Source organism: Ursus arctos, unplaced genomic scaffold, assembly GCF_023065955.2.
Source record: "Ursus arctos isolate Adak ecotype North America unplaced genomic scaffold, UrsArc2.0 scaffold_13, whole genome shotgun sequence".
Classification (NCBI taxonomy): domain Eukaryota; kingdom Metazoa; phylum Chordata; class Mammalia; order Carnivora; family Ursidae; genus Ursus; species Ursus arctos.
In genome coordinates, this window is record NW_026622797.1 from 189,028 (window position 1) to 332,696 (window position 143,669).

General features: G+C 47.2%; 3 protein-coding genes and 1 pseudogene across 16 annotated transcripts; 2 read left to right on the forward strand and 2 right to left on the reverse strand.

Annotated features, from left to right (window-relative positions):
- Positions 1 to 4,445: 4,445 nt before the first annotated feature.
- Positions 4,446 to 109,823, reverse strand: FAM120B (family with sequence similarity 120B). 13 transcript variants are annotated; one of them, XM_026487993.4, is made up of 11 exons: positions 109,717 to 109,823; positions 96,835 to 98,683; positions 90,503 to 90,683; positions 81,237 to 81,338; positions 72,560 to 72,732; positions 68,794 to 68,886; positions 36,056 to 36,262; positions 34,572 to 34,680; positions 32,731 to 32,823; positions 27,843 to 27,894; positions 4,446 to 5,761 (listed from the first exon to the last, which is right to left on the reverse strand). In XM_026487993.4, the coding sequence occupies exons 2-11, from the start codon at positions 98,662 to 98,664 to the stop codon at positions 5,749 to 5,751; spliced, it is 2,853 nt and encodes a 950-aa protein (XP_026343778.2). In that variant the 5' UTR covers positions 98,665 to 98,683; positions 109,717 to 109,823; the 3' UTR covers positions 4,446 to 5,748. The 13 variants fall into 13 exon arrangements, 12 of the variants coding, with proteins under 12 accessions (XP_026343778.2, XP_048081833.1, XP_026343782.2 ...); XM_044379955.3 differs by lacking the exon at positions 4,446 to 5,761 and adding an exon at positions 11,380 to 27,073; XM_048225874.2 differs by lacking the exon at positions 4,446 to 5,761 and adding an exon at positions 11,380 to 27,683.
- On the reverse strand, positions 9,089 to 16,386 carry LOC125283614 (phosphatidylethanolamine-binding protein 1-like; annotated as a pseudogene).
- Positions 108,699 to 111,846, forward strand: LOC123000435 (uncharacterized). The gene is made up of 2 exons (XM_044379956.3): positions 108,699 to 108,965; positions 109,267 to 111,846. The coding sequence occupies exon 2, from the start codon at positions 109,300 to 109,302 to the stop codon at positions 110,380 to 110,382; it is 1,083 nt and encodes a 360-aa protein (XP_044235891.1). The 5' UTR covers positions 108,699 to 108,965; positions 109,267 to 109,299; the 3' UTR covers positions 110,383 to 111,846.
- A 12,421-nt stretch (positions 111,847 to 124,267) lies between these two features.
- DLL1 (delta like canonical Notch ligand 1) lies at positions 124,268 to 133,227 on the forward strand. Of its 2 annotated transcripts, XM_044379960.3 has the most exons (11): positions 124,268 to 125,019; positions 125,251 to 125,547; positions 126,360 to 126,420; positions 126,661 to 126,918; positions 128,852 to 128,912; positions 129,440 to 129,570; positions 129,676 to 129,845; positions 129,958 to 130,174; positions 131,238 to 132,039; positions 132,294 to 132,411; positions 132,540 to 133,227. In XM_044379960.3, exons 1-11 carry the CDS (start codon positions 124,966 to 124,968, stop codon positions 132,543 to 132,545), a joined length of 2,175 nt encoding a protein of 724 aa, XP_044235895.1. In that variant the 5' UTR covers positions 124,268 to 124,965; the 3' UTR covers positions 132,546 to 133,227. The 2 variants fall into 2 exon arrangements, with proteins under 2 accessions (XP_044235895.1, XP_026343722.1); XM_026487937.4 differs by having other exon boundaries at positions 132,294 to 133,227.
- Positions 133,228 to 143,669: the final 10,442 nt, after the last annotated feature.

The window sequence follows — 143,669 nt, forward strand, 5'->3', positions numbered from 1 at the left end:
CCGGCTCCCTCCCAGCCTGCCCACTTCCTGTCGCCACGGTGGCCTCTCCCAAACTCTAGGAGTGCACAGTCCAGCCCAGACCCTGTGGGCATCGGAGGCACGAGGGTCAGGTCCTGTATCCACCCTTCCCAGTGCACTGCCCTCCTCACAGCCCGCCTGCCAGTTCACAGCACGTGTCACGCTTTCTCCGTTCAGTTTCGGCTCCACACATCCCACCCCACCGCTAGGGAGGGCGTGGCCTGTCCCAGACACCCAACTCCGGAGCGCACTCTGGGGGGCTGATCTGGGCAAAGCCACCCTGGACCTAGCCACAGCCGTCCCTGAAGCAAACGCCATACCAAGAACGCTGCCCACAGCGACTGCTGGCAAACACGGGGCTCCCCACTCTCCTCCATGTTGTCCTGAGGCTCCTGGGCACCTCGGTCCACTCCCCCCTTCCTTCTGGTTCCCAAGGCGGTTTCTGGGATCGGGGATCTCCGCCTCCACTATGACCTTGGTGCATAAAGGATGCCAGTGTCCTCTTCCCCCGTTTACAGGCGAGGCCTTAGCGTGCCAGGGTCTCCAGACCTACTTGCTACTTTCAGTTTAAAAATATACAGAATGCCGGGAATACCCTGTACTCGCACTAACCACAGCTAACCTCCGGTTGCCCACGAGGAGCGTTTACAAGGCCTGCACGGCTCAGCCGTACAACCAGTGCTTCCGGGAGACCAGAGCGTGTCACACACAGTGCAGGGGACAAATCCGTCCGAAGTGCAAGACAGACCGAGGGAGGGGAACCCCGGAGCGGGGAGATGCCTGTGCTTGACGTGCTTTCAGACCCCACACTGAGCCTGCTGAGTTGTGAGGTGCAAACAGTGTCTACAAATCTGAGCGGGCCTCCGTCCCTTTCATCCGGAGGCCTGTGAGGAGAGGTCTTCGTCTGCACTTCAGCCAAAACAACGCGTGGCCGCAGATGCAGGCGTGAGGGTCTGGCTGCCTTTACTAACACCAGACATTAAACAGATCTACAGAAGTAATACAAGGCTACTCTTCTGGTCTTTTTGCAGGGGGTTATATGGGCTTTTTGAATAAAAAATGTTAATCCGTACTTGGTATAGTTATTTTCATTTATTTATTAAGATTTTATTTATTTATTTGATAGAGAGCACGAGCACGGGGCGTGGCAGAGGGAGAAGAAGCAGATGGAAGCCCGCTGTGGGGCTCAATCGCAGGACCCAGAGATCATGACCCCAGCTGAAGGCAGACGCTTCACTAACAGCCACGCAGGCAACCCAGGTATACTGTTATTTTTAAATAAGTAAATAAATACATACATACATATTTAAAACTTCTCTCACCTAAAATTTTCAATACAGTAAAAAGGAATGCTCAATAATTTTTAAGTGTGAAGGGACCTAAGACCAGAAAGAGTGTGAACTGCTTGAAAGGGTAATGTGGCTTTTGGATAAAAAGCCACGGTTTCCACGACTCTCTTATTTCTGCCCTTATGCATTTGGCAGAGTCCACGTGGCTGGGGAGGGTTGTGGGACAGTGATCGCTGCCTCTTTGTGAAGGGAAACCATTCACGACCCAAACAGGTCAAGGAAGTCACTACTGTGACATCTACGCACTCAGGGTCAGGAATGCGCATCTGACAGCCCAGTCACCGTAATGTGCCACCAACACTCGCGGGGCCACCGGCTGAACCTCGAGGGCTGAGGTGAACTATCTCAAGTCGGCTTTCAGACTCGGGAAGCTCAAATTGTGAGAAGGAGATGTGCAAAAAGAGAGCGAGGGAAGAAGGTTTCCGAGGACAACACAAGAGTCTGATTCTTTGGGAAACGTTTTTAGAACGAAATAAAACTCTGTGACCCTAACAGGTACCGCTCCTTCCAGATGTCCCTCGGCCGCCCCAACTCTGTTTCCTTGGAACAGCTTCCCCCTTCTTCACGGACTCAGGTGTCCCAAGTGTACAGTGGCTCGTCACCTGCTCCACCGTCTGGGACGCGGGGGTGGAATCAACTCAAGACGCCGCCAAGCTGATTTCCATGGCTCAGACCCTCACACGTGACAGGCTTTCACCTTGATATAAATCAAGGGTCGTGGCTGAAAGCATTCGGTTCAGTAATCAGATCAGTGGCTTAAGTTAACAGAACTACTTGCTTTTCCTGTATTTTAAAGCTACAGGGACCAAGACGAGGGAGCATGTGTCTCAGACCATTTTATAGGCACTTACAGATCAGAGGCTAACCGGAGGCCGTGATGCCGAGAGCTCAGGCAGTTCTGCTCCTGGTGCTCAATTTGTCTCATGCAAAATGGGGTGAAAAGACAAAGAGCACAAACAGCCAGTGAGAAAGCCTACAGTCCCCCAAATCTTCCCAGAGACATTCCTTACCTGGATTACTCTGTTTGGTTTTATTAAAAACTATTAAGATTCGATGGCCCCCAATGGGGACACTCCACATTTGAAGATTAAGGGCACATAGATTTATGTGCCTTAGCGTGAAGCTGCGGCCAAAGTGCCCTTGGAGGTCCCGCGGGGCCGGGTCATGCTTGCCCTCAGCTGTGGTCTCCCGGCTGAGGGGTCGCTGGGGACACGCAGCCCCGCCCAGGCCTGGTCACAGGCACCACGAGGGATCGCCAGGACTCGTCAGGTGTCCCACAGGGTCTCCAACCTCAGCACCCCCCAGGCCTTTGAAAGGGGCTTCTGGGGAAATCACGAACAAGTGAAGGTCAATCTGTTTCAAATGGCTGTTTCTTGTCTTTTTTATTTAGATGGAAGGCCAAATAGAGAAGGTTAGAGTTAACTTTTTAGTTTTTATCTAACATTTAATAAAGCTGCCATAATGAGAAAAATCACATTCCCGCAGTGGTTTTCAGAACCACACAGAGCTTGCAAACAAGGGCTGTCTGCAGGTGAGGGGAGCGTTGTGCCCGCAGGCTACCCAGACCAATAGCCGCACGTGGGGATGGATGCTGGGGGAACAGGAACACAGGCCACAAGGCCTCAGGCACCACCAGAGTGAAGGGGATTTGGATGAGTAGCCTTTCTAATAATTTAGGACCTCCTTGTGCACTTGGTTCAAGATGAGGAAAAGGAGGGGTGCCTGGGTGGCTTAGTCAGTTGAGCGCCCGACTCTTGGTTTCAGCTCAGGTCACGACCTCAGGGTCATGAGGCTGAGACCCGTGAAGGGCTTTGCACTCAGTGGGGAATCTGCTTGTTCCTCTCCCAGTCTCTCCTCTTGCGCCCTCGTGCAGGGGCTTTCGCTCGCTCGCTCACTAAAATAAATAAATAAAATCTTAAAGAAAAAAAAGATGAGGGAAAAGGGAACAACTGCAAGGCTGGCCAGTTGTTGGCTGGTTTCATTACTGTTTGACCACATTTCAGGGGCAAGTTTGAAACGCTAGCCCCCCAGTCCTTGAGCTCTTCCTGAAGGCCCTACAGAAGCCAACAAGGAAAAGGCAAGTGTCAGCTTTCACTACACTAACAGGGAGGCCGATGGTGGGATGCAGATGGTGTCCCAAGGGTGACCCACTTGGCATCAAACAAGAGGAGATAACAAACACCAGGGCCCCTGGCTTCCTGGAGGGGAAAAGGCCAGGCTCCCCTCTCCCCACAAGGAGCTGCAGCTCCCTGAGGACAGGGGTGAGGGCTGGCGATGAGCCCTCTCCGTGTCCACCAGCCTGCAGGCCCAGCTCCTGCTGCGACCAACCATGGACACACGACCACAAATGACACACGTACGCGGTCAGCTGGGATTCAACACGACACAAGAGCTCAGCATACACACAACATAGGCTTTTTTTCCTTCTGCGTATTTTTTTTTCTTTTTTGTGACAGGAAATGCTGGTGCTACTGACTTATTTTTCTTCCTAAGTTGTGCCAGGTGCCCGAAGGAGCCTGAAATTTTAAACACAAAGTTCAAAGGATGGGGAAGAAATGAACAGGTCCAGCCCTTTGGATGCTGAGCTTCATAAAATACAAGAGCTCAGTGCATTATAAATACACACTTTACCCAAGATATCGAGATGCTAACTGGCCATCATTATTTCTTTTCTTTTCAACTACATAATACATGAAGTCATTCTTGTTGCAAAAATTCATGGATAAGGCAGATGTCTCTTTGGAAACCTAGTCCCTCTTAGAAGATGTGTGACGGTCAGTGACGTGCCAGGGGAGTGCACCGGACGCCACCATGGGCTCAGCCATGACAGATGCTCTCTGCAAGTTCAAGCAAGGGGCGTCCTCTCAGGGCTCCTATCATGGGCACCAAGGTGACAGGGATGGGGAGGGCCTCTACCCTCTGCCCTCCACCCAGCATCCGTCCCTCGTGTGGATGCTGGTGGAGCAGCTCCCGAGAAGAGGATTCCGACCGGCCCGTCTCGTACGGACCTCTCTTCCCGAGCACAAGGCTGGCCAGCCTATTGGGAGCTCCTGGGGGTTGTGGAAACAACACTACCTGTTTCATTATCTAGTTTCATTTTATTCATATGACATCTTGGAATGAAAGCTGCATTAAGAAAGAGCTCTGAGCATAAGGACCCTAACGCACATTTGCACATATTTAAATAGCTTTGGAATAACAGTAGCGGACTGACACAGGAATTACTTTTTTTTCAAGGGTGTACACAGACTTACAGCTGGTAACCCCTGAACTCCACAAACCCGACGCGAAACGAAGATGCCAGTGCAGAGCCCACAAGAAACCCGGTGGGACATTGCTGGGCATCTGTGGCTCTTCCAGCCGTAGAACTTTAATGACAGGTACAAATGAAAAACAGGAGCAAAGAAGCAGGTCTTCATTTCTTGTTCTAATAGCAGACGAACTCGTAGCACAGATCAGCATCGTAACACAAAAGGAGAGCAGAGAAGCCTAATCGAACTGTCCGTACAGCGGCCGAGGTTCCTTTGTGCGCACAACCAAGCATGTGAAAGGGGGCCGCGAGTCCCGGTCCTGCGTGAGCCCCCGGGCTCCAAGTGCTGCTTGTTCTCAGATCCCGTACACGTCCTTTACCCCAGGTGGTCCCGCTATATTCCCTAGAACAAACTGGTAACCACAAACCAGTCGTTTCCACTCATCCATGCAGCACTCCCGAGCCAGTGACCAGATGACATTTCCGACACATTTAAACGAGGACCGGAGACTAAGCTGCGTACCGAGAACCACTGTGAACTTTCACATGGGCCTGCGCATTCCCAGGCCTGGGTGGACCATTCAGGAAATCACTTGCTGAACTCGCATTTTTAACGCAAGCATGAGGGACTCGAGGACAGCAGCTTGAAGACACAAGGTCTGTCGCCAGGTGGGCAACCCTACGCCAGGCTCTGCCCCCTCGGGAGCTGCACAGCCCGGGCTGACGCAGGCGTTCGTCGTTTTTGCGTTCTCTCTGCGAAGGTCTATACATTTACAGTCAGCAATTAGGGATGATGCCCGCACGCGGGCTGCAGCCACCACCATGCGTCTGGGCAGGGGCTGGCGGTTTCTCGTACGTCCTCAGCCTTGCCTGGCTGCTGGTTTCCAGAAGCCGTCCCTGCTCTGGTGCCGATGTAAATGGCGCAATGGAGCGGAGTTCATGAACACCACATCCAGCTCACCTCCTTCAACACATCTGTACTGAGCGCCCGCGACTGGGTAAAATACAGCGTTACCTCATTCTGTGTCTTGGTTGTGGACAAGCAAGAGGTACTACTGGCTTTATGCTCAATGTCCACGCTTTACAATGACTCTCCAACCGTGAGGGTCTGTCCTGTTCAGCAGGCGGGCATCAGTTGGACCACCTGCAACACAAGTGACTGCGTGAGCCTCCCCGCCAAGTGCATCCTGCAAGCCAGCCCACGGGCAGGAGGGCCCCAGGCGCCCGCGTCCTGCTGATGGCAGGCCTGGCCAGAGCGGCTGGGGTGCGCATGCCTGAGCACCGCTTATTGGGGTTCTGGGAGGAGACAATGTTTCATGTATGAGCACCCTGCCTGATTCCACAATAAGTCGAGGACACACTCTCACTGGAGAATGGCGGCCATGATTGTTGACTTCCTAGTTAAAACCAAAGGTCACAGTTGCAGCCGTGAAGACCTGTCCCAACACCACTTACCGAGTGCCTTACTATGTGCTGACCCGTGTGGCCCTGGGGGCCGGCACCCTCCATATTCTGGGGATCATTCCCCCCTCGACAGCTCTAGAAGTTGCCTGCTGCCCTCTTCGGAACGCCCCTCCCCAGGACCCAGGGCACTGTCACTGGCCTCTCCAGACCTTTCGAGTGGCTCCTGCATAGATGCCCCTTTCGCACAGGTGGTAGGTGCTGGTGCCCAGGGTCTGTGTCTGGGTCTCTACAATGTGCCGACGGACCCTGGCCCTGCCAGTTCCCGCTCCCACTCCCGTACTCCTCTGACAAGCGCCCAGCGCTGTGGAGGCCACACAGCACGTGCTCATTGCGTGTTTGCACGGGGCAAGATGCTATGTGTGAGCATACGCACCCTTTCGCTGACTCAGGGGGAATGACATCGCCCCTCAGGTGTGCTGTCTAAGGCCATACACGCAGCAGGCCACAGGGTGGAAGCTGAGCCACGGACAGCACGGGCACCTCAATCACAATGTACCCAAAAGTTAAAGCTTGTCTACACTTGCTCTCCTCCCATTTCCTACCCATGTTAATGGCACTGAAATCTGAACTCGATGCACATCAGAGACTTGAGGATCATTCCAGGGCCCTTGTGTACTGCTTCCCTCACCCCAGTTTCAAATGGTCACTCAGGGCTTCCCCAGAGCTTCTTAATCATGCCATTCCCTCAGTGTCTCTAGGAAGAGCAGAAAGACTCTTCCTCAGATCAGGAGTTAAAGAGCAAGGATCCCCAGGGATCCCATGGCTGAAAGTCCCATGCAGGGCACAGGCTTCCAACGGCCTTTTCAGTATCTGACTCTTCAACACAATCTGCCCTCAAGAATTACCAGCCATGTAAGGAAAAAAATCTAAAACAAAAACAAGAACCAAAACAAACACACAGAAAGAGAAACTTGGAAGAAGAGTCTATGAAGGAGAAAGAAAAAACAAAATAAAACTACTGGTGTAGTTAATTTCCTCGAATGCAAAAGAAATGTTGTGATCACGAAACAACAAAGAGTATGCTATAAAAAAGAGACATCCTAAGCTCCCAGAATTTAGAAACAGCAAAATTAAAGACCAGAAAGAACGGAAGACAAAGCTGATGAAATCTCCCACATAACGATACTAGGAAAGAAACCGCAGGACAATTACAGGGCTAATTGTTCTACACTAGCCCTCTGAGACAAATAACAGCAGAGAGCATGGAAGGAAGTACATCACAGAAGCAATCACCTGAAGAAAGTTCCAGATCTGAAAGATAGGAACCAGCTTCGTGTTGCCACCCATCAGGTGGCTATCAGGTGTGGTGGAGATGGAAAGGCTGCTGGTGTGGGCTGGCTTGGGTGGCGCTCCCCATTGCCCTCTGAGTGGGGGCTCTCTGGGAGGCTCTCACTGGAGGCCAGGTGCACAGAGGCTGGGCCATGGGAACAGCCACTCCTGAGGCCATTCCCAGGACCCTCCTTACCGACTTCCTCCGGGATGCAGCCTGTCTGCAGAGGCTGTTCAGCAAGGAGCCATTTATCTGCCGATGGACACTGGGGTTGTTCCCATCTGCTTAGTGCTGTGGATAATGATGTTATGGGCATTGGTGTACAACATCTGAATCCCTGCTTTTAATTCTTTGGGGTATATACCTAGGAATGGAAGAGCTGGGTCACATGTAACCTTTTGAAAAACCACAAAACTGTTTTTCTCAGGGACTGCACCATTTTACATTCCCAAGAACAATGCATGAAAGTGGTGGTGGTTTCTCCACATCCTTGTCCATATTTACAATTTTCTGTTTATCATCAGTAGGAGTTGTGCTATCCTGGTTGGTATGAAGTGGTACCTCGTGGTCTCAACTTGTATTTCCCTGATGACTAATCATGTGTAGCATCTTTTCATGTGCTTCCTGGCCATACGCACACCTTCTTTATAGAAAAACCTATTCAAGCTGCGTTATCTTTTTGTTGTCAAGTTGTGGGGGTTATTAATAACCCTGTCTTGTCACTTTCTTGATATTATCCTTTAATGTATCAAAATTCTTAATTTTGACGCAGTCTAATTTATCTATTTTTTCTTCTTCTGTTACCTATGCTTTTGGTGTCATATCCATGAGGACTTGGCCAAATCCAATGCCATAAAGATTTTCTCAATGCTTTATTTATTATAGCTGCAGCCCTTGAGTCTAGGTCTTCACCCATTTCGAGTTAATTTTGGTATACGGTGTTACGTAAAGGCCCAATTTCATTCTTTTGCACGGGATATCCAGTTTTCCCACACCATTAAATAGGAATAATTCTTACCAAGATGCTGTTATGAATGGGACTGCTTTCTTCATTTCCTTTTCTGACTGCTCATTGCTGGTGTATAAAACACAAATGATTTTTGTCTGCTGACCTTAAATTCTGCAGCTCTGCTGAACTTACTAGCTGTAGTAGCTTTCTGTTGAGTGTTTGGGATTTTCTATATATGGGATCATGACATGTATGGCTAGAGACAGCTTTACATCTTCCTTTTCAATTTGGATGCTTTTTCTTTCTTTTTCTTATCTAATTGCTCTAGCTAGAATGCCAGTACAATGTTGAATAGTAGTGGTGAAACTGGGCATCTTGTTCCTGATCTTAGGGGGGAAGCTTCTCATCTTTCACCATTGAGTATGATATTAGCTATGGGTTTTTCATAAATACCCTTTATCAAGTTGAGGAATTTTACCTCTATTCCTAGTCTTCTAAGAGTTTTTATTAAAAAAGAATGTTAGATTTTGTCAAACGTCTTTACTGAATCAACTGAGATGTTCATGTGACTGCACCCTTTGTTCTAAGATGCTGAACTACCCTTTCATTCCTGGAATAGACCCCCTTGGTTCCTGTGGATAATCCTTTTAATATTCTATCAGATAAACTTCCTAATATTTTGTTGAAGATTTTTGTATCTACATTCACAAAAGACTCTGGTTTATATTTTCTTATCTGGATTTTGTATCAGGGAAATTCTGGCCTCATTGAATGAATTAAGTATCTGGTTTAATTTTTTTTTTTTTTTTTTTTTTAGAATTTGAGGAGAACTGGTGTCAATTCTTGAAATGTTTGGTAGAATTCAGAGAGAAGCAATTTGGTCCAAGAGTTTTCTTTGCTGGGGGTTTCTGATTACTGATTCAAGCTCACTATCTGTTAAGGCTACTGAGATTTTCTATTTTTCTTGAGTTATTTTAGGTAATTTATACATTTCAGGAATTTGCCCATTTCTTCTAGACTGGCATACAATTTTTCATAATATGCTGTTATAATCCTTTTCATCTCTGTCAAGTCAGTTGCAATGTCCTCACTTACATTTCTGATTTTATTTCTATCTTTTTGTCTAGCTAAAGGTTTCTCAACTTTCCTATCTTTTCAAAGAACCAACTCCAGATTTCATTGATTTTCCCTATTGTTTTTCTATCCTTGTCTTGTTCTTGATCTTAGCAGAAAAACTTTTTTGCATTTCTTTTTTTTCCATAATAATATTTTTATTATATTATGTTATTCACCATACAGTACATCCCTGGTTTCTTATGTAAAGTTCGACGATTCATTAGTTGCGTATAACACCCAGTGCACCATGCAATACGTGCCCTCCTTACTACCCATCACTGGTCTATCCCATTCCCCCACCCCCTTCCCTCTGAGGCCCTCAGTTTGTTTCTCATAGTCCATAGTCTCTCATGTTTCATTCCCCCTTCTGATTACCCCCCTTTCTTTATCCCTTTCTTCTCCTACATATCATCCTAGTTCTTATGTTCCACAGATGAGAGAAATCATATGATAGTTGTCTTTCTCTGCTTGACTTATTTCACTTAGCATTATCTCCTCCAGTGTCGTCCATGTTGCAGCAAATGTTGAGAACTCGTTCTTTCTGATAGCTGAGTAATATTCCATTGTATATATGGACCACAACTTCTTAATCCAGTCATCTGTTGAAGGGCATCTCGGCTCCTTCCACGATTTAGTTATTGTGGACAATGCTGCCATGAACATTGGGGTGCATATGGCCCTTCTCTTCACTACGTCTGTATCTTTGGGGTAAATACCCAGTAGTGCAATGGCTGGGTCATAGGGTAGCTCAATTTTTAACTTTTTAAGAGACCTCCACACTGTTTTCCAGAGTGGCTGTACCAACTTGCATTCCCACCAACAATGTAGGAGGGGTCCCCTTTCTCCACATCCTCTCCAGCAATTGTTTCTTGCCTTGTCAATTTTGCCGTTCTAACTGGCGTAAGGTGGTATCTTAACTCTTCTTCACCATTGAGTATGATGTTAGCAGTGGATTTGTCACATATGGCCTTTATCATGTTAATGTTCCCTAAACACTCACTTCGTTGAGTTTTTATCATGAACAGATGTTGAATGCTATCAAATGCTTTTTTCTGCATCTAGTCAGATATGATTTTCATTTTTTATTAATGTGGTACATTGTGTTTACATTTGTAGATACTGAACCATCCTTGCATCCCCCAAATAAATCCCACTTGATTGTGGTGAAATGTATTTGAAAGCTTTCTTTCCTATTCTATTTTTTTGGAATAGTTTGAGAAGAATAGGTATTAACTCTTCTTTAAATGACTGGTAGAATTCATCTCTGAATTCTGTGAATTCACTTGGTCCTGCACTTCTGTTTAATGGGAGTTTTGTTTTTTGATTTTGAGATTTTATGCCAAAGGAAGGGAATTAACACTTAATAGATGCTTATTATATGTCAGGCATTGTGCCCAGCAGTTTTTTAAAAATTCAATTATTAAAAAAGTTTCAATTATTTTTTTAAAGATTTATTTATTTTTTAGTTTTACTTTGTTCTTTCCTATTATTTTATTTATTAATTTTTTAAATTATATTATGTTAGTCACCATACAGTACATCCCTGGTTTTTGATGTAAAGTTCGGTGATTCATTAGTTGCGTATAACACCCAGTGCACCATGCAATACGTGCCCTCCTTACTACCCATCACCAGCCTATCCCATTCCCCCACCCCCCTCCCCTCTGAAGCCCCCAGTTTGTTTCTCAGAGTCCATAGTCTCTCATGCTTCATTCCCTAATGGGAGTTTTTTTGATCACCAATTCAATTTTGTTACTAGTAATTGATCTTTTCTTTCTTACTGATTCAATGTGGAAGATTTATGTTTCTAGGAATGTAATCATTTCTTCTAGGTTGTCCAATTTGTTGGCATATAATTTTTTATAGTATTCTCTTATAATCCTTTGTATTTTCGTGGTCTCAGTCATTACTTCTATTTCATTTCTGGTTTTATTTGGGTCCTCTCTTTTTCTTGATAAATCTGGCCAAAGGTTATCTCTTCAAAGAACCAGCTCTCAGTTTCATTGATCTTCACTGTTTTTGTTTTTTTTTTTTTGGTCTCTTATTTCATTAACTTCCACTCTGATCTTTATTATTTCTCTCCTTCTACTAACTTTGAGCTTTGTTCTTCCTTTTCTAGCTCCTTTAGGTGTTAGGTTAGATTGATTTTCCTTGTTTCTTGAGGTGGGCCTGTATTGCTATTAATTCCCCTTAGAATTGCTTTTGCCACATCTCAAAGACAATAGACCATTATTTTTTCGTTTTTATTTGTCTCCATGCATTTTTTTATTTCCTTTTTGATTTTTTTGTCGACCCATTGGTTGTTTAGTAGCATGTCGTTTAACCTCCACACGTTTGTGTTTTTTCCAGTTTTTTTCTTCGTGTTAATTGGTATCTAGTTTCATACCATTGTGGTTGGAAAGGCTGCTTGACATTATTTTTAATCTTTTTAAATTTATTGAGACTTGTTTTATAGCCTCACATGTGATCTACCCTGGAGAATGTTCCATGTGCATTGAAAAGAATGTGTATTTTGCTGTTTTTGAATGAAATGTTCTGTATTTATCTGTTAAGTGCATCTGGTCTAATGTATCATTCAAAGAAATGTTTCCTTAGTGATGTTCTGCTTGGATGATCAATCCATGATGTAAGTGGGGTGTTAAAGCCCCTACATCACTGAATTACAGTCAACTTCTCTCTTCATGTGTTAGTATTTGCTTTATGTATTTGGGTGCTCCAATGTTGGCTGTATACACAATTATTATATCCTCTTGTTGGATTGATCCCTTTACCATTATGTAACGTCCTTCCTTTGTTTCTTGTTATAGTCTTTGTTTTAAAGTTTTTCCAAGTATTGCTACCCCATCTTTCTTTTTTCACTTCCATTCTCATCGAATATCTTTATCCATCCCTTCACTTTCAGTCTGCATGTGTCTTTAGATCGTAAGTGAGCCTCTTGTAGGCAGCATACAGATGGGTCTCGTTTTCATCCATTTTATTCATTCCATCACTTTGTGTCTTTTAATAGCAGTATTTAGACCATTTACATTTATATAATTATGTGTACACGTGTATGTACTCATTGCCATTTGTTAATTGTTTTCAGGTTGTTTTGTAGGTGTTCTCTGGTCCTTCTTCTCTTGCTCTCTTCCCTTGTGATTGATAACTTTCTTTACTGTTATTCTTGTTTTTATCTTTATTTTTTGTGTATATATTATAAATTTTTGGTTTGCAGTTACCACAAAGTTCACATATAGCATGCTCAGGATACAGCAGTCTATATTACATTGATAGCTACTGAAATTCAAGCACATTCTGAGAGAACTTCATTTTTACTCCTCCTCCATGCTCTATGTGTATGTTGTCATATTTTACATCTCTTTGTGAGTCCCTTTCCTTTCATAATTTTCTCACTTCTAATTATGGCTGTTTCTTTTCCACTTAAAGAAGTCCCTTTAATATGTCTTGTAAGGCCAGGTTAGTGGTGATGGACTCCTTTAACTTTTGTTTGTCTGGGAAATTCTATCTCTTCTTCTATTCTGAATGGCAGCCTGTTGGATACAGTATTTTTGGGTGCAGTTTTTTTTCCTTTCAGCACTTTGAATAGATCATGCCACTCCCTTCTGGCAAAGTTTCTCTGAAAAATCAGCTGACAGTCTTAGGGGTTTCCCTAGTGTGCACCTAGCTGCTTCTCTTGCTGCTTTAAAAAACTCTCTTTATCTTATCTGTAACCGTTGACATTTTACTTACTATGCGTTGTCGTGTGGGTCTCCTTGGGTACATCCTGTTTGGAACTCTGTGATTCCTGAACCTGGATGTCTCTTTCCTTCCCCAGGGAAGTTTTCAATGATTTCTTCAAATAATTTTTCTGCCCCTTTCTCACTCTCTTTTCCTTCTGGGACCCCTATAATGTAAATGTTTATTTGCTTGAAGTTGTCCAAGAGATCGCTTAACCTATCCTCATTTTAAAAAGTCCTTTTTCTTTCTGTTCAACTTGGGTGTTTTCCATCACCTTGTCTTCCAGATTGCTGATCTGTTCTCCTGCATCTTCCAATCTACAGCTGATTCCCACCAGTATGTTTTTCATTTCAGTTATAGTATTCTTCAGCTCTGGTATGTTCTTTTTTATATTTTCTCTTTTTTGAAGTTCTCACTGAGTTCATCCACTCTTCTCTGCAGTCCAGCGAGCATCTCTATGACCATTACTTTGAACTCTTTATCAGGCATATTGCTTATCTCCTTTCATGTTCAACCTACTTGTGTCTGTGGATCTAAAGTGAATCTCTCATAGACAGCACATGTCAGCTTTTTAAAAAATCTGTTCTGCCAATCTCTTTGGACTGGAGAATTTAATAAATTTAAATCTGAAGTAATTACTGATAAGTAAGGACTTCTGCTACTTTGCTATGCTTTCTATGTGCTCTAGAGCTTTCTGTCCTTCGTTTCCTCCATTACTGCCTTCTTTTGTGTTTAACTGAGTTTTGGGGGATTTTATTTGTTTGTTTGTTTTGTAGAGACACATATTAATTCTCTTTTCATTTCCTTCTCTGTGTATATATTCTATAGCTGTTTACTGTGGGGATTACATCTAACACCTTAAAGTTGTTAACAGTTTAGGTTGAGTTTAACCAATAACTTAACTTCAATAGCATACGAAAACTCTGAGGTTCCTCAAAAGGTTAAATATAGAGCTACCCTATGACCCAGCAATTGCACTACTAGGTATTTATCTAAAGGATACAAACATAGGGACTCGAAGGGGCACATGCACCCCAATGTTTACAGCAGCAATGTCCACAACAGCCAAAATATGGAGCCAAGATGTCCATCAACAGATGAACGGATGAAGAAAATGTGGTGTACATATAAAATGGAATATTACTCAGCCATCAAAAAGAATGGAATCTTGCCATTTGCAAGGATGTGGATGAAACTAGAGGGTATTATGCTAAGCAAAATAAGTCAATCAGAGAAAGACAAATACCATATGATTTCACTGACATGTAGAATTTAAGAAACAAAACAGATGAACATAGGGGAAGGTAGGAAAAAATAAAATGAAATCAGGGAGGAAGGCAAACCATAAGAGACTCTAAACTACAGGAACACACTGAGGGTTGCTACAGGGAAGGTAGGTGGGGGGAGGGGGTAACTGGGTGATGGGCATTAAGGAGGGCACTTGATGTAATGAGCACTGGGTATTATATGCAACTGATGAATCACTAAATTCTACCTCTGAAACTAATAATACACTATATGTTAATTAAATTGAATTTAAATAAAAAATTTTAAAAAAACAAAACTGCTCTGATACTGTATGCCCAATTGAATTTTTATGTGTTTGTCTTTCAAATCATATAGAAAATAAAAGGTGTAGTAATACACCAAAACTGCAATACCGGCTTTGTAATTGCCCATGCATTTGTCTTGTTTTGTCTTCACAAGGCTTTGGAGCTCAGTCCAGCGTCCTTTCATTTCATCCTGAAGGTCTCCCTTCAGCACTTCTTGCATGGCCGGTCTTGTGGTGATGACCTCCTTCACCTTTGCCTACATTTATCAGGGAATGTCCTTATTTCCCCCTCATTTTTTTTTCATCCACGTTTTATTTTTATTCAACTATAAGCAAACAGCAAAATAAACACAACATTCCACAACTCCAGACTGACTTTTCTTATACAGATGAAGACCGACCTGTTTAGCAGGCAGACTTAGGGATTTCTGACAACCTCTCACCCAGCCCTGCAGCTCATCTGGATAGCCATGCCTTAACCACAAAGTGACTCCCTATTGCTTTTTCCAGTACTGCTCTTTAAAGGAGCCAGAGCAGGACACTGACCCTGCCCCCCAAGTACCACACTGGGGGGTAGTGGACGTGCCGGCCTCTCTTTATGGTGAGACACAGCCATGAAAACATGGTGCAGAAGTGCCATCATGCACAATTCTGGACTCAGGTTCACAAAGGCAGAGGCAATGAATCTTTTTTTTTTTTTTTTTTTTTAACCATCCTTAAAGATTCTTTGGTGCTCTGCTCTATTACTGTAGACCTGGTCTTTTCACCTGAATTTTTTCCTGTTTAAAGTCTGGGTTGCTATTCTTACATTAACAATTTGATGACCACATCCTAGTACCAAAATATCCCCCCAGATGGAGTTCAAATGAGATCAAAACATAAACTGGGGTGTGACTTTCCAGGATTATAAAAGACAGGCATAAGGAAAAATCACCCTAAGCCATTATCTCATTGCTCAGGCCTTGCCTGTGACTACATATATCAGTGAACTTAAGAGCACTGCTCAAGACCTCTGGGACTGTCTCTGTCTCCTAGCATTCCCCTCCTTCCTAGACAGCTGCCCACAGAGTTTGAGCACACAGTCATCCCACTCAGCCTGACAACACATGCCAGCCATCAAGGACCTGAGCTTGTACTTTTTGTGGAAAGATCCCACTTTGAATTTGCCATGGTGGTCTCCAGATCAGTTGCTGAGAATGGACTCGTCAAACCTCAGTGGCCCATTCTGCTCGTAAACCAACCAGACGTAGTGGTGAATGTCTGTGCCCTTGGGAGGCCCAGAGCCTACGTAATTAGAGAGAATAGTGTCTTTGCTGATGTCACTGCCCTTCGTGCTGACCATCAGGAAACGGTGCCATTCCCTGTATTTGGGGTCCTTCCTGCTGGGAGCATCTGGATCTCTCATGACCAAGGTGTAGTGTTTACCTGGATCAAGGCCATCCCATGCAATAGTGGTGGGCCAGTTCTTAACCTGGGTGGGCATCAGCACTTTGCCAGTTTGCTGACCTCCGCCCCAGTGTATCTAACCTGCCAAAGATGCTGTGACCACTTGTCCATTTCCTGCAGGCTCAAAGGCCTGGACCACTTGCTGAGGTCCACCAGCATCGTGGGGGTGAGCCGGGCAGATAACAGGGAAGTCACAGGAGCAAGGTACAGGCCTGTAGCACCAACTCTGAGTGATCTGTAAACTGTCTCCGTCATTTTTGAGGGACAGTTTGGCCAGATATTGAACTTTGGGTGGACAGTTTTTTCTTTTTTCAGCACTTTGAGTATATCAACTCATTGCCTTCTGGCCTCTGAGATTTTGGATGAGACACTGGTGATAAGCTTATTGAGGATCTCTTGTGTCTGATGAGTCACGTCTCTCTTGCTGCTTTCAAGACTGTCTCTGGCTCTTCATAGTTTGGTTATGATGTGTTTTAGTGTGTGATGAGTTTATTTAATTAGTTTTTTGAGCTTCCTAGATTTGTAGGTTCATGTCTTTCATCAAATTTGGCAAGTTTTCAGCCATTATTCCTTCAAATATTCTTTTTACTTCTTTCTTCTCATTCTGGGACTCCCACAATGCGTATGTTGGTTTGCTTGCTGGTACCACACAAGTCCCTGAAACTCTTCACTTTTCTTCACTCATCACTCTTTTTGTTTCTCAGGCTTTATTTAATAGCTTCAACTGCCCCATTTTCAAGTTCACAGATTCTTTCTCTGCCTGCTCAAACCTGCTTTTGAACCCCTGTGGAGAGTATTTCCTTTCAGTCATTATACTTTTCAGCTCCAGACACCTTCTTGGTTCTTCTTGTAATCTTTATTTCTTTATATCTCTTGATATTCTCAGTTTGTTCCTTGTTTTCCTTTGTCCATGTCTTCTTTTAGCTCTTTGAGGATTTTTAAGTCATGTCTATTAAATATGACATCTGGGCTTCTTCAGGGACAGTTTCTGTCCACTTATTTTGTCCCTCTGAGTGGGTCATGCTTACATATTTCTTTGTATGCCTTGTGATTTTTTGTTGTTGCAAACTGGACATCATAAAAACTGAATCATACTATTCTACCTCTGGAAATAAGATTCTCCCCATCTCCTAGTGTTTGCTGTTTGTTGTTGTGTGTCTGCTGAAGATCAGCCTGAGGGGAAAGTCTAAGGTTTTCTCACATCTGTTCTGAGCCTCCATCTTTCCCTGGCCACGTATGGTGGCTTTTTAAATTCTCTTGCATGTGCAGTTGTTTTTGAATGTCCTGATTCTTAAATGTCTGGCTCCCACAAAAGCAAGAAGTTGGGGAGGGGTGCCCACTCACACGCATTGTCCCATTCAATGCTTTGAAAACTACTTCAGCCAGTGGAGGTTGAAAAAATGGTGGCCAGCCTCTACGCTTGCATCTCAGTTCGAAAACAGCAACCACTACACAAGAGCCTGATATTTGGACAAGGTCCTCATTATTCACTCTAGCTCCAACAAGGTGCCCCAGGAATGTGTGCATGGCTGTCTGTCATGGGGCTGTAGGATGGGCAGCCAAAAATGATGGGAATTAACCACAACTTACCAGCCAAGCTATCCCCTGGAAGCTGCAAGTCTTCAGGCTCTACACTGTTCGAAAATAGCTCCTTTAGACAGTTTCTGGCAGTACAATTGTTGTCTAGGTGGAGAGACAGATTCCTGGCGTTTCTTATGCCCTATCCTCTCTGATGTGACTGCCCTTCTGTTAATTTTTGAATGTAGTACTGTTATTATGCCTTCTGAAAGTGATTTTGATTTCCTCAATAAATATTAAGAATAGTAGATTAATGTCCAAGTGGAAAGAATTTTGCTTTTTATTTTTCTGTTGTTTATTTCTAGTTATTTTCTTGTATACAGAAAATACTACATGTGATTTCTACTTTTCACTAAATTGGTTGAGATTTACTTTGCAGCCTAACATATGGATAGATTTTTGAACTGTCCATTTGTGGAAAATGACATAAACAAAAGGGCATATACTGTTCTGTATATTTCTAACGGAATAAGCTTGTTAAAGGACCTGTTCAAATATATGTCACTATTTGTGGTCTATCTGATCTGTTCATTTCTGACAGATGTGTGTTAATTAATACCCCCTAGCATTGGGTCTATTTCTCCTTGCATTTTGATTACCATTTTATGATACTAGGTGCACAAAGGATATGATAGGCGTTCATGTATTTATCATCTATTCATCCATCCATCCATCCATCCACTCACCCACCTAATCCATCCATCCATCCATCCATCCAACCGTCTGTCCGTCCGTCCATCCATCACCTTCTTCCAGCACATATCCCTACATTTTACACACAAACTTATATTTTCCTAAAAACATCAAGATTTATTACAGTTCATCCCCTCTCTAAAAGCAAGATAAGAAATCTAGTTTGTTTTTACTTTTCTTTTTTTTTTTTTTTTTGGATTTTGTATGAACATTTATTTTCCTCTTGTTTCCATCACAGGTTAGGTAATTTGGTGCAGATGAAGGTCATTTATACATATTCAGCTTTTTTCGTGTTTATAGGTAATCAACTATATATTTAGTTATTTTCATGTTTTCACATATGTTTTATGTACTACTGTATTCACCAACACTATTATACTCTTCCCAGGTTCTGTAAAGTAAGTTGGTATTACTCTCATTTTTATAAAATATGTATATAGATAAGTTATGACCTTTCAAAAAACAAAGCTAGTGAAGGAATAGAAATGAAAAACCAGACTTCTGCCATGGTCTTCTTCCTTCTCCTTCTTCTTGTACCGTATCTTCTTTCTTCTTACTTTTATCTACATTTTGTAGCTAATTAGGGATTAGCTACTTTTCATCTTATTCCCCAGAAACACTCATCATTTTCCTTGTGATGATCTGAGATTTTAGTCAATTGTTTTCGCATATTTGTTTCCTTACAGTTAATATCTATTTAGCAATAATGACATTTTATTAATTTCTTTGTTCAACACTATTTCTTATAGCCCACGTATTCATGTTAGGTGAAATGCTCATTTCACTAGAGCATACCCATTTTCTTTTGTAAAGGATCTGTGAGTCAACATTTTCTGATTCCTGAAAATGTATTCATTTTTCCTCTTATGCTAGAATGCTAATTTGGCTGACTATAGGTTTCTGGACTCAAAATTATTTTTCTATAAAGGAAAGCAAAGAAATGACATGATTTCTAGAGAGGGTTCTGTGAGGTGGGAGAATGTAGCTGATGCTCAACAGTAAGTGGGAATCTGTCCTGCAGCAGTGACACTGAGCAGATGATGGGGAGCTGAGTACAGCTGCGCCTGGCCCAGGCTAAGAACATGGTCAGTTTGTCCATATGAGTAAGTGAAAAAATAGATATTACCTCTATTTTTATGGATTTGTCCACTTCTCATGGTATTTGGTTATGAATCTAGATGGTGCATAGATGCTTGGAGAAGAACACATGTGGCTAAAGGAATGTGACTATGGACAAGGAGGAAGTGCTGGAAGGCTAGGGATAGAGGAGGTGTGCAGCACCTGGACAGCAGCAAACAATGGGGGATGACCGCTGGGCAGGACCAAGAATCCGCTGAGGTCAGGGAGCATGAATTTAAGCTGGGACTAGTAAGCATGACTGTGGGTCTTTCTCTAGCCTCATCCCAAATGCAGAGGATTGGATTTAACCTGGGTTTGTGGTTTTACCACATAAACACAGTAAAATGAGAAAAGCAAAGCAGTTGAGAGTATATACAAGGAAGTCACTTTGATCACTGACCACACAAGATGAACAGTTAAGGGAGGACAAGTAAGAAAGGGTGTGAGGCCCGATGAAGGGCAGTTGGACCAGTGGAGTGGGGGGTTCTGATGTGACCGAAGGATCACCTGGATCTGTGCACAGTGAGCTGTGTGATTGGAGTGTGTTTGAAACTGAAGTTATGGAGTGGTTGAGCTACTGGGAGGGATAACGTCAAGGTGGAATATCCACATTGCTGGGACAGCAGGTCAAGGAGTTATCAGGGAAGGACTATTGAGATCACCAAAAATTATCACAAGACTCGTGGTGGGAAGAGCGCCAGGGAGCCAGGAGCCAAAATCTGGAAGAATCTGAAGGATGATGACAGGGTAGGTGGTAGGGTTGGATGACAGAAGAGATTTAAAGTTTCTAGTTCTCGTACTTTCTAAAAATGGCCATGGCAATACATTTAGTCTCCTATGCTCTTGCAGAGCACCCTCTTCCCCCGTCAAGAGGAAAGTATACTTCATGCTCACTTGAATTTGGACAGGCTTTTTTGGCTGCCTTGATGAACAGAATAGAGCAGCAGAGCTGGTGAGTGACTTGTGAGGCTAGGTTACAAAAGGTGACATGGTCTCTCTGCCTGGGTCTTTAGCTCTTGGGTATCCAGCTACCATGCTGGGAAGAAGCCCAAAATAGTCCCTATGGACTAATGGAGAGGCTCATGTGGAGAGAAACTGAGGCTCCTGGTCAAGAGGTAGCATAAGCCAGAAATGTGAACGAAGAGGCCTTCGTGTGACTTCATGTCTCCCAGCTGGGGCCCAAACACAATGGAGCAGAGACAAGCTGTAAGGCTTGGGATAGTTCATTAGGTAGTTCTACTTACTACTAGAAGAGTCTGGAAGCAGGAATGAGGAACACAAAGGTACAGGAGCAACAGCTACATTAAGGGACTGCCAGGTTTGCCAGAGCAAGGTAAAGGGACAATCAAAGAAGGCAGAGGGGGCTTCACTGTCCATATATATGGAGCTTCAGAAGTCACAGACTATGGTGGCAGCAGTGGAAATATTAAGAAGAGTGTGAATTCCAGATATGATTTGATCTTTTGTGGTTCCATACAGACTGTGTGCCAGGACTTGGTGAAATGGAGACATCAAGGATGACACCTAGGTTTTTATGTGAATAATGATTTCTAAAATGAGGAAGCCAGGAAGAAGGAAATGGTAAAAATATCTGCCATATATATGAACATCGAAGATTTAATACCCGTAATATAAAAAAAGCCAAATCAATATAAAAAAATCACTCAAGAAAAATTTAGCCAAGGAATGAATAAGTAATTCACAAAGAGAAATACAAATGGCTAGTAAGTGTATGAAAAAAATAAGCTTTACTAATACTCAGAAAAATGGAAACTAAACTAAGTGTTGCTCTTTCTTGACTACAGATGGTAAAAATTAAAAAGACCAAAAATCTGCATACAAGAAGTGGAGTGGTCGGCACTCTCATGCACAGTGGGAACTGACCAGTGAGAGGAGCAGGGGAGATGGTGACCCCACGTTACAAGGTAATGTGACAACACCCAGCAACTCCACAGCTCTCATTCTGCACAAGCAGGCAGTTCCAATCCTATACACCATATATGGAGTCAATCAGGACTTCGGGCCAAGAGAATGTTGAATAAAGAAATGTTTTCTGTGTCTTTGGGTCCCTCTCAAATAATTTTTTCCTTGATTATAAAAACATCTTTCTTAACAAGACAGAAATGCAGGAAATGACCAGTTTATGCATCTGTTTTATACACATCTCAATTCCAGGCTCCTCTCTTCCTTCCCTTCCTCCTTCCTTTCTTCCCTCCCTCCCTTCCATCCTTTCTTCTCTTCCTCCCTTCCTCCTTCCCTTCCTTCCAGTGGGGGGGGGGAGGGGGCGGATGAAGAGGGAGAAGCAGACTCCCCACTGAGCAGGGAACCTGATGTGGGGCTCGATCCCAGGATGCTGGGATCATGACCTGAGCTGAAGGCAGATGCTTAACCGACCGAGCCACGCAGGCGCCCTCTTTCTTTGTTGTTGTTGTTGTTGTTTTTACCAGATTTATTGAGGTATGACTGACAAATAAAAACCTGTATATATTTAAGGTGTAAGGCATGGTGCTTTGATAGAACTATACCTTGTGTAATGATCACCACGATCAATCTAACATTTCCATCACTTCACATAAATACCATTTGTGTGTGTGTAGTGAGGACACTTACGACCCACTCCCTCACCAAATTCCAAGTATACATTATTTTTAGCATAGTTATCATGCCGTACATTAGATATCTAGAATTTATTCACCAGACTGAACATTTGTACACTCTGACCAACATCTCCGCATTCTCTTAACCCTGCAGGCCCTTGGCAGCTACCATTCTATTGTTTCTCTAAGTTCGACTTTTTCAGATTCCACATATAAGTGACATCATTAAATATTTGTCTTTCTGTGTCTGGCTTGTTTCACTTAGCACAGAGTCCTCTAAGATCATCCATACTGTCACAAATGGCAGGATTTCCTTCTTTTTAATGGCTGGATATTATTTGTGTATATGTACCACGATTTATCTGTTCATCTGTTGATGACACTTAAATTGTTTCCATATTGGCTACTATGAATAATGCTGCAATGAACACTGGAGTGCACATATTTCTTCAAGATACTGATTTCCTTTTCTTTAGGTATATATATCCAGAGTAGGGCTGCTGGACCATATGGTAGTTCCATTTTTAATTTTTGAGGAACTGCCATACTGTTTTCCACAGTAGCTATACCAATTTACAATCCATCAGTGGTGCATAACAGTTCCTTTTTCTCCATATCCTCACCAATGCTTCTTGTCTCCTGTCTTTTTGATGATGTCATTCTAACAGGTATGAGGTGGTATCTCACTGTGGTTTTGCTTTGCATTTCCCTGATGATTAGTGATATTGACCACCTTTTCATGTACCTGTTGGCCATCTGTAAGTCTTCACTGGAGAAATGTCTATTCAAGTTCCTTTGCTCCTTTTTCAATTGGGGTATTTGGGGATTTTTTTTTTTTTACTATTGAGTTATAATAGTTCCTTTTATATTTTAGATATTAGCCTCTTATCAGATATATGGTTTGAAAGTATTTTCTCCCATTCTATAGGTTGCCTTTTCATTTTGTTCACTGTTTCCTTTACTGTGCAGAAGCTTTTTAGTCTGATGTAGTCCCACTTGTATATTTTTGCTTTTGTTGCCTATGCTTTTGGTGTCATATCCAAAAAAATCATTTACAAGACCAATGTCAAGGAGGTTATTCCCTATATTTTCTTCTTGGAGTTTTATAATTTTAGGTCTTACGTTTAAGTCTTTAATCCATTCTCGTGTAAGTTAAGGGTCCAATTTCATTCTTATGCATGTGGATATTCAGTGTTTCTAACACCGTTTATTGAAGAGACTATTCCTTTCTTCATTGTGTACTCTTGGAGCCCCTGTTGAAGATTAGTTGACTATACATATGAGGTTTTATTTCTGGGCTCTCTATTCTGTTCCATTGATCTGTGAGTCTATTTTTGTGCAAGTACCACATTATTTTGATTACTTTAGCTTTACAATACAGTTTGAAATCAAGAAATGTGACACCGTTAGCGTTGTTGTTCTTTCTCAAGATTGCTTTGGGTTTGGGGGCTATTTTGTGGTTCCATACAGATTTTAGGATTGTTTGTCCCATTTCTGTGAAAAATGCTATTAAAATTTTGATAGGGATTGTATTGAGCCGATGGATTGCTTTGGGTAGTATGAATATTTTAGCCATATCCTTCCAATCAATGAACACAAACTATCTTTCCATTTATTTGTGTCTTCAATTTCTTTCATCAGTGTTTCATAGTTTTCATCATACAGATCTTTCACCTCTTTGGTTAAATTTATTTTTAAGTATTTCATTCTTTTTAATGCTACTACAATTAGAATTATTTTCTCAATTACTTTTTTGGATAGTTTTGTTGTTAGTGTATAGAAATGCAACTGATTTTTTTTTTATATTGAGCTTATATCCTGCAACTTTAGTGAATTCATTTAATAGTCCTAAAAGTTTTTTGATGGAGTCTTTAGGATTTTCTATATATGAGATCATGTCATCAAACAGATCTTACTTCCTCCTTTTCAACTGGATGCCTTGTATTTCTTTTTCTTGCCTAATTGCCCTGGCTAGAATTTCCAGTACTATGCTGCACAGAGATAGTGAGAGTGGGAATCTTGCTCCTGTTCCTGATCTTAGAGAAAGAGCATTCAACATTTCACCATTGTATATGATGCTAGCTATGGGCTGGTCATATGTGGCCTTTGTTAAGTTGAAGTACGCTCCTTTTATACTTACTTTGTTGACAGCTTTTATCATGAAAGGATGATACAGTTTGTAAACATATAAAGAAAATATTAACACAACTGAAGGGAGAAGTAGATAGCAATATAATAATAGCAAGGGAATCTAATACCCCACTTTCAACAATAGGCATATCATCCAAACAGCAAAGCAGTAAGGACACACTAGACTTGAACTGCACTTTAAACCAGATGGACCTGAAAGCCATCTATAATAACAGAAAAATACACAATCTTCTCAAGCATACAAGAATACTCCTCAGGATAGACCATACATTAGGCTATTAAAAAAAGTCTTAAAAATTTAACAAGATTGAGGGGCGCCTGGGTGGTTCAGCTGGTTAAGTACCCAACTCTTGATTTCAGCTCAGGTTATGATCTCAGGGTTGTGAGATCAAGCTCCTCGCTGGGCTCCATGCTGGGTGTGGAGCCTGCTGAAGATTCTCTCCCTCTCTCTCTGTTCCTCAGCCCCCTAACTTAACAAGATTGAAATTATACCAATTATAGTTTCTGATCCCAATGGTGTGAAACTCGAAACCCGTAAGAAGAAGAAAAGTGGAAAATTCACAAATCTGTAGAAATTAACACATTTGTGAACAACCAATAGGTCAAGGAAGAAATCAAAAAGTACCTTGATACAAACAAAAACAGAATGCAATATACAAAAATTAATGGGATGCAAAAATAGGATGCAACCAAAGCAGTTCTAAGAGGGGTGTTTATAGCAATAAATGCCTACATTAGAAGAAAGAAATATCTCAAATAAACAACCTAACTTTATAGACCAAGGAACTAGAAAAAGAATATAAGTAAGCCCAAAGACAGCAGAAGAAAGGAAATAACAAAGACCAAAAAAATAATAAATGAGACAAGACAGATAATAAAAAAAGATAAATGAAACTAATTTGGTTTTTTTAAAAAGATAAACAAAACTGACAAACTTTTAGCTAGACTGCCCAAGAGAAAAAGACAGATGGCTCAAATCAAGTTACAAAGAATGAGAAGAAATGAAAACTGATACTATAGAAGTGACTACTATAGACACTTACATGCTAACAACAGGACAACCTAGAAGAAATGGATAAATTCCTAGAGACATACAACCTACCAAGGCCAAATCATGACAAGACAGATAATCTAACCAGACCAATCAATGAGAAAGCAGACTGAATTGGTATTTAAAAACCTCCCAGCAAATGAAAGTTCAAGACCAGATGACTTTGCTGGTGAATTCTACCAAACATTTAAAGAAGAATTAATGCCAATCCTTCTCAAACTCTTCCAAAAAACGGAAGGAAAAGGAACACTTCCAAACTCATTTTATAAGGCCGGCAATCCCTGATATCAAAACCACACAAGGACATAAGAAAACTATAGGCCAATAGCCCTGATGAACAATGATGCAAAAATCCTCGACAAAATACTAGCAAACCAAATTCAACAGAACATTAAAACATCATACACCATAATCAGTGGTATGTATCCCTTAAAGGCAAGGATGGTTCAACATATGCAGATCAGTCAACATGACACAACACATTAACAGAATGAAGGATAAAAAATCCTATGATCATCTCAGTCAATGCAGAAATAGCATTTCACAAAATTCAACATCTGTTTTCTTCCCAAAGATCCCAATATAATCAAAGAAATGTGAAATATTTAATTATGAGTGATAAATATATTGTTTTATTTTCATTTTTAAATTGATACATGAACATTTCATCAGAAGACTAGGCTGGAGAGGTAAGTAACTACACAACAAGATCACAGAAACTTACCGCATTGGCTTTTCAAACGTAAGAGAGGCTGTACAAACTCAACGATTTACTTAAGCTTGCTAATGACCACAATATCTTACTGACAAACAGGAGTTCAGGTGTTATAAAGGGGGAAAACAATTTTCATGGAGGTCTACTCTTTTAGTCTAAGGGATGAGAAATTTATTTCAAAGTTATAAAAATAAGCAGCCAAGAAATGAAACTTCTAGAAGCAATAGTGGTCTCAAATGAGCAGAAATGAAAAGAAACAGAATGTTAATAGACAGGAAACACAATAAGTGGAATGAAACAAATCTATTTCTAAAGCTGGGGAATCAGGTTGTAGGTCCTACAGAAGACTTGCATGGAAAGTAACTAGATATGCAAATGTCCTTCAGAAGGCCTTGCAGGAAGTAGTGAGGATGTTTCAAACATAAAACCTACAAGTATTAAAACACCTGGAGACAATAACCCTGTTTTGGTAAATACTTGATGGGATTTTAAGGTCAAAGCCAGGAGCTCTGCATACTTGAGCTGTCAGGGTAATTCATCAAGTGCAATATACAAACTGGACTGTGAATATGCTTAGGGCTTATTTTGTTTTTATAGACAGCAATGACTGGGCGTGTGTTCTTGGGAACACGTGTGAGCATTATCTGAGAGTGCTGGGAACATCCAGAGCCACAGCGTGTGCTGCAGAATAGGCCACTAATGCAGGGTGTGTCTTCTAACCTCTAAATCTAGATTTCTTTCCATTATCAATACCCCAAAGGTTGAGCTCAGTACAATTTTGGCCTTGAAATTACAATTATTTACAATTCTTAAATTATCTGCAAATTCTCTCATGAAACTTGGATGTATCTAGAACATGTTTTAAAAACAAGAGCCGTTCAATGCTCAGATACAGAGACAAATGAAGCACTCATTAGTAACATCATAAATTAAGCTTCCTGACACTGAACGCCTGCCTCTGGTCTGACGCCTGGTGTCTGTCGGCTGGGACCCAGGCCTGCCTCTCACGCACTGTTGTCAGGAACTCTGAGCTGCAGCCTGGCAAAAGTGAAATGGAAAAGAGGATTTGGGAGGAACACACCTGGGGGCCACACACCATTATGATTCCCAGGCAGGGCCAGGCCCTCCACGTAGAGCTGGCTCTCCTGCCAGCAGTTGAGAAGAAGGTTGTTAGCTCTTTTTCTGTATATAATAATTAGAAACAATTCTTGGAATATTATCCAGCCATAGGGCATCATGTATCCAATCCTTAAAACCTTTACAATCTAGTGTTAAGTTAAAAAAAAAAAAAAAGCAGGACATAGTAAGATTCCAATTCATTAAAAAAAAAAAATCAACCACACCTTATGGACACAGACAAAGAAATGATGGTGAAGATGTTAACAACTGTTTGGGGCCACAGAATCAGGCACAACCTCCGAAAATAAGTCAAGAGAACACTTTTTTTATATGATACGAGGAAGAAGTCACCAAGAAGGATGTATTTCCTTTTCATGAAAAGCTAGGTCTAGACCCCACAGGCCATTCTCTCCCCAAGGACAACTGCAATGCTGTTCTGAGAGCTTCACTCTCAAGAAGGTGTCCCAGGGCTTTAAGGCCGGACTCCGCGTCTTTCTCTCCACACTTTTTTGATGGGAAGCAAACTTACCTGCAAACAAGTTAACTTATTAGCCCCATGTCAGGATTCAACATCTGAATTCTGTGAAGTTTAGCAACTGATATGGAAGATTTATGTTATAAAGACAGATGCTTCACTTCCATCTTTGATAAAACTGATTTATCCTGAGGATATAAACGGTGCACTTACCCAGAAGAGGATGGGTATCTTCTCCAATGGTCAGGCTCGTATTGTCTATTTCCTGTGCCAAATAGATATGAAAACCAAAACTAAGTTAATTACTTTCTCTAAAATTCAAACAGAAAAAAGCTGCACATTTCTAAGTATGTATAAAAACAACATGCTGAGTTGTATTTGGAGGACAGCACTTTATTCTCTTTTCTTTTGTGGCCACTGTCATTAAAAGTTTGTTGCACAATTATTCCATTAGAGTAGGAAGCAATTAATTAAGAGGTGGCTCTGCTGGTGGAAGGAAGCAGTGTCCCAACTGGTCCTCCAAACGCCAGTTCCAACCACCTGCAGGTATCCAGACAGCCTCTGCTGCCAGTGACACTGGGAAATGGGTCTACATGTGCAGATGGCTCACGGAGGACACTTGGCCAAGGACGGAGAAAGCAATGTGGTTCTTTCTACAGCTAAGTGCAGAGCCCTCCGTCCCCGTCCCATGCAGCTGGCCACTTCTCGCCTTCCGCTACACAGGGAGTGTTGGGGGAGAACCAGAAGAGAGCCAGCCTGCCAGTAAAAAAGGTGGTTATTTTCACATTCAGAAAACACTTCCTACAAAGCTTTCCGTGCTTCTGCTTGACTGATGATGCCCACGCCTCTCCCGTGGCCTTTGTCGCTCAGCCCAGCGGCTGCCACAAGTGGGAGGCTGGCAGGGGCTCTGGCAAAGGGCTGGGTGGTGGGAGAGGGTCACACAGCAAGGCCAGAATGAGGTTTCCAGGCCTCACCTTTATCACAGATGATCAGAGACAGTTTTACAACAGCCCAGGCCTCCTACAGAATTACCACCGACAAGTGAAAATCTGAAGAAATCACAGGCAAATGTGATTTGTTACTGACTGTGGAATTTAACACATCATTTCTCACCAACAGCAAGGAAGAGGTTAAAATGTTCTCACTTTAGCTGCTTTGAAGTTCCCCACTGTAAGGAGGCAGGAACGCAGGGGGGGGGGTTCTCACCTCTGCTGGCCCAGGGTCCTCTCCCCAGTTCATAGGCCAGGAAGCAAATGCTTCACAGGGAGGCTGGTGCCCCCACAAGGGCCCTCAGCTCTAGTGCCTCTGGCTTCCCGGCCTGGCAGCGCGCACAGGGGCGGCGGCCACCACTGCTGCTACTCCTTCCCCCCCACACCCTCTTTTCCTCCTCCTCACCGGACCATCTCACAGCAATTCAATACACTCATTCTGAGGCATTTTTAGTTTTACTTAAACGAAGAATTTTGTCTGTTAACTCTGTCCAGGAAGTGTTGACAACTTTCTACTTAGACTACTTAAATATCTCTAAAAAATACTAAAATAGGAGATCAAATGTAGACATAAGACAGCAGAAAGTGTGTGGGCCCAGGAAAGATCCTATCACAGTGGTAAAACAGAAAAAGTCGATTACCTGACTTTAAACAATGTTCCAGTTCTAATAAGATTTTATGTGTGTGTGTGTGTGAACATGTATCTTACACAGAAATATCTGAAATTGGAAAACATACTGGCACCACCAATAAAATGTTTGTGAACATTTCTCCATGTGAGACAAAACACAAATGAGACATACTGCCTTTGTTTAACTACTGTCTTGTGGAAGACTTTTAATTTCTTACACCCCCACGCCCCAATTTTTTTTTTTTTTAATTTTTTGAGTGCAGTCGACACGATGTTACGAGTTTCACGTGGTCGACACAGTGGTTCAGCAAGTCTGTGCGTTCTGCTGTGCCCACCATGGAGTAACTGCCATCTGTCACCACACCCACCCTTAGGACACCAGTGACTGTGCCCCCGAAGCCTGCGTCGCATCCCCTAATTCTGAATCTGACTCTGACTCAGCGTCACCACTGCGATTCTGCTTTGACCTGAGCTCTTGCGAGGCACGTGTTTCAGCCCCGAGCCCCTCCTGCACCACAGTCCTGCCTGGAGGAGGGATTCCCTGCAAACCAAGCCCCTGGGAAGCAGCTTCAGGCTCTGCCTGCTGCATCTGTTAGGGTCTCCTTGCTTCTACAATAACCAGAAGAGGGAAGACATGCTTCCCGAGGCCTCGGACCTGGTCTGACAAACACCCCTAAGCGTTCCCAATGTTCCCTGAAATTCAGGGTGATCACATGCGTGGGGGGACACCTAGAGGCTCTGACACCTGCTCAGGTCAGGTCACTGGTGGCCGGTGGGTCCTGCCTGTGAGAACCCACAGCAGCAGGCTTCCTCTGGGAAAGAGGAGATTCAGGAAGACACCCTCCAACACTTACTGCTCTGAGAGGCTCGAATTCAAGGACCCAGTAGGGCTACTCCACCCAGCTTGCCTGGAGCCACAGAGGACTCAGAGCTGGCAAACACCAAAGGCTGCCCAGGCTGGATGTTGAAGACACGGCAGGGAGCACAGTTTAAGGAGCATCTAAGGGGAAGTGTGCATGCATACGTGTTGGCTGTGTGCCCCACCGCAGGCACACATCACAGCAACAGGCCACAGCTGAATGTGCCCACCTCCCTGGAGACTCATGGTGTCTCTCCCACCCGTTCCCAGGCTTAACCTGCAACCCACCTCACCCGGACTTTGTACTGTCTCAGCTTTCCTGACTTCCTGAGACCCAGCAGGAAGAAAAGAAGATAAGCCCAGGCCAAAGAGGATTAAGAGGAATGTCACCATTTCCCATCACACCAGGCCATCTGTGGGGGAACAGTGACAGCAGAGAGAGGGGCTGCTAGGGAAGCCTTTGTCAACTGCTCAGAGGAAACACAGGGAGGACCATGCACGTCCCATCGTGCCAGGCTGCCTGAAAGATGTGCAGCGTGCCTTCCCTCGCCCTGCTTTCCCAAGCTAGGTGGGTGCATTCTAACCCTCACCAAGAGGTGCCAGGGCTGTAGGTATCTGACAGCGCAGCTTCAAGGCTGACAGGTACCCAGGGTCCTGCTACTTAAATGTACTTGGGATGGGCTATCCAGACAGACAGGGCTGGGACCCCACTCTGCTCCCAGCCCATCACACACTTATATTTCAAACACAGTATTCATACCTAAATTCAAACCCTGTTAGTATTACAAAACAGGAGCTTTGTATTGAAGGTGTGCAGGCTCTGAGCTCTGTGGGGTGGGCTGGTGACTATGGGGATACCTGCCCAGAATGGACACATGGAGCACCTCGTCTGGAGCGAACTCCAGGGCTCTGACCAACGCTGCAAGGCCCTGGAAGGTCTGCTCCTCTGCTGTCTGCCAACTTCACCTCCTGTAAGCCTCCCTCTCACTGCCCCTTCCAGCCACAAACGGCAGCCTGGGGCCCTGCCTTCTGCGCACGCCCCTCCGTCAGGCGTCTGGCGGCTGCTCCCTCTCACCAGGCCTCTGCTAAAATGCCACCTTTCAGCAGGATTTTGTTGGACCCCTCAGTGAAGACCGCAGGGTGTGGGGGGGGGGGCGGGGAGACGTTCACTGTATGTGCATTTGTCCCGGCCCTCCTGGCTGCTGGAGGAAGGCCTGTCATTTGTAAGAAGATAGGAGCTGAAATTCTGCACTCTTCCCACGCAGCCCTAAGCTGCGGTGGACAGCCTATGCAGCAGGGCCACACGAGCACTCCTGCCCGTGCTTGCAGGCCCCAAGTGGATGGAAGGCGAAGGCACCCCGAGGGCCGCCCTCTCAGACACCCACTCACCGTGTGAACGCAGGGCCACAGCAGTGGCTGTCACAGTCTGATGCTAGCTAGCTGACAAACCCTCTTGTGTCCTCTGGGTTCCCTACTTCCAGTTTAATTCAATAAACTGCAATTCCTTCTACATTAAAAGCAATCTCAAAAATGGTTGAAATAACGGAGAAGGGATTTGCCCTAATCTCGTTTATGCTGTGCTGGCATCAACACTCAGGTGGTCTGGGTACAGTCACCATGTGCCCATCCTGGACAAGATGGACAGAGGGTGGGATGCTGCTACGTTCACTGGGTCAACCGTCTAGGAGCTTCAGGTGACAGTGGGTGGCAGAACTGGCGAGGTGGACTCAACACGTTACAGCAGGTGAAAGGGACACCCAGAGTGACTGTAAATCTTACAGAGCCAGGGAGGGGCATTTCAAAAACAGTCATCGTAAGCTTCATTCCTCACTGAGCTACACAGTGGAACCCGTTTTCTGCCAGAACAAAAGGAACCCAGAGGGAGACAGCCTCAGACTCCCCCTCAGCAACATCCCAAGTGATGAGATGCAGTGGCCACCAACACAGGCAGACTGAGACACGCAGCTCTGCTTAATGACGTAAGACTCGCTGTGCTTCAGGGTAATAATGTGAGTAATCTGCAAAACCTCTACACATTTTAGAGCTTGCAAAAAAACCCTAAATTTTAGGTTTGTTTATATTTGCAAGGATAAAATTGTAAATCTTAGGTAATATAAAAATCTCTACAGCGGGCTTTGAAAACTGCAAGGAATTTTGAATTTAAATACTGACGAGGTTTTCTCTGTATTTAAAATGTAAATTACTATGTATTAAATTCAGCTTTATGCATGAAAACTGGACACCTGTACTATACACCCAAAAAGTAAAGCATTCATTTTATTTCCTTGATCACCCAAAAGGGTCTTACACATACAACCCAAATCACAGAAAATATCAAAATGCTCTTTCTTTGTGAGAGGGGTGCACATGCATGAAACCTTTATAAGAGCCTTTTTCAGAGTAAATTATAAAAACAGGGTCTTGAACAGATGAATGAACTGACAGAAAACAAAGTGGCATGGAGCAGAGATAGACCGGCACTGAGCTTGGACATTCTCTGTCTCCACTTCACACAGCAATAGAATTAGAATGTCAGTGCGTTTATCTGTGGTCAGCCCTTCACCAGAAGCACGATGCCAAGACAATACCATCGTGAGCAGCCCGCGGCCGCCAGCCTCTTACCTGGTCCCTGGTCCCTCCAGTGCTGTCCTTGGCCTGCCCGGCTGTACCCGGAACTTGTCCTGTGGGAGCCAGATCCCTGCCTCCCCCACCTGCCTGTGGGGACACGTGATCAGCACGTTAGGAGGCTACCACATGCCTAACCCAAATGACACATTATGTCTAAGAGGGTAGCAAGGCAGCACCAGGTCTGCAGTTCTCAAACTTCCAGTTTCCTTAAATCATAGGGAAAGCCCACGAAAAATGTGGACTGAGGGGCCACAGCTGGGGTGGGGGGGTAGATGTCTGAATTTAAACACAATCCCCAGGAGACCCCGTGCAGGTGACAGACGAACAGCCTGGCAGACACTGGGCCAGAGCAGGGCCCTCGGCAGTCAGTTCTGACTGACCCTGCCTCCCGGGGGCACAGGCCCAACTCTGCAGGCCACCAGCGCTCGGGCTCTGGGTGAGTAGGAGTCCCGGGACTCTGAGAGCCAGACCAAGGTGTGCCCTCCTCCCAATTCTCCACACACTTAACCACCCTGAAGTTCCCTCTCCAAAATTCCTAAGCTGACACCTTCTACCACTTGTCTCGACTAGAATTTAACATGAGAAAGTCTGCCAGCTGCAGCTTTCAGCCTCCGGCCACCGCTCAGGAACCCATGGCACTGAGCATGCAGGACAGGCTACCAACCATTTTGTGGACAGGCAACAGAGGCAGAACACTGCACATCTATTTTGCAAATAAGCTCTGGCTTTGGGGTCTCAAATCCTGCCTATCCTCAGTTGGCAGGAGAAAGTCAAAGGGCAGACAGAAGGGCAGGACAAGGCGGGAGTCTGTGACTCCTGGGAAATGGGGAGGAAGCCCCTCTCCTACCCCCAGACTCTCCTTGGGGCAGGCCCCACACACAGCACCTGACAGTGACCTCACGACGTAAAGCCTCTCCGGAAGAGACCTGCGCGGCCAATGCCCAGCAGAGCCCCTGAAGACAGTCTGGGGGGTAGGAATCGGGGAGAGTTCTCTAAGCCGCCAAGGAAGGAGACGGAGCTGCTGGAGTGGCTGGCACAGACCCTAACCCAAGGAGGACGTGAAATGATTAATTCCTCAGAAGCTCATCCATAGACAGCCAACTTCACTAACAAAGAATCATCCGGTCAACAAGATAAACTGTTTCTCATCTATCACATTAGTTAGAACACCACACTGGTAAACGCGGCCAAGGGCGCCGTGAAGCTGTAAACAGATGAAGGTTTTTAGAAAACAAGTTGGCAAGATTTACCTAAATTTGACTGCATGTTGACCTATAACTCGTAAACTATGGTGCTCTATTTTAAGGAAATAACGTATATAAAATGAAAAGAAATGGAAGCCACTTCAGAGCTGGAGTGCTAAGCACAGGGGCACCGCTGTCACAGGGGAGTCTGGACAAGCAGAGCGCACGACCGCACAGCAGACTATCACGATGAGATAAAAGCACAGGAAAAACTGCAAAAACGCGTTACCCGTCAACATTTGTTCTCCTGACAGAATAAAGGTTATTTATATGTCCTTTTAACTGTTTCCTTTATAAGCTAAGTGTTATTATGAGAAGAAAGAGAGCTCCGGTCACTCAAACCAGCGCCATGCCGGCAGCGTCTGGCTGCAGGGAGCTCTGGAGAGGAGGTACGAGCCCACAGGGGAGCTCTCCGTCACGGGACGAGCAGGTGCGCCCTCTGGGAGACACCTTTCTCAAGGGGCCAGAACTGGAACTGTTAGGTAGCACCCAGCGTGTTACGTTTGTGTTTTCTCCCAATCTCGCCAGCCGGCTGCCGGCACCCTGCACCGTAAGGCCCGCCCTGGCGGAGATGGGGCCCGCGATGCCCACCTGGCTGGTGTGAGCGCCAGTGCTGCTTGCTGACGATGCGTCTGTTCTCCTTCACGCACGCCTTGCACACGACTGACTTCAGCGTGTGGAACTTGGTCAGCCGGGACCTCTGCAAACAGAGCAGACAGCGTGAGCAGTGTCAGGCCTGTGCATGCACTCAGGAGACACAACAGTGACCACGGTGTCCAAGGACACTGTTTGAGCATTTCCTTCAACACTGAAACTTAACAAGAGGTTCTCAGAAAACTGACATCCTTCCGAGTCCCTAGGGAGGTAACACCAGAGCCACATCCTTTCTGCTCTTCTGTAGGTTAAAGAGTCACTTCCAAAAGGTCTCTGAGTTCTGTGGTGACATCTGGGCCACGACCACACAGTCCATCCAAACAAACCTGGGCTGGTCATCTGGGTCCTCAGTCTCTCGAGCGGTGACACCTCAGGAGAAGCAGCAGCAGGGCGAGGGGCGGACCTGCCCCTCCGGGCCACTTCATTTACTGCTGACACACGGCCCCATCTGCCCGAACCTGAGGTCGCCCTGTGCGTGGCCGTAACATCAGACCCAGGACCACAACTGGGGGTTTGCAGACGGTGGCTGCCGTCTGCTCTGCTCTGACCCTTCATACTTCCATACACGGTGACAAGCCCGATCTGAGCAACACCCCCCCTTGTTACCCTGCTGCTGCCTGCACACGATACTGGCTGCTTCTAAATCCCAAAGGACGCCCTGGGTTTTTGTTTGGGTGAGGCACAGGGATGGCAGCATCTCTCCAAGTGTTTTCTATTTGATGCGAAGCTCAGCATGCTTTATCCTCACGGATGGTGACTGCTCCGTGGACCACAGGCTCTCGTGCATGCCTGCAGCTACTGTAACATTCTTGGCGGGGGCCTTCCTTGGAACCCTCCGAGGAATCAGGGAGCACTCATACACATGAAGCTGGACAATGCAGAGCCAACATCCCCAACTAAACCAGCAGTCTTCAGGGGATATTTTCATAAACACACGGTCATTATTCCTATTGAATCAGTCTGATGTCTGCAAAGGCACCTCTGGGGAAACACTCCTTCTTGATTCAAGAAGCGTAAGGGAGAGCAAGCTATAGGGGGCTCTGCTGGACTGTGAGGGGCGCTCCCGGCCGTCCCCCAGCAGGAGTTTGGGGACTCAAGCCCTATGGCGGTATTTTGGGAGAAGCTATGAGAGATGCTAACGCTGAAGCCTTAGGCCTCCCAACTCGTGTTTCTGCCATTCTGGAATAATGCAACCCTCTTTCAGAAGAGCAGTAATTTCAACCACGTAATCGACGGTCAGCGTTTAAACTGTAAAATTTCAAAGCCTGGGAACATGTGTCTCCCATGTTTGCTCTTCCCAGGAAAGTGACCACTGGGACAGACAGAACTGATATCTGGCCCAGGACTCTGAGCTTAAGGATGCATTTGAGCACCTGACCTCAAACCTCTTGTTTCTGAACGTGAAAACACCATGACCTCACATTTTGTTCCACGAGGGCCTCCACGGAATACCCCTTCTCTGCCTGCAGGTACTTCTGATGAAAGAGCTTTCCGTCAAATATGTTCCAGGGCATGAAGTCACTCATCCTCCAGGGGAAGCCGCACGCGCTGTTGACCAAGACCAGAGTGGTGAGGCCGCGGACCAGGAGGGAGCCAAGCTGCACGGCTCGGGGGTCGATGTAGTCAAGCTGTGGGTCGCAGACAGAGAATGGAAAGGAGTCATGCACGTGGGGAAGCAGACACCCTGTACCTCAGCGCTGCCCGGCAGCCAACAGGTGCTGTGCCCACCAGCCCCCCAGGGAGCCCCGCTGATCACAGGAACGTGAGGGGGAGCTGCATCACGAGTGTGCACGCTCACGCGCATACCCACTGGGCGCACCCCAGACGTTTGCCCAGGCCTGTGTACAACTCAGAACTGCCCCTTGACATGTCAAAGCTGCAGTCCACCAGGAAAAGCAAAGGAGGAGAAGCCAAGAGAGTACTGTTTGAGGTACTCGATAAGCTCACCATATTCTTAAAAGGCACACTCAGTTTTTCTAATTAAGTATTAATTATCTCACAGGCCTGATGAGTGGATAACTTTTTACAAATTAAGTCATACGAATACAAAATATTTCTTTTTGTTGTCAAACCTACCCTGACGTCACATATTCTCACTGTGCTGGGACAGAGAAGCCGCTACAGACAGGCTCTTGCAGCCACGTCTGCTTCTGGGATGCGGGGCCCATGCTGACTGCACACACGTGAATAGATAACCTAGCAAGTGTCCACCGAATCTCTCGGTGTCTGGTTGACCAAGGCTGCTCAAATTAAACGGTGGCTATTTTAAATGTCACTGCATATCCTATATAGTTTACAAAACCAAACTAAGCCACGAAAGAAGTCACAGACGTTTTATCCTCTTGATAAGGGTTCACTTCACTGATTAAAATAGAACTGATCACCATTTTAAGAGTTATTATGAACTGCAATTACCCCAGAGTTAATCTAAGGTTTTGTTTTTGTTTTTGTTTTTGTTTTTAATATTTTATTTGTTTATTCGACAGAGAAAGACAGCCAGCGAGAGAGGGAACACAAGCAGGGGGAGTGGGAGAGGAAGAAGCAGGCTCATAGCGGAAGAGCCTGATGTGGGACTCGATCCCATAATGCCGGGATCACGCCCTGAGCCGAAGGCAGACGATTAACCGCTGTGCCACCCAGGTGCCCCTAAGGTTTTTTTTTTTAAGACTTTATTTGTCAGAGAGGGAGAGAGGGAGAGAGAGAGAGGGAGCACAGGCAGGGAGAGCAGCAGAGGCAGAGGGAGAAGCAGGCTCCCCTCTGAGCAAGGAGCCCGATGCAGAACTCGATCCCAGGACCCCGGGATCATGACCTGAGCTGCAGGAAGATGCTTCACCGACCGAGCTACCCAGGCGCCCCAATCTAAGGTTTAATGAAAGCATGTCTTGTCAGCACAACTTTTTATATCATCCTAAAAAGAGCAAGAACGGAACAGGTCTGTGGGGCTGAGGGGGCACTGAGTAATTACAAGTGGATGTCTTCACTGCCTCTGCTCTGCAGGCACCTCCAGGTGAGGCCTGTGCTGGCTGGCCGCTCCCCACCACGCTAGGTGCCCCCGCCCCCCGCCCCGGCCGTGCCCTGCAGCACTCTCCACCGTCCCACTGTGTGTCGAGCTCCTGCACTTCCCCATCACTGTCTGTCTACAACTGCACTGTCCAAGCCAGGAGCCAGGAGCCATACGTGATATCTGAATTTAAATGAACCAAAATCAAATACTCAGTTTCTCAGATGCTCTAGCCACATTTCAAGGGCTCAGGGTCACGTGTGGCTCAGCCCTCCTGTGTGGACAACGCACCACGGGATTAACTTGACTCTAGAACGTCGCATCTTCTCTACCTCCTTCCTCCTTGCAAACTTCAAGCAGCCCTGAGCTTCCCCACCCCGGCCCCATCACCGTGGGCCCTGGCCCCAGCACTCAGACCACAGTGACTACTCAGCATCAGACTAGCCTGTGGGAAAGGTGCCCTGATACAGATGTTATGTATTTTCTCCGCATACTGGGGGCACTTCTCTAATTTGGTAGATTTTTCTGTAACGGAATCAATTCTTTTTTTTAAAGATTTTATTTATTTATTTGACAGAGACAGCCAGCGAGAGAGGGAACACAAGCAGGGGGAGTGGGAGAGGAAGAAGCAGGCTCCCAGCGGAGGAGCCTGATGTGGGGCTCCATCCCGAGCACCAGGATCACGCCCTGAGCCGAAGGCAGACGCCCAACGACTGCGCCACCCAGGCGCCCCGGGAATCAATTCTTGTTCACATCTTGTGTTCATCCCTTCTATACCCGTTTGTTTTAAAGTAAATTACAAGCGAGGAGTACCACCCCCAAAGCATGGATCCCATGTGTCCCACGTAAGCTTCCACAAGCCGTGCAACCAACACTTACGCCACAGAGCGCATGGTGCTGGCATCACAGAAGCCCCTGCTGGCCTCCCTGCCACCCTCACCGCCCTGGAAAGGAAGCACTAACCAAACTCTCAAGCTGTAACAAACGGTTTCACATGCCTGTGAATGTACAAGAACGATCAGGCAGTGTATGTACTGCTGTCTCTGTCTTCTTCCGGGGACGCTCCTCGTGAAGCTCTTCACACCGTGAGCAGCGGGCTGTCCCCACTGTCCTAGCGCACGCCACCACACATGGACTTCCCACAGGGAATGCTTGGATCCTATGCATGACTAGGGCTTACGGACACCTAAAACGGGGAGTCTTCTTCAAGTTAGGTTCTTTCAGAAATTTTGTGCCTGTCAATGTAGAGGTCTTGTACAGCTTGTTTTTTGCTATTTCATTTTCTTTTGATTTTAGTGTAAACATAAAAAAATTGGGGGTTATTTTTTACTTGCTATTGTTTTACAGAATACATTTAGGTTGTGTATGCTGACTTTGTATCTAGCCCCTGTTAAGTTTGGTTACTAATTCTAAGGGCTGCTGTGTAGATATGATTTTCCATTTATACAATCATGCCATCTGTCAATGGTAGTAAGTTTTACTTCTTCTAAACCCTACACCTTATATTTCTTTCCTCGGACTGCTCTTCTTGCTAAGGCTCCCCGTTTAAAGAAGGTACCCCTGACTCACTCCCACTAGAGAGGAAAGTCTTTCAATATTTCACCATTAATATGATTTCTGCTGATTTTACTCTTTCCTACATTAAGGAAGTTGCCCTCTAGTCTGAGTTTACTGAGAGTTTTTATTATGAACAAGCTCTCAGCGTTTCTCCTTTTCAAACATATTCATTTAATGCTATAAATTTCCTTCTAAGAACAGCTTTTGGCTTCATCTGCTAATTTCAATATGACTATTTTCACTGTCATTCAAATTTGTCATTCAAATTATTTTATAATGTCTATTGTGATTTCTATTTGCAACCATGAGTTAGAAATATACTATTTAAATTCAAGTGATTGGGAGTTTTAATTTTTGTGTTATTGTTGGCTTCCAGATCATGTCTACCGTGGTCAGAAAGCAGACAGACGGCCTCAGTGGTCTCGCGCTGGCTGGGCCACCAGGACTGTCACGCGGTCTGTGTCAGCCACCCCTGTGCGCACTGTCCTGTGACTCTGGGAGTGGCATCTACACGCACACGAGGTCATGTGTTCGCTGTGCTCGCAGACTCTGACCCTTAGTGATTTTCCCTCTGCTCCATGCTCTGCAGAGGGACGGCTTAAAGCAGCACTCAATAAACTTTTTCTTCAAGGGCCAAGACGGTTAAGACACCAGGCTTCGCCAGCCCTGTACAGTCTCTATTGAATGTTGTTCTTTTTAGGAAATAACACTTTAAAACTGTAAAAACCATTCTTAGCTTGCAGGATGGTACAAAAACAGGCTGTGGGCTGGATCTGGCCTACAGGGCCATCGTTTGCTGAGCTCTGTTGCCACTGTAGTGTTTCTCTTTGCCGTCCTGGCAATCCTCATTTCAAATATTTCTGAAGCTGCCCATGCTAACTACCCAGTTAGAGAGTCAAGACACGCTCTTGACCATCATCTCTCTAGTAAAGAGTCCACTTAAAGTCCACTTTTTCTTATCTAGTCACAGCAATTCCTTAGGGTGAGTGCACAGCTCACCTCTGTCCTCCTCTTCAGATGTCCTGGTGTCCCTCCCTTCTGGGTGTGTGTCTGGTAGGCAGCACAGGGTTGGTTTGGGATTTTTATTTTGCAGTGATGCTGCAGAGGCTGTACGGAAGGTCCCATGACGCACCCTCACCCCCAGTGCTAAGACCCTACGTTCCACAGTGCGGCATCAAGACCAGGAGACAAGCCCTTCCACATGCACGGATGTGTGTGATGTCACACACACCATCTGCATCACCACCACCACCACCATCAGATACAGGGCCTCCCTCATGCAGAGCCTGAGTGGTACCCTGCCCCGCCCCACCCTCCATCTCTCCAAACGTGGCATTCTGAGAGTGTGGCCATGTGGGGACTGGCTTCCTCACTCAGCACAACCCTCCGAGATCAGCTCATGCTTTTGTGTGTGTCGGGCCGGCCGTGAGTGACTGCACAGTGCAGACGGCCAGCTGGTTTGAGCGTTTGTCTAGTTAAAGACGTTGTTCTTGTTCCCAGCTCTTGCTGTCACACGTGCAGCTGCTGGGAATGCTCACGTCCAGGTCTGCTGTGAGCAGAAGTCTTCATTTCTGTGGGACAAAGGGCTAGGAGGGGGACTGTTGAGACATGCAGTAAGTGCATGCTTAGTTTTTAGGGAGCTGACGCACCTTCCAAAAGGAGTCCCACTGCTGCTTAGGAGACTGGTGTGCAAGGACCCCATTCTCCTCGCGGGGGCTTGCCAATGTTTTGGCTGTTCTGATACATGCAACGCAGCCCCTCGCTGAAGCTTTAACGAACGCGGAACAACTTTCCACGTGCTTGTTTGCCAGGCAGACATCTTTTTCAGTAAAATGTCTGTTTGTGTCTTTTGCCCACTTTCTAAGTGGACTGTTTGGTTTTTATTACTGAGTTTTGAGACTCCTTATATTTTCTACTTAGAAGACCTCTGTCAGACATGTGTTGGTAAATATATTCTCCCATTCAGTAGCTTGTCGTTTCCTCATTTTTACAGACCAAATATTTTTTTAAAAATTTTTTATTATGTTATATTAGTCACCATACAGTACATCCCCGGTTTCTGATGTAAAGTTTGATGATTCATTGTTTGCGTATAACACCCAGTGCTCCATGCAACACGTGCCCTCCTTACTACCCATCACTGGCCTATCCCGTTCCCCCACCCCCCTCCCCTCTGAAGCCCTCGGTTCGTTTCTCAGAGTCCATAGTCTCTCGTGGTTCATTCCCCCTTCTAAATGTTTTTAATTTTGATGAAGTCCAGCTTATTGATTTTTTTCTTTTATGGATCATGCTTTTGATGTGAAGCCCAAGAACTCTTTACCGAGCCCTAGATTCCAAAGTTTTCTATTTTTACCCAAAAGTTCTAGAGTGGTACCTCTTGCATTTAGCTTGGTGATCTACTTGAGTTACTCTTTTGCATGAATGGTGAGGTTAAGGTCACGACCCCTTTTTTTGTCTGTGGTTGTGCAACTGCTCCAGCACAGCCTGTCCACGAGAGTTCTGCACTTCGCCAAAATTGGGCGGCAATACCTGTGTGGTTCCGCTTCTAGTTCTCTGCTCGGTTCCACTGACCCATGCGTCCAATCCTTGGCCAACCCACAGTCTTGGTTCGTGTAGTTACCCAACAAGCTATATTATCAGCCATATTAACAAGCTATACTCCTCCCATGTTAGTCTTCCTTTTCAGAACTGTTCTGGCCGTATTTTAGTTCTTTTACTCTTCCATATAAACTTTAGAACAACCTTGTCCTATCGATAACAACAAAAAACCCTTGCTGGGATTTTGCTAGGAATTGTCCATCAGTTTGGAGAGCAGGGACCTCTCTCCACTGTGCAAAGACTTATAGCCCGTGAGCATGGTGTGTCTGTCTCTCCATGAACTCAAGCTTAAGCTGACTTCTTTCACCAGCATTTTGTAATTCTTGGGGCACAGATACTATACATGTCTGTTAGGGTTACACCTTGGTAATTCTTTGTGGAACCATGTAAGTGGTGGTATATCTTTTAAATTTTAGTATAGAGAGATGCAACGGTGGTCTTTTTGTTTGTTTTTATGTCCGTCTCCAGCCTGAGCTCTTGCTGAACTCTCACTAGCTTTAGGAGTTTTTTGATGGATTCCTTGGGATTCTCTGTGTAGAGAATCATGTCATCTGCAAATTGGGACTGTCTTTCTGTCCCTCGGTGATCTGCATGCCTTTTAGTTCCTTTCCCTGCCTCAGTGCACAGGTCACACCTGCCTGCTCCGTGCTCTTGAGAGGGGTGGTGTGAGCAGACATCCTGGCCTTCGTCCCCACCTCAGGGGGAGGCACGCGGCCCTTCACTGGTGTGCATGATGTCAGCTGCCAGGGATCTCGTAGATATTCTTTATCAAGCTGAAGAAGGCCCCTTCTCTTCCTATTCTCTGAGTTTTTATCACGAATGCGTACTGAATGTTGTGAAATGTTTTTTTCTGAATACTTGATATGATCATGTGATTTTTCCTCATTAGCCTATGACAGAATTACAGAGACAGGCTTTTGAATTCTGAACTAGCCATGCGTCCCGGCAGTAAACAATCCCACTTGGTCATGGTGTATACTTCTTTTTACACCCTGCTTCGTTTGATCTGCTAACATTTTGTTAAGGGTTTCTGTATCTATGTTTATGAGGGACACTGGCCTGACATGTTCTTTTTCTTGTAATTCATTTATCTGGTTTTGGTATCAGGGTAATACTGGTCTCGTTGGGAAGTAGTCCATCTTCTTACATTTGCTGGAAGATAGTGTGTAGAACTGACATTAATTCTCTGGATGCTGATAAATGATTGAGTGAAACCAACTGGGTTACAGGTGTATTTTGGAGAGTTTTAAAAACTATGAATGCAATTTCCTTAACGGTTATCTGGCTGTCTACAATCTGTTAGATGATGGGTGGACTGCAGTCATTTGTGCCTTGGGGGATCTACTCTACTACATCTAAGCTGCTGGATTTGTGTGTGTACAGAGTTGCCTGGAGCATTCCCTTCACCCTTGTGCTCTTGGCGGGGTCTGTGGCAACACCCTGTCTACTCCTGACTGCGGCCAATTATGTTTTTTCCTTTCTTATCAGGCAAATACTCTGTAGCAAAAGTGGTTCCCAATTCTTGGCTGACCTTCACGGACTTCTGGTTTTCTATAATCTTCACTCAATAATTCTTTATGACCTTTTTAGCTATCTGATACTTCCAGATTTTTTTAATATATTTTTTAGGTTTTCTATTTGTCCTCAACAGGAAAATCCATCTGGACTACCTCAGTCTCCCACTCCTGAGGGCAGCCCCAGCACACTTTGTCTCTTCAGCCAGGGGTCTCAACATTTTCATATCATAAATATTTTTGGCAGTCTGGTGAAACCTATGGATTCTTTCTCAGAATACCATTAAATACATACAATAAAATAACAGGCTTATAAAAGAATTAATTATAATGAAGTATAGTTTTTAAAAATAACACAAATTTATGATATAGGAATTTACTCACTTCTTTGTGTATCTTTAAATAATAAGAGAGAGTAGTGGGTGTAATAACTAATCTGGAGACGAGGATGACAGGAAAGGACACACACGGACTTCTCCACTAGAAGGTGACATCGGATCCTCTGTGATCCCTACTGGTGACACAGCCACAGCTGCTGCTATTATTACTAGGATTTGTGGACTCTCTCATAAAGGAAAGAATGAATTTCAGTTAGAAGTTGGTGAAAATAAAGATGTATTTTTTTTTCCTGTTCCAGTTCATACGCTCTTATTTCAAGAAGCCTTAAAATTATATCCCATGTACAACAGCAATTCTGGGTATGACAAAAATAAACACACGCGGTGGCAGGTGAGCACTTTAAATAGATGGGCCACAACCCTGCGGCCCGTGCTTGCTTTCCTTAGCCTCACGCAGTCTTTGCTGGAGGGTTTGCAAAGTGTGTTCATTGAGGATAATTCCACAAACAGACATCGGCATTTTTGGAACCTCTAGTACAGTTTTAATTATCAGGTACTAAAAATAAACCCTAAACCAAGAAGAACACATTAAACCAGAAATAAGGTCAGGGTCTTAAAGGGCTGGATTTGCTGATAATTTCATTTCTCAAACATAATCACTTCCCTTTGGATCCCAACTTTAGGGGTTAACTGTTCTATCCTCAAGGCTTCTCTGCTGCCCAGAAAGGGCCGTGCCCGCTCTGGTGTGGGGGTCAGGAAATACCACGTGAGCCCCTACAGACGACGCACAAGGCAGGTGGTACTGAAGGAGGGAACTTCCTTCTCCTCCCTCGGGTGTACATACCCATACCGTCACTCTGTGAACAGCCCCTGTCACTCTCTCTCCCCAAGCTCCCCAACTCTCCAGGCCCCACCGAGGGGAGGGGTATCTCACCCTCTCTGGCCTCAGTCCCTGCCCCCCACTCTTCAGAAGCTGTTCCAGGTTCAAGTCTAGCACGCATGTCGTCTTTTCTCCGGGTGGCCCCCTACGCCTGGGCGCTCTGCCCCCTGTGCACCCGTCTTCTGTTCAAGCTCTCTGCTGTCCTTCATGAGGGTGTTCTCAGGAACCCCCTAGCTGACATCCTTTTGCTACGCCTCTTTCTTCTCCCTGTGTTGATAAAACCCAATGGGCTCACGTTTCCAAATCCATCTCCAACGCCAACTCTCCCCAAGCTTCAGACCTGTCCAGACACACATTGCACATGCGCCCTCCCCAAACTGAGCTCGCTCTTTATGTCTCACCTCGGACACCCAAACCAGGAAAATGGGATCCCCACACCCGGGTCATCTACCTCAGCCTGTAAGCATTCCCTGAACCCTGCCAAGCCTGCCTCCTGAACAGGTCTCATCCTCCGTCCCACCTGCGGCAGCCCCCGCACCCCTGTGCTAGGCCCCTTGCCAGACCCACTGTCTCCACCCCATGACCTGTTTGGGCCGGCACATGTGGCCCCTGGAGGTCTGCCTGTCAATTTGCTGCCCAAGCCCCCTCCACACACAGGCAGGGGAGTCCCAGCTGTGACCAGACCCACCTCTTCAGTCTGTAAGCTGCACAACGAACCCAGCTAACTTCTTTGCTCTCTTCTGAGGCACTCCTGTCCTTACCCTATTCTCACCTAGGATCCATCAAATTCCACCCAGGGGCAAATGCCTGGAGGAGGAGGAGGGGACAGGAATGCCCTCCCATCCCAGGAGGGCTGCTGCTCACCACAGTCACACTTCCACTGAACCCACCCTTCTGGGACGACCTCCTCCCTTTCCCTGCGCCCCCAGGACAGGTCTGACAGAGTCAGTGTTCCAATTTCTACTGAATGAGTGAGTCTGCCTCTTAAATACCAGAACATGATACACAGTGTATTTACTTCTCTATCAACCGCTGCTGCCCTACAAATGGACAAGTAGAGGGTCTTTATCGGGAGAATGGGTTGACTCCACTTCCTAACACGATGCCTGTGTACAGGACAGAATCATGGCCTTCCTGTGCGCATGCTGTGTGACACAGGGCAAGCTGCAAGTGCACACACGCTGGAGGCCACGGTATGCCCCAAGCCGAGGCGCACGCTGTTAAGAACAGTGCACGCTCCTGACAGCTGTGCTGTGCCAGCTTCCATTCTGGAAGGAGACCCTGCTGTCTATATGTGTGCACGCGGTAAGCGCTCCACAGTGAGCTCTCCCTTGGCGCAATGCTGAAATAGCAAACTCCAGGCCGGGACACTGGTCACAGCAATGGCCCCACCAAGGACAGGCTCCACACTAACACCTTAACCGCAGCTCAGGAGTGGCCCAGGTACCACAGCTGCTGCAGGAAGAGCCGAAGCTGGGAGTCCCCCATCCCAGCCAAGGGACTGTGAGCCATCACGTACCTTCTGCGGGTCCCAGTGGTCTCACGTGGTGCCAGGGGATCACCGGGACTAACGAGCTGCACACACACTGCAGACGTGTAGGCCCTGCCCTCAAGGAAGTGAAGTGTAATGGAATAAAGACAGATTTGACACCAGAACATGACCTACTCATGTCCTCCAAAAGGCCTTCAAAAGCAAAGCTCTCTAACAGCTTGAAATACTAAGTCATGATGCGCCGTGAGGACAGAGGAAATGGAAGGTAGAACGGTGCTATCTGCAGTTCCTCCCGGAGACGACTCGGGCAGCAGTGCACGTCACTACGCACTGAGGGATGGCAACCAGAACGTTTGCTCTGGAAAAATACCCAACCCCAAATGACATTACAATGTGCTGAACTTAGAGCTGGGCATTTTTTAAGTGGAAACAAAGCCTCAGCTACGAACACCGTCCCCCGTGGCCCTGTCAGTGACAGTCGGGACCTGTCAGGTCCTGGTGGTGCCAGCGAGGAAATGTGTCCCACCTCGGGCAAAGTGAGTGGCTGAAACAGAGCCCCTGGGGGCCCCACCGGTTTACCCCACTTCCTCAATATATTGACTTTCTCCTTTAGGCTCAGGTGAGCTACACTGGTCATGCTGGGCCCCACCTCCCAGCTTCCAAGTAACTTACCCCTTCACTGCCCCACCCCGGAGAAGTGAACATGTAACCATGTCAAAGCAGGTGCAAGAACCAACACAAGACTCTGGCCTCAAGCCCAGTTACGTGGCCCTGGGGTCACAGGACGGGGTGACACCACCAGTGCTTTAGGGCACTTTTTGTTTAAGAAGCTGTATGGGCATTAATCCAGTTTCCTAAACACAGCTTTCTTCTCCCACCCCCAACCCCGCCTCCACCATGCGTGCTCTCTCTCTCCTCTCTGGTGTTTTTTTGGAAGGGAGGCAGGGGCAGAGGGAGACAGAGAATTCCAAGCAGACTCCACACTCAGTGTGGAGCCCAACGCAGGGCTCGAGCTCATGACCCCAAGACCACAACCTGAGACAAAATCAAGAGTCAGACACCCAACTGACTGAGCCACCCAGGCGCCCCTGCCCTTCCTGGCTCTAAATATAAGCAAGGGTAGAAAACCCCGGGAGATTAAAGGACACACGGCACACGGAGGCACAGGCAGAGGTGGTGCTCGAGCCTGAGTCCCTTGGCTAGTTCACGCGGATCTGGCACTGCCACATGCAATCCTAGCGATGGGCTCACGTCAGGAGCAACTGGCACGTCCGCGGTGCTTCCCTGTGCTTCTCCACGTCTGGGAGACAGAAAATAGTATTTCTCAGCCATGTCTGCCTTGTGAGTTTACTTTTCTAATTATAATGTACGGTTTTCAGAGAACAGACCATACCATTCCTCCTCGACAAGTCTATTAAGGAAGAGGCTGAAGATGCACGGAAGACAGAGTGGAGAGACTGGGGCCTGTGGAAGCTCGACGACCAAGATCACTCCCCTGTCACTCAGTGAACACAGAAAAGAACAAGGGGAGAGCAGAGCGTGGTCACAGGCTGTAGGCCTAACATCAAGCTCTGAGGTCATCTTCCAGCAAGAGAAATCCCACGGCAGCTGTTCCTCTTCCTCAAGAAGAGGCGCTGAGGGGACACCCAGGGAGCCCCGGTCAGCATGGCCAGACGGCTGGGCCTGGCTCCAGGCTAGCAGTCATCCACAAGCATGGGTGAGTTCCATGTGGCTAACAGGTGAGGCATTACAAATAAAATTTATAAAGACAAGCAACCCATATTTTAGAAATAGTCAGGTGCTTTGGAGTAAAGACGAGGAGGAGCCGAGCCTTGCAAGATTCCTGCCCAGGTGATGGAGCGTCTGATGGGGACCAGAAACTGGAAAAACCAGGTCCAACGTTCCAAAGCTTCACAGGAAATAATGAAGAGTAAACGGCTCGACTGGTGGTGTTCCTTCGCCAAGGAATGTCCATTAACTGGGGCTTATCAGCAATTATGCAAAATGACATTTAAATGGAACAAAACTACCATTCTTGGCAAGCTGCAGCCCCTGAGCCAACCTAAACTCAGCTTAAGAGAGCGTGGCTCCAGGGCGACTGTCCGATGAGCACGTGGAATCCCACCTGGGTGGAGGACAGCACTATTAGACAGAACAACAAGAACTTGCAGGTCAGGTTTCAGAGGCTCTACGCTGAAGGTCCCGCTCACTGGTAAGGTCCCCTGGTTGTAGTGAGGCACAATCGTACAAAGTAACCCTCAAGGACACTGCGTGGACCTTGACGGGCAGGGCTGGGATCCACTCACGCCCGGCTGTTCCTCGGCCCTCCTGAGTCGGGACAGTTGGCGGGCCCTGCAAAGTGGAGGAACAGCACAGCAGGTCTGCCTGACCCACATGGGAGCCTCCGAGAACCCAGCAGAGGTTCAACGTGCCAGGCTGCTCACTGTGTGTGGTGACACCTGTCACCGAGGCCCCTCACTGCGCATACGGCAGGGACTTTGAAAACACTTGTTGAATCTAACACAACATTGTATGTCAGTTACAGGCCAATAAATAAAAAATAAAAATAGTTGTTGAATTTACATGTAAACAAATAATGAAAAGTCAAGACCGTATGTTTCTCCTAACGCACAGGGGCAGGGATGGGAAGAACCAACACTGTGCCAGTGACAACAGCAGGGCCAACCCTTCCACGGCACCTGCCTTGAGACATCGAGCACATTCAGACCCAGTGCCTCGTTCGTGTCACATCACTGTGTGAGAGGTGCTCTTCGGACGTGGACAGACGCCTGCACAGAGGAACAAGACAGCAGGTGCTCAGTGCCCCAGCGCTCTTGTGCACAGGGTCTGGCTGCCAGCAGCACCCTGGACACATCCCTAAAATGTCCACACTAGACGCGACATGCACAAAAAGATGCTCTCCACCCAACTGAGCTGCGGTGCTATCCCAGAAGTGCGGGGGTCAGCAGGGCTGGGGGCTCGAAGCTCCAGCTGCCCTCCCGACATGCCCCTGAGGTTCAGAACTGACGATCACACACAACAAACAAGAAAAACAACTTCTCTGTGTCTTCTGAGGGCTTACAGAAAGGACCCAAGAGCAGAGAGAAGAGAAAGCACAGCCAAGTGTAAAGTCGTGAAGACCGGAAACAAGTTCAGGTACCTGAGGAAACCACGATGGGAACTGCACAGCACGTGAGCATCCTGTGGCGTGTGGCCTCCTGCTGCCGTGGGCAAGCACACCGCTCACCACTCTCCCTGCCCCATCCCCTCTCCAGTCTGAGCCACAGAGCCCACGGGGCATCCCACACCATCCTACGGCTCCAAAGATGGGCTCAGTTAAACCCCCACTGGTCTCCCCTCCTATATCATCACACATCATGGCAACACGTCCACCCAGTCAACCCACAACCACCACGAGATTATACAATTCTACTCAAAAGTGTAAAATTACAGAAAGAACCAGATTTAAAAGAATGATAAAAGACTAATCTTTGTAAGAAACACAGCGAGATAATATTTGAACTATTAGTCACAACTGCACCATTCTTCCCCTTACTGCCTGGACCTCTAGTCACCTAAGACATCCTACAATCAATACATGGGAGCAACAGAGAGTAAAATCAAGTTCCGGCTTCTGCCTTTCAAAAGTCTGGCCCCCGGGAGAGCTTTAGAGGCTCAGATTTGCCACAGGCATGAAGTGTCAGAGCAAGAGCGAGGAGACAGGACCCATAGGTCAGGAAGAGGAGGGGCACAGACTGCCCCCCGCGCCCACAGCAGTGCATGAGCTCTACAGGGCACCCATGTCCTGTGGGCCGGTACTGTGATCCAGAGTACAGACAGCAGGACAAGGACATCTCAGAGACATCCATCCCCCTCAACCCTGGGTACATTTCTGCCAACCTGAGTATGGGTTTTGAAAAACAAAGGTTAGATGGAAATTATATCCTTAGATTTGTTTCTGCTACAGAAAAATAAATTTTATTTGAACATTCTGATTCATGAAGACAAAATACTTTTTTTTTTAAAGATTTTATTTATTTGACAGAGAGAGAGAACACAAGCAGGGGGAGTGGGAGAGGAAGAACCGGGCTCCCAGCGGAGGAGCCTGATGTAGGGCTCGATCCCAGGACCCTGGGATCACACCCTGAGCCGAAGGCAGACGCTTAACGACTGAGCCACCCAGGCACCCCGAAGACAAAATACTTCTACAAGCACTCTAGCCTAAACATAAATACAGTGACTGATAAAAGTATTAAGCAAATCAAAATCTGAGTACCAACAATGCACAAAGGTTCCATAAAAGTTATAAAAAAATCCGCTAGCTGATCAAAATGGAGTCCTCACTGAGGAGTTAAGATGGTGGAGGAGTAGGGGACCCCTTTTTCAGCCAGTCCCCTGAGTCCAGGTGGATAGGTACCAGACCAGCCTGAACATTCATGGAATCAGCCTAAGACGCAGGAAGATACATCTGGATCTCTACAAATGAACATCTCTAGCGCTGAGTATTGAGGTACGAAGCGGGGAGCCGTGAAACCACGCACGGATATTGGAAGATAAAGGGAAGGGGAAGGGAGCCGCCGCATTTGGGCACCGGGAAGCGGTAGCCACCTGCACGGGGGAGCAGGTGGACTCGCGGGAGAGCAGACTGAGACCGTGAGCCGGGGGAACACGTGCGACCAGACTGAAACGGAGCTCCGGTGCGCTCACTGGAACCAGACTGAGACCGGGAGATCCGGGAGCGGCTGGTGGTGTTAGAAACACGAAGGACAGAGACACGCCGGCCCTGGAAGTGAGGGCTGGGACACCGGGTGTGGGGCACACATCCAAGGATGCTGCAGGGTTGAGCAGCACCAACAGTAACAGTGGCCAGAACATCAGTGGAGAACGGTCCACAATCCCTCTGTTCTGAGATAGAGGCTGAGATTCGGCCGCTGCTGCTCTGACTCTCAGAAGAGGCACAGCAAACCACCAGGAAAAAGCCGCCAGAGAACAAACGCCTGGAAACACAGGCTCACAGGGTGACCATCCCCATCCCCCCTCGCAGGGGACACAGAGACTCTACCCAAACAGGGTTGCCTGAGTATCGGCGCAGCAGGCCCCACCCCCAGAAGGCAGGCTGAAAAATCAAGAACCCCACATCACTAAGATCCCTATAAAACAAGGGTGCACGGCCTGGGTCCCGGTCAATAATTTGGGCTCTGGACAACCCCGCAACCTCTCCTCATCAGAATGACGAGAAGGAAAAATCCCCCCCAGCAAAGAAAAGAAAATGAGTCTGTGGCCTCTGCCACAGAACTAATGGATATGGATATAACCAAATTATCAGAAACGGAATTCAGAGTAACAATGGTCAAGATGATGTGTAGACTTGAAAAAAGTATTAACAAAAATGTTAATGAGAATATAGAATCTCTAAGGGCGGAAATGGAGGCGAACCTGGCAGAAATTAAAAATTCTATGAGCCAAATGCAGTCAAAACTAGAGGGTCTGACAGCCAGGGTGAATGAGGCAGAAGAACATATCAGCGAATTGGAAGATGGGTTAGTAGAAGAAAAAGCTAAAATAGAATCTGGACTCAAAAAAATCCATGCTCAGGAATATAGGTTACGGGAGATTACTGACTCAATGAAACGTTCCAATGTCAGAATCATCAGCATCCCCGAGGGGGTGGAGAAAAACAGAGGTCTAGAAGAGATATTTGAACAAGTTGTAGCTGAAAACTTCCCTAATCTAGCAAGGGAAACAAACATCCGTTTCCAAGAGGCAGAGAGGACCCCTCCCAAGCTCAACCATGACAGACCTACACCACGTCACGTCATAGTGCATTTCGCAAATTTTAGATCCAAGGATACAGTATTGAAAGCAGCCAGGGCAAAGAAATTTCTCACATACCAAGGCAAAGGTATCAGGATTACGTCAGACCTGTCTACACAGACCTGGAATGAGAGAAAGGGTTGGGGAGCCATTTTTAAAGCTCTTTCAGAGAAAAACATGCAGCCAAAGACCCTTTATCCAGCAAGGCTGTCATTCAGAATTGATGGAGAGATAAAAGACCTTCCAGAATCGCCAGTCACTGACCAATTTCGTAACCACAAAACCAGCCCTACAGGAGATATTAAGGGGGGTTCTATAAAGGTAAAAAGGCCCCAAGAGTGATACAGAACAGAAAGTCACAACCGATAGAAACAAAGACTTTACTGGCAACATGGCTTCATTAAAATCATCTCTCTCAATAATCAGTCTCAATGTAAATGGCCTAAATGCTCCCATAAAACACCACAGGGTTGCAGATGGGATAAAAAGACATGACCCACCCATTTGCTGTCTACAAGAAACTCATTTTGAACCCAAAGATACATTCAGACTGACAGTGAAGGGATGGAGTACCATCTTGCACGCCAATGGACCTCAAAAGAAAGCTGGGGTAGCAATTCTCGTATCAGACAGATTGGATTTTAAACTAAAGACTATAGTTAGAGACACAGAAGGGCACTATATTATTCTTAAAGGATTTATCCAATAAGTGGATATGACAATTATAAATATATATGCCCCCAACAGGGGAACAGCAAGATACACAAGCCAACTCTTAACCAGAATAAAGAGACATATAGAAAAAAATACGTTAATAGTAGGGGACCTCAACACTCCACTATCAGAAATAGACAGAACACCCATGCAAAAAATCGACAAAGAAACAAGGGCTTTGAATGCCATACTCGACGAGTTGGACCTCATATATATATATAGAACACTACACCCCAGAACCAAAGAATACTCATTCTATTCTAATGCCCATGGAACATTCTCAAGAATAAACCATGTTCTGGGTCACAAAACAGGTCTCAACCAACACCAAAAGACTGAAATTATTCCCTGCATATTCTCAGACCACAACGCTCTGAAATTGGAACTCAACCACAAGGAAAAATTTGGAAGAAACTCAAACAATTGGAGACTAAGAACCATCCTGCTCAGGAATGACTCGATAAACCAGAAAATCAAAAATCAATTTAAACAATTTATGGAGACCAACAAGAATGAAAATACAATGGTCCGAAACCTATGGGATACTGCAAAGGCAGTCCTAAGGGGAAAATACATAGCCATCCAAGCCTCACTCAAAAGAATAGAAAAATCTAAAATGCAGTTTTTATATTCTCACCTCAAGAAGCTGGAACAGCAACAGAGGGACAGGCCTAATCCACGCACGAGGAAGCAGTTGACCAAGATTAGAACAGAAATCAATGAATTAGAAACCAGGAGCACAGTAGAGCAGATCAACAGAACTAGAAGCTGGTTCTTTGAGAGAATTAAAAAAATTGACAGACCACTGGCAAGACTTATCCAAAAGAATAGAGAAAGGACCCAAATTAATAAAATTATGAATGAAAAAGGAGAGGTCACAACCAACACCAATGAAATTGGAAGGATTATTAGAAACTTTTATCAACAGCTTTATGCCAAAAAATTAAGCAATCTGGAAGAGATGGAGGCCTTCCTGGAAACCTATAAACTACCAAGACTGAAACAGGAAGAAATTGATTTTTTAAACAGGCCAATTAATTATGAAGAAATTGAGTCAGTCATAAACAACCTTCCAAATAACAAAACTCCAGGCCCGGATGGTTTTCCTGGGGAATTCTACCAAACAGTCAAAGAAGAAATAATACCTATTCTCCTAAGCTATTTCAAAAAATAGAAACAGAAGGAAAGCTACCAAACTCATTCTATGAGGCCAATATTACCTTGATCCCCAAACCAGGCAAAGACCCCATCAAAAAGGAGAACTACAGACTGATTTCCCTAATGAATATGGACGCCAAAATCCTCAACAAGATCCTGGCTAATAGAATCCAACAGTACATTAAAAGGATTATCCATCATGACCAAGTGGGATTCATCCCTGGGATGCAAGGGTGGTTCAACATTCGCAAATCGATCAGGGTCTTAGATTTTATCCAGAAAGAAAAATTCAGAAATCATATGATTCTCTCAATAGATGCAGAAAAAGCATTTGACAAAATACTGCATCCTTTCCTGATTAAAACCCTTCAGAGTGTAGGGATAGAGGGTACATTCCTCAATCTCATAAAAAACATCTATGAAAAGCCTACAGCAAATATCATTCTCAACGGGGAAAAGCTGGAAGCCTTTCCCTTAAGATCAGGAACACGACAAGGATGCCCACTCTCGCCACTATTATTCAACATAGTACTAGACGTCCTTGCAACAGCAATCAGACGACAAAAAGGGATAAAAGGTATCCAAATCGGCAAAGAAGAAGTCAAAATGTCTCTCTTCAGACATGACATGATACTCTATATGGAAAACCCAAAAGAATGAACCCCCAAACTACTAGAAGTTATAGAGCAATTCAGTAATGTGGCGGGATACAAAATCAATGCTCAGAAATCAGTTGCATTTCTCTACACGAATAATGAGACTGAAGAAAGACAAACTAGGGAATCCATCCTATTTACAATAGCACCAAAAGCCATACGTTACCTTGGAATTAACTTAACCAGAGACGTAAAGGACCTATATTCTAGAAACTATAAATCACTCTTGAAAGACATTGAGGAAGACACAAAAAGATGGAAAGATATTCCATGCTCATGGATCGGAAGAATTAACATAGTTAAAATGTCCATGCTACCCAGAGCAATCTACACTTTCAGTGCTATCCCGATCAAAATACCGAGGACATTTTTCAAAGAACTGGAACAAATAGTCCTTAAATTTGTATGGAACCAGAAAAGGCCCCGAATCGCCAAGGAACTGTTGAAAAGGAAAGACAAAGCTGGGGGCATCACAATGCCGGATTTCGAGCTGTACTACAAAGCTGTGATCACAAAGACAGCATGGTACTGGCACAAAAACAGACACATAGACCAATGGAACAGAATAGAGAACCCAGAAATGGACCCTCGGCTCTTTGGGCAACTAATATTTGATAAAGCAGGAAAACACAGCCGGTGGGAAAAAGACAGTCTCTTCAACAAATGGTGCTGGGAAAATTGGACAGCTACATGCAGAAGAATGAAACTTGACCACTCTCTCACACCATACACAAAGATAAACTCCAAATGGATGAAAGACCTCGATGGGAGACAGGAATCCATCAAAATCCTAGAGGAGAACATAGGCAGCAACCTCTATGACATTGGCCGAAGCAACCTTTTTCATGACATGTCTCCAACGGCAAGAGAAACAAAAGATAAAATGAACTTGTGGGACTTCCTCAAGATAAAAAGCTTCTGCACAGCCAAGGAAACAGTCAAAAAAACTAAGAGGCAGCCCACGGAATGGGAGAAGATATTTGCAGATGATGCTACAGATAAAAGACTGGTATCCAAGATCTACAAAGAACTTCTCAAACTCAATACGCGAGAAACAAATAAATCATAAAATGGGCAGAAGATATGAACAGACACTTTTCCAATGAAGACATACAAATGGCTAACAGACACATGAAAAAGTGTTCAAAATCATTAGCTATCAGGGAAATTCAAATCAAAACCACACTAAGATACCACCTTACACCAGTTAGAATGGCAAAAATAGACAAGGCAAGAAACAACAATTCCTGGAGAGGATGTGGAGAAAGGGGATCCCTCCTACATTGTTGGTGGGACTGCAAGTTGGTACAGCCACTCTGGAAAACAGTGTGGAGGTCCCTTAAAAAGTTAAAAATTGAGCTACCCTATGACCCAGCCATTGCACTACTGGGTATTTACCCCAAAGATACAGACGTAGTGAAGAGAAGGGCCATATGCACCCCAATGTTCATAGCAGCATTGTCCACAATAGCCAAATTGTGGAAGGAAACGAGATGCCCTTCAACATGACTGGAAGGAGGACTGGATTAAGAAGTTGTGGTCCATATATACAATGGAATATTACTCAGCTATCAGAAAGAACGAGTCCTCAACATTTGCTGCAACATGGACGGCACTGGAGGAGATAATGCTAAGGGAAATAAGTCAAGCAGAGAAAGACAATTATCATATGATTTCTCTCATCTATGGAACATAAGAACTAGGAAGATCGGTAGGAGAAGAAAGGGATAAAGAAAGGCGGGTAATCAGAAGGGGGAATGAAACATGAGAGACTATGGACTCTGAGAAACAAACTGAGGGCCTCAGAGGGGAGGGGGATGGGGGAATGGGATAGACTGGTGATGGGTAGTAAGGAGGGCACGTATTGCATGGTGCACTGGGTGTTATACGCAACTAATGAATCATCGAACTTTACGTCAGAAACCAGGGATGTACTGTATGGTGACTAACATAATATAATAAAAAAAATAAAAAAAAACAAAAACCTCCGCCAGCTGAGTACCTGCTAAGTTGCCAGAAAGTGCAGGTACTAGAGAAGACACAGGGTGAGGGAGGCCGAGTGTCGGGTCCCGAGGAGCACGAACCCCAGGAGAGGGGCAGGCATGCTCACGCAGAGGACAAGGAATGCTCACACAGTGAAGAAGGGGACAGGCCCTGAAGCAGATCTGCTAACACTGGTGAGGCGTCCCCTGGCACACAGGCGACTGCCACGTGTGGGTATCGAGGAGCAAGTGCAGGCCCTTCCAGCAGGGAAAGGAATCCCTCTGTGGATGGTTTATGGAGGAGGCAGTGAGGCCATGGCCCAGTGTGAAACCTCTGAGCATCAGTCCTTCGCCTCTGCCCTGGGTGCAAGAGACCTGCAGGGTGAGGCCAGAGGCCAGAGGCCAGTTCCCAAGTCCCAGGGACGGGTTCACAGGGAGAAGGGCAGCGACCGTGTGATCAGGATGAAGTAGGGAGAGCAGAGGACAAAGGGAGGGGGACTGAGGCCCAACTCTGCACAGTTTTTTGATTCTGAAGCTCCACAGCTGTGAATGGTACCCGAACGCACACACAGGAGCCTCCTCTGGGTGCTGCTGGCCTGAGCGTCTGTGTAGACCCACGGGCAGCCCCCAGGCTCCATACTGAGGCCTCACAATGCCGATGTTGCTGCTGTGGCCTGCCTGCGCTGACGCTACACGGGCAGACGAGCAAGGCTGTGCACCAAGCAGCCTCACTGACGGAGGCGGCAGTGGCCCAGGTCTGGGCTGCCGTACTCTATGCCTCGACTCTGCAGATGACTCAGGCAGCTCTCTTCCTCAAAGGCATCTGGCAGGGCACACGGCTCATTGCGGGGTCAGAGAGCTCCCCTGAGAACTTCCATGAGGAAGCCCAGCTGCTGTCCTTAGTGAGACCAACGTGTCTTCACGGAACGCTGTTCCCAGAACCACTCAGGGGTGGCTGCAGGCACCGAGGACTTCTTCCCTCGGGGCTCACGTAAGCGCGAGGGACAGAAGCGCAAGAAAGGCACCAGGGTTGTGCCCAGGCCAGGCAGTCGCCTACAACTCGCCAGTGTCACAAGAGCCCTCTCCTGTTCCTCCACAAATGTGCCTGCTCGCTGGAGCTCATATCCGCCGAACTGCGCACCGGGGAAACACAGTGTGACGCGTGTAACCATGACCACGGGGTCACAGGCACAGGAAGTGACACTGGCATCAGTTGCCAGATTTGAGAGGGGCAGCTGGGGCCCTGAGAGCATCCTCTCTTTCTCCCAGGCACACAATGACCTTCTGCCTGCCCACACTGGGGAAGAGCATGTCAAAGTCCTACGTGTGCACACAGGTAAGACGGAGGATCAGACCAGGTCTGCCACCTGTTTTCCTTGACACGTTTATCTGATTTAATCCGTCCGGGGAGTCTTCATCTTCTGTGCTCACAGATCAACCTTAAAAGTCTACTAAGTTTCAAAAGATTCTACTTCTATTCATTCATTCATCAACTTTTTGAGTGCCTAATAATAAAAGCATTTTTTCTAAATATCTCTTTTAACACACATTTACACAATGCTGTGCTTCTCTGGCTGTTTTAGTGGTTTGAGCAGTAAAGCATTGTTCCGTGGGCTTCATTTTCATGTGCTATAACAAATGTGATCTCAGTATGTCCTTGAAGCATTTTTATTTTATCACCGGAATTTCAAGTGTTTGATTTGGAAAGTGATGGTTCACCAGCAGGGCAATATTGACTAAAGATCTTTTAAAGGAAGATTTCTACATTTGCTTTAAACACGCGGTGTCTGCTCTTCATGTGGGAGGCCGTCTGGGGAGAAGATACAAAGCATGACAACAACTGGTGTCTCTCGGAGCTCCGGCTTTCTCAACGTGGCCGCAGCACGCACTGGTGCGCCGACTTCGGGCAAACCACCCTCGGACCGAGCCTGTTGCTGGAGCCTGCCTGCACCACCTCCAAGGTCCCATTCGTTCCGGCTCCAGCAGACATTATCTTCAGTATTAAAACGTACCGAGCATTTGACATTCGTACAGCACCCAGCAGGCAACACGGAGGGTCCAACAAGGAACAAGCCACCATCGCTGACACCCCTTGCCAGACCCCAAATCCAGACTTCATCACGGGTGGGCTGGACTCCAGAGCAGTGTGCATCCTCACCAACCCCTTCAAGGGGCCTCAGCCAAGACACCAATCTTTGTCTTCATTTCTCTAACAACATAACAAGACAGGACTTTTGTTTCCCTCAATGGAATGATATAAAATTAACTGTACAATATTTATGAAGCCCTCTTAATTTCTCTAAAAAACAAACAAACAAAACCAAACTGCCCTATTTTTGCAAGGTATTACTACCGTCCTTACTTCTGAGTGTGTTCGAGGCTCAGCACAAAGACTAGTGGAATGGTCTCTGTCCTTAAGAAATGCACTGTCCAGTGACTTTCCTTCTCACAGAAAAGCCTGCAGACCTGCCTGCTCATTTATGCCAGGGGGCCAGCAGGCTTTTCTGCAAAGGGCCAGAGCGACATACTTCTGGGGGCGTTACGGTATCTGTCACAGCTCTCAACTCTGCTGTCATGGTGTGAACTTTACTTTGGGACACTGAAATCTGAATTTCATATCATTTCCACATGTCACGAAATAAGACTCTTCTCTGATTTTTCTCCTAACCAATTAAAAATGTAAACCTTGTTCTGAGCTCACAGGTCATTCAAAAATAGGTGATGAGCCAGATCTGGCCTAAGGGCCGAGGCTGGCTAAGGCTGGGTGTGAGCTTTCGGCAGAGTGAGAGTGCATTTCAGGTTTCGCTGGCAAGATACAGACGTGATCTGGAGAGTCGATGGCACAGACTGACTTTAAATTTCTACTGGTGAGCTTTACAGCTTCTCTATAACCTAAAAAACAATTCCTGCTTAATTCAGAATTGTCAACGCAACAAACTTCACAGGGGCTTAGTCCACGTTTACAGTCCAGCTCTGGATACTCTCCCGATCTAGGTGACAAGAACAGTCAGGGTCGTGCGTTCGCTCACGGGGGTCGCGGGAAGCCAATGACCTGTGTGACCTCTGTGCTCCGACACATATCTGCAGCAACCTGCCCCACGAGAGGCCCGGCAACACTGTTCACTTTATGCACTCAGTTTCATGAGTTACCTGTGGGTGTAAAATGTTTTTTCAAGAGCCTGCAATTCGAGGATACTCCTCACCCTGGTCGTTTACCTTTCGGCAAGCTCGTACTCCAGCTTCGGTCCCAGGCCGAGGTGCTTCTGGGAAGAAGCCGCAAGCACCCTGGCTCTTGGAGCCCCAGCCAGGCACCCGCACTCCTCTCTGGGGAATGGTGAGTGGGCTTCCAAACAGGTGCAGGTGGCCAGGAGCACGCACAAGCAGGTGTGTGCACCTCTGCCCCCCATACCCTGCCCAGTACCACCGGTCACATGGAGCACAGATCACCACCAGGCAGACACCACTCCTAACCTCCCCTTTCCAAGTCCACAAAAACCCTCTATTTTAAGGCAAGTGCTGGCTCTGGTAAGAAGCCGGGTGAGTGGGGGCTCATCAGCCTCTCAGAGAAACTGCAGCCCCTACGTGTGAGAATGCAGCCGGCTCCCACCGGCCACAACGCGCCCATCAGACCACAGGTCTCATCCGGTGAGTGTACCTCACCTTCAGCAGGTAAGAACCTCTTCCCCAACAAAAGTAATTTAGTGCCACTCCCTAACAGTCGTGGAGAGGCTTTATTTTATCTTAACAATCTCCGCTCTTAACATGTCACCAAACGGTGGCACTCCACTGAACCTACGCTTTGTTTATTTACTTATTTTTCCTTAAATGATTTAAGCTACATTCTTCCCAGAGATGGGTCATCACCATTACCAAAGCGAGGAATCTCCTGCTCCTTTGCTAGAAACAGGCCCTCGGACTTATCAGTCCCCATTTTACTTCTGGGCAGTACTGCCGAGTCTGTCACAGTCACTCCAGCAAACGGGGAGCACAGAAGGTGTTCGGGAACTACACAGGGAGACGCTCTGTGGTTCTGATGGGGGCGCGAGCATGCGTGTTTCCCTGCCTTCGTGGCCCACCCACCTCTCCCTCCCAGGTCCGCCAGCAGGTCCCTGACCTAGGCTCCCTCCGAGGAGGCCTGCATTTCATAAATGGACACATTAAGGCCCTCGTCTACAGGGATTCTTTCCTCTGTGGGTTCGTGGTCTGGCACCTGCTATCATTTAAAACATTGCTTGCAAACGTTTTTCAGATGGACGTTATTTGAGAGTAAGGAACAAGATCAAAGGATGAAGTCCAAGATCCAACTTGGACTCTGAAAACCGCCTGAAGAGATGCTAAAATGCCGTATTACTTTCTTCATATTCTGCCGGTTAGACATCAGACAGTGCTCCAGCAAGATGACTTGGCCTCACATGAACATTCAGGAAACGCACAGATAAAGTTACACACTGTAGATCTGCTCCACAAAACCTGGCCTCGCTGCCAGGAGGCACTTCACCAAGCGTTTACTGGGCACTGCTTTAAGCTAGCTACCGGGCATTACAAACAAGAATAAGATACAGTCCCAGCCCTCCAGAGCCTACAGTTTAGTTGTAGAAACAAATCTCTCCTGTACAAGATGAGCCAAGAATGACTGACGAAGACCTCATATAGCAAGAACAGTGTAGAAGGCCAGGAAGAAGACGAGTGCGGACATCTCTTTGGCCTGTCACTCTTGGCGAGTCCTGATGTTCAATCTGAATCCCTGTCTCTTTGTTCAGATGTAAACATCGAGAAGGAAGTCTCCTGTTAGCTTCGGCTTACCATATTTTGGTCTCAGAAAATCCAAATGGCCGCAAAGTGTGAAGAGCTTCACAAAAACAAATATAGGCATTCAACTCCACATGAACAAGGCAGCAAGTAGGAGCTGCGGGAGATAGGAGATGGTATGGTGTTTGCCTTCCCAGCAGGCAAGGCAGAAAACAGGACGGGCCCAGAGCCCTCTCTCCTGCGTCCTCCTTCTCTGCCACTTCTGCTCTGCCTTCTACTTCCGTGCTTTGATGCCGTAAGTTGTAGGGTCCTAGCTTTGCTTTTCAAGCCAGGAGCTAATCACATAAATCCCAAACCATTCCACAATCACCCATGCCCACGTGTGCACAGGAGCTGCGGCTTCCATGACTCTGGCTTGCCCACCAGAGACTATGAGCCATAGCGGTTAAGTTACAAGTCATCAGTTACCTGAAGGGGACGGCCCAGGGCAGACCACACACCACAGCTGCCTCTTCAGCTCTGCTGGGAGCTCCATGAGAGATGTGTCAGAGGCAGAGGGGGCTTTGCGAAGCGGGCTTCTCCACAGGGGCCACACCTGCACAACCACTCTGCTGAATCAAGCAGGCTCCAGTCATATCAGCAGGGTGCTGGGCACTGGAAAGCAATGGGAAAAAGCACCATCTCTTCCTCCAACGAGGCCTTCATCTAGGAGAGGAAGAAGATCACGAAAATCCCACACAGGACACGCAGCTTTCCCACCGAGGTCCCCACCATAACAGCCTGCCCTGGGCTCCACTCCCCAGCTACATCGCTGGCATGCCAGAGTGAGGCACAGTGAGTATATCTGGAAGAAGTCTAGAATGGGAAAGGTATCGTTTCATAACAAAGACAAATAAATGGTGTGCCACAGGCTCAAAAGGGGAGAGAAGGCAGCACAAGACCTTGTGCCCAGTGGGGCTGGCAGCTGAGTATTTCCTAACCTTTGCTTCAGTGACCTCGTGCCACGTAGGCGCAACTCTACTGAGGGCCAAAGGCGAGAGGGCGGAGCAGACCAAGCAAACCTGCAGCGAGCGTCCTCTGAAGAACGAGACGGGCAAGCGATGGGCTGGAAATGTTCACTGCAGAAGCTTTTGGTGTTTTTCAGTGGAGGGACATCTGACTTTATCCACTAGAGGACAGAGCCAGTCATAGACCAAGTTAAAGACAGAGGACGAAGACGAAGACAAAGACAGAGGGAGGGGCCGTCAGCACAGCAAACCCCCAGGGAGGGCAGAGGGCTCAGGCTCCAGGCCCAGGTGGAAAAGACAGGCCTCGCTAGGAAGCCCCAGGGTGAAGGGTGGCGCTGCCCTGGCACCTGTCATGAACAGCACAGCCATTTTAAGTAAAATCTTCCAGATTATTTCTACAATTCCACAACTTAAATGATGAAAGTATGGAAGCTTTAAAAAGCTACATGCTGCACTAGAAGATCATGAAGACTCACAGACTATTAGAGTCTTGGAGGTTGAGGGTGGCTATTCTAACTCATACAACAGAGACCCTGCAAGAAAGGGACAAAGAGTATGGTGTGGAGAAGCCATGACGACGGAACCTCATTGTGAGTGCCATGTTCAGCTGGTGGGAACCACGGTCCCAGTGAAGGCGCCACTCAGGCAGCTGAGTGCCCAGAACAAGCAAGATGGCAGTAAAGTCAGGTCTTGCCTGAGGCCTCTGGGGGATATTTCCACCAGAAGCTGCTGCTGGCATGGACACTGACTGACCTTCACACTCCAGGACTGTGCACACGACTCACCCATCTGAGACTCCTGGTCCACCATGGACCAAACCGTGCTCCCCGCATGTGCACCGTGCCGCTGGTGCTGGTACAAGGTCTGACTCACGGTGCACACCAATACCACTACCGCGCGTGCGCCCCAAGAACTGTGCGTCCGGTAAATCCTGGAAAGTCCTCACCGTGGCAATGAAATGTGATGCTTACAACACGTCAGTTTCTGATGAGGTACAGCTCCAATTTCATAATAGAATTTTCCTTCCATTAACTCATATTTCTTTCCTTTTATCCCCCCATCAAAGATGACCAAGCATTTTCCAATGAGCAGTGATGAGTATCAGAAAAGGTGGCTCTGAAAACGCTCAGACAATGCTCCCCAAGTCCTTGGCACAGAAGAGAGAAATCAGGAATGTTCTAAACATGGGGAGCCTTCCATCTCGAAGGAGGCTGGAGTCAGCCAGGAGGGGGACCTAGCACAGCAGAGAAACTGATGAGCAAAGAGACTAGGACGGTTCCTTTGGCTCTGCCCAGAAAGAGTGCCAAGAGGGATTTAAAGGAACTGCCCTGCTCGGGGCAGGGTGGGGCAGGGGGGAGCCAAAGGCTTCTGCAAGCAGGCGCCGGTCTGCTTGCTGTGCACGCTATTTGGCTCAGCAGTAGCAGGGTGACAACCCCAATACCTCTTATTTTCTAGAGGACTTTACAAAATGCTCTGGGCATGTACCCACATCTGACAAAATACCACTGGGTGAGTGAGGCAGCGGCTGCTCCCTTTACATTCCTATACAAGTACACGCACGCCCACATCAGGCACTGGGGATCCCGGGCGCCCAGGGCTCCCCCTGCCACACGCCACGGACACCTCATGGCACACGACTATTCCTCTACCCTTGCAACCTCGTCTTAAATTCAACAGATGTAAGAACCCAAGAACCCCCCTACCCAGAGCTGCTTAGAGAGGTGCTTCACAGGTTACCTGTTCGCTGTGTGATCCAGTCCACCGTTAAGCGGACTTTCCCTCCTAACTGTACAGACATCCCACCTTCGTCCTGGGTACGCCCCTATCTCCGTGAGTGTTCTCACAGGGGCTGTACAAGCCAAGTATCAAAGGACCCCATGAGCTACGTAAAGTACAATGGGCAGACCGCATCCCCTAGAACACACTCGCGGACAGTCACACACACGAACAGGAAAACAGCAAACACACAACCAGCTTTCAGAGAGGACACAGCTCCAGCCAGGAAGACAGTAATACTCCCTACACATGGCTCAGCTCCTTGCACATGTTCTCAGCACTGAGGGGGCCAGCGTCTCCTGTTACCCATGCGACTGCCCTCTGTGCGTGATGAAAGCAAGCTGTCTTTGTATTTTTCTTAATTACAAGTAATCCTGCTTCTCTTCATTATTCTTTTTTTTTATATAGAACTGTTGCAGATTAAGAGTTCTTGTATTCCTTATCATAGATAGCAAACTTCCGTGTCTATACGTGAACATGCATCTATATAATAATCTTTATACAGATAATCCAATTGCCTGGATTTTTAATAAAAATGTAAATCTGTATACCATTTTAAAGCTGTATTTGAGCTGTTGGGACAAGAAAAATAATGCTGGGTGCAAACCTCACAGGGCATTTAAAAAATTCCCCACGAGCACCAGTGAGCAGGGACACTAGGTTCACCTGCAGCTTATGGTGAAGACAAGGGTCTGGAACCAAAGCCACAGCTAAGTCCCAGGTGAGCTGCTCCTCAGCAGAGGGAGTGGAGTGAGACCCTGGGAGCATCCTGCCTCACGGCATCTCCACAACCAACCCCATCAACCAGGACAGCCAAGAGGTCTCTGAAATCGCATCTGCTTCCAGTCCCCCTGCTGGTAAAAACCCCCAGCCTCCTTGGGACACTCTCCACAGGGGCTCTGGTGGACCCTGGGAGCAGCCCTTTGCATGAGGAGAACATGAGCTGCCCAGTCACAGTCCTCCCAGCGAACCACTGTCAGTAACGGCTGGCACAGACCCCACTTCTGCTGGTGAAGCTCCAGCCCCGGGGAAGGTACCCGCTCTGCTCAGATCTGCCAGACTGGCAAGCGTGGGGCCTAAGGGAGAGGACAGAACAAGGCACGCTCCTGCTGGGGTCCGCTTTTATCTCACGCTTTCCCTCAGGCCCCTTCCTCCCAGAAACGGCACCTTTCTCATAGCAAAGACCACTGGCTGGGTGTCAAGAGACGATCCCACTTTGGCTCTGCCAATGACAAGGTGGGGGTGGGATCATGCACTCAATGTCAACAGACAGAGGACATCCCACACGGTGCCATGCTCCATCCAGGAAACAGGCATGTAAGAAGTCCCCTCGTATTTACCAAAGAGAGGACTTACGTTCTGCTATATGTTCCTAAGAACTTGCTCAAGGTCATGCAGCTAGCAAGTGAGAGAACCCTGAACTATGGCTTGTTCTGCTGCCACACCATCCAACAAGGCAGGAGACAGCACGACCTCCACGTCCCTTCCTCTTTCTATCTCCTGTTTAGTTTTACTAGGACGGAGGAAGAGGAAGGCAGGTGAGGGTCAAGGGACAGACAGGCCCGTGGTAGCAGGACAGCAGTCTGTGGGGGAGGCCATGCAGCTGGGGCTACCACCCAGTATTAAGAATTTTATTAACCTACTAATAACTGAAAACTCACTTTTTAAAATTGTGTTGTTCATACTCAGTTGTTCATACTCAATGCAATCAGCTAACATCATCCTCAATGATGAAAAGCTGAGAGCTTTTCCTCTGAGATCAGGAACAAGAGAAAGATGTCCACTATCATTGCTTTTATTCAACACAGTACTGGAAGTCTTAGCCACAGCAATCAGGCAAGGAAAAGAAAAAAAAGGCATCCAAACTGAAAGGAAGACGTGAAACTGTCACTGTCTTCAAATGACATCATACTCTACACAGAAAATCCTTAAGACTCCACCAAAAAATGGTTAGAACTAATAAATGAATTCAATAAAGTTGCAGGATGAAATCTGTTGTATTTCTTTTTTTTTAAGATTTATTTTTTTTTTTTTTAAGATTTTCTTTATTTGTCAGAGAGACAAAACACAAGCAGGGGGAGTAGCAGGCAGAGGGAGCAGCAGACTCCCCACTGAGTAGGGAGCCTGACGCAGGACTCGATCTCAGGACCCTGGAGTCATAACCTGAGCTGAAGGCAGATGCTTAACTGACTGCATCACCCAGGCGTCCCAATCTGTTGCATTTCTATACACTAATAAGGAACTATCAGAGAAGCTAAGAGAACAATCCCATTTACAATTGCATCAAAAAGAATAAGATAGGTAGGAATAACTTTAACCAGGGAGGTGAAAGACCTGTGCTCTGAAAACTATTAACCCTGATGAAAGAATGTTAAGACAACACAAACAAACGAAAGACAGTCCCCATGCTCATGGGCTGGAAGAACAAATATTGTTAAAATGTCCGTATTATCCAAAACAATCTACAGCTCCAATGTGATCTCTATAAAAATTCCTATGGTACTTTTCATAGAAATAGAACAAACAACCCTAAAATGTGTATGGAACCACAAAGGCTCTGAACAGCCAGAGCAGTCCCGAGAGAGAACACAGCTGGGGGCTCTGTCACACTCCCTGATTTCAAGCCATATTACAAAGCTAGAGTCATCAAAACAGTATGGTATGAGCATAAAAACAGACACACAGGTCAATGGAACAGAGCAGTGAGCTCACAAGTAAACCCATGCACAGACGGCCAATTGATTTCCCACACTTACTTAAAAGGGCCAGCATCAAAAAGGCAAAAGGTAAGTGCTGGCGAGGATGTGGAGAAAGGGGAACCCTCGTGCACTGCAGGTGGGAACGCAGACTGGTGCACCTACTGCGGAAAATAGTGCGGAGGCTCCTCAAAAAACTACAAATGGAGCTGCCCTACAGTCCAGCAACCCAACTTCTGGGGATATATCTGAAGGAAGTAAAATCACTGTCTTGTGAGTACGTGCAGCCCACGTTCAAGGTAGCATTACTCACGACAGACAAGATATGAACACACCCTCAGTGTCCATCAACGGATGAGTTCATTAAAAATATGTGGTGGATATACACAATGCAGTATTATTCAGCCATAAAAAAAGAGAGTGCTCTAAATCTTGCCATCTGTGGTAACGTGGATGGACCTTGAGGGCATTATGCCAAGTGAAATAAGTCAGAGAAAGAAAGACAAATACTGTATGATTTCACTTATATGTGCAACCTTTAAAAAAACAAAACAAAACAAACGCTTCTAAATACAGAGGACGGGTGGTCACCGGAGGCAGGGGGTGCCTGAAATGGGTGAAGGAGTCAGAAGGTACAGACGTCCAGTGATAACATTAATAAGCCACGAGGTGTGACGTACAGCATGGAGACCACGGTTAATAAGACCGTGCTGCGTATGTGAAAGTTGCTAAGAGCATAAATCTTAAAAGTTTCATCACAAGAAAAAAAACTCTGTAACTAGGGGCGCTGACAGATGCTAACTAGACTTGTGTGGTGATCTTTCACAGTCTATACACGTATCGAATCATTATGTTGAGCACCCGAAACTTATATAATGTGTCAATTATACCTCAATAAAAAAAGAATCAGCATTAACCTAGTACTAACCCAAAATTCACTTTTTAAAACTGTGTCTTGCCAAAAGGAGGAAAAAATCCACTTTTAAAAACAACTTTCTTGGGGTGCCTGGGTGGCTCAGTCGTTAAGCGTCTGCCTTCGGCTCAGGGCGTGATCCTGGAGTCCTGGGATCAAGCCCCACATCAGGCTCCTCCGATGGGAGCCTGCTTCTTCCTCTCCCACTCCCCCTGCTGTGTTCCCTCTCTTGCTGGCTATCTCTCTGTCAAATGAATAAATAAAATCTTAAAAAAAAAAAAAAAACTTTCTTGAATATAATGTAATGAAACTGCCCACACACACAAAGCCTACACCGTATTCAATTGGGCTGCTACAAGGATTAGTTCATGGAATAAACGTAGTACGAAGAGTTCTGAGATTAGATCAAAAGTTTATAAATGAAATTTATTAGTTTTTTTTTTCACTAGAAACACAAATGAAAACTAATTCAATCAAACTAGAATCTACAGATAAAACTCATTATCATGATCCAATGGCATTTATAAAGCAAAGTCTTCAGTTTCCATAAACAACAGACCTGACCTCAGGTTTTCCTCTATGAAACAACCATGGCACCCAACAGGGTGTGGCCACAGAGGAGAGGAGCCAGGTCAGCTGCCAATGGCTCGTTCGTGAAATTAAAGGAATAAACGCCCGTGAGTGGCCACATCGGAATAAAAGCAACACGGTTGCGTGATCTCCATTACTCAACACTCCACAAGCAAGGCACTGGGAGAGGACACAGGGCGGGTGGGACGTGGCCTAGCCCCAAAGGGCAGTCACTGACGTCTGGGAGACCAGGTCCACGGACAAAACAGGCAGGACAGAATGTGTATGGGCCAAAATCACGAACACCACAAAAAGGTGTCCTATTTTCCTAAAGTTAGCAAGGCTTATAAGGGATCAAACTGACTATTCTCCTCAGGTTACCACAATACTGAGACAGGATTAAGACCGACACATTTCTCAGCGCTGGAATGAGGCAGCTCCTGTGAGCACGTGACCCAGCTGAGACGGAGGTCTAGAGGGCCACTTTCAAGGAACGCGGGACGCCATCTGTACACAGCTCTGTCTGAACGTCACTAACCCGGCAGGACCCCGGGCTCTGCTGTGTGAGAGATGAAGCCACAGCACATCACAAAAACACCTTAATTAAATACACCTTCTTATCTTTTCTGTGAAACACCAACCAAAACTTTAAAAAGCACAACGGAAGAAAAAGCTGGCAAGAGCACGGACCCTTCGATAGGCAGGGGTCTCCAGAACCATGACAATCAATCAGTCAGGCAGTACCTGTAGGTCTACAAGCTGCACCGTTGACTTTCCTTGGAGGCACAAGGCCTGAGCAATAAAAGCATGCAGATCCTCCAGGCAAAGAGTGTCCACCTGAAAGGGAGAAAGAGAGAGAGAAGCAGCATTAGCTCTGGGAGAAACCCCACACTCTGCACGTGGACTCAACAACTAAACACAGGCGTGTGCAGGAGCTGTGGACGAGCCAGAGATGGAGGTCAGCGGGGCCTCTTTGTCCAGAGCCACAGTCCATGATGCCCAGGGCCACTCTGGACAGGACCCTGGTCACTCTGCAGCAAGGGGGGGGGAGCGCTAGAAAGCCTGGGAGGGGCCATGAGCCACAACCAAGCCCGAGTCCTAGAGCAACACAGGCGGCTGTTTCGGGCACCAATTCCCAGAGCTGGCAATTTAGGGGTTTGTAGTGTGAGCCGGGGTGATCAAGGCGGTTTGGATAAACTTTCACTTTCACCAGCCCTGATGATACTTGCATACTTAGATCCCAGCTGAATGGAAACCAGGACCCCCACATATGAGCCCCTCCAATCCTCTGTGGAATCAAGGGGTCCAACCAAAATGCGAGCAAGAACTAAGAGGGCGGGGATTTGGAGCGACAGATGGGGGAAGTCTGGGTCTCGAGAAAATGATGGGAATGAGGACAAGGCCTGGGAGCACCGTGGACAGTAGGCTGCTCCAGGGGAACACTTCCTCCCCAGGTTACCGGGTGGTGACTCTTCCAGCTCAGCCACCAAATTCTGCCAGCCAGAGAAAGCACAGCAGTTCCCTTGCTCAGTGTTTCCACCACCATCACAAGAATACGAGAACTTCTTTCCATAGAGGACAATGTCCTGTGGCAAATAAAGGCTTAAACAGAAAAAATCAGGATGACAACCACAAATGCATGGGTAAGAATTCTGATTCTTCCTCAGTGATAAAAGTGGTTAATGTTTACTCCTGATAAAAATGACCCCACCATAAACCAGAAAGACAGTTCACTGGGAACTCCTGCTCTCCCTGGCCAGGACCCGCTGACCTCTCCTGGAAAAGCAAGTACTTCTGGCGTTCGTCATCTCGGCCCCACGGGAGGCACCAACCCTGTCACTACCCTGCCCTGTTCCATTCTGAAGTACTTATTGCCTTGGTATAAATTACAGGTGTAACTATTTCAGGGAATAACAAAAGAGTCCACAGATATGTAGTACTGATGATCCAAGAAAAAAGACTCCAGTCTACAGAAGCAAGACTGAGCAGAGAACATGTTTTTTTATTCCATAAACCCCATCTCCCTCCGTTTAGACTGGCTTTGTTGGAATGTAATTCGACTTCTTGCCATCAGTAACTTTTGAAGAAGGCTGATTTTAAAGCACCAACTTATGAGAAAAGAGAACTATCTCATGTACCATTGCTTTCACAGGTAATCCACTCCAGCAGGTAACAGGTCTAAACCACCACAGAGGGTGCCAGAGTCTTAATAACACCAGATTTTTTTAGGATTTCACAGAACAGATACTACTATTTAAAGCATTTGCTCAACTAGAGATTATAAAAACTGTACGCTTCCTATGATGTAAACGTTCCCTTCCAGAGAATGTTCTCAGAGAAGCGGTTAATAAAAAGTGTTGTTGTTGACTGGGAGGTTATGAGAGCATTTCGTTTCTCTACAGGTTCTGTACCCACGTCACACAACAAAACATCTAACTTAAGCTTAACCACAGAAAAGTATAATATTTTTATAAATTTGTCTTTTTAGCCTTATGGAACCCTAAGAGAATAATTAACCCTGTGAATAATATTACAGTTCCTTCTTAATCTCAGAGATGCCACTGATGTGTCAATTCACTGTTTTTCAGTTTCAAAAAGCTCCAATTAAAATATGCTCTTTAAGTAAAACCAACATCGTATGTCTGCCTCATGCTGACTCACAATAGAGAGATGTTCATTTAAAGGTAATCATTAGTGTTATCAGAAAGAAGGTAAAGGTGGAAATTTTCCTCCTGATGCTTCTCTTGCTTCGGGTTTATAGAGATACTGGAAATGCGAAGCTACTGTTCTGTGGTTTGGACACGGATTTTCGTAACTGACAGTCACCAGCACAAGTGATGAACACAAACAGGTTCAACAACCCTCTTACTGGAAAGAGTAATTCAAAATGTGTGTCCGAGGCGTGACTGTTCGTATGCACACAGACAGTATTAAGAAGAAAACACACTTCCTTCTCTGGAGGAGAAACCTCAGCTCATGGCTATCCGCCATTCCCAATCCCCATGATGGCCCTAGCTTGGCCATCTGGACACTAATGAACCATGGACAGAAAATATTAACTGATACATGCTTGCATATTTAGTACATGATATCAAAAGAAAGGCAGTTTTACACTTAAAAATCCATCCTCTATTCAATTATATTGCGAAGTCTGGTACCAATAACAAAATGTTCTATTCAAAAACGGTAAAGCAAAAACTAAAGTTTACGCCGGTGCATGTGAAACCAATAACAAAGCAATAAAATCTCTAAGAGTTATTTAGCCATACTACATTTTTACAAAATGCAAAACGCAGAACTAGCTATAGATTGGCAGAGCCAAGAGAAAAGAACAATTTGGAAAAGGAAAAGAAAAATCAGTATAAAGCTCCCTTGAAATGTAATTCCATGGTAAGAGTGAGTTTCTTGAAGACAATCAATAATTCATAAAGTGAATTCAGGTTTGAGAAACAGTCACCTAGCTCTCTATTCCAGGCAAATGAAAATTGGACATTTATGCTAAAGGAGTCCCCAGACCCACCACATACAGAGACCAGAGCAGAAGGCAAGACAGCTCAAAGGCGTCAAGAGGACAGGAGGTCTAGATGGGCTGAAGAAATACAGACATGATTGCAAAGGACTTTTTTTTTACTGTTGTTGTGACAAATGTGAGACAAAATCATCTAAAAATAATACAGCCAAGAAAAGGAAGTGCGAGGAACAGGGACTGGAAGAGGGAGTGATTTGGGCCTTCTTTCACTGAGGTGTCCAAACATTATCCTGCACAGGGGCAACTATTAAAAAGACAAATACTCTCATGGGTCTTTATCATTTTCACACATAACCTAAGTGTAAAACTAATGAAACAGAACCGCCTAGCTTGTTGAGGGTTACCAATCAGGGCCTAGCACTGCATTCCTCATGTGAGGCCTCCAACCCCTGGTTTAATGGGGCAGGGAAGACACAGACCATGATGATGATGACCCCAGCAGACATTTTATTGGGCACTTCCGTAAACACATCTCATGTTTTCCATAATGCAATGCCCCAATAACCCCAGGAGGTACCCACTGCCTTGTCCTAGACTGGAGAGTGAAGGGAAGTGCTCAGTAAACAACTGCTCGAGCAGTGACGTTGGAAGGCGCCGGCCAGAAGCCACCAGGCCTTCTCACCACAACACTGGACCCTCGATAGGAGCAACTTCCTGGACAGTGACAGCACCAAGGGAGGCACTACATGGTTCAAAGTGCTCGGAAAGCAGACATAAACCTGCATGGTTTCCCATGCCTCTACTACACTTACATGCATTACAAGCCTCTACGTCCAACACAGACAAGCGTCTAATATGTGTGCCACCAGGGATCCCTGTTTCAGCTCAACAGCTGCAAGGGACTCACGCTTATGGGGCAGCTACTGGACAGGAGGACACGGGAACGGGCCCAGGGCCAGACCCCACAGCGCCACAGCTCACAAAAGGCAAGGACAGGAGTGAGGAGCCAGTGCAGCACCTAGAACGAGGAGCTGAGGTTACCTGCACAAAGAGGTAGATCAAGAGGCAGCACAACGCCTTGAAGGGGTTCTCCACTGCCTGCAGCTCTTCTCTTGAGGAGGAAAGGTCGAAACAGCCAAGGAGGGCATCCAAGCGCCGGGCTTGTATTCCAGGCTCTTGGTTCAGCCATAATAATTTCAAATTAGGTGTTCCCCCTAGTTAAAAAAAAAAAAAAAAAAAAGTCTACTTACCATTATTCTTTGCACCAGCAAGTTATCACATGCTTCTTGTAGAAATACAGTAAAAGAATAGAAGACACTAACCTCTTCTGTGACATCCTTGGGCTTGAAGGTGTAAAGGACTAGAAAGTAAACACGAACAAACCTACCTGGCTGAAAGAAAGAAACCCTCAAAGGCCAGCATGTATGTACTTCACTGAGAACATTCTTTTTTAAGGACTCTGTTTTGAGGGAAACTAGGGCTTTTTTCCTACTTGTGCTGCATCCTGCATTGTTAAGAATGTTTTTCAGAGTATGTTTAAAAGGTCCTGTCTCCGAGTGTGGGAAAGAACACAGCCACAGTGGAATGCTGGTGCAAAGACCACGAACTTACCCTGTTAGCTTGCCCTCTTATTCCCCTAGACCGGCAGTTTTCAAACTTCAGTGTAAAAAGAATCCACTGCAGAGACTGTAAAAGATGCATTTTCCTGGGTTCTGCATGCAGAAAGCCTGCTTTACCAAGCATGATGCCCAGGAGTCTTCACTGAACAACCTAGAGACTTGGATGCAGGATCTGTGGGCCCCAGGCTTTGGAAAGCATGTCCCTAAAACTATCAAACAAAAGAAATTCCTAAAACGTAATTTCCAGTGTTTCATTTCTATGTTTTATATTTACATTTAAATTATTAAAGTTAAAAAAAACACACACAACCCTTACTCATTTCCTTAAATCACAATACAGGGCCCCGGGAGCCTGGAGGAAAAGCGGGGGTCCTGCTGGCAGCTGCAGACACAGGCAGGTCACAGGGCTGAGCCAGGTCCCGCTACGGGCAGCTGCTGTGATTTCTGCAGGGTCACGAAGCTACAACACCATGCCGCAAGAGCCAGGACGGCTGAGGTCGGAATGTCTCACACATCTACTACAGAAACAAAACCCAGGAACCAAACGGTATCAGTATTAAAGGACTCAAAGAAGAAGCTCTCCTCTTTTTCCCTTTTTTCCATTTTTTCCCCATTTCTCACAGTATCATTTAATATTCTCGGCCATACAGCTCCCACCACCGAAAGTGAAACAACCCAGCAAAAGTCACTTGCACTTCTGAGATGGCTGAAGTGTTTCCTCCATCAAAGAACTTTTTCATTGTTTACTTTGGAGAGAAAAAAAACCATTTTTCTCTTGAAAGAAAGAAAATAGTGAAAACAACTGGCAAACAACAATCTGTGGCACCAGTTAATAAGATGGAGCTGTCATTCCGAAACCATCATGAAGGTCAGCCACGACTTCTTAGACACACACTGTTCAGAAAAATCATCATCTTGTAGGGTCAGCAAACTATAGCCCAGGGGCCAAATCCAGCTTACTGCCTGTTTTTGTAGGCCCATAAACTAAGAATGGTTTTCACATGTTTAAATGATTGAAAAAAAAATCAAAAGAATTTAAAAATAGTATTTCACAATGTGAGAAAATCATGTGAAATACCAATTTCAACGTCCCTAAATAAAGTGCCACCACGATGGCACCACCACACTCACTGTGCTGTCTGTGGCCCCCACGCAGTCCAAGTGCAGAGCTGGGCTGCTGCAGCAGAGACCACGATGCCCCCAAAGCCTAAAATACAGAAGTCTGCCAAGCCCTGATCTAAGGTAAGTGATGAATGCCCCATTATCACAGTTGTTTCAAACACGCTCAAGTAGTTGAAAAACACTTTTTCTAACTCTAAAAGTCACGCATTGTAAAAAAAAAAACTAAGGAAAAAAAAGGCCTAGGAAAATAAAAACATTTACGATCCCACCACCCACATATAGCCATATTTTAAAATATAGCTTCTAGTCCTTTTTTCACTGCATATACAACATTTATGCACACAGCTGAGAGGCCAAGTCCCCATCAGAATGTGTGGGGATGGACAGTGGAAAGATTGTAGCTTGCATTTCATTTGCTTACACATAAGAGTTTAATACAAAAAGAATGAGATTCATGAGATATACTGAGAGTCCAGTGTGGTGGCAGCAATAAACACGAGATGTCCTGAACAGTGACATGCTGGTGGCCACTACTCCCAGCCTTGGTATCATCTGGGAATTGGTTAGAATTGCAAACTCCTGGAGCGCCTGGGTGGCTCAGTCGGTTGGACATCCAACTCTTGGTTTCAGCTCAGGTGGTGATTTCATGGGATGTGAGATTGAGCCCTGCACTGAGCCCCACACTGGGCTCGCGCTCAGTGGGGAGTCTGCTTGAATATTCTCTCCCTCTGCCCCTCCCCCCTGTTCATGCTCATTTGTGTGCGTGTGCTCTCTCCCTCTAAAATAAAGAAATCTTTAAAAAAAAGAAAAAAGAATTGCAAATTCTCAGGCCGCACCCCAGGCCTAGTAGGGGTACAGCAATCTGTTAACATGCTCTCCAGGTAGTTTGGATACAGGCAGAGTTTGAATACCACTCAATATTCTTCCACAAAACAGCTAAGAAATCATTTACACAGACAAGAGTAACTCGCCAATAATAAAGAAATTGGCTCTTGAGGTCTAATGATAAAATTGATTCCAGAAAACCACCAGTTTGAAAAACCACGTCCTCAAAAATCTCTATTTTAATCAGAGAATTTCAATCCTAAATTCAGTCAGTAATTTATTTTGTCGAGAACAAGGTACTGAACACCTGTCTGCGTATTAATGTAAGAGACGTGACACCTCTGCAGCCCTCCCCAGAGACTGAGGGTCTTTGTCTTCAATGCAAGAGAACACATTCTGGGGCTGTGGCCATTTTACGTCATGCTAGGCTGCAAGGCACCCTCTGATGATCCTACATAATGGCCTTAATTATAAGGCTGGTTCTTTTCCTAACTAGCGCCCACAGAGATTTACTTCTCAGTTGATAGATTTCATCATCTTAAGCCAGAAGTTGTGAATTTCTTTGAAGGATCATTCAGATTAGTTCTCTTCCACTGTTCAACTCACTCTAGAAGAAGTGCTTTTTAAACATGGTGATAACCCAAGAGGGCTGAGACTACCTAACACAAAAGACACCATTAGTAATTTCAGTTTAAAAGAAACCTATTTTGGGGCGCCTGGGTGGCTCAGTCAGTGAAGCGTCTGCCTTCAGCTCAGGTCATGATCCTGGGCTCCTGGGATTGAGCCCATCGAGCTCCCTGCTCAGCGGAGAGCTTGCTTCTCCCTCTCCCTCTCCCTTTGCTGCTCCCCCTGCTTGTGCTCTCCCTCTGCCAGATAAATAAAATCTTTAAAAATTTAAAATAAATTTATTTAAAAAAATTTAAAAATAATAAAATAAAAATAAATAAAAGAAATCTATTTTGATCAGAATTAAAAGGCAGATCAGCTCAGAGCTCCTCTTCTCCACCACACACACCCCCTTGCTCCTGGGGATCAATAAGACTGTGCCAGAAAGGATGGCCCCTATACTTCTCCCAGAGCTCTGGGCAGCTGAGATGTTTCAAAGAGCTACAGACCTAAACAATCGATCTCATCTCTAGGTCACCAACTACCAACACATCTAAAACACATCAGCTTCAAAAACCTAATTACATTAACTTGGTAAAAAATTTTGTGTGAACAGATGGACAGGAAAGCCTAGGATCCTTCCGGGGGACCTGAGGCCACAGAAGGAGGTGCAGACGGGCAGGGAAGGAAGTCACTTCTGTGAATGATAAGAGACCTTCTCAAGAGACACCTGGAGGACCCACTGCTGGCAGAGGGTTGCTGCGTGCCTCGTAACAAAGCAATGTAAGTAATGGTTCTGTTTGTGTTTTTGCAGCAGTAAACAGAAGTGAGTGAATTAAGACACTCCTAAGACTGCGGCAAGTCTGTATGCTTTTTATATGGAAATATATATTTCGATAGCTGGGTTTTAGAGTTTTCTTAGGATTACTTCCCTTGCACACTGCTCGGGTGAGAAAAACCATACACGTGTCTGGCTTGCGTCCACTGTCAGGATATGACTGGTGAGAGGTCTCGAAATTAACATGCATACATCTTATGTCTTAAGTTTACCTGTGAAGGTTTTAGGTTCATCAGTTTGATTTAAATGAATATTTTTTTTTTTTTAAAGATTTTATTTATTTATGTGACAGAGTGACAGAGAGACAGCCAGCGAGAGAGGGAACACAGCAGGGGGAGTGGGAGAGGAAGAAGCAGGCTCACAGCGGAGGAGCCTGATGTGGGACTCGATCCCGGTACGCCGGGACCACGCCCTGAGCCGAAGGCAGACGCCTTAACGACTGCGCTACTCAGGCGCCCCTAAATGAATATTTTAATTAGCATTCTCTGTTTAGTAGAGTATTCTTGGCCAAAAGAAAACAAAATTAAAAACGCTGACAACTCACACTTGCAAACTGAATCTTCAGTCTGGCTGGGTAAACTTCAAGAGCCTATTTATAATAAGCAAAAAAAAAAATCCATTCAGATATAAACAGAGTAGAATGCATTAATATCTCAATATATTACGCTCTAAGTGTACATGGATGAAATGTCTCATCTTGTGCTTGCAAAATGGCACTGTTGTGCCACCCCACCTAAGGCACTCAAGATACAGTGAATGTGGCTCTAAACAGTGAAACCCAACTGTAGGCGTGTGACTCAAATGTGTTTGTAACGCAGTTATTTGAAAAATCTTCAAATTATTTTTACAAATGGAAAGAAAACCAGCATTGAGGTTTTGAAGCCATGTCTCTCGATCCACGATGTCAGGCAGGCAGGTCGAGAAGCGGCAGTCACACCATTGTCTTGTCACCACATGTGCGTCTGTGCACCCGGACTCCAGCTGGGGACTTTGATTTTTACCACCCACAGAAACTGCTAGGACTTGACGAGACTTTCTAGATCCGTACACATCAGGTGTCAAGATGAAGGCTGTCGAGAGTATACCGAAGAGGGGCTGAAATAAGAAAGCTCTACTACGACGGCCCCAGCAAAGGAGGGCCTGAATCAAACATGGCAACTTCTTTTCAGGAAACGTATCACTTCATCTCACTTCAGGCTGTGAGACAGTCTTCTAAGATGACCTGTGAGAGTTCGGTGAGTCAAACATCCTTGTAAAGCTGAGAAATAACTATACTTATTTACTGATTCTTGAACAACCGTTAAAAAAAAATTCTAGGGGCACCTGGGTGGCTCAGCTGGTTAAGCCTCTGCCTTTGGCTCAGGTCATGATCCCAGGGTCCTGGGATCGAGAGCCCCACATCAGGCTCCCTGCTCAGTGGGGAGCCTGCTTCTCCCTCTCCCCCCTGCTTGTACTCTCTCTCTTAAATAAATAAATATTTTTTAAAAAGTTAAAAAATTTAAAAAAAAATTCTAGGTACACCAACTGCTAACTAGCTGTCCTAGGTCTCTGAAACGAGGATACGTTTATGATAACTAAAACCTGACACTGAGGAGAGAAAAACACAGTTCTGCTTCATCTGAAGAAGCAGCTCCAATTCTGGGGAAGAAAACGCCATTCCAAACGCCTGCCTGTGGTTTGTCCAAGACTCACGCCACAACATGCAGAGCACCACTAAGTGAGGAAGAGGGAAGAGAGGCGCTGCAAGTGTGTTGAGAATAAATAAGCACTTATGTGCTGAACTCAAGGGCCCTTCGAGAGCTGTGTCTGGGGAAAGGAAGCTCCATTCCAACGTACACCCTTCTTGCATCGTCAGAAACATCGTGTCTCAGAACACACTGTGAGGTAAGTGAAAGATGTGCTATTATCCACAGAATACAGATTAGATACATGAATGCAGCTTACAGCTTACAGACGTACACGTCTGAATATGTGCATACAACCTGTGTGCACACACACCCACACACACCCACAGGAACACAGAGGGGACACAGGGATGTAAGTGAGCTCCCAGAATAAAACACACCAGTCGTGAAATTTACTTTCCTGCTCCGTGCCTGGTCAATTTTAATTCTTTCTCCTATTTTTTAGGTAATCTCTGTAATTTTTCTGCTTCCCTGTGTTTCCTTCCCATTTCGTAGAAAAATATCTGTGATTTCTGTTTCTACATTTCTACTGTTTAAGAAAACAAGCTAAATCAAATGTGCTGTTAGAAGAAAGCCTTTTTTTGGGGCGCCTGGGTGGTACAGCGGTTAAGCGTCTGCCTTCGGCTCAGGGCGTGATCCCGGCGTTATAGGATCGAGCCCCACATCAAGCTCTTCCGCTGTGAGCCTGCTTCTTCCTCTCCCACTCCCCCTGCTTGTGTTCCCTCTCTCGCTGGCTGTCTCTATCTTTGTCAAATAAATAAATAAAATTTAAAAAAAAAAAAAAAAAAGAAGAAAGCCTTTTTTTTAAAAGAACACTCCGGCCACTCTATGAGGAGACTCATTGAAAATACAACATTTATGAAATCAACCTGCTTGAAACTCTCTCAGGAGAACAAGAAAAATCAGACTTCTGTCCTGAGGTGACGCCCCTTCTACTGATGCCACCACTGGCCTCACCTGGGAACAATGGCTCCCCCTGCTCAACAAGGGCATTTCGCACCCGAGTTGGAGGCACCTGCACACGTCAGGTCTCCTGAGACAGATGTCAGGAGAGCACCACTCAGAAGGTGCTATGGTTTTAAACACATGCTGTCTGAGCAGTGGAGCACGCCCAGGACACAAATGTGGATGGTCTGTCTCCATTTTAGTTTCAAAACCATTCGGCATTTTTCCTCATGGATACAGAAAAGTATTGAAATATTAAAATCTTGTCATTTTCATACCCTTATTAACATGAGCACAAACGAAGAGAGTCATTCATGTAAATTATCTGCAGCAAAAGCTCAGGGTCATACTTTGGTTTTCCAGCAATGGAAGATGGCTCTGCCCTCTCGCAAGCTCTGGAGCCGAGCCCTGACACGCAGCCCACGTGGCTACAGGCGAAACCTTCAGCCCTGACACGCAGCCCACGCAGCTACGTGCAGAACCTTCAGCCCTGACACGCAGCCCACGCGGCTACACACAGAACCTTCAGCCCTGACACGCAGCCCCGCAGAACCTTCAGCCCTGACACGCAGCCCACGCGGCTACACACAGAACCTTCAGCCCTGACACGCAGCCCCGCAGAACCTTCAGCCCTGACACGCAGCCCCGCAGAACCTTCAGCCCTGACACGCAGCCCACGCGGCTACACACAGAACCTTCAGCCCTGACACGCAGCCCCGCAGAACCTTCAGCCCTGACACGCAGCCCACGCGGCTACACACAGAACCTTCAGCCCTGACATGCAGCCCGGGCAGCTACACGCTGAACCTTCAGGGTCCAGCAGTGCCCAGGAGATGCTTGCATAAGCCCCAGAGGTAGTCTCTGTGACCATGATATGGCTTCTAGAGTTTATGAAAACATTTTAGGAAGTGGCCTTTAAAACTCATAATATGATGATGAACAGCCAAATATTCTCTTTAATTCAAACCATGAAGAAAACTATAATTCCTCTTCATATTATTTTTGGAAAGATACAAGAAGATGGAAATCACATATATAATAAGACATTTCTGAAAAATTATTTTGGCTATCCTTTAAAAATCTCTCTTGCTGTATAAACAGATGTTAATACATCTTCATTTGTTTTTCTGATAAATAGCTTTTTAGGTTTCAGTGTATCACTGGTTGAGGGAATAAGGAAATACTCCCTATACTAACTTGCCTCACCTTCTCTCCCAATACAATTTTTTGTATTTTTAAGAAAATTATTCTGCAGTGCTCACACCCTTATTTGGTAAGCTGCAGGCTTGTGTGATGGGAACAACAGTGGCATGAGAGAGTTCAACGCATACAAAACGGGAATATCCAAGTTTCAGAAAAGATACTTGCCCCTAAAACAATGGCAAGGAGCCCTAAGATAAGCCCGCAGCACGCTCCTCTTCTCCAACTTGCCTTCATGTACACCACTACCTCCCACTCGAATTCTGAGTGGGAGTTTTCAGGTACTGAGAACTCGCAGGAAGAAAGGCTTCAGCTAATTTTTAGGTGAACTTTGTCTTTCGTTCCCTTCTATTACAGGTTTTAAGATAACACTCGTGAAGAGCAAACTTATTTTTCCAGCTGAAATAACTTTCCCTTTATCTTCCCTTTCCAGGTCATCAAAACATACTTCCAGTAGTAGGAAGGAGAATGGATTCAAGCAGAATACCAAGAATCCAGCCCTGTTAATTCGGCAGACATTTACTGAGCAACACCGGGTACTGGGCCCTGGGGATCAGGCAGCAATGGGCTCGGGCCCACAGCCACGTTCCTCTTGGTGTGTCTTGTCCTCCCCCGATGCAGACCTTGAACAGGAACCCAGGTGGAGCGAGGCAGGGCACACAGCAGACCGGCCCAGGGTCCTTCTGTGGAACGAAGGCCCATTCCTCTGCTGTTTTAGAACATTATTAGACAGATACACTCCTTATGAGCCCAGGGTTGACATGAAAATTAGTATATGTGCAGTTCTGGATAAATATGTTCCCACAATGGATCCATTATCGGACTTGCAGTGTATGGTGAACAAATGAGTGATGTATTTAAACCAAAACCGTCTGTACCTGGAATGTTCATCTGCAGAGGCCTGACGAGGTCCGGGTGCCTCAGTGGGTTCCCAGAATACACAAACCACTCCTTGACAGTGGGGCAGGTGCTGGCACCATCTGAGTAAAGACAGCAGGATCAATAGATGCACGTGAGTGAGTACCAACACTCGTCACCAGGCCAACAGGGGAACAGACCCGGCTCCCCTGGGGACCAATTTCAAGTTGGTGAATACAATGAGTTCTCACATCCAAGGTCACTAGGAGGGACCTCAGGCATCCAACAGTCGGCCCCCTACCCTCCGATCTCACTTCAACAAAAGCAATAACCTCTGGGGTGGGGGAGATGGCAGGAAAACCTGGGTCAGTAAACAATAATGGGGGGCAGAGATCGCAACTAGATGGTTCCTACAATGTCCTTCTTCCTGAGCCCTCACACTGCTCCACACAACATTTAGGGAAAACTGGGAGTAGGACAGTCCTTTCTAGTCTTTAGTTCACTGTTTTATGTACTTATCAAGACTATTACTACATTAGACATTTCAAAAAGTTAGTGGGAATAATCTAGAACAAAGGCATTTCTGTATGTTGGATTGTTAATTGCTATTAAAAATTCAGTTTGTCTTCTGTTCTATCTTCCTCAGTGAGAAAAGGTGGAAGGTGGCTTTCCTACTCGACAGTCTCACCTAGCTTGGGGTCATCAGGCTGCTGTCTCTCCAGCACCCAAACCCCCTGCCTCCCCTCCCCCAGGGTACCCAAGACCACCCCCTGGCCCTTTGGGACCTGGCTTCCTACCTCACACGGCCCGGCCCTGCTTAGACCATCTTCAGACTCACCCCATCCAAGGCATTCTCCATGTAAATGCAGGCTTTTTGGTTTTTTTTTTTACGATGAAAATGTGACCAGGCTGCTGGTCCTAATTTAAGATCCCACAACAACAGCCCACTGTACCAGCAGAAGACTGCAGACCTGGGAGCACACCGAGCTCCCCAGCTCCCACCCCACTGCACGCTGTCTGCCCCAGCATCCTCACCTAGACCTGTACACAGTGACCTGGAGGGCTCCCGGGTCTCTGACTTCCCAGTCCCCAGGGAACCCGGCTCTGGCTCACATCCTGCTCCTCGGCTGGAGTACCTCGCATCCTCAAACTCACCATGCCTTTTCTCACCTGCTCGGTCCAGACCCCCTTCCCTCCACCCACTCTAGGCACGCTTCTCTCCACGCCCAGACTTCTATGCTGTCCACCACGGTTCTTTGGCCAACACTGCACATGCCTACTTACTCCCCTCACTGCCCACCCAACTGAGCTCCTGGTATCAGAACTGAGACCTCTTCATAGTCCTCAGTCCCTAGCATGAGGCCCAGGCAGACGCCTGTTAACTCTAAGTTTGATGAACACACTCAACTTAACCTAAAATTCACACACGCAAAAAGAAAAAAAAAAAGAAAGAAAGAAAATTCTGAGTATTCTTACAGTTGTTAAAACAACAACAACAACAATGCACTCTATGTAATCTTCCTGGCCTAGGTATTCATTATACTAAAAAACAATCAACTGAGTGAACGGTGTTTTAAGTTGCTGTTTCTGAAAGGAGAGCATTCTCTCACATCCAAGACAGACCTCACTAGGTTCAATATCTCACGGATGAGAGCTGTCCATCAGTCTGCCAGCTGTCTCCTTAGGAAATTACTGAAACATTTACAAAACCACATTTTCTACCATCTTTCAACTGAAACTGTCCTAAACCTCTAAATCCCGAGACTTGGGGTTGACTTCTCCAAGTTTAATTCTGAGTAACGTGAGAAGAAGGCACTGCTGCTGTTTATTAGACAACACCAGGTAGATTTCCTACTAAGACCTAGAGAAGTCAGGTTCTGGACAAATATTCCAAGGGAAATGCCACACACTAGTCAGTTATTCAGCTACAACCCAGGAAGAAAGAGCTGCCCACTGAGACCAGCTCACCAGGATCTATAAACCCCACTTCTGTGCAAGGCACACACCAGGCCCAAGACCAGCATGGACACCAGCTTCCCTCTTCTCCAAAATTTACATCACCACAGAGAGAAAATTCCTTCCTTTCTCCATAATTTAGACCAGTGAGGGTTAAGTCCATATTAACTACAGTTTCTCCTAATTAACAAAAGAACTAAAGCTTTTGCTTTCGAGGTGACTGACTTAATTCCAACGAGTTTCAATGACCACACAACACAGTCACAGAACAAGAGCGTGTCTTCTGCTTAAAATGCGTTCCCTAACAGCTACTAACAGAGGCTTGAATATGAAAACAGAGGCTTGAATATGAAAACCTATAATTTTTATAACATAAGAAATCAACCAGGCAGAGGATGAAGGTAAAACAGATTGGAATTTTTACTCCCTAAAGGAAATTTTATCTGAAATTATAAGCAAGGATGCAGGAAATGGCAGAGATATGAAAACTGAGTATTTTCTGTGAGGTGCAGGGCAGGTAGAGGTGATGAATCACTCCACGGGTCCTGCAGGTCTCCTGTGCTCTGCCCTCCCTGCTGTGAGCTGCTGGGCAACAGGGGCACCCTCAGTGTGCCCTCACGCCTTCCTCTCCCATAGGAGGGTAAAAGCACAGCGCACGGTGGCTAGAAGATGAAAGAAGTGTTACAGTCTGGATAGGACTTTTCCAGACCTAAATATTCAGGCGGCAGCATTTTCACTTCCAACCCAGACTAACCTCCTACAGACACAAACTCCCCAGCCCTTCAAAACCCAGAGCTAGAGGCAAAGTGTGACCTGAGAGCCTATTAAAATAAACACACTGAGGGCTTCAGAGGGGACGGGGGTGGGGGATTGGGATAGGCCGGTGATGGGTATTAAGGAGGGCATGTACTGCATGGAGCTCTGGGTGTTATACACAAATAACGAATCATGGAACACTACATCAAAAACTAAGGATGTACTGTATGGTGACTAACGTAACATAAGGAAAAATTATTTAAAAATAAATAAATAAACAGATATTGCTGAAAAATCCTAGAGTTTAGCCTATTCTCTAGGGTACCACATAATTTCAGAGGTTTTTCTATAAAACTCCTTAAAGAAAATAAAGGCAATAAACTCCTGGACACTGGTCTCAGCAATTTGGATTTATCTCCTGAGGCAACAAAAGCAAAGGCAAAAAAAAAGTGAAAAGAAACTATTGGGACTTCATCGAACTAAAAAGCTTCCGCCATGGAACGCCTGGGTGGCTCAGCTGGTAAAGCGCCTGCCTTCGCTCTGCTCAGGTCGCGAAGCCCAGGATGGAGCCCTACATTAGGCTCCCTGCTCAGCAGGGAGTCGGCTTCTCTCTCTGCCCCTCCTCCGGCTTATGCTCTCTCTCTCTCAAATAAATGAATATATCTTTAAATAAATAAATAGAAAGCTTCTGCCCAGCAAAGGAAACTGTCAATAAAATCAAAAGGTAACCTAGTGAATGGAAGAAGATAGTTGCAAATGACATATCCAATAAGGGTTAGTATCCAAAATAGATAAAGAACTTATACAACTCAACACCAAAAAAACAAACGATCTGATTAAAAAATGGGCAGAGGACCTGAATAGACACTTCTCCAAAGAAGACATCCAGATGGCCAACAGACATACGAAAAGATGGTCAACATCACTCATCACCAGGAAGATGCAAATCAAAACCACAGTGAGATACCACCTCACACCTGTCAGAATGGCTAAAATTAACAACACACAAGACGACAGGTGTTGGGGAGGACACAGAGAAAGGGGAACCCTCATGCACTGTTGGTGGGAATGCAGACTGGGGCAGCCACTCTGGAAGACAGTATGGAAGTTCCTCAAAAATTAAAAATAGAACTACCACGTGATACAGTAATTTCATTTCTGGGCATTTACCCGAAGAAAATGAAAACACGAATTTGAAAAGATATATGCACCCCTATGTTTGCTGCAGCATTATTTACAATAGCCAAGATATGGAAACAGCCCAAGTGGCCATCGACCGATGGATGGATAAGGAGCTGGCACGCGTGCGTGCACACACCCACACACACAGGAGTATCAGTCAGCCATAAAAGAGAATGAAATCTTGCAACAACACAGATGGACCTAGAGGGTCTTATGCTAAATGAAATAAGCCAGACAGACAAATACCACATAATTTCACTTATATGTGGAATCTAAAAAACAAAACAAATGAACAAACGAAAGCATACTCATAAATACAGAGAAGAAAGTGGTGGTTGCCAGAGACAAGGGGGGGGGGTGGGATGATGAACGAAGATAAGGGAAGGGGATTAAGAGGTACAGACTTCCAGTCATAAAATAACTAAGTCATGATAAAAGTACAGTGTAGGGAATGTAGTCAATAATACTGGAGTAAGTCTGTATGGTGACAGATGGTAACCATACTTAACATTATGTGCGTTTTGTAATTTATACAAATGTCGAATCACCATGTTGTAAACCTGAAACGAATATAATATTGTACATCAACTATACTTCAATTAAACATTTAAAAAATTAAAAATAAAACTGCCTAAATAGGAAAAACAAAATTTCGGAGGTTTTACTCTGGCATGCACTTTGAAACTACAGCAGAAATGTTTACAACAATTTGGTTCGTCTTCTTAAATGCCTAAAAATCAAGAAAAAGAGAAGAGGAAAATTGAGTTTGGCAATTCCTAAAAGAAAAGCCTGATTTTCTCACTCAAACTTTCAATTTGCTAGGCTCTACATTCAAAGGAGTAAAGAACTTGAGAAAAGTTCTTTGCTAGTCTAACTCCCTTCAAGTTGTAACATTTTATACAGAAAACAGAAAAACGACATAATCAAACTTGGTCTTCTGCTATTCCCAAAGGACAGACACACGGATCCACTTTGTACAATCTCCTGTATGTAACGAAGACATTTCCCCTGGGAGCAAAGTTGTGAAACTGTACACACTTGCAGCACCTCCCCCACGAAAACTTCACCCAGCTTACACTGACCACTCTCACTCGGCCTGGAGGGGCCGAGAGGGTCTGTGGGGGTGTGCTGGGGGCAGCAGCAGGCAAGGGGAGAGCGAGAAGTCGTCGATTACAACTGCTCAATTGCTGGGATTTTCAAGTTTAATAAACCATCCCTCAGGCTTTTAAAGAAAAATATCTGTCCCACACATGGGGGTTGGCAGAGAGCAGGGGCTGGAGCAGGGTTAGAGTAGGGCGGGAGATAGCCGAGACAGGGGCAGAGCTGCCTGACCAGTCTTCCCACCGACACCTCTATTTCTGGACAAATTTCTGTAGCCACCGTCTTCTTGAGTTGCACAAAGGCACCATGTAGACTACAGCCTAGGGAGGGAAAGCCCTACCAGAACAAGAAAGTCTCTGGGACAAGGAGACAGAATCTGCAGGTCAAGACTGTGGTGACAGTCAAGGGACTGTAGCACAGAACACCAGAGCTGGCCCTGTGCAGAGGGGGTTTCCAAAATCTGCACAGAGGTGCCCTTGAGGTCCTAGTGGAGAACAGAGCTCTAACGTGTCCAGAGCAAAACTCAGGGAGGCTGGACAAGACAAGCTATAATGCTTTTCACATTATTTTAAATGATTAGAAAATTATCAAAAGAAGAATATTCTGTGACACAGGAAGATTATACAAAATTCAAGTTTTGTGACATGGGAAAAGTAGATTAAGCTTTACTGAAACACAGCTATGCTCGTGTGACAGATTGTTGTGTCTACATTGCAACAGCAGAGTAGATCTGTTACACAGACTACAGGGGCCCTCAAAGCCTAAAATATTTATTATCATCTGGCCCTTCGCAGAAAAAGTTTGCCAGCCCCTGGTTTAAAGTACAAATAAGAATCATATGGGATTTAAAACGTATGCATAATCTCAAAAGATTACACAAATGTAACATTCTTGACATGACCAAACATTTATGTAACGTTCTCGCAAAAACCAAGATACAGAGATTGAGGACAAACTAGTGGTGAACAGGGGACAGGGCCGGAGGGCAGGACACAAAGGGGCAGCATGAGAGAGTTCCTTGTGGGGACGGGCCAATTCTGTATGTTGACGTCAAACAGAATGTATACAACTACACACACACACACACACACACAAATAAATGAGCGAATGTAAAAAATGATAAAACTGATTACTGTCTGTACTCTAGTTAATAAAACTGCACTCATGTTAATTTCCTGGCTCTGATACTGTTCTTTATTACACAAGCTGTCTGTCATCTGTGGGTGAGTCTGGGGCAAGGGTACAGGAAAGTCTATGTACTATTTTTGCAACTCCCAGGAGTGTATAATTATTTCAAAATTAGAAGTTTAAAAAATATACAGAAGACATAAAGCAACAATAGCAAAAATAATGAGAAAATGAAAGTTCGCAGTTATGAGGTATTTACATCACACACAATGTCATTATGATACTATTTGAAGGCAAATGTGATAACTTAAAGATAAACATTAATAACTCTCGAGTAACCACTAAAAACAAAAACAAAAACAAAAAAACACGTAAATCTAATAATCCAAAAGAGGAGATAAAACAAAATACTAAAAATTCCATTAGTCCAAAAAGTCAGAAAAGGAGAAAGTAACGGAAAAAAGACATCAAAGGGCAAAATGAAAGACTTAAACCCAATCATAAAAAAAATTACAATGAATGTAAGTGAACTAAATTCTGTAATTAAAAGAAAGATTATCAGGGGTGCCTAGGTTAAGAGTCTGGCTCTTGATCTCAGGGTAGTAAGTTCGAGCCCCACACTGGGGGCTTGAAAAAAATTAAATAAATAAATAAAAGAAAAAATAAAAGAAAGATTGTCAAACTGGATATGCTGCTTAAAAGAAATGTACATTAAGTTTATGAAATAGTTAAAAATAAAAGGACAGAAAAAAGACATACCATGCAAACATTAATCATAAGAAAACTGGAGTGCACATGTTAGTGTCAAACAAAGCCAACTTCAAGATGAGGACTGTCACCAGATTTTTTTTTAGAGGGAAATTCATCATGTTAAAAGGGTCAATTCATTAAGTAACAGAACGTATATGCACCGGACAGTGGAATTTCAAAAATATCTGACGCCAAAACTAACAGAACTGAGGGAATAAATAAAAACACCCACAAGAGCACCTGCAGATCTCAACAGTCTGCTCTCAAGAACTAAGTAAAAAAGGAAATGGGGAGAAGACCTGAACAGCCCTATTAACCCTGCTCTCAGTTTAGAACAGCAACTGTAAACATACATCATTTTCAAGGACACATGGGATCCTAAGCCAAGCCAGGCAAGCAACACAGAATATGCCTCATCACCATAAGTAAACCAGCAACAGCAGCATTTTATGTTCACACCCTAAAAATGTAAACTTCATGGAGAAAGTAAAAAAATCGAAAAAGAAGAAAGTAAAGATCAATTGTGAAGTCAAGTTCAATTTGAGTAATTTTTCCTGTTATTCTAGTTAAGTAATCAAGTTATCAATATGGCTGCAAATAAACTGCATTAACAAAGTATGAAGTTTAAGTTAGTGAAGTTTACAATATTTGGACTTCATTTAATAAACTAAAAACAATTCCAGGCAGGAGCGCCTGGGTGGCTCAGTTGGTTAAGCATCTGCCTTCAGCTCAGGTCATGATCCCGGGGTCCTGGGATCGAGCCCCGTGTTGGGCTCCCTGCTCGTTGGGAAGCCTGCCTCTCCCTCTCCTAACCCTAACTCATGACCTACTCATGCTCTCTCTATCTCTCTCTCAAAATAATAAAATCTTTTTAAAAAATTAAAAACAATAACAAATAAATAAAAACAATTTAGGCAAATGCTCTACAATGTAAAAATTTTTTTCATGATTAAGATATCTTTTTTAATCATTAGAACCAATGTGAAATCACTCGTGTTAAGAAAGAATGTGGAGAGAGAAGCACATAAGAAAAAGAAATAGAAAAAAAATATTTTTTTTAAGATTTTATTTATTTATGTGACAGAGAAACAGCCAGCGAGAGAGGGAACACAGCAGGGGAGTGGGAGAGGAAGAAGCAGGCTCCCAGCGGAAGAGCCCGATGTGAGACTCAATCCTGGAACACCGGAATCACGCCCTGAGCCGAAGGCAGACGCTTAATGACTGCACTACCCAGGCGCCCCAGAAAAAAATTATTTAAATACTATCTGGTCCCAAAGTTTACACCATAAGTTCTTTTGTTTCTGTCTTTTAATTAGTGTAAACATCTGTCTCATGTCTTCCTTTGGGCACAGAAGCCTCTGGATTCTGACAACACGTGGGAAAAGGCAGTGTATGCTGAGAATCTAATAAAAACTGGATTCAGAGAACCTTGCCACTCCACACCCTGCCAAAGCAAAGAATAATGACAGCATTTGACTTGGACGATTCTGTCACCACAGGCAGGTTATGTAAATGCTTACTTTCTGGAATAATAGAGCAATATTAATCCTAATATTGGTACGTCTGGAAATAATGGAGTTTAGGTAAAAGGACTGCAGACACCTTTTCATCAAGATCTTACTGCGTCTGTCTCCCGTCACAATCACAGTGTGCGTGGCCCCATTTCTCATCAAAGCACTCTCAGACCAGTGTCAGACCAGTGTCCCAGGATGCCAGTCACAGGTGAGCAGGACCTTGCCTAAGAAGTAACTACACATGTGAAGCGTCACTAGTCTCTACTCTGAAGTGCTCTTCTCCACTTCCAATGGCACCCCCCCTCTGAAAAGAGAGCAGTAGGGCCTAATTAATTTTCCGACTGGCGATGAAGGCCCCCCAACTTTCCTGCTCTGGCCACTGACAGTCCTTTCTCTACACTCTTGCTGTTACTGCACAAGGAAAACACAGATGGGAAAACCTAAATACAAACACTCTAAAGGAAAATTTTGTTAATACTTTAAGATATGATGTACTAGATTTTACAGAATTATTTTATGAAAATCACATTTGGAAGAAGAATAAGTAGACATTGTCTTCTAATAATAAACATACCCTACACTTCTGCAGGAGGAAAGGGTTTTCACATTTTTCAGAAAACACAAATCCTTTTAAGGAATAAAAATTAAACATTTCATAAAAACAATGCACTCTTCTTTTAATGAATACTGATCAACTGTTTGCTAATTAGAGATGTCCCACGGCGTTTACCCTTAATGTTGTACAGATGTAAGTGGCATTCTCAATTACAGATTTTACAGAGAAACAAAACCCTTTTTAATTGTATCTGTGTCCCGAAAGAATGCATTCGACTTCATTTGGCCTGTTTCTCAGAACCCAGCTCGGAGCAGCAGTGCTGCTGAGAGACCAACCAGCTCACCTCTCCCGTCCCCCAGCAGGAGGGAGTACACGCGCTGCCGCACCGGGCGGTACACGAAAGCCTGGCTGGGCAGAGCCTGGTCGAGGGCGTCCTCCAGCGTGTTACTGCATTCGATCTCCCCGCTGCTCATGATGTTGTACACCAGGTAGCTCTCCGCCCGGACGTGGTGCGCTCTAGCGACCTGCACAAGATGCAAATACAACTGCGTTCTCCTTGAAAACAAAACAGTGACCTTCGGTAGAAAATTCAACACCTTTTTATCCCATGCCAGTGCTTTTAGGCACTGAGAAATAAGAGTAATGGTCCCTCAAACTCATGACATTGAGCTGACATTGTTTCCTTTCCTCGGCGCTTCTAGGCTCCAAACTGTCCGTTTCTCCTCCTCCACCTCCAACCTCCAACTGCCTACCAGACTTCCCATACTGACTTCTGCAGCATCTCAGCATTTTGTCTACCTCATGACAGGCCTCACCACGAAGACTCTAACTGAATCCAGTCCACTTCTCCCCTCTCCAACCCACCCTCCACAGCACCAACAACCTGTCTTCTTAGAAAGAGGTCCAGTCACTGCCCTCCTCAAAGCATCTCAATGGCTACCACAAATCTTCGCCCTTAACATCCAAGGCCCCAAAGTCCTCTTCCTATGGCACCAACCCACCTCACAGAAACCAGTCACAATGGACACCTTCACTTCCTCAGGAATACTCAATCCTTCTCCATCCTCACTTGGGCTCCAGGAAATGTACCCCCTCAGGGCATTCCCACCCTCCCACTTCATAAGCTCCTCTCCCGTTAGGGTTCACCTCAAGTGTCACCCTGTCTTCTGCTCCCAACCAGGACTCACCTCCCCTTGCCTAATGGGACACATCCCACATCTACCCTATAGTAGTTATCTTATCTGATCTCCTCTGGTAAACTAAACTTCCCTGGGATCAGAAACTGTGTCCAGGGGCACCTGGGTGGCTCAGTCATTAAGCATCTGCCTTCAGCTCAGGTCATGATCCCAGCGTTCTGGGATCCAGCCCCGCATCGGGCTCCCTGCTCAGCGGGGAGTCTCCTTCTCCCTCTCCCACTCCCCCTGCTTGTGTTCCCTCTCTCGCTGCCTCTCTGTCAAATAAATAATCAAAATCTTGAAAGAAACAAACTGCGTCACAGTCATTCACCTGTTCAGTAATTCCTTGCTGAGCAAAACACATGTGCTGCACACCCCGTTTCTGCCTTGCAACCAGCAACGCTGGCACGAGGTAGGTGATGAGATACTGGGCTGTATTCCACTTTCTCCTTAAAAAAGGGAGCTAAGGGGTACCTAGGTGGCTCAGTCAGTTAAGCCTCTGCCTTTGGGTCAGGTCATGGTCTCTGGGTCCTGGGATCGAGCCCAACAGCAGGCTTCCGTCTGCTTCTCCCTCTCCCTCTGCCATTCTCCCTGCTTGTGCTCACTCTCTCTCAAACAAATAAGTTCTTTAAAAAAAAAAAAAAAAAAACGAGCTAAGATCAGAGGCCTATAATAACCTACATACAGGTTTTATTTTTTCTGTGAAGAACATTCTTATTAGTGTAGGAAGTGATTTACCGAGACAACTACTCAAAATTCAAATCCAAACAGTCTGCCACAAAAGGCATTTAAAATGTGGTGTTAGGACAATTTGGAATGTCGAAAACTCTGTGAATCAGTGTTCTATTTATACATACTTTTAAGTAGTTCTAGTTATTTTGATTCATTTTTGTAGAATTGAGTCTCTTCCTATTCCTCCCTTTCTTCAGATATAAAGTAGGTTTAATGAAAGTGCCAACCTCACAGAACTATCCTGAGGATTAAATGGGTCAACACAAATGGTGAAGGAGAGCTCGCACGCTGCACACGGACCCACTGCAGCCACTGTCATGAGGCTACACACGTTATAGCATGTCTATCTCCTTGCTGAAATGTCTTGAAATCAGGATGGCAGACAAGCTAGCAACTTTAAGGTCAGTAAGGTTAAAAAGTACTTTTTAAAGGATTGTTATCTGATAACTCTAACGGAAGATCATCGGAAATGAGCTATTTCTATATGTGCCCCTTTGATACTGAATCTATCAGAAACACTATAGATATGTTTTTTATGATCCTTTTGAGGCAAAATAGCTTCTGACTTATTTTCCCATTCCCTCTTCCATTTCTGAGACTTTCAAGAGAGATGGTATTTTAACAAATCTATCTAGAAAGTTGTAATAAATTATATTCACCCTACCAAGAAATCTATAGTTTTGGCAACTGTTCAGAATTTGAGGTATTTTCTGGGTGTATACAGGGTTTTTCAGATACGTTCTCTACAATCAGAATTGTAATTCACTAATTAGAGCAGAATTATCTAATAAGTACCTTTTACCTCTGCCCTTAACTACAGATCTATATAGCACTCCACACTTGGAAAAACCTTAACATATCCACCTAATCTAAAAATTCTAACTTAATAAGTCAGTTTATCCAACATTATGGAAAACATATAATTTACTCTTAAAATTTAACTGATTTTTCCAAAATATTCTGCTATGAAGAAAACACAGATATCTGGCTGTGATACGTGCCCAGGATAACTGCTGTGCACTACAGCCTTCTACCTAAGGGTTTTTCGGGGACTTTGGGGGGTTGAAATACATACATGTGGAATTGCAGTTACCTATTTGATAGGGCTGGAAGATGCCACTGCAAACAAATTTTAAGGAAAAATGTAAGGGGAACTGAAGAAACTTCGCACGATTGTTTTCAAAGATATCCTGAAGTCAATCAATGGGAGAGTTGTAGTGTGGACAACAAGTGATCCGCCCTTCCACAATGGTCCAACTTCCCCTGCAGGCAGGCCTCCCACCACTCTCCTCCCCTGTTCCCTATCCAAGGCTCTTCCCACCCCAAACTTCCTGAAGGAGCAAGCACTCCCCAGCTCCGGCCTTTGCCTCCACGGTACTCCTCAAACCCTGGCCATCTGACCTCCACCAGGCCCGTGTGACAGTGGCTCTCTCAGGCCACGAAACCCTCCCAACTGCCAACCCCAACAGCCACCTAGCCCCAGTTCTACTTTACTCTGCAGCGCCTGACACTCCTGGCCGTTTCTCCTCTCATTCTTGAAACGTACCTCCTTGGGTTTCTGCTGGGGTCACCGCTTCTCATTCCCCTCCCTGTCTGACCACCTCTCTCAGTCCTTGTGTTCAGAAGGCTCCATCCTACACGTAGTCCTCTCCTTGGAGGGTTTCCATTACCACGTACAGTCGGATGACTTTCAGATATCTGTCTCCCGCCCAGTAATGGAACTTGAGGCCTGTTTTCTAAGCATCAGATGGTTTTCCAATGTTATCCTCTGTGTCAAACCCTTCCTCACCTCTCCTTGAGTCATGGCAACACCCATCCCAGAGCGCAAGAGGACCCTTACCTCCATAGCAAGACTTAACGTTTTAATGTTTCTTCCTCCCCTTTGCCATTGTCCCAATTCTAGCTCTTTTGTCTTCCACCTTGGTTTCTGCAACAGTCACATTAGTCCATTCTCTGCAGTATAACCAATGTTTCAAAAAACAAATACCTGATCACAGGACATCCCTGCTTAAAGATATCCAATATCTCCTCAATGTGTATAAAAACTAAGTCTTAAATTCTTCCACATGCTGCCCTTTGTGGTCTCACCCAATCTGTAGGAACTCTCTTTGAAGGAAACTGGGTGAGATGGCCAGCATGTCCAGTAAAAAAGCAAAGGCCAAGGATGGGTCCTGTTGGTGTAGTGAATGCAAGTCAGGGTTTGTGAAGAGCCAAGCCCAGAAAGGGCATGTGCAAGGCCATACACAAATGGGAAATGAGTGTGAGTTGGGAACCAGCAAGGGCCAAGTCAAAACAGAAAAAGCAGGGGCCCAGAGTAGTTTCGTGCATGCTGGTGGGTGATGCTGCCTCGTGCTCAACAGAAGTCCTGGGCCAGGTGAAAAGCAGACCCTGCCTCCCCCCCCAGGAAGTGAGAGGCACCCTGCATGCTCTACTTTTGCTCTGCTGTTCCTCCACTTGTGTGCCTTTCCATGTCCTGTCCTTCAGGCAAACTGTTACAGTGGCTCCAAGGCCTACATCACGTGTCACCTCTGAAGCCAAGTGTAAGTCTAGGAGCAGGGTGGCTTCCTGGCAAATTCCTCCATGCCCATGCTTCTAGGCTACTGACCATGACTGTCTCACCCCTCCACGTGCCATCTCGTAAAGTCAAACTCTGCAGTTGCCTGGGTTCAAATCCAGGCTCTGCCAACTACTAGTTGTGTGGTTGCCGACAGTGTCATTCAGCCTTTTCACACCTGTGTCCTCATGTGGTCACAGAGGCAAGCGCATCTAGAATCAGAGCTATATGACGACTAAGGGAAATAACATGAAGAATACCCTCTGGTCTTAGAGGAGAATCATCTAAACTAGCATTTTTACATCCAACCTCATAATAAAACCAAATAAGTTTAAGCAAAGTTAGACTTAGCTCTTCTCTGTTCATCTTTCTGACTTTGAGTAACAAGTCTGTTCAGGTGACTTCTAGTTCTCTGCTGAGACCTGGCCTCCCCTCCCCCCACCCCCCACCTCTTTCCTACTGTCTCACCACACTTCCACCTGCAGCTCTGATTCTGCCTTTCCTCCAACTTCTAACCCACATTCTTTTCCTTCTACAAAGCACTTAAGGATGCTTCCAGGTAGGATAATTTTAACCCCTTAATACTTTTTCACTGGTAACTTTCTTAACATGTGTTCACATCCTACTTTTTTTTTTTTTTAAGATTTTTTATTATTATTTATTTATTTGACAGAGATAGAGACAGCCAGCGAGAGAGGGAACACAAGCAGGGGGAGTGGGAGAGGAAGAAGCAGGCTCATAGCGGAGGAGCCTGATGTGGGGCTCGATCCCAGAATGCCGGGATCACGCCCTGAGCCGAAGGCAGACGCTTAACCGCTGTGCCACCCAGGCGCCCCCACATCCTACTTTTTACTATAATTTTTTATGTTAGTAAATTAGCTTATCTGCTACATTGTATGTAATAGAGAAAGAGCTGAAAGACTTTTCAAGACAGGAGAAGCCACGTAGTTGTACAAGAAGAAGGGAAGACGTCACTAAAGGAAAGGCCCTAAGGATACAAGAGAAAGGGAATACCGCCTTCAAGACTTAGTGAGCAGCTACTTTGAGACAATGTGACAGGCGAAAGGGGCTCAGCAGTGAGAAAAACAAACAAGACTGTCCTCACAGCACTGTCACAAGCATGAAATTCCAGTGAGGGGTGAGCCACAGCAGGTGCCACACGGTGGATGGCCAGGGGCCATCTCTGAGTGGGTGACCACCCAACTGTGATAGAAAAGACTAGTAAGCATTGACCAGCACAGGGGCAGGGGGGTTCCCAGGAGGCAGAAGAGCACCTGTAGGGCCATGTTAGAGCAGGGACTGACCAGCTGGAGGTGGCAGTGGTGAGGTGGTGGCAGGCCATTGCCTGCTTAAGGCTACTGTTCCTACTCTTCGAAGGGTTATGGAACGAAAATAAAGGGCTTTATTTCTGCATGCAGCACGGTAAGTGGATTGGAAGGGGCAAAAGTCTATACAGAAAAGTTGTTAGAGATTTCTGAGTAATCCAGAAAAGAGGCAGCTTATACCTACGATGGTGAGACTAATTGAATAGGTACCAGTAACAAGACAGGGAGAGAATAGTTATAAAAAACAGGAGAGAGAAGTCCCAGGTTTGTAACTTGTGTAACTGGATGGAGGATGGGGACACTGTGAGGAACAACAGAAGGGCTGTGGGGAAGAGATAACACGTGTAGCCTGCCTAGTACAGAACCTCACACATAATAGGTGGCTAATAAATAGCAACCCTCCATAAAAACCCTCAGGGCTCTATGTCACTTGCAGAATTAAGTGCCAACTCCTGGTGGGGCATATAATAATCTTCACAATCTGGCTACACTCCACGTTTCCCAACCTCTCTCCCCGTATCTCCCCTCAGACCCCGTACTCCAGCCTAGCAACAGATATTTGCCTATTTGTTATAATTTCAGCTCCCATGAAGGTCTGGTTCCACTTCCAGTTCTTCAGGAATGTCTCTCTGTATTTCACCCACAGTGATCACTCTCCTTCAAATTCCTAGAGCTCTCTTCTATGACAGGCATGCACCAGTATCAAACATACCTTATAATGTGAGCTTCCAATGCATATGTCATACTTCCTAACTACACTTCCTAGCTTCCTGTTCTGTGCTCCCCACAGTGCCTTAATTATGACAAGTAGTCAATATTCACTGGCAAATCCACCAGTGGATATATTTTCAATCATGACACCCAGATTTGGGTGGGCACATCTACGTACCTTTAAGATTTCAGGGTCTGAAACCAAGGTTTCTTGTTTGACTTCAGGTTCCATATTCATGAGGTCTTGTTGTTTAATTGCAGGGTCTATACACATGAGTGCTTCTAGCTTAAATTCGGAATCTGCCCCTACAGGTAACTTTTGCTTGATTTCAGTGTGTGTACATTTGGGAACGCCTTGCTTGGATTCAAGGTGAACTTCTTGCTTGGATTCAGGATCTATACAAATGGGAATTCCTTGCTTGGGTTCAGGATCTGTACACATGGGAACTCCTTGCTTGGGTTCAGGGTCTGTACACATAGGAACTCCTTGCTTGGGTTCAGGGTCTGTACACATGGGAACTCCTTGCTTGGGTTCAGGGTCTGTACACATAGGAACTCCTTGCTTGGATTCAGGATCTATACAAATGGGAATTCCTTGCTTGGGTTCAGGATCTGTACACATGGGAACTCCTTGCTTGGGTTCAGGGTCTGTACACATGGGAACTCCTTGCTTGGGTTCAGGACCTGCACACATGGGAACTCCTTGCTTGGGTTCAGGACCTGTACACATGGGAACTTCTTGCTTGGGTTCAGGGTCTGTACACATGGGAACTCCTTGCTTGGGTTCAGGACCTGTACACATGGGAACTCCTTGCTCGGGTTCAGGGCCTGTACACATGGGAACTCCTTGCTCGGGTTCAGGGCCTGTACACATGGGAACTCCTTGCTTGGATTCAGGATCTGTACACATGGGAACTCCTTGCTTGGATTCAGGATCTGTACACATGGGAACTCCTTGCTTGAGTTCAGGATCTGTACACATGGGAACTCCCTGCTTGGATTCAGGGTCTGAACTCATGGATACCACCTGCTTGTCCAAAGTTATTAAACTCTTGGGTTTTTGGAAAAACCACGGAGATTTCTGTCCTGGCAAAAGATATGATGCCACGCCCTTATAAAAAAGAGCTTTGTTTGGTCCCAAAGGTAGCATCTCTTCTAGCTTTTTCTCACCTTGATGCAAGTGAAGAACTTTAGATATATGGTCTGCTACAGCTAAGATTATGTTACCCTTTCTGTCAAAGTTCTCCTTTACAGAGGTATAGGAAGACAAGCATTTGTACCGAAAGCTTTCAAACATGCCCTCTGGGATTATGTCATTGCCAAGTAGGCAGGCCAGAAGAGGAAGGTCTGCCAGGCTGATATCTAGACTCTCACAGAGCTTCTCTCTACAGAGCATGACAGTACTGAGACTCTCCAGGCAGAGATCACTAATTGAAAAGTAAGGACAAGTATCATAAATTAAGTAGTCAGTGTCTTCTCCAAGAATCCCAAGACAGTTATGCTGGAGGCCGTAAGATGCCACCTCATAGTCAGCCTCCTGTAAGGAACACAGGGTTTCCTGACCCAGGGTCTTCAAAGCAAATCGTGTAAAGATGGCCAGCCCCGATGGGATGAAGAACATGTTCCTGCCTGGCTGCTCCTTGTGGGACTTGATATAATGGAAAATCCTGGAGATCTCCCTATTGTTCTTGAGTCTTCGTTTCACCCATTCATCTCTTTTATCCTGCTCCACCATGCCGTCAAAGAAGAATATCAACTTGATGCCAACAGCTGTAAAAGTCTTAACAAAATCCCGCAAAGCAGAAAAGTATTCCCGCCACTGGCCACCGCAGATCCAAGATTCAGGAGTATACCAGTATCTGAGACAACACATGGCATCAACCACAATGGTAGGAGTACATCCAGGATGCTTGTTTCGGTGGTGTTCGGCCAGTTCTTTGAAATTCACTACTGTACATATATGTGGGCAGGTACTGCCCACAAATCCCTGCAAACCTCTCACACCCATAGCAACTCCTGGAAAGGATCTGGAAAGGAAAATAAATTAGTAATTATGGCATTACTACTCGACATACAATACCTTTTAAAGCAAACACAAGACAGTATTTAATATTCACTCTCTAGTTGCAAAACACTCTAGTCACTAACAAGATATGGAACATGACATACAGGTTAGGAGCCTAAAGAGCTTTCACTGAAGACGAAGAGGCACTTTACCCAAGCGCGAGTCACCGCAGCCCACCTTCGCGAGCGTGACAGCGTTGCAACCTGCTAAAATTTGTACGAAGACTATTATTCAAGGGATTTCTCAACCAAATTAAAAACAGGGCAACAGTTTTCAAAGAAGTAATATTTTCCATCTAGGAACTCAGAAAGGAGTTAATTTTGAAAACCTAAAACATATATAAATACATTCAATATCCATGTTTCTCAGAATAATTTTGCTGAATGAAAAAAGACCAAGCAGGTGTACACACCACAGGACCCATTTGTATGCAGTTCTAGTTCACTGAGTGGGGCTGATGGGAAGCACCACAGAGCAGGCAGCAGTGGTCTGGCTTGGGGCAGGCGGGAGGGAGGGGCTTACGCAATGGAAACTTTTGGGATGATGGATATGTTCACTACTTCAATTGTGGTCATGGGCTGACAGGCAAACACATGCTAACCCTTGTCAAACTGTACACCGTAAAAAAGTGCAGTTTACTGTCTATCAAGTATACCTGAATAAAGGTATCAAAAAGAAAAATACATAAAAATTCACGAGGCCAAATTTCTGTAACATTCGAATTGGTGACTGACTGAGTCTGAATGGAAAACTGCCCACTCTGAAACACAGAAACATGGTAGTTCAAAGAGTCAGAACTCAAAATCTGGAAAAAAACTAAGCAGGGTACTTTAAATGTCATTGGTCAGAAAAAATTCCATGATGACATCTCTAACAGCCTATGATTTTCACTTTGGTTTTCTTTAAGGCTCATCAGGGCTTCACATCCATTGATAAAACAAACAAAAGTCCATACTACACAGCTCCAGAACCAACGAAGCCTGTCCAGGCTTGGGACTGAGGGCAGCAGCCATCAGCTGCTGACACACATCCGCGAATGATGATTCTGGCCTCATGGTGCACACACTTCCTACCAGACAGCACCGGGCACTCAAGACACAACATCTCCAGGCTTTAAAACAACTCAGACAGGCAAAAAACTATAAGCTCCATTTCACAAAGAAACCGCAAAAATTTACTATGCTGAGAAAAGGTACACTTACACAGGACTATCTTTTAAGAACTTACTGTCTGTTAATGGACACTGGCCCCTAAAAAAAATTTGAAGTTATCTGTTTAATAGCCACTAATACTGAAAATATATAAACATGGAGTGGACATAAATTTCACACACTTTAGTTGAACTTTAGAGAAATCTTGCTCGTTAAGTTATTAAATACAATGAAAGACACAATCTATAGACCCCAAACCACTGGAGAGCTATCACCAGCAAAGCATTTACCTTGGGAACATTACCAAGGTGAGTTTTTTGAAGCAGAAACTGGACTTCATAACATGATTGTTTCAACTATAAGGTAGTTCTACAGTTTGGGCCTCTGGGTATGGATCCTATGTTTACTAAGGTGACACTGTATTCCTGAAGACAGGTAGTTTTTCTCACGATATTCCAACACAGTAGTTTGGCACAGGTTTGGAAAGAGAATGGAAGAGCACAAAGAAGGGTGAGTCAGAGTGGATAAAAAAAACAATGCTTAGACTGCACAAACTCTAGGCCATTATTCTATGCCTAGCTTTGAAAAAAGCAGGCTTGCACGGTGTACTGATGATGAACGGACCAAAGGCAAATCTTACAGATTTGGACTCTTTCTCTATGGTGAGATGAGACTCCACAGGTTCCATAGTGAGTGCTAAGCATCTGACAGAGCCCACTGCCAGCACCTGGGGATATCCGCCCACCAAGCCCACCAGTGGCCAGTGGGCCCTCCTTGTTAGTCACTGGCTTGCTCTAGACACACATGAAGATAAAGCTGAAGCAAAATAGAACCTGCCTTCAGTCCCAGCTCCCACAGACGTGGGTTCCCATTGGGCAGCAGCTCTGCCACATTTGGGTTGGCTGCCTTCCCTTACCGATAAAAAGGGATTTTTGTTTCAAGCATTTTTCTACTAAAACTGCAAGTGACAACATTGAGTTGCTCAAAACACTCTCCTCTTTATTTTGGGAGAAGTCAGGCTCAGCCTCTGCTTTGATTTTATTCAAATGTTTTCCTCCTTTCCCACCCAGCAGTGAAAAGCTCACTATTATAATGAAACATGTACTGGTTTTTCCTCTTTCACACTGCCAATTTCTCACATTTTGAATCACAAATTACCTCAGGAATGTTACGTTACAATGTGCTCTTCTATGGCATTTACAAAAAAAATTTTGGATGAGCAAAGACCTGGGAACTTGTGACACTGGATGATGCCTTCCGGTACTGCAGCTCTTCAAAGCTTCCAGTGCTCACGCCACCCACCCCTCAATGCACTTAGTGTGGTGTGAAATGAAATGCCTAAAAAAATAAGTTCCTTATGATTTTGATAACGTTTTCTTTTTTCCTGCTGACTTTGTTGTAAGAATACAGTATGTAATACATGTAACACATAAAATGTGTGAATCGACGTTATCAACACGGCTTCCCATCAACAGTAGGCTGTTAGTAGTTAAGTTCTTGAGGGGTCAGAAGTTATCTGTGGATTTTTGGCTGTGCGAAGGGGCCAATGCCCCTAACTTCTGCGTTGCTGAACAGTCAACCCCACTGAAGTTTTTTATTCTTTAAAGGTAGTTTTAAAAGATCATTGCAAATATATTGCAAATGTACACATATATACAATTTTCATTATTTAGATAATTGTTGTGTAGGAAAAAACCAGATGTCTCATTAGGGAGGAGTCTTACTGCCCAAAATGGAATCTGGGAATCACTTCCATTAATTTGGGCCTTCTCAGGGCAAATGACATCACTCTGTCATATCTCCAATACCCAGCACTGTCTCCAGCATGGCCGGGGCCCCGTAAGTACTTGTGAATGAATGACTAAATGAAGGCACTGAAGGGCAGGTGTATAAAGAGAAATCAGGAATCAATAAGTTTACAGACTGCAGGCAAAGAAAGAGTAGGAAGCAGTCACTGCCCTCCAGTAGTTGACAAACTGGTTTGGGAAACAAAGCATCAATGCAGGAAAGCTTATGAAGGAGGGGCCAGCAGGCATAGGAGTAGAGCTGGAGTGAGTCACACTGGAAGGGGCCTCACTCCTAGACACCATTCCTTCTGTACAGCTGGACCAATCCCAACATCCTGGGTTACCATAAAATGAGGAAAGAGAAGTCCGGAAGCTCCTTTATTCACAATCTTTCACCTGACAGAACGCTGAAGAGTGCCATGCTTCAGCACAGACATAGCAACCTGTCTGCCACGGATGGAAGGGGACAGAGTCCCTCTGGACACAGCGACAAATGGACTCATGGCAGCCCACAGATTGGGGGGGGGGTGACGGACCACATACATACTTCCCATGCAGAGAGCAGTGTTTGCAGGACAATCAGTAGCAACGGCAGTGACCACCTGAAAGCACACCCAGCATCCAACAGTGTCAAAGCATAATTTCCAAAAGCTAAAAGACAACCCATGCACACATAAATTAATGAGGGAGGCCCCAAGATGGGAAACTTGTTCAGAGGGCGCTAAAGAGCTGTAATTGACTGAAATAAGTATTTTCGGTTGGAGACAAATCAGGTTGAAGTCCTACAGAGCAACGAAATCAAAACCTTTGGGTTTATTTTTATCAGACAAAAATAAAATAAAATAAATAAAGTAAAAATCAACAAATTAACATGTAACATCAGTGTCTGGGCTCTAATCAAGAGTGACCAGCAAAGTCAGAGAGCTACATTTGGTCGGAAGACTGAACAGCCTTGGGTGACTCTGTTGAACAATGGCCCATGTGACAGTGACAACATAAAAACATGCAGTCCTTTTCCCTGGCTTCACTTCCAAGTGTTAGGTAATATTTCCTCCCCTGGTAACACGCCGGCTGGGCCTACGCCCTCAGGGAGGGCCTCCTGTGGCTTGACGTGGAGCATCTGAGGTCTGTTCTTCTTCCCCTGCCTCCCCACTAACCTCCCCTACAAACAGAAGTGTATGGGACCCCTTTAAGACAGTAAGGGAAGACCAGGGACTAAAAACTCCCAAGAAATGAATGCTTACTCCACACCAGCATACGGGGCCATGTTAGCTCAGGGTTTACTGAGTATTTATGAATGCACAAACCAGATGAATGAGTAAGCTAAGAGTGGCTGCCACCTGGGTTGGTCTCCAAGCTTCAGAGGACCACCACCCAGGGCTCATTAAACTACTGACAAGACACTCTCCTGAACCAGATATCAATCAGGCTCCTCTGGGCCCTCCTTTCAACTAGGCCTCAACCTTGGGCTTCCTGGCTGAGTCCAGTTTCAGCAAGAGTCCTGCTGAGTCTGTCTGGAGAAAATTCCTACCCTTGATAGACGGTCAAGATCTGATCAAAGGCTGCATGCCCTTGGTTCTCATGGACCCCCCCCCTCTGCTGGCAGGCTACAAATCCCCAGGTGTCTGCTGTGTTCAAAGCTGAGCCCTAGTTTTCTCCCCTCGTGCAACAGTCTTAAGTCTTCCTTACTGTTTTAGCAAGTGTCAGAATATTCTTCCTCAACACTGCATCTCTAAGAAGCTTATTCAAAAGAGAAATGGAAAGCCTAGAGTTACTATGATGTACGCTGGGTGTCCAGGTATAGATGCCCAGTCTCGGGGTGTCCTGGAGGACCCTCCAGAACACAGGCCATGGTCACTGGTGCATGGCTAATGTAGACACTCAGTACTCGGTAGGATGACTCCTCTTAGCTGTGTCCTAGGGAGAAGTGACAGAAACTAGGCAGTACAGTCGATAAAAGGAAAGGCTCTAGTGAGTTCAAATTCTAACCTCTACTTAATAGTGGTAAAATGTTGAGCAAGTTACTTTATTCTATAAGCTTCATTTTTCATATCTAAAAAGAGGTTTATAAGACCTACTTCATAAACTGTGATGCAATTTCATTTATACTACAAATTTATTCATAAAACACACTATCAGTTGCCTAAAGTTTAGTAAAATCAGCCCAGCATCAGTCAAAATTCTTAAATTATCTCAAAATTTAAAACAAAGCCATGTACGTTTTAATGAGGTTTTACTGTATTTATGATTTTTTAAGCTAGTTTACTTTAGTATCAGGAATGCATTTATTTGTAAAAATTTGTTTCTGATTTTAAAAGTAGCCATGCTTTTTGCAGAAAATTCAGAGACAGCACAAAGGGAAAAAAAAAGCTACTCATAATCTCATCTTCCAAAGATCATGACTACAACAATTTTAGAGTACATATTTCTAGTCTTTATTATTATTCATTGTTTTATAAAAATTGGGTACTCTTCTGTAATCTACTTTTGTGTCTTAATTTATCATGAATATCTTCCCAAATCACTGTGTTAACCTTCTCTTGCAGTGGGATTTTTAATGGATGCGCACTGCCGGAAGTGTGTCTCACATCTGTGTACGTAAGTCTTTGAGTACATGCTGAGCATTTCCTTGGGACAAAGCTTAGATATGAAACTGCTGAGTCCAAGTAAGAGCACATGGTGGTCATTTTTCTTCAACAGCATGTCATTTGTAGCTGCCACTCATTAATACTCAGTTCTCCTCAACAGTACCAGGTGATCCTGTTTGAACATGAATCTGGTTTACTCCTTTAGCAAGTACCTTTAGGTCATTCACTAGAGCAGACACTAGCTATGAACAAAACATGGGGGCCCTGCCCTCTAGCAACTCACACTCCCGCAGGAAAACATTCAACCCACACCAACCATTAGGGCAGAGCTGTAGCTGGGGGTAGGGTGGGGGGGATGGATGTTCAGCAGGGAGACCCAACCCAGATCCAGGATCCACAATGGCTGTCCTGAGCAAGGGCACTGGAAGTGAGCCTGACAAAAGGCAGGAAGGACAGGTGCGGCCAGAGCGAGATGATGAGTTGGCAAGCAGATGGGAGGCACAAGAGTCACAAGGAATGAGGATTTTTTTAAAGTCTGTAAGATATCTTTTTTATCAGTAAATGGATGTTTCTATGGTGCTTAAAATACCTGTTCTACTAAGTAGTTTAACCTCCAACTTTATTTATATTATGTGTTCCTCAAACAAAGAAAAGCAAACAAAACAAAACAAAATACCAATTCTCAGTATGGCTAGAATTCTCATTTAAGGGAAGAAGAGTGAGGAGATGAGGCTGCAGACAGGGCCAGACAGCAAAGGGGTCTGCCACGCACCTGTATCTGGACTTCACCCCAAAAGAAATGAGATATTGGTCAAGGCTCTAAAGCAAATACATCTTTGAAACACTGCCCTGACTGTGGAGGAAGGATAGAGGCAAGACTGGAGATAAATGAGGGGGTCTGGTAGATACTTCTTGTCCTGGTTGCCCAATACCCAAACACCTATTTTGAAAGAACCCTAAGGGATGCAGAATCCTAATCCCTATTGCAAAGATGAAGGAGGTAGAGACCCTCTTCTGGCCCCCACACACCTACCAACGACAAGAATTCTAAATTCCCATATTTGCTCAGTAAATTGCTCCAGGCCCTGTGCTAGCAGCTATGGACACACCAATGAACCAGACAAAGTCCCTGACGAAGAAATGGGCCCTGAGAGTGGAAGTGAAAGGCACAGGGTCCGTCAGAAAAGAGAGTCTGGCAGTGTGCACACATGTCAAACTGCACCATGTTGTACACTTAATCTATAAGCCCCACCGCAGTCATCTGCAGTCCACCGGGCCATGATCAGTTTGTTCAGACTCATGAAAGGCATGCCATGCTGTACCAGCAGAGAAGGACAGAGAGCTGGTGACGGGCAGCAGCCAGCAGTGTGTGCTATGTTCGGGCACCTGCCTGAGTTCTTACACACAGGAACAGTAAAGCCCAGATTTGAGCCCACCGGCCTCCAAAGCCTGTGTATCTTTCACTAGGCCACACCCCCACCTAACTGCCCCATCTGAGTAATCTGGTTGCTGCAGGCTCCAGCACTGGAAAGGCCAAACCACTCACTGTAGAATTGTCCCGTGGATGTCCTTAGTCCGGAGAGCTCTCTTTCCTGAAGGTTCTCCCCGAATCATCAGGATTGAAGGGGAAACCCAGAACACTGGGCCTTTCCCTAATTCTGAAGCTCTACAAAACCCCTTAAAGGACAATGACACATAATATGAAAACCAGTGTCACTCAGTGAACATAGATAAAGATGCATGTATGCCTGTAAAAATTTATGCTTTGTTTATCCAGAATTCAGGATAAGAATCCAGTGTAAATTCATGAGTTAAAGCTAAAACAATTTATTCATAAGAGACTTCTTCAGGCTCTTATTCATCATCTATGGACTCTTTTCTGTTCAGTTCTAACAGTAAGCTCCTAAGTCCACAGTAGAGAGAAATATGGAAAGGGCCTCTGAGGCAGGCACATGGATACCAAGAGCAGTAGGAACTGCTGAAAGCTGACCAGGAGAAAGCAAAAGAACAGGAAAACTAAAATCTGAAAGGCACAAAAACTCCAAACAAATAACGGCAACAGCTGTCCATGGCTCAGCAGTCCTATACTATTTACATCACAACATAACAAATTATGTTTAAAATGTTTACTTGAGATCGTTAAAGAAGTTTATACCACATCCTGCACATTCTATTAAGAAAGCAGGGAAATAACATATTTTAGAAAGACTGCCATCCTAGATGGGAGATTTTGGTGCTTAATGAGCAAAAACCCAAAACTGAACTATCCAGAAAACTCCGCTGTTTCAAAAAGACTTACTTTTCTCTCATCCTGGTTGGCAGTGGTCTCATTATAAGTGACTTCACAGTTACTTACCACCGTCCGGGCTAAAGCACTAACAGGAACAGTATACTGTTGCACGCCCTCAAGGCACTTCGCACGCACCTGTGGGCTCTGCAGCTAGACAGGCATGCTGAGGGGCGTGACAATTTAGTCCACACTACAGTAAACGTTCTATAATAAAAGCAGTGGATTCCCACTTACTGAGTAGTACCTGTTTATATGGAAAAGGACGCTCAGGAGCTGGTTTTTCTTGGTTGGCAAAGGCTCTGATTTACTGTCTGACTGAAGACAAATCATTTAATCTCTTTGTAGATCACTGATTTCCTTTTTAGTAAAATTTAAATAATGATTTACCTCTCAGTTTGATAGATTTTAAACTACTACTACAAAATTCTTTAAAAATATCTTATTTTATATAAGTAACTTAAACCTTAAATAACATATTTTTAGTCTATGAATATTTTTCCAAAAGAACACCTTACAAAGAAACAGACATCTAAAAGCAAATTAAAATAAAAAGTTATTGGGGCGCCTGGGTGGCTCAGTCGGTTAAGCATTCGCCTTCAGCTCAGGTCATGATCCCAGGGTCCTGGGATCGAGACCCACATTGGACTCTCTGCTCAGCAGGGAGCCTGCTTCTCCCTCTCCTGCTGCCCCTGCTTCTCCCTCTCCTGCTGCCCCTGCTTGTGTTCCCTCTCTTGCTGTCTCTCACTGTCAAATAAATAGATAAAATCTTTAAAAAAATAAAATAGAATAAAAAATAAAAAGTTATTTATGCCTGTTATAAAGCTTTATAAAAATAACTGACAGCATTAGGGTTGCCTTATTTTCAAACTAATAAAAGAAAGCATGCAATGAATTTCTCTGCTTTACCAATGTACAGCTCTAGCTTCTGTGGAGATAAGATCTGTTTTAATGACCTCAATTACGTGGACTTTCCCTCTTACCATTAACCTTTTATTGAAAGAGGTGGGAATCCAGCAAGGAAATAAATCTACACATACGTTGTTGCAAAGGTTCTGCCAAATACACTGAGATGCCAATCTCTGGCTTCTCCCTCCCCAAGAACAAACTGAAGTCAGGTTACAGCAGGAATTTGGTCAGCTCCCCTGGTTCCTATTTCCCCTCCAAGCCTCAATAATGAGCACACACATGAAGGGGGAGGTCTGAAGGACAAGAGTGCAAATACCAAGACAGCAGGATGAGATAAATGGCCAGTTTCATAGGGATCCAAGTTGTGTAGGGCCTGAAATCTACACATTTGGGATCTTTCTTTAAAAAAAAAAAAAACGGAGGGGCGCCTGGGTGGCTCAGCGGTTAAGCGTCTGCCTTCGGCTCAGGGCGTGATCCTGGCGTTATAGGATCGAGCCCCACATCAGGCTCCTCCGCTATGAGCCTGCTTCTTCCTCTCCCACTCCCCCTGCTTGTGTTCCCTCTCTCACTGGCTATCTCTGTCAAATAAATAAATAAAATCTTTAAAAAAAAAAAAACACAAAATTATAAACACAAGACCTCTGAGGTCTTTCCCAGTGCCTTGGAAGGGGCTCGTGAGAGGGAGAAACCCTGATGCCTGATCTTCATTAGCTTTACAGTAAATCTACCCCATAAATGACACCCAGATTAAGGTTCAGAAATGGGGCAGAACCTCAGATTACGAAAACAGCAGCCCAGAAGGGATTAGAGATCTCCATATGTCTAGAAGATTAGGTCGCTGGAAATGACACAAAGGAAGTGAGAGGTAAGGTGGTCAAGAAATAGTATGTATGGAAAGGTGAGCAGTAGGGCTTGGCACAGCTAAAGTCTTCTTATTGGTTTTCACAAACACAACTAGTAAGGGGAGCACAAGTGGCATTCTGAGACGACAGGAATGACAAGGTCAGGGGAAAATCACTATGGCAGAGCTTAGGGATACCAAGAGATGGGGTGGTGAGAAAATCAGAACACCAAGAATGGGTGAAGGCTGTGCCCTGGCAGAGAGGGTAGCCCATAACAGCCAGGTCCACACACGGACAGGTCAAAGAGCAGACGGAGACGTGAGGCCATGAGAAAACAAAAGGATGACACTACAGAAAACTGTGGAATACTGCTGCAGACCAAACAACATACTTGGGATGTGAACGGTCAGAAACCTGATACTGCAGACTTGCTCCCCAAGCTTTTCTCACTCTCTGAATCATCTTCTCAAATGCTCAAGCCAAAAATCTGGAAGTCATTAGATATGCCAACACCTCCTGTCTTTCGTATCAAACTCCCCTCCAAGTTCTCTCCACTACCATATTCAGGTTTTCACTTCTAAAACTTCTTTCCTGCACTACTGCAAAAGCCCTCTTCTCATGAGATACAGACTGACTCACCGCACACCATCATCCTACACCTGCCAGACCGACTCTCCACGGTAAGATCCGATCACATCTCTTCCTTGCCCCAAATTCTCTATAGCTTCCTGCCATTTCCCATCTCTAAGCAATGTGTCTTTTCTCCACTTCCTCAGACGGCCTCAAACATTGTTTCCTCTGCAGGAATGAATGGCCTCTTGCCCTTCTTTCACCTCCCAACTCCTACTTCTCTAAAATTCTGCTCAATTGCCCCGTCCTGCGCAGAAGCTTCCCGGCCCCTCCCTGGCCTCTCCGTCCCCCCTGCCCTAGTCTAAGTTCCTTGTCGCCAGCGAACCCCGTCTTTTCCTTTCTTTCTGCAAGGGCCCTGGAGCCTCAGTTCAGGACAGCCCAGAGATGGCTGGGCGGAAAAGCACCCAAGTTTTGAGACGCGAGTGCAGAGGTCAGAGGACGCCTCTTTGGGGACGATCACACCAGCTGAGTGGCCGGACAGATGAGAAGAGTGGCCCCGGAACTGGCACACATCTCCGGCGGGGAAGGTCAGGACGACGCCAAAGAGGAGAAAGCAAGGGGCACAACTGTGGGGTCGGGCGGCCAGGGAGTGAGGTGACAGGGACGGAGAGGGCCAGGAGGGGAAAGGCGGTGGGCGGCCAGTGTCCCAGGTACCCGGAGGGGACGAAGGGCTCGGACCGGGGCCCAAGGACCCGCGACGGGGCTCACGGCCGGGGCTGCCGCGACGGCGCAGAACGCGAGCGCAGCCCGGCAGGCCGAGAACGGCCCCAGACGGCGCTGACCCAGCAGGCCCGGCCCTACCTAGAGATGCGCCAGCACAGCCAGAGACTCGCCCGCACCGCCCTCAGCCGAACAGCAGCCGCCTGCGCACTTCCGCTTCCGTTCCGAGCGCTTCCGCTCGCGGAACCGCCCCGTCCCGGGGGCGGGGCCTGCGCGGTCTGGCCCCGAGGCGCGGGGGACGCGAGCTGCGCAGGCGCCATGCCTGTTGCCTCGGAAACAGCGCGGTGCTTCAGAGGTCGGGGTAGCGCGGTCCCAGGCCTCGCGTGGGCGTCGGCAGGACGCAGCCTCTTTCCCCTCCTTCCCGGTGGTGCTGCGCTAGCGTCTGGAGGGTGGCTTGAGGCCGGCTTGCTCGGGCTTGTTCGGGCTTGTTCGCCTGCGGGCGTGTGGGGACTGACGGTGACCGGAGCCCCTGGAGCCCGGTTTTCGAAGGCCCAGGGGACCGCAGCAGCCGGCTCCGGAGAGGGTCAGGCTCGCCTGGAGCGCTGCCGTCCAGGAAGGCTGTGGGCGGTTCCCACGCTGTCCGAAAGCAGAGCGCTCTGCGGAAGCTTCCCGAAGTCCGGACAGTGCAAAGCGAAAACCTGCCCTCGTGCAGTCATGGCTTTTTTCATGCAAATGAAAACCCTCTCCGGATTTCTTGGGGTTAGCTTCCTAAAATGGAAGTGGGGTAGCAAACGTTACCATCTCTGAACTTGCCCATTTCCATGTGAAGCATGGGGAGAGGCGCTGGGAGTACGGAATGGGGTGTGTGACCCTGGGCAAGTTGCTTAACCTCTGTACCCTCCGCTTCCTCAACTGTGAAGTTGGGAATAATGGGGCTTCCTAGGCAGTGCTTACGAAGAATAGGGCAGAGCGCTTGGCCCGTGGTAAGCGCTTCGTGCATTTGAGCCATTTGTTGGTATTGCCGTGATGATGACGATGATTATAATTACCCTCGAGTCCACATTATTTTACTGGGCAGCTTTTCCAGTCTGAATGGAGTGTGCGAGAGTTGTGGGGAGGACAGGGACAGGTGCGGAAGCATGACGCTTTGGAGAAATTTGGGTGAATGTAATGTGGTCATGAGGGAGTGGTGGCAGATAAAACTGCATGGTGAATAACATCACCTGGTCGTGCAATGTCTCATCTCAGGTTAACACGCTCGGACTCTGCGTGTAAGCACCATATCCACTATTTCTGAAACCGCTTTAAGATCAGTAAAGTTCACGTTCAGGACATGCTCCCTCAGGCTCAGATACCAGATGACACCCACTGCCCATTCCTCCAGCTGCCATGACCCCTGGTAGCCAAGTGTGATGGCAGAAGAATAGCTTTTTAACCAATCTAATTTATTTTGAAGTAAGTTACTGACAAAGTAAAATTATTAATAACAATTTATTTAAGCTACATCTCAAAACCTGTCTGTACACACGACATAGTTGGGTTGCTGCAAGCCCTAGGGATCGAGAGGCTTCAGTTGAAGTAAAATGACCAGATATTGTTCTCTTCGGAGTCTCTTACAAAGCACTTGACAGAGCAAGCGCTCAAAAAGCATTACCAAGTTGAAGTGGCAGCACATATATGTATTAAAAGTTTTGGGAAGTAATCTCTCCACTCAGCATACAAGGCTCTCCTTTCCTGTTGATTTTTTTTTTTTTTTTTTTTTTTTAAGTAAAATCAACAGTGCTCAGCACCTGCTACTGGTTGGGTAACACATCAAGAAGGATGTGAAGTGGCCTCTAATCTTAAGGAGCACGCATTGTGGTAGGGAAGAAAGATTAACATACATTAAATATTAGGAAACAAGTAAAACATCGTGGAAAGTCTATAACATTGGTTGAAGGAGGCAGAAAGGAGCTAACTTGTGAACTGAGCCTGGAAGGAAGCGGGATCTCAGAGTTAGAAGAGGAAGGTCTGGCAGGCAGAAGGAGCACCTAGGAAACAAATGGAGGTCGGCAGGAAAACCACTCACAGTCTGTGCAGAGCCAGGCTGAGGAGGCAGAGGGCAACAGGCCAAACAAAAGCCCTCTCTGACTGCTTGGGAGAGTCCCACCACTTGGCAGTCTTATCTACCTCAGAGCTTCTGATAAGCATCTCTGCCTCCCTCCTACATATACACACATGACCAAGGATCAACAGACATTTGAGGAAGACAAACAGTAAAAAAGCAGAAAACGAACTAGGAAAAAGAAAAATTTTAAAAACATTATTATCTGCAGTCTCTGAAGATAATATATCCATGAGAGAAACAGAGAGGAGTATATAAAAGAACATTCCAAAAATGAGATCTCTTGAAAATTATACAAGAAATGATAAATTTAAAAAGTGTTTAAAGTTAGAATATAAATCTGATGATATCTCTCAGATATTAGAACAAAAAGAATAAGAGATGGAGAAGATAAAACATAAAATTAGAAGAGTAAAGTTTGACATGTGAAAAATAGGAATTACAAGAAAGAGAACAGAAAATGAAGAGGAAATTACTCAAGAAGTAATTCAAGAAAACTTACCAGACCTAAGAGACATATGCTCAGATTGAAAAGTGTTGCCAGTGGACTCTGGGAACCAAACTAAGGGTTACAGAAGGGAGGGGGTTGGGGGGTTGGGGTAATATATACCTAATGAATCGTTGAACACTACATCAAAAACTAATGATGTACTATATGCTGGCTAATTGAACATAATACATACATACATACATACATAGAAAAAAGAAAAAAGCGAAAGGTATTGCCAAATGCCCAGCACAACAAACCTAAAATGATCCACACTAAGGCACATCACAAAATATCAGGACAGCAGGGATAAAGAAAAGATCTTTAAACATTTCCATAGGGAAAAATAAAAAGGTCACATGTTAAGTTTTGGAAATCAGAAGGGGATGGGAATTCTCAACAGAATCACAAGAAGCTGAAATTCAATGGAGAGTTAACTTCAAAATTCTGAAGAAAATAATTTTAACATGGAATTCTACTCACAATCAAACTATTAGTTAAGTGTGAGGGTAGAATAAAGCTATATTGAGGTATGCAGCTCAAAAATATTATCTACCAAATACTTTATTCAGAAACCTGCTAAAGGATACTCTCCAAAATTAAGAAGTCAAGAAAGAGGAATGTTTAGGACTTGGGTAGCAGGGAATCCAAGTGAGGAGAGAGGAGGGGAGTCCTAGCTAGAGACCCTTTAAATTGGAGCAGGAGGTCTCCCGGGGACGTAGTTCCAGGAAGCTGAGCCCCGTGGAGTACCTGATGCGTCTGAATATTTTAAAAGAAGATCTTTGGAGTTTGGTGATGGTAAGGAATAGGTACATAGAAAAGTCAACAAGCAAATAAATTAGGCAATTGTCGAGTCCAGTAAAGACAAAAAACTGTACAAAAAAGAAAATGTAATCACAGAACATTCTTCAGCTATGAATAATTACATAGTTTTAATGAGGTAAATACAGAATGGTAATTTATATAAATGGATGTTATAATTACTTTTTGAAAAAATGGGAGGTGAACTTCTATGTGTTCATAAAAGTGTGTGTGTTGGAAATCCAGTGGAAGAGCTAAATCCCTGTCTGCTAGAGCTGGGAAGCCCACAGACAACATATGCAAGTGAAACAGACAGACATAGCATTAGAGACCCTTTATAAAGAAATGTAAGAGTAGAGGTGCCTGGCTGGCTCAGTCGGCTAGCATCCACCTTTGGCTCAGGTCATGATCTGGGGGCCTGGGATCCAGCCCCACAGGCTCCCTGCTCAGTGGGGAGCCTGCTTCTCCCTCTCCCCCCACCCCTGCCCCACCCCTGCTGGTGCTCTCTCCTGCTACCTCTTTCTCTGTCAAATACATAAATAAAATCTTTTAAAAAAAGAAATATGAGAGTAAATTTTAAAAATAGCTAAGAGTTAAATTAGAGGAAGGAATTGAAAGTGAGAATGCTTAGTGTGGGCAATTGCTATTTTTTTTTAAATAAATCTAGAAATACCATTTGACTTTTAAAAATCTGTATTAATACGATAAAAGGAAAAAATTTAACTTCAAGTTTTAAAAAGTTAAGTGGGGCGCCTGGGTGGCACAGCGGTTGAGCGTCTGCCTTAGGCTCAGGGCGTGATCCCGACGTCATGGGATCGAGCCCCACATCAGGCTCCTCCGCTATGAGCCTGCTTCTTCCTCTCCCACTCTCCCTGCTTGTGTTCCCTCTCTCGCTGGCTGTCTCTATCTCTGTCGAATAAATAAATAAAATCTTTAAAAAAAAAAAAAAGTTAAGTAACTTCTACAAGTGGTAGTAAGTGGCACAATTATTACTCAAACTCAAATATGTCTAAATTCTATAGGCTTTTAAAACTTTTTTAGAACCACAGTGCATGACAGTGAAGGAAAGGATAAGCCAAAGATTCTTTTGCAGGCTCCTTTCCCAGGACAGTAGAAAAGTTGACCATGGGTATCAGTGTAACAAAAGCAAAAAAGTTACATGTGATTATTCACATCCTTTCCCTACCTCCTGCTTGACACCACACGTAAATGCTTCCCTTGCCCTGTTGTGCACATCAGACATCCGCTTGAGGGGGTCCTATGTGGCTCAGTCAGTCATGCGTCCAACTTTTGTTTTTGGCTCAGGTCATGATCTCAGGGTCACGTGAGATGGAACCCTGGGTCAGGCTCCGCACTAAGTGTGGAGTCTGCTGGGGATTCTCTCCCTCCCTCTGCCCCTCCTCCCCTTTCTCAAAGAAGGAAGGAAGGAAGGAAGGAAGGAAGGAAGGAAGGAAGAAAGAAAGAAAGAAAGAAAGAAAGAAAGAAAGAAAGAAAGAAAGAAAGAAAAGGAAAGAATGAACAGACATCAGTTTGGGGGAGAATTTAAACTTGGGATGGCAGATTTATGTAAAAGAGAAAAATAGGAAAGGGAAGAAGAAAAAAGAAACTAGGTTGAAAGTAGGGAGAAGGGAATTAAGGGAGAGTAAAATGTTGAAGAGAAAGACTTCACATCAACTGTGAGAAAGAGAAGAAACATGGAGCGTGAAATGAATTTGGGAAGGACAGGATTAGGACGGGTTTCTGTTGGTAACAAATAGCCTTCAACACTTATTTGGAGTTAGCTTTAATTTTATCTGAATGCTGAACTGAAATTCTTTGAATGCAACAACCACATGGGTTGATGTGGGTTTTTTTTTTTTTTTTTTTTTGAGAGAGAGAAAGAGAGCACTAGAGAGAGAGAGCAAGCACAAGTGGGGGCCAGAGGAAGAGGGAGAAGCAGGAGGCCCAACGAGGGGTGCCATCCTAGGACCCTGGGATCATGACCCGAGCCAAAGGCAGACACACAACTGACTGAGCCACCCAGGCGCCCCAGGTTGATATGGTTTTATTTGAATAATAATTCACCATCCAAAAATTGGGAAAGAAAAAAGCCACAGCCATAACAACATACCGACTACTACAGGGTTGATCCACCTTAAATGTTATCAAAGTGCTTTATTGCTGGTAAAAATGGCATACAGAAAGAAAGTGTGCCTCTTCCTCTACTGGTCATCATTATGTTCACTTGTGACTTCTGGGCCCCAGCAGCCTTCATGCAGTCATGGAAGGGAGCTAACCCAACATTTAGGTCAACAATCTGAGAACAGTGGAGCAGAAAGATGGAGGGCACCTTGTGCCTGGACAATATGGTTGAACCAAAAATTAACTCACACTAAGACCACTCTACCTCTTAATTCTATTTGATGATGTCCTTTCCTTATAGGTAAGAGTGTTGAAATAGGATTTCCTGTTACTTGCTGCTGAAAGTATCCTGTTTCAGCTTCTGCCCATGAAGGGGCAATTCCTACAGAACTTGTTCTTCCACTTTAAACAACTAGAAAACTAGACAAAATATATGAAATTACTATTTTCAGGCAGTAGAAACAGTAAGTGGAGGATGGAGATTCCTGAAGGAAGGAAAACAATCTGGTGACTGCCCTGATTTTCTGCCTAGATCAGCAAAGAAAATTAGTGAGACGAAAGCCTGGTTCTTTGATGAGATCAATGAAACTGATGAGCCTGTAGCCATATTGACCACAATATGGAAGACAAGAATCACACACTAACGATGGAAGATGGGACCCCAGATCTTACTCACACTGAAGGGTTACCTACACTGAAGTGTTAAAATCTGGGCAACTTTAGATGAGATGAACAAATCCCCTGAACCAAAGAAATTACCAAGGTTGACCGAAGAAGAAATAGAAAATCTAAGCAGCGTCTGGGTAGCTCAGTCGGTTAAATGGCTGCCTTTGGCTGGGGTCATGATCGGGGGGGGGGGGGGGGGGGTCCTGGAATCGAGCCCCTGCATCAGGCTCCTTGCTCACTGGGGAGCCTGCTTCTCCCTCTCCTGCTCCCCCTGCTTGTAAAAACCTTCCAACAGAGAAAACTCCAGACCCATGTAGCCTCACTGGTGAATTCTATCAAACATTGAGGGAAAACATGTTAATCCTATACAAACTCTTTCTGAAAATGGAAGACTTCTCTGTTCATTGTGTAATGCACATAGTGGCAGTAAGCAGGTCTAACTTGACTTTGGACCTCTAGCCCTTAAGGCAGGTGAGTGCATGAATGAATAAATGAGTAAAGGCCGTGTGCTTTGGGTAAGTAGGTCTGACCACGGCCCCCGCTGTAAACAGAGATGTCCATAAGCCAGTCTCGGTTTTCCCATTTGCCTTGAATGTGGTTGGTTCAGGGGTGACCTATGACTTAGTTTGAGCCCCTGAGAAATGAAGGTAGTGGTGGGTCATTCCTAAGACACTCACACTGGGCCCTTAACCTGAAAACAGCTATACTTGTTGCCTTTATTAACCTACTAATGTAAATAGGAACAGTTCCAACTACCATTGAAAGAAACAAAAGTTTGTTACTATTCCTAAAATAAATCCAGACTCACCAATCATGTCCCTCCATACCTAGCAGCAAGGACCAGCATACAGTTTGAAAGCACTTTACAGTCATTACTTGTTAGTGATAATGACTGATAAACAGCCACGGCCCTGTTCCCATTTTCCTAAAAGAAAATAGTATTTTGAAAGCAAACCTTGATGGAGTGCCAGTGCTGCCCCCACTCTGTTTCCTGGGAGGTGGTACGGGGGGAGGGACTAGTAATTTAATGGTGTGCAGGGAGGAAACAGTTGAAAAGCAAGGAATGCAGCTCAAAAAAGCATCCCTTACATTTTGAGATTAAGAAATGTGCTGATTTGAAGGTGAAAAGACATTTGCCTAAATTTGTCCCCTCTTTTTTTTTCTCCGATACTTAGGCTGTTTATTGGGGTCCCTTTCTCTCCAGCCCATTTGCTGGAGTAGGGCTTTGCAAAGCTGGTCTCCTAGCAGCCGAGTGCAGAAGGCCCATTCGTATTACAATGGACGGGAAGGAAAGAAAGAGCCTGCTCTGTTTAAACTGCCTCTGTCTTCATTCACAGCCTGATGTCCGTCTGCATTGTGACACCCACAATAGCACTAAAGGACTCATTGTGGCCGAAAACAAATCAAAACAGAATAAGGGATGCTAAGATAAAAGAGTCATGCAACAAAATTGCTTAAAAAATCTAAGTCTTACATCTGAGATTTATGTTACCTTTTGGCTGTGTGGCCTATTGACCGGTGTTTATAATGACCACTAGAGTTTAATAAACAAAAAGATAAATGGGGACTTCATGTACATTTTTAAGGGTGCTCCCACAGAAAGGGTGGGTATGCTGGGTTGGGTTGGAAGCTGTTTAATAATTATCGTTCTTTGTTTGCACAACATTTGGGGAGCCGCACTCCGCACTTTGTGTTTATTTTCCTTCTGATAAACATGCCCGAGCTATGCCCATGTGGCCCAACAGCGTCCCCCATACAGTCGCTCTCACCCGCCCCCCACCCCCTGCCCGAACCAACATCAGATGTTGCGAGAACCCACGCCCAGTTCAGCAGGCAACAGGTGGAAGGTTGAATAGCTTCACACGTTTTTCGGGAGAGGGGGTGGGGGAAAAGAGGGGGAAAAAAAGGAGGGCGGGAGGGCAGGCTTTTGGGAGCCGATTTAAGGATTAGATCAGATGTTATTGCTAGTGAAAAATTAAACAGCCCGGTGCTCTGGGGAGTGCAGATTAATATATTTAGTGACTGTGCGCACAAAGGCTGCTCATTGTGGCCACGTCTGAATGCCTGTGAATAGGATGGAACATATGCGGCCTGTCACCGCAGGTGCCCACATCTGTTCTTCCCCGGGCAGATGCTCACAGAAAAGGGGAGGTGGGGAGGCCAGGGAAGGACAGCGTGCTCGAAAGCTTCGCCTCGTCCAGGGCTCCTCGGCCGCGGCCCCGGGCTGCGCTGGTCCGGCGGGGACGCTCCGTGGGGAGGGCCAGGGCCGCGCCACGTTTCCGGGGGACTCCGTTTTAGAGCCTTGGGGCGCCGGGCCGAAGCCCCCACTTGCCCCCTCCCCCGCCGGCCGGGTGATTGACGGGCCGCCCCAGGGACCAGGCGACAGGTGCCCGAGACCTCCCCGGGCGGGGGCGCGTCCTGGGAGAGTAAGGCCTGGGGAAAGGCCCGGCCGAAGACGTCCCTCGACGCCTTTTCTTCCCTTCCTCATTGTCCTTAAAGTCCCAGGCTGCAGTTTCCAGGTGCGACGCGTGGGCCCAGGACCGAGCGGTAATGCAGGTGATAGGGAGTGGCCTGCCTCCCAGGCCTGGCCGCGCTTCCCGGCGTCGGCGTCCGGGATCCCAGGGGCCGCACCTCTCCGGGAGTGCACAAAGGGCGCGTCAAGGCCCGGCTGCAGTGCCCGTAGTCCCCGCCAATCCTCGGGGTAGTCTCAAGGGCCCCTCCCCGCTGCAGGGACGTGGCGGGCGTGGAACCGTCCCACAGTCCACCTGGGTCCGCAGGGTGGCCCAGCGCCCCCTCACGCCGCATCTGCCAGTGGCTGCGGGGGGGGGGGGGTGACGTCCATGCCCGCCTGGCCCTTGAGACCCCGCACAGACACTGCTTGGAACCAGCGTCGGGCCCGGCGCCGCCACCACCTCTGGGAAGCCCTCCGGCACTGCGCCAGCGTCCGGCACAGCCCCTCCCGGGCCCCACGCCCCCCTCCCGGTCCTGGCGCGCTCAATCGCTGCAAAGTTCCGAGGGGCCACTCGGGGCGGGCGCGCGGCGGCGGGAGCAGCTGCGCGGTCATCCGATCCGGGACAAAGGCGTGCCCGCCGGTGCTGGGCCAGGTAAACACGCGCTTTGTCATGGAGATGAGCGCGGGACAGCCCGAGCAGATGATCCGCGGGTTCGGGAAGCGGCGGCCGCGGCCCTGGGCGGGGGAGGGGAGCGGCGCGGGGGGTGGGGACCCGTCATCTGCGCCGGGGCCGCCAGCTGAGCACGCGACTCGCCCTTTCTCATGCAAATCAGCACATGCCTTTGCAACTTGCTGCAGACCTGAGGCCTCTACCCGCCGCCCCCGCGCCGGCGGAGGTGGGGTGTCCCCCGTGCGCGGCACCCCGACAACCAAACGAAACAAACCAACCACGTGGGGTTGGGACGTTCCTTCCTTTCCGCGCCACGGCCGCCGGCCCCATTCAAAAGGAAAGGTTATATGACACGCCATGACCCTGCCCCACAGGGAAGGCCGGGCCACCGTCCCACTCAAGGGGTTTCCAGCGGCCCAGGCTGCGCTTAGAAGGGAAAGCTTTCGGAGAAACTGTCAGGGCCGTTGCTTCTCCCGCTAGGCTCTGTCCTCCTGCCACCCCCATCCCCGCCCGCCCGACATGAACCTGGGGCCCGTGGTTGCTGTCCTGGCTGTCTGTGGGGCCAGCTCTGCTTTGAGGGGGCTGCCGCCAAGGAGGTCAGAAGAAGCTATGGGATGGGGCCTCACTGGGTTTGAGATGTGGTGTTTATTCCCCAGCAACAGGGAAGCCTCCGGTGTCTAAATGTGAGCCCGCCCCCCCCTTCTTTTTCCCAGCTGGGTATGAATGGTGGCTTAGGTCAGAATGTTCCTTCAACTAGAGAGATTCACACATAGCTCCATCAAGTCTAAACAAATCTGTATAGACACTGGGGTCAGTGTGTGTCTTGTAAATGTTCACATGTCTCTGGGATGTGGTTCTCAAGACAGCTTAAGAAGTAAGAAGTAAATGTCCATAATAGCTACACCATACAGGTAGAGGGTTACTGTAGATACCTGGAAGAGCTTTCTATATTCACAGCAAGCTGGCCAATTCCCCTGCGATTTTACCCACTTTAGGATTCCCAAATTGCTGTGGGAGGTTGTGGAGTAAGTCAGGGGTGTGGAAGGTACAGCAGGGGGAATATAGTCAATGGTACTGTAATAGCATTGTATGGTTTAAAAAAAAAAGATTCCCAAACTGTGACTGATGGAGAAGGGATGGTAGATAGGATGTATTGGTGGGGGATGTATGCCGATTAATAAACATGTTTTAGGCCTCCTCCCCCCCACTTCTTCTTCAGATAACCTGGCATGTTTGATCAACACCAGATTTGCTGCTTGGAAGTTTTTTATTTTGTTGTTCAGAACAAGGACCTTAATTCTTCTTAGGAATAAGAGAACCTCTCTGTTGGGTATACAGTATTCAGTTGGTCTAAGAAAACAGAAACACCACTCCAGTCTCCAGGCTTGTTTACACAGAAAACTGAACCTGTGGCTGGCTTAGAGTCTGCAGCCTATTCTGGGCATTGTTTTTTGCAATCTGCCCTGACCCTCCTCCCTCTACCCACAACCCCTACCACACACATACCTTGAGAATAGAACCTTTCTTTGGGCAAAAGGGGATTGAATCAGGTTTGGGTGACCACGGCATTTGGTTGAGGACTGGCATATTTAATTTTATAAAATGGGAGCTGTGAGCTTTTCTTCCCAAGTGCCCAAATAAAATGGTGGGGAAAATAATCAGGGTCTTCAGTAAACAGAACTTAGCTGTAGTTGTGGCCATGGTTCTGATCATACAACCTGAGCCTACCCTAGCCACTGGGTTTATTTAGGCTATGAGCTATGCACGCCTGGCAAAAATAAACCACCACCACCAGGCGGCAAATCTCTCTGTCCTCTCCTGTGCCTGATGGATTGGGTGCCTTCTAAGCCCTAATGAGCCTCACTTTGTACAGTAAATTTGCTGAGAAATCAAAAAGTATTTAAAAGAAAGTTTCCTGCTTTTTCCTAATGAGCAAGGTGAGGATTTATGGTGTGCAGGGAGGAGGGAATCTGGCTGCTAGGGCCAATGTGGAGGCAAGCCTTTTAACATACTCTAGCTTAAGCTCTCTCCTGCATTTAGGGGGTTCAGAGCGCTTCGTTGCGGGAGTATAGAGACATGCAGTTAGGGAGTGAAAAAACGCCATTTGGTTTGGAGCAGATGGCTGGCTAGGGGGCTGATGGCGTCTAAAGGCGTGTCATCCCCCTTCAGCCTGAATCCCTAAGGGCTCCCCTTGTCTTCCCAATCAATGAAAATTAAAGTGCAAAGAAAGGATGAATAGTTGGACCTCGAGTCTCTCCTTTGTTCATCTCAGCTACTGGTGTGCAGGAGTTAAACTACAACAGGCCCCTACAGAAACACAGAAGTTAAACAGTCTCCCGTTAGCTCAGCTTTGAAAGGGAGAGGGGGAGAGGGACCAGCGTGAGGTGGGGGAAGAGGGAGAGGGAGAGAGAGAGAGAAGAAGAAGGAGGAGGAGGAGGAGGAGAGGAGAAGGAGAAGGATGATGATGAGGAGGAGGACAGAGAGGAGAGAGGAGGAAGAAGAAAGAAGAGGAAAGAACAGGAGGAGGAGGAAAGAGAAGAAAAGGGCTTTCTGCTTGATTTCCCCAATACAGAATCGCGTGGCATAAATTAAGTTGGAAAAGAATGAGCGCTTTGGGCAGGATTCTGATGGATTTTACGATGCCTTTCAGTTCCGCTTTGCCGCTGTAATCGAGAAATCTGTGCCACGTCAATTTAACAAATACTTGATACTGAGGGGGGTTTGTTAGAGATTTGGGGCAAGTCTTTTTCCCCCAAGGTTTAAGCCCTTGCGCGTGGAACTTTTTATTTCCAGTTTTCTAAACAGGCATTCAAATGAGACTGTTTCCCACTTCCATTTTCTAATTAAAAGGTTCCTGAAATTTCATTTCTTACTGAAATCTACTCTTCGTCTCAGAGGCACAGAGGATTTAGAGCTCACATTCCTTTCTTCTTTTGTGGCTCCCCTGCTCCTGGAACCCTCTCACCCCCCCATCCCTCTCTCTCCCCCCATCTCTCTCTCTCTCTCTCTCTCTCTCCCCCCCACACACACACACCAGCTTCTATGCTGTAGAGAGCAAAGTTCTCAGAAATTAGCTTTCAGAGGAAACATGGATGTAGTGAAAAAAGGATGCTGACACTAGGTGGCAAGATTAAATTAGGATTCATGCTGACCCAGCCCTGTGGGGATATAGCACACCCTTACAAAGTCCGCAAAGGGTGGCCACACTGGGATTGCCACCATCCTGGGGGTGCAGTATCTTTGAAGTCTCCATTTGTTCCAAACCAAACAGTAGGGGGTTCTGGTGGAGTCCAAGCCTGCCTTTCTCACCTCACCCCGCACATTATTTTTGACTAATTCTTTGCTTCTCTATGAGGCAGCAGTGGAAAACCTAAAGCGTACATATCTGTCAATCCAGAAACTTTACAGGTATTCGTGAGCCAAAGAATCAAGGTTCTTGTTGCCCAACAGCCAGAGAGGGATGGCCATGGCTGACTTCACCAAGGGATTTTTAGATTGCTGTTTAGAGTGGTTTTACTTGGTATTTTCCCTCTTCCTGTGCATAACACGATACTTTGTGATCTCCACACCTGCTGCAACGAAAATCACATTTTGCAAGGACAGTGCCAGCTCCCACCAATAAGGTGGCCGTAGCGCACCTGCAGTGAGGCCATAGTGGCCAGGAACCCTGGGGCTGTGCCGCAAACAGAGTGACATTTACTCCAACAGTCACACCTTCCATCCTCATGAAGCTGCCATAGGTGCTGGGGGAGGCTGAGGAGGAGCAGACAGGGTTGGGAAAGAGACCTCGAAGTGTGCCCAGCATAAAGCTGGATGCCAGAGTAGGAGTCTATGCCCCACCTTAATTCTGCATTGAGCCTGAAAGCATGAGAGCAATTTAGATAATTCATTGTGTGATACGTGTGTTCTCGGCCCTCCCAATAAACTCATTTCCCTTTAAAAAAATGAAAACAAAAGTTCTAGTGTCTGATGGACGTGTAAAAACCTAATAAGGTGATGGTTGTGTAAAGATTTCGGGTGGGGGGGGGCCGGGCTGGAGGGTCTTTAGAACATGTGCCGGACATTGTTGCAGAGGCCGCGGCGCGCGCGGAGGGGAGCTCTTTCTCTCGGCATTGTGCGGGGAGCAGGTGCGGTCTGCATTACCATACAGCTGAGCGCACAAAGAGCCACTGATTCAGCCTCGCACAATAACAGAGTGCCTTAATGACAGCCACGCGAACGACACACACCAAACTCACTTTTTACCAAGCGGAGGGAGGCCGAGGGGGGAATACCCAGGAGAGAGGGTCTGGACACCCAGGAAAGGTGGTGGTAGTCGAGAATCGCTCCGGGAAGGACGCGTGTGTGTGTGTGTGTGTGTGTGTGTGCGCGCGCGCGCGGGATGGGGTGGGGGGACTACTTTGAGGCTTCGGGATCTCCCTGCTGGGGGGTGGGGATCGATCCCCAGACCCCGCCCCCACCAGCGGCCTCGGAGAGGTGCAGGGACACCGTGGGCGTGGGGACTCCGGGGTCCCGTGGAGCGCCGCGCTCGCCCCTAGCCCTGCCCTGCATGCGGGCTCTGCGCTCCCAGACGCAGAGTCGCCGTCCTCGGCCGGCGGCTTGCCGGTGTCAGACCTTCTTCCCAAACTTCCCCAAACTGCCGCTGCTCTCGCCACCCTCTGCCCCCTGCTCGCGCCAGCCCCGTTCCTACCGTGCCCCCGGCCCCCGCCCCCCGAGGCTCCTCCGCAGGAAGAGGCTGCCCTGGAGAAGGGGCGGCCCCGGCGCCCCAGACCCCGGGACACGGCCCACGCGGGGAGACGGCGGGCGGACGCCGCTGCAGCCGGGAGAGTTTCCCAGGCCGCGTCCGGCCGCTCCAGCCCGGCTGCAGTCGGCGGGGCTGGAGGCGCAGCGCCGCCCCCGCGCGTCCCCGCGTGTCCCCGCGGGCCTCCGCGAGCCTGTGGCCGGCGGGAGAGCCAAGGGGCCGGGGCGATGGCCCCCGCCTCGGGAGTGGAGAGGATTCTCGCGGCGAACATTTTGCAGGAATGTAAATGAGCGCGTTTTGTGTGGTGCGGAGGAAGGCGGGGGGCTGGGGGCGGGGGCAGAGGAGGGCCGGGGGCGGGGAGGTGTGGGGGCGGGGAGGAGGTTGCACATTTTACAGCTCACTGACCATTTGGCGATCCATTGAGAGGAGGGTTTGGAAAAGTGGCTCCTTTGTGACAGCTCTCGCCAGATTGGGGGGCTGCTCATTTGCATCTCATTAGCCATGCGGACGGCCGGCTGGATATAAGGGCAGCCGGCGCCGGCGAGCGCAGACCTCGGCGCGCACCCGCGGAGAGCGGCCGGGCTGAGCGCGCAGAGGACGCGTAGCCGTGGCGCAGCGCCTCCGCCCGCCGCCCGCCACCCGCCACCCGCCACCCTGCGCTCGGACCCCGTGCTGTTTACGTGGATGGCACCGGCTGGGTTCCTCGGGAAGACGCGTGTCTCCGCGGGGGCGCAGGGGACAAGAGTTCAGGACGCTCCCGGAACGACCGCCGCCGCCGAGTGACACGGGCCCGAGCCGCAGGGCGCGCCGCGCACACCCGCCGCCGGAGGCCGGGCGTCCCTGCGCGCGCTCCGCTGGGGCCCCGGGATTATCGCCTCGCCCGTGGGATTTCCAGACCGCGGCTTTCTAATCGGACTCGGAGGAAGCCTCGGCAGCTCTTTGGGAATTAAGCTGAATATCTGGACGCTTTCTCTCTCCCTTTTTTTTTTTTTCCTTCAAAGAAGCTTGAGACAAAACCAGGAAGCAGAGGACCCTTACCTACTCGTGGATTGGAAGAAAGAGGAGGAAAACCGAAAGTTGCGGCTCCACTAGCAATCTCTCCGAGCGAGCCTTTTTTTCTCGTGCATCCCCAGAGTTGCCGTCACCACCGAAGGGCGGATCTAAAGAACCGCAGCCTCCGAAAGAGAGACGAGCTTCTGAAGAAAGAAGTCCTGATTATCCCAGCCTGGGGCCAAGCGGCGGCGCTTCTCTGCCCACGCTCCTCGGGGCACGGCCACCCCCGTGCACTCCTTGCTGTTTTAAGAAGAGGGGGAGGGCACAGAAGATCGAGCGAGTCCAGCGGTGCACCATGGGCCGTCGGTGCGCCCTAGCCCTCGCCGTGGTGTCAGCCCTGCTGTGTCAGGTAAGTTGTGAGGTGGGGTCTACAGGGCCCTGCTGTCAGGTAGGTTGTCAGTGGGGGTACCCCGGAGGCCACCCGGGGCGCAGGCCGCGCGCGGGCAGAGCGGTGGAGAGCAGGGCCAGCGACGCGAGCTGTCAACCCGAAAGCGAAGCCCGGAGCGCGGGATCCGCGCGCCCCCACCGCCCTGCGCCCTCACGTCCTCACGTCCTCACGTCCTCGTCGTTCCCCCCGCAGGTCTGGAGCTCCGGGGTGTTCGAACTGAAGCTGCAGGAGTTCGTCAACAAGAAGGGGCTGCTGGGAAACCGCAACTGCTGCCGCGGGGGCGCGGGGCCGCCGCCGTGCGCCTGCAGGACCTTCTTCCGCGTGTGCCTCAAGCACTACCAGGCCAGCGTGTCTCCCGAGCCGCCCTGCACCTACGGCAGCGCCGTCACGCCGGTGCTGGGCGTCGACTCCTTCAGCCTGCCGGATGGAGCCGGCGCCGACCCCGCCTTTAGCAACCCCATCCGTTTCCCCTTCGGCTTCACCTGGCCGGTGAGCGCTGCACCTGCGGGGCGGTGCGGGGAGGACAGGGAGGACCCGGCGGCGGGTCAGCCCCGCGCCAGGCACGGTGGGGTGCTCACCGTCGGGGGCGCGGAGGGGTAGGCCAGGGCAGGTGGGCGCCGTGGTCTGCAGGGCGGTGGCAGACGGGTCCAGGCCTGGAGCGTTGCCTCCACGCCCGGAATGCCCCTCAGGCGGCAGAAGAGTGACAGGCAGGGGTACGGTGAGGCGGAGGACCTGGGACCTTCCCGTATCTGGGCTCGGTACCTAGCCCCGAAGTCAAATGGGCCTCTTCACGTGGGAGAGTTCTCGTGTCCCTGTCCCTAGACGGGTTGGCTGTCGAGCTACTCCGGTAGCGTGACAGCCCTCGCGCTCTCCATGTAGTTTCCCCCCTCCACCAAGACTGATGAGAACCCCCCTCCAGCCCTTTGCTCCTGCGCAGGCTTTTTTTTTTTCTTTTTTCTTTTTTCTTTTCTTTTCTTTTCTGTTCTGTTCTGTTCTTTTTTCTCTTTTCTTTCCTTTTTTTCTTTTCTTTTCTTTTCTTCTTCTTTTTTTTTTTTTAAATGTGATATCCTGTACTAACAGGCTGAAAAAACACGTCAGGAAACCACTCTTTAAAAAGTTCTTCTATTTCCTTGAGGAATGTGAAAACAGGCCAGAGCTGTGCAGAGACCCCCCCTCTGGACACATGGCACGCACAGATCTGCATGGGAGGCCCTTAATGACTGGTTGTCCCAGTGCCTCTGTTTTGGTTTTGTTTTTTAACATTTCTGCTTTATCTTATGTCTTCTCCCCCTTTCTTCCAGGGCACCTTTTCCCTGATCATTGAAGCTCTCCACACAGATTCTCCTGATGACCTCACAACAGGTAAAAACAAACCCCAAACTTCAAAACTGAGTAAACTGCTTCCCCAGTTAGTATGCATTGGATTTCATATCTCCACCAGAAACGAGCTCCTATACTTTTCATTCTGCAAATTCCTGCATGAGGTCCAGGATGGAGGGTCTTTGGTCTCCTGCCCTTGTATTACACATCAGTTCCAGCTCCCCCAGGTCCCAAGCCTCTGGATTCTTAGTCAGAACCAATGGGAGCATCCTCTTCCTACAGAAAACCCAGAAAGACTCATCAGCCGCCTGGCCACGCAGAGGCACCTGACTGTGGGTGAGGAGTGGTCTCAGGACCTACACAGCAGTGGCCGAACAGACCTCAAGTACTCCTACCGCTTTGTGTGTGATGAGCATTACTACGGGGAGGGCTGCTCTGTCTTCTGTCGACCCCGAGATGATGCCTTTGGCCACTTCACCTGCGGGGAGAGAGGGGAAAAAGTCTGCAACCCCGGCTGGAAAGGCCAGTATTGCACTGAACGTGAGTTTCTGCTTCCCTCCCTTGATCCACTTCCAGGCTGGAGCTCCCGGGGAGTGGGGGAGTATTCTATGAGCTGGTGGGATCCTGGGATTTCAGCACTGGAGTAGAGCTCTGATGGGGAAACCAAGGCCAGAGAGCTGGAGAAACTTCTTAAGACCTCACAGCTAGCCAGTGGCAGGGTTGGGGTCAACGCAGACATTTTAACTTCCGCTATGGGAAGCTGCCTTTCTTAATCAGGGAGGATTTTGGAGACAGGGCCAGGGGTCAGGAAGTAAGCCTGAGGGAGAGGGAGGGGAGGAAGGAAGGGAGGAACAGAGAGGAGCATTTGTGTGTGTAGGGGCATGCTTTAAACCAGTTCTCTTTGCTGTGACAGTGTCTCGTTAGAAAAGTGCTTCATTTTCTCTCCAGAGTTGGTGTGCTTGGCCTCTTCGCAGAGTGAGCGTATTTGCAAATATTCTGCGTGATGCACACACATTGTTAGTGACCTTTCCACTCGTGGGGTCTGTGGACAGGAGAGAATGTGTGTTGAGGCCTGGGTCCGCAAGGGCAGGATGGCGAGGGGCCCACCTGTCAGTGTTGGGCACCGTACCCATCTGCCTGTGTGGGTGCTCACATAGCATCCTGCCTGGCAAAGAAAGACCTTCACAAAATGAAACAGGCCCTGCCTGCCCCATTATTGGGTATTCTCCAGGCAGGCAGGGTGGTGGCGCGGGTTGCAGGAAACCATGCCCTGGAGTGTAGGAGGCTTGCGAGGGTTCTGCCGGCTCCAGGGCCTGGCTCAGGTCTGTAGGCCTCTCTCCAGCCTGCTCAAGCTTCACACACCCAGGTATCAGGTTTCCCTCTAGTAGGGGGTGGAGTGGGTCCTGGAGCTCCCCAGAAACCCTTGGGAATTCTCCTTGTCCTGCCCTGGAGCAGGTGAACCTCCAGTCCCTCCCGGTAGGCCCAGAACGTCTTGCCTGGGAGATGCAGTTTCTCCCTGTTGATCCGTGCCTGGGGTGAGGGTAGGTCTTCACACTCAGCGTCATTGTTTTGAGCTCCTCCTGGGCGCGAGCGGGCTCTGTTGTCTTACAAACTTGCGGAGTTTCATAACCCAGTGAAGGAAGCCAGCTCAACCTCAGCCCCCACCCCCGCGGGGACCTCTGGCCTGCCTGCTGCTGCCTGGCATTCGTGCTCCCCTCCCTCCTCTTCTTCGCTGCGGGGTAGCCATAAACTTAAACTTTTTTCTTCTTATTCAAACACTGGAGTCTCTCCCCGCCCCCAGCTCGCGCGTGCCATCGATTAGATCTCTCTGGGGATAGGCGGCAGGAACGCACGCCAGCTCCCATTGGTGGAAAGAGCGCGCGCGGGCATGCGGGTGTGTGCGTGTACGCGCGTGTGCGCGCGCCTATGTGTGTGCGTGTGCGCGCGCGTGTGCGTGCGTGCGCGCGCGCGCGTGTGTGTACACGCCGGGGTGTGGGGGGCGAGGGGCGGGGGAGGCGGTATTGTTGCGCTGGGGCAGCTGCCGGGGGAGCAGAGACAATAGAGCAGCTGTCCTGCCCTGGTACTCTGCATACCAGCTGTCCACCCTTATCTACACACACACTTTCTGGGTATTAAGAGGTGGAGCTTTGTGCATAGAATTGGGAAGTGGGGGAGGAGGAGGGGGAAGGACTTCTGACCCTCTCAGAAGAAAAGGGGATGGGGTGGGGGCGGGGGCTTCCGTGCTCTTTTGTCCTTGGAGCCGCTGTGTTAAGAAGAACGCTCATCCCGGGTCTGAGTGAAGTCCGCAGTTTCTGGGCAGGACCTTCAGTCCTCCACAGATGGAGATTAACTCAGCTGGGTTCGCCAGTCAAGCAGGACAAGTTTTGCCTCACCCACGTGTGGCAGCAGCCCCTGTGATGTTGGGGAGGCACTTGGGGTGGGGCTTGACCCTGTGTGTTCTCTTTGCTTGTAGCAATCTGCTTGCCAGGATGTGATGAGCACCATGGCTTCTGTGACAAGCCAGGGGAGTGCAAGTAAGTTTGTACAAGTGCTGTTTCCCTTTTCTGGTTACCCTTGTACACCTAGTCTGTTTGTAAAGTAGCACCAGGCGATCATTTGAAAAACTCGGGTAAGATTAGCCTACTGTAGGGGTCGGAGCAGTTATTCTGGTGTTTCTCCTTAGTAAATATATAGAAACATGTAGAGTCGTGGGTTGTCAGTCACCTAAGCTCCTCAGTGGATATGGAAACTTATAGATAGCAGTTTGCAAGGAATTGACATAGAAAATGAGTCCACTTCAGGGATTCTCAAACTTTTTGGCATATTAGGACCATCTGGGGAGTCTCTAAAAATGCTGTCCTAGTGGCCCTCATACCCAGAAGTCAGACCCTCCGAGGCTTAGGTATGTTGGAAAGCCCCCAAGGAGATTACAGTGTTCTGGCTCTCATTTGAGAGCCAACAGTGTTGAAGCTGCTGGAAGGCAGTGTCTCAGGAGTCGGTGGCATGTGACTGTGAGCCCAATGATGCCAGTGTCCACCTGACTGTCCTGCTGTCTTCCTAGGTGCAGAGTGGGCTGGCAGAGCAGGTACTGCGACCAGTGCATCCGGTACCCAGGCTGTCTCCACGGCACCTGTCAGCAGCCCTGGCAGTGTAACTGCCAGGAGGGCTGGGGTGGCCTCTTCTGCAACCAGGGTGAGCCCCCATCCCCATCTAGCAGCCCTGGGCTTCCCTGGCTTTAACAAGGACTCTGAGTCTAACCCAGGACTTGCCCTCTCCTCCTGTCTCTGCCCCTCGCAGACCTGAACTACTGCACACACCACAAGCCCTGCCGGAATGGGGCCACCTGCACGAACACAGGCCAGGGGAGCTACACCTGCTCTTGCCGGCCTGGGTACTCAGGGGCCAATTGTGAGACAGAGATCGATGAGTGTGGCACCAGCCCCTGCAGGAATGGAGGCAGCTGCACGGTGAGTCCAGCCACAGGGGGCCGTCCTGTTGAACGGGGGCCTTGGTTTGATATGGACTATGTGGGTCTCCCGGAGCAATGTTTGAAAGCTCTTTCTCTTCTCCATGACACAGGATCTTGAGAATAGCTACTCTTGCACCTGCCCACCTGGCTTCTACGGCAGAATCTGTGAGCTAAGTGCCATGGCATGTGCCGACGGCCCCTGCTTCAACGGGGGACGGTGCTCAGACAACCCCGAGGGAGGGTACACCTGTCGCTGCCCTGTGGGCTTCTCCGGCTTTAACTGTGAGAAGAAGGTGGATTCCTGCAGCTCTTCACCCTGTTCTAATGGTAGGAGGGCAGCCCCATCCGCTCTGAGACTTTGTCAAGTGGTCAACACTGATAAGAACGCATTAAAAAGCACATGCGTTTAATTTCAAACCAAGCACATCATTTTGCAAGCTACCCTGAGTTTATGGAGCCTTTCAACTAAACAGTCAGAAACTCTTCACAGAAATTTTATCCTTGAGTTTGGAAATGCTCAGGGAGCAAGAAAGGCAGGCAGGAGAGTGGATTCTCACGTTCTGCGGGGAAAGCCTGAGGCCGAGAGGTGAGATGACTTGTCAAGGTCATACAGCACCTCAGGTGCCTGGGTCTGGGCCATAACTCAGTACGTCGTGCTCCAATGGCAACCCAGACACTCTGTTTTTGGAGGGAAGCCCGGCTGGGCTCTGTCACCCAAACATCGCCGTCTGGTGTGTCTGTGTGTGCCGAAGTGTGGTCTGTTGACGGGCCCCCTGCTACTGTATGAGTGGGTAGAGGAGTGAAGCTGGGCCCCAGACAGGCTGGGCCACCGTAACTGATGGAGAAGAATCCCTGTAGCTTTGCTTCCCACGTGCTGTATGGAAGGCGTGGCAGTCCTGTGGGGTCGAGCTTTGCCTCCTGTTTGTTTCTATCCACGGAACCAACAGAAACACTGAATGCTTTATTTTTAGAGGCAGAATAGCTTGAGGTTTAGCAGACGTGGCTTTGGAAGGACAGAGGTCTCTCCCACTCCCTCCTTCCTTCCTTTTTCTTTCTGTTTTCAACCCCACTCTTCTCACTAACTGTGGAGCTGTGGGCAAGCACATCGGCCTCATTCAGGCTCCGTTTCCTTATCTACAAACGGGGCCTTTGTGGGATGTTGGGAAGGTGAGTGCAATCGTGCAGCCAAAGCATTGTGCACAGTGCCTGCCAAAACGGACCCGCTCAGGAGGTCCTAGCTGTCTTACGGCGGATTGAGCTAGACCAGAACCCTTCCCACGGGCTTGTGTTGGACGTAGCTACCACCTGGTTTAGGCCCCAGGCTGGCTGGTCTGTCTTGCATCTCTGGGGTATGATGCAGGGGCAGACACAGATGTGTCCTGTGTTCCAGGTGCACAGTGTGTGGACCTTGGTGATGCTTACCTGTGCCGCTGCCAGGCTGGCTTCTCCGGGAGGCACTGCGAAGACAACGTGGACGACTGTGCCTCCTCCCCATGTGCCAACGGGGGCACCTGCAGGGACGGCGTGAATGAGTACTCCTGCACCTGTCCCCCGGGTTACACAGGCAGGAACTGCAGTGCCCCTGTCAGCAGGTGTGAGCACGCGCCCTGCCACAATGGGGCCACCTGCCACGAGAGGGACCGGCGCTACCTGTGTGAGTGTGCCCGGGGCTACGGGGGCCCCAACTGCCAATTCCTGCTGCCTGAGCCACCCCCAGGCCCGGTGGTGGTGGATCTCACCGAGAAGTACGTGGAGGGCCAGGCTGGGCCCTTCCCCTGGGTGGCCGTCTGTGCTGGCGTGGTGCTTGTCCTCATGCTGCTGCTGGGCTGTGCCGCTGTGGTGGTCTGCGTGCGGCTCAGGCTGCAGAAGGACCGGCCCCCTGCTGAGCCGTGCCGTGGGGAGACGGAGACCATGAACAACCTGGCCAACTGCCAGCGTGAGAAGGACATCTCTGTCAGCGTCATTGGGGCCACGCAGATTAAGAACACCAACAAGAAAGTTGACTTCCACGGGGACCATGGGGCTGATAAGAATGGTCTGAAGGCCCGCTACCCTGCTGTGGATTATAACCTGGTGCAGGACCTCAAGGGTGACGCTGCCGCCTCCGTCAGGGACCCTCACAGCAAGCGTGATGCTAAGTGCCAGCCCCAGGGCTCTGCAGGGGAGGAGAAGAGCGCCCCAACGCCCCGGGGGTGCGTGCTGTGGGCCGGGAGGGGATGCGTGGGAAGGCCAGCCTGGGAGGGGGCCCTGACACGGGGGTGGGGGGTGCGTGCTGTGGGCCGGGAGGGGACGCGTGGGAAGGCCAGCCTGGGAGGGGCCCTGACGCTCGGGGCGCTGCAGGCTGGGCAGGAGGGCCCACTGGCGTCTTTTCACCAAGTGCTGGTCATTTTCTTATGCAGAAATATCTCCACATGCTTATTGTGGTTCTCTTTTACTTTCCTTTTAGTGGAGAAGCATCTGAAAGAAAGAGGCCGGACTCTGTGTATTCCACTTCAAAAGACACAAAGTACCAGTCGGTGTTCGTCATATCAGAGGAGAAAGATGAGTGTGTCATAGCGACTGAGGTCAGTGTGCAGTGCGAGGGACTGCGGCTGTCCGGGTCTGGCCTCAGGACGGAAGCGGGTGGAGAAGTCAGAGGATGCTGACCTCCCTCTGGAACTAACTTCCCATTCTATCTTGTGGGTCCCTCTAGGTGTAAAAAGGAAGTGATATGGCAAAATCCCCGTTTCTCTTAAAAATAAATAAAATTCCAAGGATATATGCCCCAAGGATGCTGCTTGAAAGAGGAGAGGGAGACCCACGGACTGCTGCTGAGAACCGATTCGGACGGAGCCGGTTCTCTCCCGGAGGCCGGCCGGGGACGCGGCGCGGGCTGCAGCTCGGCAGCGTCCAAGGGGGCCTGTTGCACTGCCTTTTAGGGTGTTTCCATTGCACTATGGACAGTTGCTTTTTAAAAAATATATATTTAAATGAATGGACTGAATTACTACATACGGAGCATGCACTGCCTGAAGTGTATATCTTGGATTCTTATGAGCCAGTCTTTTCTTGAATTGGAATCACAAACACTGCCTTTATCGTCCTTTTTGATACTAAAATGTGTTTTTTCTAGGTGGAAAAATGTGTGTTATTTTTTGGACTTGTAAAAATATTTTTCATGATATCTGTAAAGCTTGAGTATTTTGTGATGTTCATTTTTTATAATTTAAATTTTTGGTAAATATGTACAAAGGCACTTCGGGTCTATGTGACTATATTTTTTTGTATATAAATGTATTTATGGAATATTGTGCAAATGTTATTTGAGTTTTTTACTGTTTTGTTAATGAAGAAAATCCATTTTAAAATATTTTTCCAAAATAAATATTATGAATGACAAAGAGAGGCGTATTCACTGAGCACTTGTGGGGCAGACCTGTGCTCGCTCCCTGAGGACAGAAATGGCTTCTGATTGTCTACTTTTCGCATCTTTGCCTGGCTTCACTGGGTTGATGGAAAGCAGCTTTGCTCGCTCCTCTGCCCGCCTCTGAGAACCGTCCGCGGTCATCGTCGGGGCAGCCCCGGGAGAGGCTGAGTGTGGCCCCTGAACTCCCTGGGAATACCACCGGCACACGACACACGTTTGGTGGGTGCCGAGAAGCCTCAGAGCCGGCCACCTTCTTTCTGAGCCTTATCTCTTTGAAGGACTGGAGCAAAGCCTCATTTGGGATCAAACACCCGCGAGACACTTCTGTATCGCCATGGAAAAGGCTCTTTGTCTCAGAATAACACTTACGCATCCATTTGTTTAGGGGTTACTTCCAGTCAATTCAAGAGTTAGCTGCCTTCTAACTCGACAGTTGTGGGGGGACAGATAACACTAAGATAAAAACGTTTTAGCTTTTTTTGGAGTGCTGACTACTGGCCCCAGGGTAACCACTCCTCCTGGGTTTGCTCCCCGGAGATGGCGGTGTTCCTCCCTCTTACAGCTGAGGAAGCCCAGGTTTGTGGAGGTGAAGTTCCTTGCTCAGGTTTGCACAGGGCAGAATCAGTGTTCCTATCTGGGCTGTCGGGCTCCAGACCCTGGTTTATTCATTCATTATTAATTGCCAGAAACACAGCTTCTTATGGAGAGCAGGTCTCGGAGATTTAATAGACCCCCTCGCGGGTGTGGTTTGGTGGTTCCAAAGGGTCAGTGCCCATTGTCAGCTCTCTAAGATGACAAGTCCATGTTGGGACAGGTGGCTTATTTCTGGGGCGATGTGGGGCAGGCAGAGGAACACAGCTTCCTGGCCCGGTTAACCGAAGAGGGAATGTTAGTGGGCTGCTCTTGCGTCCGTCCGGTGGCGGCAAGCTTCCTGTCACGGGTGCTTACTGCACAGTTGGAACTGCGACTCTTCTGGGGAGGAGAGGGACGCACTCAGGGTCCATCCTTCCATATCCAAAGGAGGGGGACCCACAGAACAGCACCAGGGAGGCACAACGGCACATGCGAAGCCTCGGGACACCCCACTGGTACTTCCGTATCTGACACAACCCGATCTACTTGGACCCCTTGGGCCACCGGAGCTGTTCCTTTGGAATCACCCCGACAGGCAAGGGCTCCGTGGAGGGATCTCTCCATGGAAGGAAGTCAGTGGCAGGGCCAGAGGGTGAGTGCAGCAGATTCAGGCCTCTGAACCCCTCCATCCTCAGCCTCTCCCCTGACAACCCACTCACTGTACAGGCTTAGCGGCATGTTCTGGAATCACGAGGGAGCCGCTAACGCTGCTCTCAAGAGTCTGGATCTGGCTCGAGAGCAGGGAGACCTTGCGCCCGTTGACACTTGCCGGCCTGGAGTAGTGGTTAGCGCGTCCCTTCCACTCTCAGAAGTGACCTGATACGGATAATAAATTGAAGAGCTCATCTACTTTCAAGAATATAGCCTATGCTGGGATTCTTGTGAAGCCCATTCCATGAAAGAATCTCAGAGTACCTAAAGATAATCTCACCATCATCTCCGTAACCTTCTTGTAAAATCAGGGAATACCTTCAGCTTTCCTCTGGGGCAGGTAAAATGCCTAAGAAGCAAATCTTAAAACTAGAAGCTTTGGAGCGCCCAGGGCTCTGCTGGATGAGGCTCCCCGAGTCCCTTCTGACTGCTGTTTTAATTTGACATTTACAGGGCGCCCGGGTGGCTCAGTCGGTGAAGCGTCTGCCTTCGGCTCAGGTCAAGGCTCCGGGGTGCTGGGATCGAGTCCTGCGTCGGGGTCCCTCCCTCTGCCTCTGCTGCTCCCCCTCCTCGTGTGCGCTCTCTCTCCCTCACAGATAAATGAATAAAATCTTCAACAAACACGCTAATCTGACACTTACAGACGGCCCCTCAGCCTTCAGGGTGTATGTCCTGTGCAGCAGGAAGTCAGGTGTATAAACACATGGGCGTTGATGGACCCGCGGTGACTCACCCACAGGCCCATGGCTCCGGCCGTGTCTGCAAGCGCCCTACCAGGAACAAGGAAGGAAGGAGCACTCATATACTTACAGCAATGAGAGCCGCGGTCCCTCAGCACCACCCAGGCGGGGGTCTCCCGGCCAGCCCTACAGCCTCTAGCCTCCCTGGGGCTTCAGTGAGACCAACGAGGGAAGTGAGGCCTACGTGCTTTACCTCAGCCTTTTTTCCTCTAACTTTTCATCAGGACATAAATTTAGACGTCCAGATGTTGTAAGAATAGTTGGAAGAATTCTCATGACTTCAGTGGCTGCCAATTCCATGTTCCCTTCCGCATTTCTACAGTAAGGGCACTTGCTCCTTCAAGTTCACACCGGGATGGACTCTTGAACGACCTCTTACTTAGGGGCTTACGGTCTGTTCCTGTTGTCGCCTCGATGCTCACTGTCGCAGATTTGGGCAGTGTCCCCGTGCCCCCGGACGAGCCCCTCCCAGGCTCAGTGGGAGCTCTGTGCCCACTGCTGCTTTCTCTTCCCAGGGAGCCCCGGGTCTCCTTGGTGGAGAACAGCAGCGGCTGCATTTCCCATTGTGTGTGGTGTGAGCCTCAAAGCAATGCGTAGCTGCCCGGGCGGTAGGTGGGGTCGCCTGCGGAAGCCCAAGAGAGGCTCCGGAAGCAAGCACGCAGGACCCCACAGTTCGCTTCTCATGGTTGATTTGGGCTCGTCAAGTAGACCGGCCGACACCACCACTGGTGATGTACTTTTGCAAAGAAAATCGAAGTGAATCTGATCAGATCCCTTGATCTAGTTATCGACTTACAGGAGTAGCAGGATAGAAGGACACGGCGAGGACACACTGGGCACGAGGAGAACACAGAAGGGATGGAAGCGGTGGGGAAACCTGCAAGCTGGAAGAGACTCAGAAACAGTGAAAAACATTCACGAGGCAGCTGGAGGAATGCAAACACCGACCGCACGTTTTAATGATATGTAAGTATACTTGCCAAGTTTCTTTAGATGTGAGAGGTTTTCACTGTTAACTTAAACAAAAAAGAGCCCTTAACTTTTAGAGAAAATTCTGAAATATTTATGGATGAGACACTATTACCTCTGGGACTGGGACTTGCCTCAAAATGACCCGAGAGGGAGCGTGGCCGCGGGCGGCCCTCGGGCAGCGTGCCGGTGGAACAAGGAGGGCCGCCATCGAAGCTGACGCAGGGCTCGCGGTCGGTTGCGTTTCGCCGTGCCCTCCTCCTCTGTTTGAAACGTAAGCAGGCGCGTTGAGAAGCGTTATCCAGTGAACGGACACACGCACACTCGTGGTATGGTGCACGGATGCCTCCCTCAGGCTGTGTCTCCAAGACGACGTGTCCGCAGCACAGGGGATTTCTGGGAGGGTTTCCACGACTGTGTGTTCAGATGAAACCGAGCAAATTGGTTTGTTTAGGGGCTTTGGTGCCGGAGCCCCAAGTTCAGGCCGAGGTTCCACCTGTTGGCCAGGTGCTCCCCGAGTCTGCGAGAGGTAGACACTAAGGGTCTCCATGGAATAGCGCCACACGTGTCTTATTGTCCACAGGCCACCAGGGGCTTTCCAAAGCACAAATCTGAGCGTGTCATCCCTGGTCAAAACCAGCAAAGCAGCCAATTGCTTCTAGCATAAAGTTCAAAATTCTTAACTTGGTTTGTCAGGCCTTTACATAACCAGGATCCTGAAGGTCTCTCTTCCCTTCTGTCACCTCAGCTCCAGCCACACTGGCTGCTGGCTCCCGGCTCTCTACCCTCCCTGATGTTGAGAACTTGGACGTGATTTTCCATTATCAGATACCTGACCGTCTAGCGAACTCCTCCTCCAAATGCCAGCTTCCAGGGAGCCCTCCCTGGACACCCCAGACTGGGCTGCCTCTACCTGTCACCCTGGTTTCATGGTAACTTGCCTGAGCCGCCCAGAGGACAGGGCCAGTCAGCTTCTGAGAGTGGAAGGGACGCGCTAACCACTACTCCAGGCCGGCAAGTGTCAACGGGCGCAAGGTCTCCCTGCTCTCGAGCCAGATCCAGACTCTTGAGAGCAGCGTTAGCGGCTCCCTCCATGATTCCAGAACATGCCGCTAAGCCTGTACAGTGAGTGGGTTGTCAGGGGAGAGGCTGAGGATGGAGGGGTTCAGAGGCCTGAATCTGCTGCACTCACCCTCTGGCCCTGCCACTGACTTCCTTCCATGGAGAGATCCCTCCACGGAGCCCTTGCCTGTCGGGGTGATTCCAAAGGAACAGCTCCGGTGGCCCAAGGGGTCCAAGTAGATCGGGTTGTGTCAGATACGGAAGCACCAGTGGGGTGTCCCGAGGTTTCGCATGTGCCGTTGTGCCTCCCTGGTGCTGTTCTGTGGGTCCCCCTCCTTTGGATATGGAAGGATGGACCCTGCGTGCGTCCCTCTCCTCCCCAGAAGACCCGCAGTTCTGCCAGCTTTGAGTTCTGCAAAGTCAGGAGGAAAGGGAGGCGGGTGAGTCTTCGGCTGCTGCCGGTGCCAACAGAGAGAGAGGCTCCTGGTTTATACAGTCCTGACCTGGCAGGTTAATGGGATGCGAGGCAGGGGCAGAATGGTGAGGAACGGAGAGAAATAAAATGTTTAGGGCCGGTCCAATTAGCAATGGAGAATGGAAAGTGGAGGTGGCCGTCCGATGCTCTCAGTGCAGGAAGGAGCTCCAGTCTCAGCCCTCTGTCTTCCCAGAGGAAAAGCCACTTGTCTTGGGCTGAGATTTTCAGGCCTCTCTCCTGACTCACACCCAGTTCCAAGGGCATACTCAGCTCCTGTTCTGAATGCTGCAGAGGACCCTGCAGAAAGCAGGACAAGTTCTCTGATGCGCACGTGTGGCAAGGCGGGACTGTTTCGTGAATTAGTCACGGTCGCTTGAGGTTTCCTGGGTGTCTGCGCTGGTGTGTCCTTGGGGAGGGAAAGTCTTAGCAAACTGATGTCTGCAGAACGTGGGTGGTTATCACCCACAGGGTTCATTCCAGGAGCCAAGGGTCTGTGTTTATTTCATCCCCTATTTTGGGTGATGGTCCCAGCAGCTCCATTTCAACAGCCGAGAGGGGGTTCCTGCAGGTGGGGACCTTCCCACATGAAGCAGGCAGCCTGGGATGTGCTGGGTCCCCTCCCTTCCTGGGTGCCGGCTGCTGCTGCAGGGTGAGGCAGGGAAGCGGGCTGGAGCCGTCCCTCCCGACCTACGCCTCCCCCTTCCTCTGCTTTTGCATGGAGCGGTCCTTCTCTCTTGCTCTGCTCAGAAATGTGTGGGGTGGGACGGGGCCTCCCACGGACTCTGTCCCTGCCGACACTGGTCTGTGCACTCGGTCTCCTGGGGAGTCTCTCAGGCTTTGTCAGCCTTGGTTCAGAGAATCCTGCCCCCGCACATGCCGATGGCGTCATCGGCCTACTCTCTGGGCTGGCACCGCTGGGTGCCGGTGCGGAGGGGAGCACAGGTGGCCGCAGCTGAAGAGGTGGCCTCTGCCAGTGGCTATGCAGAGGGTCCTGGAAGCGCCCCTGCTGCTCCTTCCCGTGCCTGGGGAAGCCACACCTAGAACGGGGTCTGGGGGTGATTGGCTGGGACCAGTTTGGGGAGGCCCGGGAGCAGCTCGTGTGGATGGAGCAAGTGACATTTACAACTGTCCCTCACGCGCACCACGCAGGACTGCGCTCCTCCTTACCTGTTCCCACCCCACCACCTTCCTGCTAGTTGGGAGAGGAGGGTGGGCTCGGGGCACAAGTGCGAAGTTATTTACTTCCGTACAGACCAGAAGTACCTCCAGGTCACAGTCCTATTATTTCCTCGTGATGCTGCGTGGCCCTTCCCGGCCACATCCCGGCTCCCCATGACCCCTGTGTTTGAGGTGTGGAGACACCTGCTTAGAGAGACCCTTTGGTGGAGAGAAAGGAGTCCTCCCCCGACCACGTTCACTTAAGTCAGTTTAAACCCGAGCACATGAGTTCACTGATCCTCCGTGGGGACGGCTGGGGCAGCTGAGACAATCCTGAACACCGGACCTCAGGGTGCATGGCAGTGCGACTGGTCACCCCCAGAGCGCTTGGGTTCCTCGTGCTCTGGGCCCGTGTGCTGACAGGTCACACCCTCACCTTTCCCTGTGCTGCTCTGGGTCTGTGGATGCTGCAGAAAGCTGCATGGACAGCGGGCCTCAATGAGACGAGCTCGTGGCACCCCACCTCGTGGTATCAAGCCCCTCTCTTCCATGGAGGGCAGGGAGAGGGTGGGGGCACGAGGTCTCCTCAGCGGAGGGGCAGGGACAGGGCTCAGCAACAGGAGAGCTTAGGGAACGTGGCTGAGGAAAGAAACACCTGCAGTTTCCCAGCGTGCTGTCCCCCTGAGGCTGGGGGCAGCGGTGGACACCGACCGTGGTGATGGAGACAGCTCTGGCACTTGTCAGCACATAGACGGTGGGGCCTAGAAGACTTGCTTTCAGTGGAGCCGGGACAAGGGCTGTCCACTCGCCGCGTGCTCCTGAAGGGAGACGTGAGCCTGTACTTGATTTCTGCTTTTCCTTCTGCCCCTGGCCCTCCCCTGCCCCCGCACCCCACTACGCTGGTGCCGGCTCGCTCTTTCTCTTTCGTGCTCTTTCTCTCAAATAAATAAATAAAAAATAAATAAATATAAATTAAATCAGAACCTAAACTCAACCCTGTGGTCTGGTTTCAAACCTTACGGTTCAAATGATCAGATTCCACTGATTAAATTAACCGGTTACTGCAAATGACCTTTTGATGTTGTGCCATAGACGTTCCATGTAAGTAAAAGCATCATTATGCCAGTCAGAGACGGTTCAGGAGCAGGTGCTCCAGCCGCGAGCGGACAGGTGTCCACAGCCACAGACGGTGCTTCAGACTCGGCCCCTCCTGTCATGGCAGCCTCTTTAGGGCAGACTCGGGACAAAGCTGGTCCGTGAAGCGGCCCCACCGGGCCAGGCCCAGCCAGCTCCTCTCCTGCAGAGCCTCCCATGTCCCCCCAGGAGTGGGCTCCCCGGAGTTCCGTAGACCCTGCCCTGCGTGCGGCTCCCGTGAGATACATCTCACACCGTTCCACTTGGCATTCCTGACCTTCCCCCACACCATGCTTCCGGTGGCCAGGGATTGGTTTAAACATCTTTTCAGAACTATTTCTAACATGTTACCATAGATTCGCTTCATAGAGCCTCTGTACTGTGTGAATCTTGGATTCTAAGTGGGAGACATGATTTCCATTCCATCAACAGGGAAACTGAGGCTGGGTCTGTGTGCTTATCGCACGCCCTGTGCCCCCCTGTGTCCTATCCATGACGGCTCTTCCTCTGCCATCTAGGAGGCTTCACCTCACTTGCTAACTCACCCCTCAGGGAGTCTGCCCTGAGCTGCTCAGGGGCAACCGTGGACCTGAGGAGGTCACAGGCCATGTCCTTCATAATGTCATAGACCTGGTGCTCCCCCTAGGTTGTGAGCTGTGCAGATGAATTGTTTATCTGCTGCCTGTCATCCAGTAGGTTTTTTTTTTTCATTTAAATTCAATTAGCCAACATAGAGTACATCATTAATTTCAGAGGTAGCGTTCAATGATTCATTAGTTGCGTATAACACCCACTGCTCATCCCAACACGTGCCCTCCTTAATCCCCATCACCCTGTTACCCCACCCCCCACCCTCCTCCCTCTGAAATCCTCAGTTTGTTTCCAAGGTCCAGAGTCTCTCATGGTCTGTCTCCTCTGATTTCTTCCCATTCCTTTTCCCCTCCCTTCCTCTAATATCCTCTGTGCTATTTCTTACATTCCACATGTAAGTGAAACCATATGATAATTGTCTTTCTCTGACTGACTTATTTCACTCAGCATAATACCCTCCAGTTCCACCCATGTTGACGTAAATGGTAGGTATTCATCTTTTCTGATGGCTGAGTAATATTCCGTTGTATAGATGAACCACATCTTCTTTATCCATTCGTCTGTTCAAGGGCATCTTGGCTTCTTTCACAGTGTGGCTATTGTGGACATTGCTGCTATGAACATTGGGATACAGGTGTGTCTTCTTTTCACTACTATGTGTCTATGGGATAAATACCCAGTCGTGCAAGTGCTGGGTCGTAGGGTAGCTCTATTTTTGACTTCTTGAGGAACCTCCATACTGTTCTTCACAATGGCTGCACCAGCTTGCATTCCCACCAACAGTGTAAGCGGGTTCCCCTTTCTCCACATCCTCTCCAACACCTGTTGTTACTTGAGCTGTTAATTTTAGCCATTCTGACTGCTGTGAGGTCATTGTGGTTTTGATTTGTGTTTCCCTGACGCCGAGTGATGTGGAGAACTTTTTTCATGTGTCTGTTGGCCATTTGTGTTTCTTCTTTGGAGAAGTGTCTGTTCATGTCTTCTGCCCATTTCTTGACTGGATTATTTGCTTTTTGGGTGTTGAGTTTGAGAAGTTCTTTACAGAGTTTGAATACAAGCCCTTTATCTGACATGTCATTTGCAATTATCTTCTCCCATTCTGTCGCTTATTTTTCAGTTTTATGAACTATTTCCTTTGCTGTGCAGAAGCTTTTTATCTTGATGAAGTCCCAATAGTTCATTTTTGCTTTTGTTTCCCTTGCCTTTGGCAGTGTGTCTAGCAAGAAGTTGCTGTGGCCGAGGTCGAAGAGGTTACAGCCTATGTTCTCCTCTAGGATTTTGATGGATTCCTATCTCACACTGAGTTCTTTTATCCATTTTTAGTCTATTTTTGTGTATGGTGTAAGAGAAGGGTCCGGTTTCATTCTTCTGAAAGTGGCTGTCCAATTTTCCCAGCACCATTTATTGAAGAGACTGTCCTTTTTCCATTGGATATTCTTTCCTGGACTGTTGAAGATGAGTATAGAGTTGAGGGTCCATTTCTCGGTTCTCTATTCTGTTCCATTGATCTATGTGTCTGGTCTTGTTCCAGTACCATGTTGTCTTGGTGACAACATCTTTGTAATACAGCTTGAAGTCTGGCATCTGGTAGGTTCTGCCACTGTGGAAGAGGGGAAGTAGAAGCATGGAAAATAAGGGAAGATGTGGGGTCAGGAGGGAATTTCTTGGTGGTGAGCATTTTGTTTCTCTTATTGTGATGCTGAACTTTTCTGTTGCATTATTAGAAGGGAAGGGCTGCTGCTGGCCCTCTGCCCACCCCCAGTTAGGTGTGCCTAGCTCAGTGCCATGGGATCCAAACTTTTTCAGGTGAATCTTCTTGGCCAGTTCCTCCTTCCAGCATCAGAGTGACCTCAGGTCCTGGGACTGGGTCTCCTGGAAATGATGCAGACTTTACCTATGACACTGACAGCCCTTCCCCAGAGGTCATTAAGGCCAAAGAGGATAAAGAACTTGACGGATAGAAAGATCAAGGGCTCTGAGTTCATAAGGGGTGAGGCGGCTGTGAGACGCAGGTGGTCCAGGCCTGACTCAGAATCACTGTGACCCACACGGATGCTCAGGTGTGTGACTCCAGGACTTCCTGCCAGCAGCTGAGGCTTGTTGGCTCCTCTCTCCTGCACCGACAACCTCTTACCTCCAGGATCCAACAACCCTGGAAATGTGTAGCCTCCTATACTTTCGCTTTCTCGCTTTGGTCTACTGAGGAGGTGAAGCTTCCAAATTAGCATGAGAGACACATTCAGAGCAACATGATTTGTGCCAGTTGTGCATTTTCCCGCACAAGGGGCCCACCCGCAGGAAGCAGGCCCAGCCAGAAGCCTCTATTTCTCTAGGTCAGCCTCTGGACCAAGGAAAGGGTTGAGGTACAGCTACATTCTTTGAGTCTGTGTATGGCAAGAAGTCTCTTTCTGATGGCTGCTCAGGGCTGCGTCCTTCTTCGCCGGCCCGCAACTGGGGTGCCGGATGGTGTGTGGCCTCTTCCTGTCCCTGGTCACCCTGAGCCTGGGGTCTTCATGTGGCAGGTGCTTAGCAATACTTGCTGAGAAAGTTATTGGCAGAAAAATGGCCTTTCTTTTCATATCCCAGAGTCCTCTGAAGAATCCTCATCCAAGTTAATGGCTGGGTGAAGGGTGTCATTGGCATGGATGACAGAAACTGTTCCAGAAGCACATCATTTAAGGGTGATGTGATGGTTTGGGGGGCTGGCTGATGGGAGGTGGCCTGTCTCTGGAGGTTTGTGGGGCCAGCTCCACTCCACAGAGAGCTTCATGGGTCCTTTGTCTCCAGCAACAGTTGGGTGCAGTCAACTGTGTACTCCCAAACCCAGAGTATTTCTCCAGGAAAAATACTCAGTTCTTTCCAAAATGCCATGAGAACTTTAATGATGGGAATAAATAACAGGTGCTGGGAGCAGCTGCTACTGATTCATGAATCTTCTTCTTTTAAATGTTTCCTGTGCGGGAACCAAGGGCTTTCAGAAGCATTTTGCTCTGAAATATTCAA

Bases quoted from the DNA above. Each gene is read 5' to 3' on its own strand.
- DLL1 (XM_026487937.4), top strand. From the start codon at position 124,966: ATGGGCCGTCGGTGCGCCCTAGCCCTCGCCGTGGTGTCAGCCCTGCTG. The intron at 126,919-128,851 runs GTGAGTTTCTGC...CTTTGCTTGTAG, and splicing joins AGGCCAGTATTGCACTGAAC to CAATCTGCTTGCCAGGATGT. The intron at 130,175-131,237 runs GTAGGAGGGCAG...CCTGTGTTCCAG, and splicing joins CTCTTCACCCTGTTCTAATG to GTGCACAGTGTGTGGACCTT.
- FAM120B (XM_044379955.3), bottom strand. From the start codon at position 98,664: ATGGGTGTGAGAGGTTTGCAGGGATTTGTGGGCAGTACCTGCCCACAT. The intron at 81,339-90,502 runs GTGAGCTGGTTG...GTCTTTACTCAG, and splicing joins CCTGCTGGGGGACGGGAGAG to ATGGTGCCAGCACCTGCCCC. The intron at 27,074-27,842 runs GTAAGTGCACCG...CACTTTTGCCAG, and splicing joins AGATACCCATCCTCTTCTGG to GCTGCAGCTCAGAGTTCCTG.
- LOC123000435 (XM_044379956.3), top strand. From the start codon at position 109,300: ATGGCTGGGCGGAAAAGCACCCAAGTTTTGAGACGCGAGTGCAGAGGT.